The 115482-nt window shown below is 49.1% G+C and overlaps 4 protein-coding genes across 5 annotated transcripts; 3 read left to right on the top strand and 1 right to left on the bottom strand.

The window, feature by feature from the left end:
* Window positions 1-1615: 1615 nt before the first annotated feature.
* On the top strand, window positions 1616-9856 carry ALDOC (aldolase, fructose-bisphosphate C). 2 transcript variants are annotated; one of them, XM_084651310.1, is made up of 9 exons: window positions 1616-1731; window positions 4763-4896; window positions 5542-5753; window positions 6135-6189; window positions 6432-6592; window positions 7177-7260; window positions 7642-7816; window positions 8412-8611; window positions 9078-9856. In XM_084651310.1, the coding sequence occupies exons 2-9, from the start codon at window positions 4785-4787 to the stop codon at window positions 9171-9173; spliced, it is 1095 nt and encodes a 364-aa protein (XP_084507436.1). In that variant the 5' UTR covers window positions 1616-1731; window positions 4763-4784; the 3' UTR covers window positions 9174-9856. The 2 variants fall into 2 exon arrangements, with proteins under 2 accessions (XP_084507436.1, XP_084507437.1); XM_084651311.1 differs by lacking the exon at window positions 1616-1731 and adding an exon at window positions 1756-1876.
* Window positions 9857-12304: 2448 nt separating this feature from the next.
* PIGS (phosphatidylinositol glycan anchor biosynthesis class S) lies at window positions 12305-22358 on the top strand. The gene is made up of 12 exons (XM_084651127.1): window positions 12305-12380; window positions 12986-13125; window positions 14223-14334; window positions 15377-15466; window positions 16004-16092; window positions 16879-17089; window positions 17515-17657; window positions 17753-17867; window positions 18345-18490; window positions 18953-19053; window positions 19719-19929; window positions 20786-22358. Exons 1-12 carry the CDS (start codon window positions 12362-12364, stop codon window positions 21059-21061), a joined length of 1653 nt encoding a protein of 550 aa, XP_084507253.1. The 5' UTR covers window positions 12305-12361; the 3' UTR covers window positions 21062-22358.
* A 4632-nt stretch (window positions 22359-26990) lies between these two features.
* On the top strand, window positions 26991-68905 carry UNC119 (unc-119 lipid binding chaperone). Its single transcript, XM_084651065.1, has 5 exons — window positions 26991-27196; window positions 46082-46195; window positions 49847-49949; window positions 59080-59252; window positions 61994-68905. Exons 1-5 carry the CDS (start codon window positions 27019-27021, stop codon window positions 62104-62106), a joined length of 681 nt encoding a protein of 226 aa, XP_084507191.1. The 5' UTR covers window positions 26991-27018; the 3' UTR covers window positions 62107-68905.
* A 19799-nt stretch (window positions 68906-88704) lies between these two features.
* On the bottom strand, window positions 88705-112818 carry FOXN1 (forkhead box N1; the record flags this gene model as incomplete). The annotated part of the gene is made up of 8 exons (XM_084650824.1): window positions 88705-88973; window positions 91560-92090; window positions 92814-93021; window positions 100879-100975; window positions 102620-102747; window positions 107259-107369; window positions 110840-111343; window positions 112696-112818. The coding sequence occupies 8 exons, from the start codon at window positions 112816-112818 to the stop codon at window positions 88705-88707; spliced, it is 1971 nt and encodes a 656-aa protein (XP_084506950.1).
* Window positions 112819-115482: the final 2664 nt, after the last annotated feature.

Below are 115482 nucleotides of genomic sequence, written 5' to 3'. Positions count from 1 at the left end.
CCCTTTGCTAAGAGGAGCCATTCAGGGCCAGACAATGGGAGACTGAATGGAGAGGACTTGGCAGTGGTTCCTGGAAGGGGGAAAGGCAGGGTCAGGTACTGCGAGGGGCCCAGGGGGGGGCCTGGACAGCGAGAGGACAGGGTGGTTGCCTAGCCTCCCTGCCTTGGGCGCAAGAGCAGCATGGGGGTAGGCGTCCATGCAAGTGCCAGGGCCCTTGGAGTTCGAGGGCAACAGGCCCCCCCCGGGGCTTCTGCGGGGGTGCCCTGGCAGCCAGGCCCCATGCTCCCTCCCTGCTTGTCACGTACTGGGTCAGGTGCTTCGGCTTGGGTCGGGTGCTGGAGCCCACAAGCGTTCTCCAGCCAGGCCCTGGCTCTCCCAGGGGGTGCAGCAGAGCCTAAGGCCCTGTGCCCCCAGCCATGGCACAGGTAGCAGGGCAGGGAGTGCTGGAGAGGGCCCCCTGCTCCCCCCTTGGGAACTGCCCTGTGGTCCCATAGCCCCCCTGGGAATAGCCCCCTGCTCCCCCCTTGGGAACTGCCCCATGGCCTGTCCCTTGGGAACTGTCCTGTGGTCCCATAGTCCCCCTGGGAACTGCCCCCTGCTCCCCCCTTGAGAACTGCCCTCTGGTTCCATAGCCCCCCTGGGAATAGCCCCCTGCTCCCCCCTTGGGAACTGCCCCATGGCCTGCCCCTTGGGAACTGTCCTATGGTCCCATAGCTCCCCTGGGAACTGCCCCCTGCCCCCCTCTTGGGAATAGCCCCCTGCTGCCCCCTTGGGAACTGTCCTGTGGTCCCATAGTCCCCCTGGGAACTGCCCCCTGCTCCCCCCTTGGGAACTGCCCTGTGGTCCCATAGCCCCCCTGGGAATAGCCCCCTGCTCCCCCCTTGGGAACTGCCCCAGGGCCTGCCCCTTGGGAACTGCCCTCTGGTCCCATAGCCCCCCTGGGAACTGCCCCCTGCCTCCCTTTTAGGAATAGCCCCCTGCTCCCCCCTTGGGAACTGCCCTCTGGTCCCATAGCCCCCCTGGGAACTGCCCTCTGCTCCCCCTTGGGAACTGCCCTCTGGTCCCATAGCCCCCCTGGGAACTGCCCTCTGCTCCCCCCTTGGGAATAGCCCCCTGCTCCCCCCTCGGGAACTGCCCTCTGGTCCCATAGCCCCCCTGGGAACTGCCCTCTGCTCCCCCCCTGGGAACTGCCCTCTGGTCCCATAGCCCCCCTGGGAACTGCCCTCTGCTCCCCCTTGGGAATAGCCCCCTGCTCCCCCCTTGGGAACTGCCCTCTGGTCCCATAGCCCCCCTGGGAACTGCCCTCTGCTCCCCCCCTGGGAACTGCCCTCTGGTCCCATAGCCCCCCTGGGAACTGCCCTCTGCTCCCCCCTTGGGAATAGCCCCCTGCTCCCCCCTCGGGAACTGCCCTCTGGTCCCATAGCCCCCCTGGGAACTGCCCTCTGCTCCCCCTTGGGAATAGCCCCCTGCTCCCCCCTTGGGAACTGCCCTCTGGTCCCATAGCCCCCCTGGGAACTGCCCTCTGGTCCCCCCCTGGGAACTGCCCCCCTCCCCCGCCTCGCAACCGCCCCCGCGGGCCCCCCGGCGCCGCGGGCGGGGCTGAGTCACCGGGCCCCGCCCGCCGGAGTCACGTCGCTCTGCGGCACTTGCTCCAGCCTCATTTACCGGCGCCCGAGCCGCGCAGCCCCAGAGCCGGGAGCCCAGCCCAGCCCAGCCCAGCCCAGCCGGCCGGTAAGGGCGGCCCGGGACGCTGCCCCCGCCGGGCCGGAGCTGGGGCGGCTCGAGGGGCTCCTGGCCGGGGAGCGGGGCGCGCCGAAGGGCGAAGCAAGGTCGCCGCCCCCGGCTCTGGCGGGGCAGGATGCTGAGGGGGCCGGAGGTGGCTTGGGGGGGATGTTGGGGGGCCGGTGGTGCGGGGGGGGCGGTGCGGAGGGATTCTGGGGGGCCGGTGGCTTGGGGAGGCCGGTGGTGCGGGGGGGGATGCTGGGGGGCCGGTGGTGCGGGGGGGGCGGTGCGGAGGGATTCTGGGGGGGCTGGTTGCTTGGGGGGCCGGTGCGGGGGGATGCTGGGGGGGGGAGCGGAAGGGTTGCTGGGGGGGCTGCTGGGGGGAGCGGAAGGGTTGCTGGTTGCTGGGGGGGGCCGGTGCGGGGGGATGCTGGGGGGGGAGCGGAAGGGTTGCTGGTTGCTGGGGGGGGGTCGGTGACTCGGGGCGGATGCTGGGGGGCTGGTGGCTTGGGGAGGCTGGTAGGGCGGTTACTTGGGGGGAGAGCAGAAGGGTTGCTGGGGGGCCGGTGGTGCGGGGGAGGATGTTGGGGGGCCGGTGATGTGGGGGGGCCGGTGCGGGGGGATGCCGGGGGGCCGGTGGCTTGGGGAGGCCGGTGCGGGGGGATGCTGGGGGGAGTGGAAGGGTTGCTGGTTGCTGGGGGGGCGGTGCGGGGAGGATGCTGGGGGGTCGGTGGCTCGGGGCAGATGCTGGGGGGCCGGTGGTGCGGGGGAGGATACTTGGGGGGGCGGTGCGGAGGGATGCTGGGGGGGGGCAATGGTGCGGGGGAGCGGTGCGGGGGGGATACTGGGGGGGCTGGGTGCGGGGGGATGCTGGGGGTGGGGCGGAAGGGTTGCTGGATGCTGGGAGGTCGGTGGCTCAGGGCGGTGCGGGGGGGATGCTGGGGGGCTGGGAGTGCGGGATGGATGCTCGGGGGCCGGTGGTGCGGGGGAGGATGCTGGGAGGTCGGTGGCTCAGGGCGGTGCGGGGGGGATGCTGGGGGGCTGGGAGTGCGGGATGGATGCTCGGGGGGCCGGTGGTGCGGGGGAGGATGCTGGGGGGTCGGTGGCTTGAGGGGGCAGTGCAGGGGGGATGCTGGGGGGCCAGTGATGTGGGGGAGTGGTGCGGGGGGGATGCTGGGGGGGCTGGGTGCAGGGGGATGTTGGGGGGTCGATGGTGCGGGGGGGAGGCTGGTGGGGGCGGTTGCTGGGGGGGCCTTTGCCCAGAGGCCATCTGCTGACACCAGCTGAGTGCCCCCAGATGCCCAGAAGACCCTAGGGTCCGTGGTCCCGAGCAGCCGAGTTCTGTGCTTGCTGTCCCCATGGCAAACCTTGGTGCCAGGCTCAGCAGACAGGCTGGGGACCCTGGCTCATGCCCCTCTCTGGAGGGGTCCGTCTGGCTCTGGGAGCAGGGGGCTTGGCCCCAGCTGGCTGCAGAGTGGTCACCCCAGCACCCAGCTGACAAGCCTGGCTGGGTCTTGGCTGCGTGATGAGCATCTGAGCTCATCGGGCTGCCTGGGCGCTGTGCTGGAGCAGACAGGCTTGTAACCGGCCTTAACTGGCTTATGGTGCATTGCAGGCTTGTCCTGACCAGCCAGGCCCACTTGCAGCCCATAGGAACCTTGCACATGGGTTTCCACGGCTGCTCCCTGCTGGAGCAGCATTTCTGTGGGTTGCATGGGAAGTCGGCTGCATGCACTGGGGGCCCCTGTAGCCCCGTGACCGGGCCTCCGTGGGGGTTACAGGGAGCTTGAAATGGACTCTCATGCTGTTAGGCTCCCTTCTCCCCGGGGTTGGAGCTCAGGACTGTGAATCGGGGCTCCTGTTCCTGGCTCTGCCTCAGTCTCGCTTTGTGAGTGCGAGTCTCCCCGGCCAGCTTCCCACAGTAGAAGGGGGCTGGTACGCTGCCCCTGGCCTGGAGTGCAAGGGGTGGTGCGAGAGCTGATAGCCCATCTTGTCCGGCTGGGCTGGGGATTTCCCAGGTCTGGTCTGATTTTTGCCCCCACCTGGGGATGCGACTAGAGAAGGCCCCACGCTGTGCGGAGGGGGGGCATCTCCCCTGCGTGGGGGAGGCTCGTGCCAGGAGCACAATGGACCCAGTATCTAATCCTGGCTCTCCGCGTGCGCAGCAGAGCCCTGAGATGGCGGGGGGGAGGGAGGGGAGGAGCAGGCTGGGCCGTGCTACACGAGGCTGGGCCCGTGCCTGGGGTGGCAGCACTACCCGTTACATAACCGGCCCCATACGGGTTAGGACAGTCAGGTGGGTGGGTTCAGCCCTTTGTCTCCGGGACAATCGGAGAGAAGTCTCTGGCCAGATGGCTGCTGACCCAGGCAGGGTGGCAATGGGCTGCTTCCCTGTGTTTGGCGTGTTGACCCAGCTGTACCACAGCCATGGAGGGAGAGGGTGGGATTGGTCATCCCCCCCGCTCCCAAGGATGCTGGGCTAGGGGGTCTCAGCTGGTTTCGGGAGCCTGGATGGGCTCAATTCCCCCATCGGTGCAGGGAGAGGGCAGCCGAGGGGTCACTGCAGACTCGGTGCCCCTGCGTTGGGGGGGCACCAGGTTTAGCAAATGACCTTGGAGTTTTGGAAGCAGCAACACTGCCGGGTCTGGGCGGGAGCCTCCTGCGGTGTTTGCGATGGAGGGGGCAGGTGCTCCCCAGCCAGCACTCTGTCCACTTCTGCTCCCGACACGGAGAGCCTCTGGGGAAGCCTGGGACTGGCACAAACATAACCCCCAGCCAACACTCCTGCATGGAGAGCCTGGGACTGGAGTCGGTGAGCTGCCGCAGTGCCTCCTGGTGGGCAAGTGGGTGTATTACAGACCTGAAGGGGGTCATGGTGCACACTGACCAGTGGGGGAGGCCGCTGAGTGCTCTCAGTGCTGCGGGGGCGGGAACGGGGACCAGGACTCTGCCTTCGTGGCAGAGGTGAAGACTTCCATCTGTCCCTGCTCCCCAGAGCAGGGGATGGGCTAACTCCTTGCTCACCCCACCCCCGGTTCAGGAGACTCCAGCTATCCGCAACGATGACGCACCAGTATCCCGCGCTCTCAGCTGAGCAGAAGAAGGAGCTGTCTGACATCGCACTGCAAATCGTGGCCCCAGGCAAGGGGATCCTGGCAGCGGATGAGTCCGTAGGTTGGTCTGAATAACTCCTTGCTGGGGAGAATGACCCCTTTGGGCTCCTGCTCCCTCCCTGCAGCCCCCCATGCTGGTCTCGGCATCCAGCTTGGGGTTTGGCCTGGCACATCAGTGACGGGGGGCGTTGAGGTTCTAGAAATGGTGCTGAGCTGGCGGCTCCATGGCTGACATCCCAGGCTTGAGCACAGCTGGCTCAGGAGCTGACAGGAAGAAAACCCGATGTGCCATGCTGCGCTCTCTTTAGAGGCTCCCTCTGTACAACTCCTGCTGCAACCTCTGGCCCCAAAGACGTTCGTGATCCCAGAGTCCAAGGATCACGCCAAGGGGTCCTGGACTGTGGTGGTCCAGGGATCACTGGGGGGCTGTTTATCTCCTCTCCTCAGATGGTGACGTTCCCTTCAGAACCACAACAGCCTTTGCGTCTGCTGCTCCTTCATGGGTATTCGCAGAGCTGCAGCCAGAAAGTTGGTGTCCCAGGCAGCTGCTGCCCGCACATGCCACTCGCTCCCCGGGCATCGGGTGTGGGTGGTGGCTGGTGCTGAGACCCAGTGCTCAGTGGCAAATGCAGCATTCCCCTGGGCTCCTCTTTCCCCCAGGGAAACGCATCCCATGCGTCATCCATGCCCCCCTCTGTCCCTCCAGGAAGCATGGCCAAGCGTCTGAACCAGATTGGGGTGGAGAACACAGAGGAGAACCGCCGGCTCTACCGCCAGATCTTGTTCAGTGCCGACAACCGGGTGAAGAAGTGCATCGGAGGTGTCATCTTCTTCCACGAGACCATGTATCAGCAGGGGGACGACGGCACCCCCTTCGTCAGGATGATCAAAGACAAGGGCATCGTGGTGGGCATCAAGGTGTGTGGCTGGGGGCTACTGTGAGCGGTTCTGCTTGGGGTGGTGTGGGGCACTTGCACTCTCTGGTGGCCGATGCCGGGGTGCGGCAGGCCCCGTGCGCTTGGCTGCCCCGGGACGTTGCTGCCCTCGGGGTGTCTGGACTCAGCGGGGAGGCGCACTAGCTGCTCACCCTGACAGCCCAGAGGCTCTGCTCCCATTGCCATGGCTTCACTCGGCTCAGGCCGGGGCTGCTTTCCCAGACACCGAGGCCTCTGTCCTGTTCCTGGGCATACCCTGAGTTCCCTGTGGCGGGTGTGTGTCTGGGTTTCCAGCCAGTCCCGGGGAGGGGCTACCGGGGCGCTGCGGTCTGGCCTCACCTGTGCCCCGCCGTTCCCTTTGCAGGTGGACAAGGGCGTTGTGCCTCTGGCTGGGACAGATGGAGAAACCACGACCCAAGGTATGAGACGGCTGCTCGGTGCGTGGGCTGGGGGAGCTGAGATCTGTAATGCTGAACAAACCCCTCAGACCTGTCTGAAAACGGTGGCGATTCCCCGTCTTGATGGGTGGAGCTGGGGCAGCTGCCACGTGCCCTCAGCATGGGGATTCCCACTTGCCCGGGGAGTGGTTGGCACCAGAGGGCAGGGTGGGGTCCAGAGGCCTCAGCTGAGCCTGGCTGAGGGTAGCTGTGTGTCGGGGCAGGACTGGACGGGCTGTCCGAGCGCTGTGCCCAGTACAAGAAGGACGGCGCGGACTTTGCCAAGTGGCGCTGCGTGCTGAAGATCAGTGAGAACACCCCCTCGGCCCTTGCCATCCTGGAGAACGCCAACGTCCTGGCCCGCTATGCCAGCATCTGCCAGCAGGTGAGGGCAGCGCGGTGGGGCTCCAGACTGGGGCTGTGGGGCCCAGCGTCGCTCTGACTGTGCACGCTGTGCTGTGCAGGGCCCTGCCCCAGAGAGCTTCCACTCGGGTCACAGGGGGATGGGCGCAACGCTGGCCCCATCCGGTCCATGGTACCTGAGCCCTGCGGGGTCTTCTCCCCCTCCCCGGCCCCAGCACTGAGCAGCCCCGGTGGTGCAGGGGCTCGCTCGGGGGGGCCAGGAGGCCTCTGGCTGGCAGGCCGGGCGCTCAGTCCCTAGGGCAGTGAGGTGTCCCCGTCGCCAGCTGGGGGTGGTTTTGGATGGCACCTTTCACACGGATCCCAGGGCCCAGTTGCGTTAAACGCTCCATGGCTCTGCTAGACCCAGCTGTGGGGCCCCTCTCTGACCAGGGAATGTGTGTGCACTGGTGCCAGGGGGTGAAAGCTTGGCGAGGCCTTTGCCCTGCAGGGCAAACCTGCCCGCCCCATCGTCCCCTGCAGAGCACCCTTGGGTGAGGAGACCTGTCTGGCATGTTCCCTCCTGCTCTGCCACACAGGGTGCTACCCGTAACATCTTCCCCATTGCAGAACGGCATCGTGCCCATTGTGGAGCCGGAGATCCTGCCCGACGGAGACCATGACCTGAAGCGCTGCCAGTATGTGACCGAGAAGGTGAGCCCTGCCCCAGCAGTGCTGGGGCGTTGGGGGGCATGGCGCACAGCGAGACCAGGGGACGATGTGTCAGTGGAGCTGCCTAGAGAAATGTACCCACCCCAGCCGCTGTTCTGCATGCCCCGTTATCCCCCATGCAGGTCGCCTGCACTCAGAGGGCTCTGCAGTCTTAACTGCCACCCTGGTGGGCAGAAGGCGCCATGCTGGGACGTCACCACAGCACTCCAGGCCCGGCACTGGGGCACGTGGGACATCCCCAGCAGCTTCTTGGGCTCTGAGCAGGGCTCGGGCCACGGTTTGGGCTCGTGGGAGACCCTAGAGCCTGGGTTCCCAGGGTGCAGAGCAGACGTGGGACCTAGGCGCTTGCTGCCTTGCTTTCAGGTGCTCGCGGCTGTGTACAAGGCCCTGAGTGACCATCACGTCTACCTGGAGGGCACGCTACTGAAACCCAACATGGTGACCCCAGGGCACGCCTGCCCAACCAAGTACAGCGCCGAGGAGATCGCCATGGCCACGGTGACCGCGCTGCGCCGGACCGTGCCTCCCGCCGTCCCAGGTAGCCAGGGCACAGAGCAGCTGCCTTTGAGCTCCCCACCCCCAGATGGTGGAGTGGCTTGGTCCCGAGGTTCCCGGCCCGGGAAGGGAACAGTGCTGAGCTCATGGGAGAGGCTGATGCTCCCTGCATCCCGGCCACGGCTGGGACAGCCGCACTCGAGCTGTAGCACCCTCGTCTGCCGGCAGAGCAGGGTGTGTGAGGCTGTCCACGCTGCACAGCACCGCTGCACAGCACCGCTGCACCCTGGTAGCACTGTGTGGACACGTGTCCTGTGTGGACGGAAGTGGTGTCTGTTGCTGTGGTAAATGGCCCCCTCGAGGCAGTTACTCTGGCGACCGAGGCATCCTTGGTGCTCTGGGCGACGGAGCTAGCTCGATTTGATTTGTAAGTGTAGGCCAGGCCTGGGAGAGGGGAGCTCGCGGCTACCCGGGCCAGGCAGAGCCCGGCTCTCTCAGCTTGTGGGTGCTGCGGAGTCTGTTCTGTAGTGGAGTTTCGGGGCTGTGCAGGAGGTGGGTGTGGAAGGCCCTGGATGTCCACGTATCTGGGTTTGAGCCAGGATTCAAGCCCTCCCTCAATGTCCTGGCCTTGTTTTCAGGTGTCACCTTCCTTTCTGGGGGGCAGAGTGAGGAGGAAGCTTCCATTAATCTGAACGCCATCAACAACTGCCCCCTGGCCAGGCCCTGGGCTCTGACCTTCTCCTACGGACGTGCCCTGCAGGCCTCGGCGCTCAACGCCTGGCGTGGCCAGAGGGAGAACGAGAGCTCTGCCACTGAGGCGTTTATGAAGCGTGCCGAGGTACTGAGCCGGAGGTCGGGGTGCGCTGCAAAGGGTCCTTTCCCTGGTTCCCTGCCCTGGAAACTCCTGGGCAGCAAGGACCAGGAGGTGCCCTGCCCGCAGCCTGAGGGTGTCGTGGTGAAAGATCTGTTTGGCCACTTGCAATCTAAAACTTCCTGTAATTGTCCATTCAAGCCCCTGTGTCCAGCAAAGTGTTGGGATGAGCCCAGTGCGTCACGGCAGGGCTGCCGGGAGACGCCGGGAGGGAGTGCGTGTGTATTGTGTGTCTGGAATCTCCACGTCCAGGCTAGAAATGGCATCTGGCACACGTGGTGAAGGGAGCAGTGAAAACGGGAATGGTGGGGTGGGTGGGGGACATTCCTCTCTTCCCCAGTGTGGCACTTGGTATGTCTCCTGTCGTGCCACGGCCACGGCTGGGGGCACAGCCAGTGACGAGGATGCTAACTGGTTTCTCCCTGTGTCTTAGGTGAACAGTCTGGCTGCTCTTGGCAAGTACGAGGGCAGCGGAGATGACTCCGGTGCTGCCGGGCAGTCCCTCTACGTGGCTAACCATGCCTACTGAGCCCCTGGCTTGGAGCCCCGGCCGGGCGTTCCAGCCCCACTGACCAACCAGTCCCCACTCTGCTACGTTCCATATCAGCCACGAGTCACCCCCAGCTTTGTACTGTAGCCGCCTCCAGGGCGGGGGAGAGGAGGAGCGAGCCCCACCTGGACGTACTGCCCCAGTCTTGTGTTTTCTTTCAACTGCTGCCGACTTTGTGCCTGTGAAAGAGGAGGGGGAGGTGCCCTGACAGAGCCTCCTGTGAGGGACTGGCCAGACAGTGCAGGCAGGCTGCAGACCCCGTCCCTTCCCCTTTAATTCTCCCATTGTTTGGAGGTGGGAGGGGAGCCAGGCTGGCAGGGATGGGGAGGGGCGAAGTCCCTTGGGCCCAGGACTGGCTCTGTGGCAGGAGGCCCCGGTCCCGAGGGGGGCTTGTGCGCAGGAAGCGTTCCGTTTTGTTGGTGCTCCACGCACCCTGGCCGCGTGGGACCCACGCTGCATTACACTGCACTTCGGTGTGCAGCTGTAGCTTTGCAGTTCTGATTGTGTGCCCCCCCCCCCCCCATAGTGCCATCACCGCTGTCTGGCCGAGTCAGGCGGGAGCAGCCGACGGTAGGGGAGCCAGTTCCTGCCGTGTGTCGTGTTCTCCATATGCACCTGATGTACCGAATAGTCTAACAAATAAATCCTAGAGAAAGTGACAAGCGACTGCTACTTCCATCTGGTGGTGGGGATGGGGGCTAGCTGCTTTCTCTCCAGGGGGCGGCCGTCTGTTCAACATGGGTATTCTGAGTTGGGGTGAAGAAGTCAAAGTAGCTGCTTCCAGCCATGCACTCTGGAGCAACAAACCCACATGGAGACTTCTTCCAAATCCCGCCCTTCCTCTCCCAAAGCTCCGGGTCTCTGCTGTCCATTACAAACTTCCTCTCCACATCCCCCTACGGCTTCAGCTGGACACTGGTGCTTTCCTCCCTTCCTCTGCTGAACTGTCTTGTGCTGCTAAAACAGCTGCCAAGTTCCACCCCAGAGGTGGCGCTGCTTCAGTGGTGGGTGAAGCTCCTCCATCAATTGCCCAGGGCTAGCTCTACCAGTCTCTTGCTGCATGCTCAGTTCAGTAGAACTCTTCCGTCCCTGTGCAAGGAAGGCAGCTGCTGCCCTCCTGTAGGGGTGGAGTGGGGCCTACTCCGGAACTATAGTAAAACAGGACTGGGGTGTTCAGCTTTTTCTGGTGCAGCTGAGATTCCCCTTAAGCTGTTTCGGTGGCACGTGCTCCATCCCCATTCCTACTGCAAGGTCTGCCTGTCCTTAGTGGTAGAGCTGTAATGTGCTCCAGTCCACTCTTCTTGAGTTCTCTTGGTGCTTTCCTTGGCCAGCCATCCGCACCTCTTGACCTGGCTGCTCCTTAAGGGGCTGGATCTTCCTGATCTCTGCCATTCTACCACCAAGGGAAGTAGTGTTAATCCTCTGGTGTCCCAGGGCTCTTGCCAATTTCGCCAGCCTGCAGCTGTGGTAGCTGTGATTTACAGCTGGGGAAATGGAGGCAGAAAGGTCAAATGCCTCCTTCCTACAAGGTCTGAGTGGCAGTTAGCGAGAGAAGAGGGGCCAGCCCCAGGCTCTGCTCAGGGTTCAGTCACTAAGGCACTGGTGCTGGATTCTGAGTTAATTAGGAGTGTTGGGGGAGGGGTGCAGTGCCCGATGCTGGTGGGGGGGATAGGGGACACTGGCCAGGAGGAGAGAGAGCTGCAGTGCCCGGGGACGGGGTGTGTGTGCAGTGCCCAGGGAAGGGGTGCAGTGAGGGTGTGGGTGCAGTGCCGGGGGAGGGGCACAGTGCCCAGTGCTGGGGAGGGCAGGGTGTGGGCACAGTGCCCGATGCCAGGGAGAGTGGGGTGTGGGTGCAGTGACGGGGGAGGGGCGCAGTACCGAGGAGGCCGGGGTGTGGGTGCAATGTCAGGGGAGGGGCACAATGCCCAATGCTGGGGAGGGTGGGGTGTGGGTGGAGTGCTGAGGGGGCTGGGGTATGGGTGCAGTGGAGGCAGAGGGGCACAGTGCCCAGGTCCGGGGAGTGGGTACAATGGCCGGGGGAGGGGTTCAGTGCCGGGGAGGCCGGGGTGTGGGTGCAGTGGGGGGAGGGGTGCAGTGAGGGGGAGGGGTGCAATGCCGAGGGGGAGGGGCGCAGTGCCGAGGAGGCTGGGGTGTTTGTGCGGTGAGGGGGAGGGGTGCAGAGAGGGGGAGGCTGGGGTGGGGGTGCAGTGAGGGGGAGGGGCGCAGTGCCGAGGGGGAGGGGCGCAGTGCCGAGGGGGCCGGGGTGTGGGTGCAGTGAGGGTGTGGGTGCAGTGCCGGGGGAGGGGCACAGTGCCCAGTGCTGGGGAGGGCAGGGTGTGGGCACAGTGCCCGATGCCAGGGAGAGTGGGGTGTGGGTGCAGTGACGGGGGAGGGGCGCAGTACCGAGGAGGCCGGGGTGTCGGTGCAATGTCAGGGGAGGGGCACAATGCCCAATGCTGGGGAGGGTGGGGTGTGGGTGGAGTGCTGGGGGAGGGGTGGAGTGCTGAGGGGGCTGGGGTATGGGTGCAGTGGAGGCAGAGGGGCACAGTGCCCAGGTCCGGGGAGTGGGTACAATGGCCGGGGGAGGGGTGCAGTGGGGGGGAGGCCGGGGTGGGGGTGCAGTGGGAGGGAGGGGTGCAGTGCGGGGGGAGGCCGGGGTGGGGGTGAGGGGTGCAGTGGGGGGGAGGCCGGGGTGGGGGTGCAGTGGAGGGGAGGGGTGCAGTGCGGGGGGAGGCCGGGGTGTGGGTGCAGTGGGGGGGGAGGGGTGCAGTGAGGGGGAGGCCGGGGTGTGGGTGCAGTGGGGGGGAGGGGTGCAGTGAGGGGGAGGCCGGGGTGGGGGTGCAGTGGGGGGGAGGGGTGCAGGGCTCGCTGGGCGCCTCTGGCCCGGTGCAGTTGCTTTGTGCGCAGCCCTGGACCCGCCCACCTCCCTCTCGGCCGGGCCCCTTCGCGGGACGGGGCACCCCCCTGTGCTGTCCCTCCGAGGGACCCGTACCAGATTGGTGCCTTCGCGACCACCCCTTTGGCGCGCTTAGTCAGCCCTGATTGGTCAGCGCTGCTGTCGGTCTACGCCGTCTTCCGGTCTTTGGCCTGCGCCAATTGGCCGCCCGCTGGTTTCCCGGCTTCTAGCTCCGCCCCGTGAGGTCCGGGAAGAGCGGTCGGACGGGAGGATGGTGGCTGACGGGGCAGGTGCGGGGTCCGGGGGTGGGACCGGGAGCGGTTCGGAGCCGGGGGGGGGAAGCGGGCTGTGAGGAGCCGGGGGGGGCGGTGGGGGGAGCCGGAGGCGGTGAGGCGGGAGCCGGGGGGGGACCGGGAAGCGGGCGGTGGGGGGAGGCGGTGGGGGGAGCCGGGGGCGGTGAGGAGCCGGGGGGGGGAGGCGGGAGCCGGGAGGGGGAGCCGGGGGGGGACCGGGAAGCGGGCGGTTCGGAGCCGGGGGGGGGAGGCGGTGGGGGGAGGCGGGGGGGGGGCGGGCTGTGGGGAGGCGGTGGGGGGACCGGGAGCCGGGGGGGGGCGGGCTGTGAGGAGCCGGGGGGGGGAGGCGGGAGCCGGGGGGGGACCGGGAAGCGGGCGGTTCGGAGCCGGGGGGGGGGGAGGCGGTGGGGGGAGCCGGGGGGGGACCGGGAGCCGGGGGGGGGGCGGGCTATGAGGAGCCGGGGGGAGGAGGCGGGAGCCGGGGGGGGACCGGGAAGCGGGCGGTGGGGGGAGGCGGTGGGGGGAGCCGGGGGGGGCGGTGAGGGGGGCCGGGCAGTGAGCTTCCCGGCCCCCCCGCGCCATTGCCCGCCTGTGCCCCGCAGAGGAGGCGCGGGGGAAGCGCGCTGCTCTCGCCTTCGCCGCCGTGGCCCTGGTGCTGGGGCTGCCGCTCTGGTGGAAGACGACGGAGACGTACCGGGCCTCGCTGCCCTACGCGGGGATCAGCGCGCTGGGCTCGCTCCGGGTAGGGCTGCGCCCCGCGGGGTGACCTGGTGGAGCCCGGAGCCCCTCGCTCCAGCCTGGGCCGGCTGCAGCCTGCTCCGCCTCCGGCCTCAGGGCTGGCCCGCGGGTCAGGGCCCGGGGCTGGGGAAGAGCCGGGCCCGGGGCTGGGGAAGAGCCGGGCCCGGGGCTGGGGAAGAGCCGGGCCCGGGGCTGGGGAAGAGCCGGGCCCGGGGCTGGGGAAGAGCCGGGCCCGGGGCTGGGGAAGAGCCGGGCCCGGGGCTGGGGAAGAGCCGGGCCCGGGGCTGGGGAAGAGCCGGGCCCGGGGCTGGGGAAGAGCCGGGCCCGGGGCTGGGGAAGAGCCGGGCCCGGGGCTGGGGAAGAGCCGGGCCCGGGGCTGGGGAAGAGCCGGGCCCGGGGCTGGGGAAGAGCCGGGCCCGGGGCTGGGGAAGAGCCGGGCCCGGGGCTGGGGAAGAGCCGGGCCCGGGGCTGGGGAAGAGCCGGGCCCGCTCCCCCCCAACTCCCAGCCCGAGCCCCACACTGACAGGGAGCAGGGTGTCGGCAGTGTGGGGTTCTGCCTGGCCTGGCCGGCCTGTGACAGCTGCAGCCCGATGGGAGCCTGGTTGCTGCGTGCCCTCCTTGCCAGCGGTGGGAGTGGCCGGGGCACCTCTTCCGCCCGCCCACGGCACAGCCCTTGGTGCAGGCCTCCCTGCTGGCTGGGGGTTCTGGGACCCAGTGCCGTGACGGGAGAGCTCTGCCACTTGAACGCCCTTGGCTTGCTTTGCTAGCCCTGTGCCTGGGGGCCGGCTCACCCTGGCAGGAGTCTGCTGCCCCTACGGGGGCCATTCCCCATTGGGAAGGGCTGAATGTCCCACACCTGTCAGCCCTTTTTGGCACAGACTCTTGATGCAGGCACAGGAGTTTCCAGCTGGTGGCAGCAGCAATTCATGGGTCTCCCTTCACAGGGTTCAGATACTGTTAAAGTTCTCGGGGGCCCCAAGGGCTGTGGGTGGTTCTGGGGCTCGCAGAAGGGCTGTGAGGAGGTGCTGGGGGGTTGACAGAGGCTGGGATGGTGGCAGGGGACGTGGCTTACGCTGCCAGGTAACGCGGCTCTTTGCTCAGTTCCAGCTGACTGTGCCTGTCTCAGTGGTTTTTGCCAAGGGGGCTCTGCCAGGAGCTCAACAGAGAAGGCTCCCTTTCACAGACACAAAGGAGGAGGAGAGCCTGTTAAACTGTAAGAACCTCTGGCTGCTGGGGGGCTTGTGCTTTAGCTGTAACCCCTTTTGTTTTCTTTAATCTCGTGACTCTCCCCACTGTCCCTGTTCTTGCCCCATGGCTGTTGCTGCACTCGCTGCCCCCTACAGATGGCTTTCTGCTGCTGCAGTGGAGGCCAGCAGCCCTGTCCACCAGGACCCACACCCCCATGGCGCTGCAGGTACCATCTCAAGTAGGCAAGCCGAGTCCTCATTTCTCCCCTCCAGCTGCAGGAGCTAAGACTGCGCTGGGGCTGGGGCTGTCCCCCACAGATTAGTCATGGTGGCGAGTCATGATACAAGTTCCTCACATTGTTCCAAGCCGTGAAAGGCTGGAGCAACTCTCCTCCAAGCATGAGCCTCTTGTGACCCCAGTGCAGTTAGGCATTGGGCTAGAGAGGGGCTGGCTGGTGAGACATAGGCATGGAGGGTGAAGATCAGGAGGCACTGACTGCTTCCCGCCTCTGCCCTCTGGGCTGCTTCCCACCGTGCACCCCAGCCTGCAGTGTTGGAGCGAGGAAGTGTCCTTCCCAGCCCAAACACCCGGGTCTGGGGGGAGCCGCTGAGGGTAGCTGGGAGCACAATGTTCCCGAGTGTCTGGGGGCGCACACCATGAGGTGGGAGGGGAGCACATGAGAGGGTAACGAGAATCAGAGGAAACAAAGGGAAGGAAGCTCCCTGCCCATTAGGTAGGTCACGCTGAAGTTATCTTCCCAGGGAGGGGAGCCTCATCACTTGTGACACATCAGACTGGGCAAACCCTAGGGAACACGGACCAGTGAACCGTCCTGCCTATAGGGATGGACCAGCCGGACCATGAGGCCTTGCTCAGCTCTGGGAGCTGGGGCTCAGCACTGGCCTAAGGGGAGGCTTATGGCATGCGCACAGCTTGGAGAAGCTGCTGTATCCCTTTCGGCCTGGCTCCTATCGGGGTACCAGTGCAGGGCCCTGGTGCTGGAGAGCACAGCACAGCACATAGGGCCAGCTGGCCTCACCTGCTCTCTCTCTCCTCCTTCCCCGCAGCAAAAACAAGCGTTACGTCTCGCTATGAGACGACTTACCGGAGTGCAACCGTCACAGAGCAGGCAGCCTTGGCCTTGGCCACAGTGAAAGGTACGGAGTCTGTAGGACACGCTAGGTTGCTGCCCTGGGGTAGAGCTGGCAAAGAGCCGGGAGTCCTGGCTCTCCTGGGATGCTTGCAGCTGGCCGTGCCCTGCAGGTGCTGCTCTGCGGTCTCCAGGCCTGAATGGGATGCAGGTGGTGGGTGCTAGTTTGGCAGCCAGTGAAGTTGTTGCCGTACGTGCCCAGAAACACCACTGGCTGTGGGGAGCAAAGGGCCTCATTCCGAGGGTGCACGGGGGCGTGTCGCACGGGGGCGTCACCCGGGGGCGTTTTGGATTGCTGCTGCTGACTACCACGTGGAGCTCTTGGAGCACAGGAATGGGCTGCTCCAGGGCAGGGGGGAGTTCCAGGAGCTGGCGGGGTGGGGCAGGGACCTAGGGGTGACTGTGGACACGGACTTGTGTTGTAGTGGTGGCTGCGAGGGAGCCCGGTGATCCCGGCTGGAGAGAGAGGAGGGTTTCCCCTCTCTGGAATACTTCCTTTGGGCAGCTGGTAATGCCCACCTGGCACATGCCTTCTCTCCCTCAGAGGCAGACGCTGCGCTGCTCCCGCTGCAGGACTCGCTGGGCGCTCTGACTGTATACGTGATCCCGGAAACCTCCCCTCTACTGCCTCAGGTACCGCATCCTCTGCTGGGAGTGCCCCACCTCCTTGCTCTGGGACCAGTAGTGTGGCTTGGAGTGTCCTGTGGCTGCCTGCTGCTTCCCATGAAAGAGCTGTGTCCCTGGAGTAAGAAAGCAGGCAGATGCCCCCCAGAGAGACTGTGCTGGACAGAGACCTGCCCAGAAAGATGCCCTATTCCCTCGTCGCGCTCTTTTCTCCAGGCACACCACAAAGGGCAGAGTCATGTGGCTGGGCCTTGGCAGGTGGATGATCTGAGTGGGAGGGGGCACTGCTGGAAGGGGCACCCTTCTGCAGAAACAGAGACGCCTCCCATGTTGCTTGCCCCATAGGCAGGAAGGGGCATGGCTCTCCTGTGTATTTTGTGAGCTCTCCCCTGCCCTTGCAGAACAATCCAAGACCCTCTTTGTCTGAGGCTGCTGTCCATGGAGCTTCCCCAGCCCTGTTATCCTGGATCCAGGCACAAGAAGGGGTCATAGAATCATAGAATATCAGGGCTGGAAGGGACCTCAGGAGGTCATCTAGTCCAACCCCCTGCTCAAAGCAGGACCGATCCCCAATTAAATCATCCCAACCAGGGCTTTGTCAAGCCTGACCTTAAAAACTTCTAAGGAAGGAGATTCTACCACCTCCCTAGGTCAGTCTGGGGCAACCCCTGCCAGGGGCTGAGCATGTTGCCCTGGGAGCGCTGAGCTCTGTTTGCTCTGTGCCCAGGAGCAGGGGAGGTGTGCACACCCTGCCCCTCCCCAGATTCCTGGCTCACTGCCCTGCCTTCTCTGCAGGGTGTTGGCGTGTACATCGGGAAGCACCGCAGTGCCGTGATGAGGTGTATGCAGGGCCCCGGGGATGTCCTGGCTGCTGTTAGTGCCTGGGTGCAGCAGATTGTGCAGGCCATGTCCTTCACCACTGACTCCATCGCCACCGCCTTGTCTGATCGCGTCCCCATGGACCAGCTCGGCACGGACACGAGGCGCCCGTTCAAATCCAGCCTGGGTAGGACGTGCTGGGTGCCTGCCAGGAGAGGCTGTTCCCATGGTTCTCTGCAGCACGTTGTCTTCCTTGGGCAGGGCTGGGGCAGCACAGGGCCACATACCTCTCCCCCACCCTCGGATTCCCAGGCACCCCCTCCCTTTTAGTAACCAACTCTCTGGGGTCCTCTGTGCACCCCATCAACCCATCTGCTGGTGCTTTGTGCCACTGCCCGGGAGCCCCTTAGCTCAGGAGCGTGAGACTGGGTCCCACAGTTATTCCTTGGAACATTGCTCTGTTCTCTCTCTGTCCCACTTGGCATCTGCTCTGCTCTGGAATCATTGCTCATGCACTCCTGCCCTGGGGATGGCCAGACTGATCCTGGGCAGTTGGCAGCTTCTCCTTGCAGAGGGATGTTGTTGGCAGCCTCTGTTCTCTGCTCTTCCCAGGGTATGAAATCACCTTCAGCTTATTGAACCCAGACCCCAAGTCCCACAACGTGCACTGGGACATCGAGGCCGCTGTCAACAGCTACGTACAGCCCTTCCTCGACAAGCTGGGCTCAGTGGCCAACTTCTCTGTGGACTCCCAGGTGAGAGGTGCGGTAGGAGGGGGGAGGGTGCCCCCACCCAGGCTGGCCACAGGGTGGTCTTCCCACAACATCCATCTCCTTGGTGATCCCCTCAGATCCTGTACTATGCTGTCCTGGGGGTCTCACCCCGCTTTGACAAGGCCTCCTCCAGCTTCATCCTGAGCGCGCTCAGTCTCCCCCACGTCATTAACCCGGTGGAAGCCAGGCTGGGTAAGTGCCACTCTGCGTCCTTGTGGTGGCTGCTTTGAGAGTTTAGTGTTGCTGAGGGTAAAGGCAGAGACCTGTGCTGGCAGACACAGCACAGGCTCTGCCCCCCCAGAGCCCTCGCTACCAGCCCTGCACTGCCCTCCGGGGAGGCTGCCATACTGCTGACTAGTTAGAAGGGCAGATCCCCATGAGAGGCGTAGGCTGAGATCCAGCAAAATTCGTGCTGTTTGACCCGGGTGGGATCTCACCATACGGCTCATATTGAAAGCACCGATGTAGCCCCAAGGCCACTGACCCCTTCTCAGGTGGAGTCTGGCCTCCCTGGCAAGGGGAGGAGAGGGTCCGGTCCCGCCCTGCCCCAGTAACATTCCAGATGCTGAGCTCCTGCAGGCAGCTTCCCAGCCTCCCTGATGCCCGCCAGTGCCTGGCAGGCCAGGGTCTGCCCTGGAAATGTGTGGTGCTCACTGTGCACTGCTGCAGGTTCCAGCGCCACTTCGCTCTACCCCGTGTTGAACTTCCTGCTGTACGTGCCAGAGCGCGTCCATTCCCCTCTCTACATCCAGGACAAGGACGGCGCCGCTGTGGGGACCAACGCCTTCCACAGCCCTCGCTGGGGTGGGATCATGGTAAGGAGGAGGGGCCTGGCCTGGCACAGCCCTGCCCTGTATGAGGAAAGCACCGCAGTCCCTTTGGTCCCCTGCCCTCGTGCTGGGACTGTGACTGGCAGGGGCTGACCAGCTGGAGCCCTGTGCTGTGTTTGGGAGCTCCTGGTCCAGCTCCTCCCACCCCCGCAGCGTCCTGCCAGAGCCCCAACAATGCCCACTGCACCCTATGGGCTTTTTCTACTTGATGCCAGTTTCTTGCCCCTTCCTGTGATGCAGCTGGTCTTGGCCACTCTCAGAGATGGAAGGCTGGGCTGGATGGGGCCTGGGCCTGAGCCCCATGGCCGTTCCCTGAATGAGACAGCGCTGCTCAGCACTGCAGGGTAGCCCAGAGCTGTGGGCTGACTGGAGAACAGGGACGGGGGGACCCTTGTGTGGTGAGGCATAGCCTGTGTCAGGCCTGCCCTGGACACACTCTCTTGACAGGTGTACAACATTGACCACCCAGTTCCTGACAAGGCCCCTCTCCCGCTTTGGGTGGACGTGGACATGGTGCGAGTGATGGAGGTGTTCCTGGCCCAGCTACGGTGAGGACACTGCTCTCTTCTCTGCCCTGCCCCAGCCGTTCCATTCTCTGCATTCCTTATGTTCAGTTCCACCAGAGCAGCGTGAGGCTGTGGCCCTGGGGCTGTGCCTGCCCTGGGAGGTGTGTGCCAGGGCAGAGACGCTGCCTCTCTGGCTCCCCCTGCTCTGGCAGCCTGAGGCTGGTTCTGTGCTTTTCCTAGACTCTCTGGGTCACTGGCTGGCTTGGGGGGTCGGCAGTGGCGTGTGGCTCCAGTTTCCCCTTAGCTGCTGGGTCAGTCTGGCCTAGGGTGGTGGTGGCAGCTGGAGTTGTCCTGTCTGCCAGCTGTTCAGTAGTGTTGGTGGGTGTTGGACCAAGGCCCGGTGACCACAAAGCCCACAATCTCACTAACTTGCCCCTTTTCAGCCACGGTGTCATGGACCGTCCTCTCTCTGCCCTAGCTCGGCAGTAATGTGTTTGGAAAGCCTGACTCGCACCTACCCTGCTGGGCAGCAGGACTCAGACCGGCACCCTGTGCCAGGGCTGAACTTGCGTCAGGAAAGGCAAACGAGAACATTTCTGCCACGTGCCCATTCCATTCCTCTGCTGCAGGGGGTGTGAGCACAGGGAAGAGTTGGCCTGGTGACCTCCCTGCCAGCTCAGACCTGATCTGCCCCTTCTCCCCCACAGGTTGTTGTTTGGGATCTCCCAGGTGTCGCTCCCAGAGGAGTTCCTGCTGGAGAGCCCTGGGAACGACGGGCTGACTGACTGGGAGCTGGACCGCCTGCTGTGGACCCGGACAGTTGAGAATATCGCCACGGTGTCCACCACCCTCACCTCCCTGGCCCAACTGCTAGACAAGATCGGGAACATCGTCATCAAGGATGATGTTGCCTCTGAGGTGGGTGGGGTTGGGAGGGTCCCCATGAGAGGTTGGGGGCTGCCAGCATCACATAGGAGCCTTACATGCTGCTGCTGGGGACCTTGTCTGCCCAGACTTATGTATTTATTTCCCCTCTTGGGGAGGGGGAAGGGTTCTGAAAATTGTTGCCCTTAACCTAGAGGGCTGGCCAGGGCCTGGCTGCTTGAGTCAGCTAGAGGACACGAGGGCGCCCTCTCCTGGGCTGAGAATTCTGCCTTTGCAGCATCACTGCCCCCTTATGCCCTGGGCCTATAATTAATAGAAATGGCCACAGCCTCACTGGGGAGAGACCTTCTAAATCCTCCCATCCCCCCTCTCTCTGGGCTGAGACCCCTTGATGCCTTTGAGTGAAAGTCTGCGATGAAAAGTGAGTGTACAAATGGCAGATCTGCTCCCTGGGGTTTTGTCGTAACCCTGGAGCCAACACAACTCTGGGGCAGCGAGTGGGTTCCAGCCCTTCCTTCCCCTGCGGCATCAATGGAGCAGTTGCTAAGTTCCTGGTGCAGGCCCACGTCTTGCCCCGGTTACTCAGTGTGCGAGCCACTGAAGAGAATGGGACTGCACAGGTGTAGCTGAGAGCGTAGAAAGCAGTGGGGTTGAACAGGTGGAGGAGGAGTAGGTGGCTTGACGCTCAGAGCCCCACTGGCTGTGGGGTGCTGAGAAGGAATATGCAGAGGTCAGTGTCACTTCTTAGAGCAGATCCAGACTTGACAATCCAGGATCTGCTCAGCTTCTGGCACTCCTAGGCCTCAGGTGTGGTGCCTGGAGCTCCCTTGACCTGCTTGGGCCAGACAGGGGGCTGCTGTGCACTGACTCTTTGTGTGGTCCCATCCAGGTTTACCATGCAGTAGCATCAGCACAGACTGCTATGCTGGAGCTGGCCTCTGGCCGTCTGGGCTCAGCATTCCAGGCCAGTAAAGAGGCGGTCACCTCCTCGGAGCGGGCCTTCTTTGACCCTTCGCTGCTACATCTCCTCTACTTCCCTGATGACCAGAAATTTGCCATCTACATCCCACTCTTCCTGCCTATGGCGGTGCCCATCCTGCTGTCCCTGATGAAGATCCTCCGGGAAGCCAAACAGAGCAAGAAGGAGCCCACGAAAACTGACTGAGCCTGTCTGCAGCTGCCCCATGGGGCAGGGGAGCTCAGAGCCAGCTCATGACAGCCTGTCTGTAGGAACAGTCAGGGCCCGGTTAAAGGGCTTGGACTCGGATGATTCTTTATGAATCCTGGAAGAGTGGAAAGTCTGGCAAAAATAGGGTGTTGGGTCAGAAATCAAGACTTAGAACCACCACGGCTACTTCCCAGCATGGAGCTCTTGGGTTCGCCTTTACCTAGGGGTTAGCGGGGACTCTAAAGGGGACATCTGTGCTGCGTTTAGACACCTGTGGCTGGCCCGCGCCAGCCAACGCAGGTTAAGGGGCTGTTTCATTGCAGTGTAGCTCTTTGGGCTGTGCTGGAGCCTGGGCTCCAGGACCCTGCAAGATGGGAGGGGACCAGAGTGTGGGCTCCAGCCCAAGCCTGAATGTCTCCACCTCAATTAAATAGCCCCTTAGCAAGAGTTCCACAAGTCTGTCAGCTGGTATGGGCCAGCTGTGGGTTTTTAACTGCAGTGTAGACCTCCCCCAAGGAGTGTAGAGCGGCTACAGCTGCATGTGACTGGCCACCTGAGCAAAATGCCCCTGCCAGCTGGGTCCACGGTGGATGAGCTCAGGCCACTTCTGCTTTTTCTAGTTACTGCAGCCAGCTCCACCACCAGACAGCAGAGGAGGCATGAATCAAGCTTGCATTTCCCTTCTCCCCGCTCAGCTCACCCCCCCCCCCCCAAGGTGCCTGGATTAAGGGGCTCTCCTTTGAGTTGAAAGGATTGGCGTTAGCTTCTGGGAGATGCTCTGGAGTCTCTCTGTCCCCTCTGAGTGCTTAAGCAGTCTGAAGTGCACCCTTCCTGCCCAGCCACTACAGGATGTGCCCCTGGGACTGCCTAGTTTAGCAGGAGTGAGACTGGTGGGGCATCTTCCTTTTACTCCTGTTGGGAGCCTTGGTATTGGCAGGGCCCCCCTTACATGCCTGGACCCAGGTCCCTCCCCTTGTGAGCTATTGATCCACAAGTGTGACCCTACCAACTTCCTCACCGTAGGGGGATATACAGGCCAGCCTGTGCACTGGGGCAGGGCTTCCTTGCAGCGTCTGCAGCAGGTGAGTGCTGCTCGTACTTCAGGGAGGTACAGAAAGTGGCTCTTGGGTTTCTTAGCTTCCTACCACTGCTGGCAGCCTGTGGGTCTCTGTGGAGGGAGCCTGGGGCCTTGTATTGCAAGAGGGCTGGGTGGGGACCAGACGTGAGAGTGATACACTGATGAATGCTGAACAAAACAAGGTTTCCTTTTAATAAAAGTAAAAGCCAGACTCTGCTGAGGGGCAGTGTGCCTTTCCTGGGAATTCAAGCAGCCTGTGCCACCCTGGCCGGCTTGGCCTGGGGGAGATCCTGCCCCTTAGGAGCTTCTCAGGGTGGCCCACGGGATGGCTCCTGTGTGTGCATCGGCCTGGGAGGGTTTCCTGTCAGATGGGCTAGGTTCTGGGAAATCAGGTTCTCCGACAGTGTGGAGAGTGTTGTGCTGCTCACACTGGCCAGCTGCCTCGCTCCAGTCTCTCTCCTGCCCAGCATCTGTCCCTGTCCTTCTCAAAGAGGAGGAGCTGGCTGCTCTGTGCTGTGGGAGAGGAGTGCTGCAGGGAGCTAGGTGCCGCTGGAAGCTGTCCAATTCTGTGCCAGCTAAGTGGAGCGGGAGGGAAAGCATTTGCTGGGCGTTGAGCTGGCTGTGGGGAAGTGCTTCCCTGGAGATGAGAGCAGGGCCTGAGAGGTTTCTGCACTACTTGCTTGTATCTCAGGAGCTGCAACCAGTGGTTCCGGGGACCTTGCAACAGGATGGGCCTTGTCTGTGGGCAAGAAAACCCGGGTGAAAGGACAGTCCACTGACCTACCAGAGAGCACCAGGTACCATGCTCAGTAGGCCTCGGAGCCCTGTGGGGCAGTAGGGGTCTGACTGTGCAGTTCTCCGCATTCTACTAGGCAATGGCAAACTCCCCACCATAGCCAATCCGGGGTGGAACATGCTCAGCACTAAATTCCCTCTTGACTCCCAAAGAGTGCCCCGGTCCTCCAAAGTGTGACCATGAGCTCCCTGGCCATTGATAAAATTCTCACATCAGTGTCCCATTTCTGCTTAAATACGTCACTGCGGCTTAGCTTCCCCCTCCTCTGCTGGGAGCCCCATCATCTGTATCAGCCCCCTTCAGTACTTCTAACGTAACCCTTTGCCCTCTTGCTACGGTCTCGGGTAGGTTTTCAAGTGTCATGTGTGAGCCTTAGCTTGCTGCCTGCCTTGGTTATATTCTCTCTGCACTAACAGTCTGAGCTGTCACTCTCCTTGTCCTGAAGCCCCTTCCTTGCCTTTCCTCTCTCCATGCCCCAGGCTGCCGGCTCTTCACCTTAACTAAGCTTCCTTTAAATGGGCAATCAAAGCAGGCACTTCCGAGGCACCAGGCAGTGCGCTAGACTAGAGAGTCTGTTTTGTTTGGTTTTGAGTGTGAAATCCTCTTGACATGTCAGCAAATAGATCCCCTCGTACTGTCTGAGCGTAACAGCCACCCTGGTCTGCTCCCCTTCGCCAGCACGTTCACCCGGAAAGTGGCAGCTGTGGCAGGCAGGGTGTCTCAAGCCATTGCTGTTGGGTCAGCGCTGTCTGGGATGGTGCTTACCGAAGGCGGGGTCCACACTGCCACTTTCAGCGCGAAAACTTCAGTCGTTCAGGGGTGTGAACCCCCCCCCCCCCAGCGACAAAAGTGTCAGTGCTGAAGAGCCCCGCTGCTGACAGTGCCGTAGCGCCAGGAGCCTCGGGCGGGGTGGTTATTTTTTATTGCTGGGAGAGCTCTCCCCACGCTGCCCCATCCCCGTGGGGCCGCGGCCGTGCTGCAATGTGGGCAAGTTAATGATGTACCCTGACTGCTGCTCTCGAGTAGTAAGGTGTAATGAGGGGCACCGGGCCTTCAGCCACAGGCAGCAGCTCCTCCCAGATCCCCCCTGCTATGCCACTACCCCCCACCTTGTCCCCTCACCCAGTTTTGCAAACACCTTGCCCTGCTGCACCTCTTACTGTTCCCTCTGGACGGGGCCTGAGCGTCCCAGGCAGAGTGAGTTTCCATATGTCCGCGATGTTCCAGGCTCAGACATCACGAGAAGCCGTGTTGCCAAAAGCCAACCCCACCTCTGTTTCGATAATGGGGAAGGCTGGGAAAGGGGAGGGTGAATTGGATCAGCGTGCGATTTGGTGTATTTCCATTAGTCTGAAGTGTTGGGTGTTAGTCTAGAACAGAGCTGACTCCTCCCGCATGAGCTGACCCAGCAGCGAGAAGTCTGTTAAAATACTTAGTACCATTTAGCTGTTGAAAAGGAGGAGCCAGGGCCATGTACCCCTCACTTCATGGCAGACCACCAGCAAGTGCTTTTTGGAGGGCAGCATGATGCTGTGTGGCCTGCGCAGTCCTTGCATCTGCAGTCTCTAACTCCAGGCCCGGTCCGGTGCTGGGGCTAGCTGAACGGCTAAGGGAGGCAGCGTGTTTGTGTGGGTACCGTGAAATAGCTAACCTGCAACTACCTCTATCTGCTTCTTTACAACGTGCACCTTCTGCTAGTCGGGAGTGTCATGATGTATCCACCTTACTTATTCCTATTACATTTTAGGGAATGCCTATTTCTCCTTTCGGTTTGATATATCCAATTTCAAATAAGGAGGTGGGCTAGCATCCTTGGGGGCCTAAACAAAGCTATTTTTGAGAACTAGAAGCACAAGAAAAGTTTCTATATTAAAAATTCCATCAACTCCCCACTGCTTAAAATAAAATCTGTGGGAGTGGGGAGGTCTCAGGCACTGACTGCAAGCTGTAGCCTTTGTCTACAACCTGTCCTGAAGGACGACCCATCACTCTCATAGATCTTGGGAGACTGGCCAGTGCTTGCTTACAGACAGCCCCCCAACCTGAAGCAAATACTCACCAGCAACCACACAACAGAACCACTAACCCAGGAACCTATCCTTGCAACAAAGCCCCTTGCCAACTGTGTCCACATATCTATTCAGGGGACCCCATCACAGGGCCTAATCACATCAGCCACACTATCAGAGGCTTGTTCACCTGCACATCTACCAATGTGATCTATGCCATCATGTGCCAGCAGTGCCCCTCTGCCATGTACAGTGGCCAAACTGGACAGTCTCTACGTAAAAGAATAAATGGACTGTGACGAAGTGGGCCTGTTCTTAATGTTTCCTCCGAATAGTGTGGGAGTGCCTCAGTTTCCCCTATGCAGTTCTTAAGTATCTAGGGGGTGGGGTAAGGGTGTATGGTCATTGCAGAGCCCTAGAGGGCAGGTGTGTGCAGGGGTCTGGACACAGAGAATGGCCGACACCCTGTTTCCTGGCAACTGATGGCCTGGGCCCTTCCCCCCCTGCAAGGTGAGAGCTGAAGGGTTGGAGAACAAAGGAATCAGGTGACCTCCTGGCCCAGGAAAGGAACAAAGCCCAGAGGAGGAGGGGCTGGAGGGAGTGTCAGTTTGGGGCTGGCTGGGACATGGAGTGAAGTGCAGACGTGGTTGTCTGGCTCACGGCCCCCCAAAATGGACCCAGCTGAAGGGTCCCGTTCTCTGCACCTGCAAGCTCTGTTTTAGACCATGTTCCTGTCGTCTAATAAACCTTCTGTTTTACTGGCTGGCTGAGAGTCACGTCTGACTGCGAAGTTGGGGTGCAGGACCCTCTGGCTTCCCCAGGACCCCGCCTGAGCGGACTCGCTGGGGGGAAGCACACAGGGGCAGAGGATGCTGAATGCTCCGAGGTCAGACCCAGGAAGGTGGAAGCTGTGTGAGCTGTGTCCTGCAGACAGGCTGCTCACAGAAAGGCGACTACCCCAGAGTCCTGACTGGCTTCATGGGGAGCAGTTCCAGAGCATCGCCCAGGGACTCCGTGACATGGACACAAATCAGACATCAAGAATTACAACATTCAAAGACCAGTTGGAGAACACTTCAATCTCTCTGGCCACCTAAAAGTGGCAATATTTCAACAAAAAAACCTTCAAAAACAGACTCCAAAGAGAGACTGCTGAATTGGAATTCATTTGCAAACTGGATACAGTTAACTGAGGCTTGAACAGAGACTGGGAGTGGATGGGTCATTTCACAAAGTAAAACTATTTCCCCGTGTTTATTCCCCCCACCACCACCACTGTTCCTCAGACCTTCTTGTCAACTGCTGGAAATGGCCCACCTTGACTATCACCACAAAAGGTTTCAGAGTAACAGCCGTGTTAGTCTGTATTCGCAAAAAGAAAAGGGGTACTTGTGGCACCTTAGAGACTAACCAATTTATTTGTATGCATCCGATGAAGTGAGCCGTAGCTCACGAAAGCTCATGCTCAAATAAATTGGTTAGTCTCTCAGGTGCCACGAGTCCTCCTGTTCTTCTTACTACAAAAGGTGTTTTTTCTCTCCTGCTGGTAATAGCTCATCTGACCTGATCACTCGCCTTACAGTGTGTAGGGTCACACGCATTGTTTCATGTTCTCTGCGTATATAAATCTCCCCCCTGTATTTTCCAGGCGTGCATCCCATGAAGTGAGCTGTAGCTCAGGAAGGCTTAGGCTCAGAGACATTGGTTCGCCTGGAAGGTGCCACAACCCTCCTGTTCTTGCTGTCTTGTTTCCGCAGCTGACTCAGCCCTCTGGACATCTGAGCCTGCAGGGCAAGGTGCTGCCGCTGTCGCCGTGCTCGGCGCTGGCTGCGAGCCGGAGAAAGCCCGTTGATCCTGCCCCGTGCAGGGTCCCGCTTTGCTCTACGCCCCCCAAAGTGCCCTGCAGGGCAGCCCGAACTCGCGGGGGGCGGGGGGCGTTCCTCGCCCCGCGGGCCGGTCCCGGCTCGGTGCGCGCAGCCCGGGGCTCCCGGGGCGGGGCGGGGCGGCCCCTCCCCGCGCGGGCGGAGCCAGGCGGCCGGGCCCTGCCGGCAGAGGCGGCCGCGGGCGAGGGATGAGCCGGGCCGCTCTCCGCGCCCACACGCGCTCCGGCCGGCGGGGCGGCGCGGCCGCGGCCATGAGGGTGAAGAAGGGCGGCGGGGCGGCGGCGGCCGCGGGCCCCGAGGACGAGCTGCTGCGGAAGCCGCTCATCGGCCCCGAGGACGTGCTGGGGCTGCAGAAAGTCACGGGCGGTGAGTGCGGGCCCGGCCCCGGGGGAGAGGCCCCGTGTCGCGCCGTGGGGCCCGGCCCCGCTTCTGAGCCCCCCTCCCCGGGGGGGGGCCCTGGCCCCGCTTCTGAGCCCCCCTCCCCGGGGGGGCGGCCCGGCCCCGCTTCTGAGCCCCCCTCCCCGGGGGGGCGGCCCGGCCCCGCTTCTGAGCCCCCCTTCCCGGGGGGGGGCCCGGCCCCGCTTCTGAGCCCCGCTTCTGAGCCCCCCTCCCCCGGGGGGGGGCCCCGGCCCCGCTTCTGAGCCCCCCTTCCCGGGGGGGGGCCCGGCCCCGCTTCTGAGCCCCCCTCCCCGGCCCCGCTTCTGAGCCCCCCTCCCCGGGGGGGCGGCCCGGCCCCGCTTCTGAGCCCCCCTCCCCGGGGGGGCGGCCCGGCCCCGCTTCTGAGCCCCCCTTCCCGGGGGGGGGCCCGGCCCCGCTTCTGAGCCCCGCTTCTGAGCCCCCCTCCCCCGGGGGGGGGCCCCGGCCCCGCTTCTGAGCCCCCCTCCCCGGGGGCGCGGCCCGGCCCCGCTTCTGAGCCCCCCTTCCCGGGGGGGTCCCGGCCCCGCTTCTGAGCCCCCCTCCCGAGCCCCCCTCCCCGGGGGGGCGGCCCGGCCCCGCTTCTGAGCCCCCCTTCCCGGGGGGGGGGCCCGGCCCCGCTTCTGAGCCCCCCTCCCCCGGGGGGGGGGCCCCGGCCCCGCTTCTGAGCCCCCCTCCCCCGGGGGGGGCCTCCGGCCCCGCTTCTGAGCCCCCCCTCCCCGGGGGGGGGCCTCCGGCCCCGCTTCTGAGCCCCCCCTCCCCGGGGGGGGGCCTCCGGCCCCGCTTCTGAGCCCCCCCTCCCCGGGGGGGGGCCCCCGGCCCCGCTTCTGAGCCCCCCCTCCCCGGGGGGGGGCCCCCGGCCCCGCTTCTGAGCCCCCCCTCCCCGGGGGGGGGCCCCCGGCCCCGCTTCTGAGCCCCCCCTCCCCGGGGGGGGGCCCCCGGCCCCGCTTCTGAGCCCCCCCTCCCCGGGGGGGGGCCCCCGGCCCCGCTTCTGAGCCCCCCCTCCCCGGGGGGGGGCCCCCGGCCCCGCTTCTGAGCCCCCCCTCCCCGGGGGGGGGCCCCCGGCCCCGCTTCTGAGCCCCCCCTCCCCGGGGGGGGGCCCCCGGCCCCGCTTCTGAGCCCCCCCTCCCCGGGGGGGGGCCCCCGGCCCCGCTTCTGAGCCCCCCCTCCCCGGGGGGGGGCCCCCGGCCCCGCTTCTGAGCCCCCCCTCCCCGGGGGGGGGCCCCCGGCCCCGCTTCTGAGCCCCCCCTCCCCGGGGGGGGGCCCGGCCCCGCTTCTGATCTCCTCTTCCCCCCCCCCCGTGGGGGCCCGGCCCCGCTTCTGATCTCCTCTTCCCCCCCCCCCCCCCGTGGGGGCCCGGCCCCGCTTCTGATCTCCTCTTCCCCCCCCCCCCCCCCCGTGGGGGCCCGGCCCCGCTTCTGATCTCCTCTTCCCCCCCCCCCCCCCGTGGGGGCCCGGCCCCGCTTCTGATCTCCTCTCCCCCCCCCCCCCCCCGTGGGGGCCCGGCCCCGCTTCTGATCTCCTCTCCCCCCCCCCCCCCGTGGGGGCCCGGCTTGCCCTTGGAGAGGGGCCCTGGCCCCCCGTCTTGTCTCCCCCCGTGGGGTCTTGGCCTGCCCTTGGAGGGGGGCCCTGGCCCTCCGGTCTTATCTCCCCCCGTGGGGTCCCGGCCTGCCCTTGGAGAGGGGCCCCGGCCCCCCATTTTCCCTGCCGTCGTGAGGTCCCAGCCCCTCCAAGGGGGAGGTATGTCCACCCCACAGTGGTCTGTCTGTGGCCCAGGGGTGCAGTGCTTGTCCAGGGCTCCTGCCCCATCACCACTCCCTATCTGGGAGTCAGGGCTATTTCTCTGCTCAGGCTCCAGTGACCCCTTGTTCCCTAAGGTCTCAGCAGCTGGGGCCTGGCCCTTCGCTTTGAGATCTGCCTGGGCAGGGGGGTGGTCGCAGTATTTGCTCTTCATCTGCTGGGTTCTGTGCCTGGGCTGAGCCCCTGCTTTGTGCAGTTGGGGACGGGGCGGGATGTCTGAGACCCCTTGGATTGCATGTCTGTTCTCGAGCTCCGAGCTCCGTAGCCATTCTCTGCCGCCCCTCCCCAGGGTGCAGCCCCCACCAGTGGTTTTTTACTGCCAGCACCTGGCTCAGGCCGCGGGCCACGTCGCTGTGGGTCTGTCGCTGGGTGGGCCGTCTGAGGACTATGCAGGACAGCGCCTTCTCGAGAAGTGGGCACTGACTGATATAGACTGACGACCTGGTGCTTGAACCTGAAAATCCAGGGCCAGCTCGGTCTCCGAATTCAGCAGCGCCCTGGTCCTTCAGCCTCTTAGCGTTGTCAGAGGCGGAGGACCGCTCCAGCAGGCGGACAATGGGCCTCTGCCCCAGTGGACAGACTGTGGGACAGCTGAAGCTGGTGGCTTTGTGCTGCACCCAGACAGGCGAGCACGGGAGCCAGCCCTGGTCTGAAGCTCAGGGGCCTGGTTTCTGTGTTTGCGAGAGGCCCCCACCTGAGCCAGCCCTGTGGGTGGCGGAGCGCCCTGGGTGCTGCTGAGTGGCAGGAGTAGCTCTCGCCAGCGTGCCTGGCTGTGGAGTCGGGGCCCTTGCTAGTCCGAGGCTAGGGACTCTTCTGCAAGGCATGGAGGTCTCGGGCCGGGGGCAGCTGGAGTAACTGCCCCGCCTTCCACTCGGCTTCGGGTGGGGAAGAGGGACAGGAGGTGAAACTGAAACACCGTTTGCTGAGCTGCTAACCCAGGACTGTCTCTTAAAATAGATTCAGGTGGGATTTTCAGAGCCTGCTGAATCATTTTATGGCTCTATCGGAAAGAGTCTGTGCTTAAACACTCCTCTCCCGCACAGCTGGCTTTGCTGGGAGCCGTCACACCCCAGGTGGGTCGCTGCTGCAAGAGGAGGGGCAGATTGTGGCTGTGGAAGGGAGTCTCTGCTGTCCCAGCTTCTGTTCCTCCATGTGCTGAGAGGGTCCATGGGGCTGCAGGTCTCTCTAGCAGGGGCCTCTGGGGAGGGGAGGGGAGGGGAGTACTTCCAGGTCTCCCCTTGAACAGATTTGCAAGGACCTCCCCCCCTTCTCCCCCCCATTAGAGCTGGGGAAAAGTACTGAATTATTAGCCCTGCTGACTGACATTTTCTCTCCGAGGAACAGGCTGCTGTGCTCTCCATCAGCACGCCTCAAGCATGTTGTGATGGGACTTGGGGGTTCGGTCTCCTTGGCTTCTGTTGACTCTGCCTCACGGGGGCCAGCTAGTGCCAATGTGCGAGTGGTTTTCTAACGCAGGACTAGGCCACCCCCACACCTGTAGCTAGAATGGGGGCACAGTGGGGCTCATGATGGCATTGCTGGAGGCTGATCCCAAGGGAAGGGTGTGCTGTTTCCCAGCTCAGGTGGGCTTCACTCTCTTTGCAAGAAATGAAAACAATCATTTCTCACAATCGCTGCGTTGCTACTGATCTCGGCTGTACATGGTAATTTCAAGAATCTGCCACTTTACTCCTGGTATTCCATGCTAAGCCTTGTGCCTGGCTGATGGCGTTTGGAACAGGAGCCCTGAAGAGTCTGGCGCTAAAATGGCACCTGAGTGTTGTCAATGGCTCTGGGGAAGTAGGGTTTGGGAGGCTGTGCAGGGGGTGGGGTGTACCCCTGTGAGTGCTCCCTGGGCAGTAGGGGGTAGGGACAAGGAGAGGTCCTGCCCACATCCTCTGCTCTTGCGGGAGGAGCATTTGGGGTCTCGAGGCTCCTCTGGGGCGTGGCCGTTAACACTCTGCGGCACTGGGGGAAAGGTTCCTCCCCAGTGCCCAGCTAAGACACTTGGGTGGAGTGCTGTGGGTGACTTTCCGGCCTCTCATGCTGTGCACAGAGGACGGCTCTCGCGTCCTGTGGTAAGAGCAGCTGTGCCATGCAGGATGAAGTGCATTGTGTGGTTTGGCAAACACCGATATAGTTGCTCCAGATAAGTGTGCTGGTGTTTGGACAAGCATTAAAATATTTTGTGATAGGCCATGTAACTGGTGCTGCTGCTTGGTAGCCACGTCTGGGTGTATCTGTGGTTGACATGTCCATGCATGCTCTCTCACGTAGAGTTTTAAAGGGAATACACATGAACATATATTGCAGTCTGACACGAACATAAATGATCCTTCCCCCTGTAGACTGGCGCTTGTAAAGTGTTCTTCTCTCCCAGATCTAGCAGCCTAGTGCAATGTTGGGAAGTTTAATTAGTTGCCCAAGGTTGCATATCAAGCTGGGAACAGAATGATGAGCCCACGCTTGTAGTCACCTTCTCTAACTACGGGACAACAGTCCCAGAAACAAACCGTTTAGTTACCTCCTTCAATGGCCTTGTCCCTTGATGCTTCTTGAGCAGGTCCCCGGGAGACCTTGAGAGCTTTACTTTTGCAGAATGTTCCCCTGCCATCCCCACGGCGTCCACGTGCCAGAACCCTGCTGCACTGTGGGCCATGTGCACGTTCCCGTCTCGACACCATGCATCAGTGTGTAGAGAGGGCGTATTCTCCCTGTGTCCATCGGCTTCCCCTGGCCCCGCACAGCACAGGGGTTCCCAACCTTGCATACTAGTGGCATGTTCCAGAGCAGACAGGCAGGGGCTGCTAACAGTCAGAGAGAGTGGCTCCCCTTCCCTCGTTTGGCTCCCATTCAGGGTGCTGTCACTGCGCACGTGGCAGGATGGGTGCTCCAGCTTGAGAGGAAAAGCTCAACTGCTGCATGGTTGGTCCCGTCCCTGGCTCCGGAGGCGTGTTGTGTCTGGCAGGAGCCCACCCTCACTTCCAGGGCCTTGTTTCTTCATCGCTAGGCTGTGCAGATTGACCCCAGTTTGTGTGAATGCGCCATTTGATCTGATGTGGGACTAATATTGTAGCTGGCTGATGCCAGGCCTTGCCACGAGCACCTGAGGAGCGTGCTGGGCAGTGTCTTTGCAGGGCTGGGGCTGCAGTGAAGGCACATGTGGAATGTAGTGGTTTTGCAGACTCAGGTCCTGGTGCATTGGTCCTGCCTGCGGTACCATCCTTTGGCCCCTGGAAGTGCAGAGGGATGGTTTTTCGAAGAGCGCTTTTCAGGGCCCATTCCTTTTCAGCAGATGCTGAAAACATCCAGCCATTCTGTGCAAGGCGCTGCAAGGATGGGAAGGAGCACTGGCTGTGGGAGGGAGGCTGACAGCTCGTCCAGCCTCAGCCCTTTCCTGCTGTTGGGGCGCTTGAGGTGAGCCGGTTTGGCAGGGAAACTTACTCTGGGCTCCTCTGGCCCTCTGAGGGTAAGCATGAAACGCAAGTGCTCACAGTTGTTTCCTGTCCTAGCTGTTCTCAAGTTAAGCTCCCCTAGGCCCCTTGGACCAGCCTTGTTGCTTTAGGTGCTTGTCCCAGTCCAGAGCTGACTCTAGATACTAGGTGAACTCTCCTCCCATGTTTTTAGCGTAAGGCTTAGAAAATCCCAAACCCAGGGAGTCCATGAAGTGTGCAGTGTTCATGCAGGCCCAGCGCATGCAGCAGGAGCCAGACTGGACCTGACCCGGGGTGTGTCTCCTCCAGTGTCCTGTTACCCAGTCACCAGCACCAGATGCTCCAGAGGAAGGTACAAGAACTAACCCCCTGTAGAGAGATGTGGGATAATCTGTCCTGTGAAGGTCTCAGCCTAACCCCTAGGAGTTAGTGACTGACTTAAACCCTGAAGCATGAGGCTGTCTCTCTTCCCCCCCCCCCCCCCAGCCCCCATACTCTGTTAATATCCTGTGGATGCGGTGACTTGGCCTTGGGGCGCTCAGCCAGGGTACCATCCTGCATGTGGTGCATGGCTTGGCCCTGGCAAACGGGATGGGCCCAGCAAGCCCTAAAACAGGGAAGGGGCCCAGATAATGGGGGTTGCTCCTCAGAAAGGAGGTCAGCAAACAGGGCTCTGCCGGCCTGAGCTCCAGGGTCAGGAGAACAAGTGACTCTAGCAAGGAACAATTCCATTCTGGCCCAGTGACGTATGTTTGCTAATGCGTGTGAGTCGCAATGGCTTTGCTGGGGGGAGTGTTGAGCGGTGGCAGGGGAGATGGCGTGATCAGCCAGATTCCAGAGGGGAAAAATACTGAACTGATTCCACCCCTTGGAGGGCCTAAGTTCCTGTTGCCATGAAGTCATTTGAAACAGTGTTGGTCTGGCCATTGAAGCTCTGTCTGCGGTGTTGTGGCCCTGGGATCTGACTCATCACAGTACACACTGTCATTAGGCATTTTATATATATATATATATATATATATGTGGAGCTATACCTGGCTCATAGAGCTTGAAAGGTCATTGAGTCCAGTCCCCTGCCTTCACAGGAGGACCAAGTACCATCCTTTATTTTTGCCCCAGAGCCCTAAGTGGCCCCCTCAAGGATTGAACTCACAACCCTGGGTTTAGCAGGCCAATGCTCAAACCACTGAGCTATCCCTTGCCCTTGCTACAAATGTACCTCGGGCTATGGGGCCTTCAGTGCTTTGCAGTTTAGTTTCCTCTCGTTTCTCCGAGACGGTGGCGAGGCCCAAGGCCCACTGGTCCAAGTGCAGGCAGTGCAGGTCAGGGGTGTGGGCATGGTGACCGCTGGCTATAGCAAGAGGCTGTGCAGGCCTTTATAAGTCAAACCCTTTGATGATTGAAATGCTTCCTCATCTGGGGCACTTCGGAGCATCAGCCTTTCACCTGGGACAGAGCCATTATCAGAGTGAATAGCCTGGGGTAGATCCGGTCCAAGCATGGGCCTTCCATTGTGCCCTGTGGAGATTCGCTCGTCTGCTGTGCTGAGGGATGCTGGTTATGGCAGAGCAAGGCTAAGAAGTCTTCTGCTAACCCGGTTCTAACGGGTCCAGGCCCAGCATGGGCTAGACTGGCTTAGGTGCTGAGCTGCTGCAGTGACACGCGCTTTAGAGACTAGGCGACATGTCTGGAATTCTGTGGTCGCATGCCAGCAATGCCCCTTCTTGTTCGTCCCCTGGCCACTCGGCTTTGTGCAGAGACTTGCCGGGTTTCCTGAAGCACTTGTGAAATTTGCCAGCCACGGCAAAGGCTGGAAGAGCCAGTTCTCCAGGGCCCTGAGCGTTAATGTCCTGTGATGCTGGGGGCGGGAAGCAGGCCCCAGGACTTCTCCCAGCTGCTGTGTGCGGGTGTTTTGAACTCAGAATCCCTAGCCCCTGGGTTGGAAAAATCATGAGTCTGAATGCAGGGTGCATGGTGCTGCTCTTCCAAGCCCTCAGACTTGAGTGCCCTTTGGATTGGCACTGAAACACCCCCCAGGAAGGGGCTGGCGTGGTGGAGCTGGCAGCTTGGGGGTGGAGCCGGCAGAACTCGGTGTCTAAAATGCAGTGGTTTTATGTAAGAGGAACAGCTGCTCTCTCCAACGTCCAGGCTGGTTACTCAGCAATTACCACAGAAATACCCGCTGACATTAGAAACCGGCTTAGTGCTGAGCCGGCCACGAGTGCACTGTGGGAGCCCTGTTATGGAACCACACGTGGGTGGAAGGAGGTCTCTGCTCCCAAAGGGGACACTGGTAAATCTTTTAGATGGCTCAGGGCAGCTGGCTGGCTGTGGTGAGAGGTGCTGTGAACAACATTTGGTGAACCCTGTGGCAAACGAACACTTGCTTCCAATTCATGGAAGCTTATTCTGTCTGCTGATGTATGCAGGAAGCCAGGAAATCTGGCTGGCCTGTCTTCTCAATGTTTCCCTGCCCCTAATAAGCTTAAGGGAGGAAGATGCTGTCCAAACTCTCCTGGGTGTGTTGTGTCCTCTTCATGTGAAACTCTCCCCAAGTTCCATTGCCTTGCCCTGCACCAGAGCTGTCAAGGGCTGGCAGTGTGGAAAATGGCAGGGTGCAGTTACGTCTCCTCTATGAGCTCACCTCTGGCATAGCTCTAGATGGATTAAACAGAAGGCGAGTGTAGCATTCGCTTTGCTATTAGCAGGATTTGTCACTTGCTCTTACAGCCACACTCACAATAAGAGGAAAACCTTGCAGCCTGATTAATTTGGGATTACCAGGGAGAGGGCAAAGCTAATTTCAGATTGCAGTTAATTACAAGCGCAGCTGGAGGGGAAGAAAGGTCCCTCTGTAAATCTAGGGCCGACATCCGCTCTGGGAACACAGCCTGGGTTGGCCAAGGAGTCAGGAGGGCACTGCCCTTCCCATGCTGTCTGCCCAGAAAGGTGTCCATGCCTGTGGGGGACACCCTAGCTCTACTGTGCTCAGGGTGCTGGGAATAATGAAGACGGGTGCATACACAGGTTGCAGGGGCTAATGTGTATCTAGGCAGGGTGCCGTTAGTTCCCTTCTGTAGCATTTCACCTCTTCCAAGTGAAGGTCTAAGGCTTTGTCTGTCTTGGGGATCATCCACTGGTGACTTTGTTAGCTACCATGGTGCATTCTATGGAATAGGCAGGCGAACTCGCGTCTCTGCTGGCAGGTTTATGGTCAGTTTAACAAACCGAGCTTGCCCGGGAGGAATTGGTTGGGCTGGCTGACTGCGGCCCCGAAGGGCACTTGGAAGGGTCCGACTCGTCAGTAAAACGGGTTCTCTGTGGTGGTCGTAGCATCTCGTCCTCTCCGGCCTTGTGTCCTATCACAGGCTGTCCGGGCTGCTGCTGCATTGTCTTTTGCAGCACCTTTCCCAGCAAACCTGGTTGGTGGCGGCAGGGGACGCTGTATTTCCAGCATGGCGAGTCGCTAGGGTTGCTTTCCTGCTGTTCGTTGGTTTGTTAATCTATCGTTCCTTCCCAGTGAGCCATGTCTGTGTAAGGGGCTTGTGGTCAAGCCTGGCTTGGCAGCATCTTCCTGGGAGAGGCGATTTGACCTCTAGGGAGCCTGTAGCAGAGGCCCGCCTGCATGCTGTTGGGCAGCAAATACAGGGAGGTGGTGTCAGGCCAGCCTGACCGTTGGCAGTGGAGGTTAGTTTTTCAGAGAGGCCCTTTTGCTGGGGCTGGGGCACTGTGGGATAGCCCTTGGAGGACTGCTATACCTTGCTTGGCATAGCATGAGCCTGAACTCTATCCACAACATCCCCACTCGGAGCACTCGTGACGCAGTGCGGGGTCCCTTCAGATTTCCCCTCTGGGGAAGCCGAGCAGACTCAGTAGGGCTCAGAGTACGACTGAGGCATGGTTTAGGGACTCCTGGGTTGAGATGTAGGGTCAGTTAGTTGTTGTTTCTCTAGTGAAGATGAGCCCTAAGCGGTAGGGGTGACGTGGGGAGGGGCCCTGCGTGGGACTGTGGTGTCTGGTTGGTTGGGGCCCTCTCTTGCAGGTTCTTTACACTAGTAATTCAGGGCTTGCCTTCTCTAGCCTGGAAGACTCCGTGGAAGCTGGCAGGACTGAGACATTACAGGTCTCAAGCTATGAATCCAGGGGAAGGGATTTTTATTCAGACAAATACTGAACACACCCTCCAAATGGTGTGTGAGGCTGTGTGTCTCCCCCACAAAACCGGCCATAGGCCCGGTTCACCCCACCTGGCGCACACTGGCCCGCTGCCTGAAGGCCTTGCTGCTTGAATGATTGGACGAGAAATGCCACAATCTACGTCTTCGGGGCCTCCATCGAAACCAGCGTGGGTGAGATTGGCATGTCCTGGTGTGTCCACGGTCCAGTAGACGTAGCTGTAAGGCCGGCAAAGCCTTTTGCACAGGTTGTGGGGGGATCTCTTGGGCTGCCATTATATGGTGCTGCAGAAGGGCTGAGACAAACCCCAGGGAGGACTGAGTGCATCAGGAACGTTAGTGGAATTGCAGGCCCAAGGGTACTCTCAAGCAGGTAGTGCCAGGAAACATGCAGCCGCAGGAAGCCTGCAGCAGCTGCTCTGCTCTTACGGAGCCGGAGTGAGGATTTGGTCCCCCGGGAAGCCATGATGCCACCTCCTTACCATGGTGCTAGCGGGGACACGGCACTGGTTCCCTTTCCTCTCAAAATCCTCCTCTTCCTCCATCCCCTTTCCTGCTACGCTTCCCAAGAACATCTGTCAGTTCCTCTTCCCTCACGCTCCCCACCCCATGTGGGACTGAAACGTGCCCCTCCCTGGGCTGCCATGGGCTTGCGGTGGGGCGGAGGGCGTGAGATACCCGTACAGGGCAGTGTTTGCGCACTTGTCTACAAGACAATAAACTCGAGGAATCAAGTGGCAGGGCAGCCTTCAGCCCAGCCCAGAACAAGAGGCTTGGAACCACCTAGGACCCACTATTTTGCTCCAGGGCTTTGTTAGGATCCTGCTCCTTGGTCTCCCCTGCCCTCTTCTCTAGGGGGTTTTAATGTTGCTCCATCTGGTGAGTCTTCTTTCCTCTTCCTTGTTCTGCATTGCTCTGGATGCCAGGAGTACCCCAGTGCTCTGAGTCACCCCCTTCCCGCGGAGTGGGGCGGGGGGTGTATTCTGGGCTGGGGAGACAGAAGGTGCCTTTCCCTGGGTCACCAGCCTGCATGTTCAGTGTGTCTGTGCTATGTTTGCCCTCCTCCTCCTGAGAATCTCCAATCTGATAATCTCCTAATCGCCAGCTCCAAGCAGTCCAGCATCAGTGTCTGCGTCTTACACCTGGCTTACCTCTTGGGAGCAGGTTTCGAAATAGCCTCTGACCTGGTTTCTTAAAGCATGTTAGGAAACAGCCATGTGCTAGCCAGGGGGTTCCTGCCTCTTCTCAATTTCTGTTCCAGCTCCTGTTGGCAAGACAGGCTCACCCCAGGTGACTGCTGCTGCCTCCCTTGTCTGTATGGCCAAGGGCCCTTCCCAGATTCTAAGACCTTCCTCCTCCTTTTGGCACTCTGCTTCCCCTCCCCCACCCCCAGACAATTAAAGGCTTAGAATAAAATCTGCCAAAGCTGAGCTCAGATGCTCTAAGGATGAGATGCCTATAAATAAATGTTGGTGAGGCTAGAGGATTTTCCCTTTATCCCCATGGAGGGCACTGTAAATTCGTGGCCCTGATCTTAAGTGGGAGGTTGCTGGGAGCATTCCCCCCCGAACCTGATCCCCACTAATTCATTGAAGCTGCCCCAATAAAAGGTGCTCTGGCCAGGCTGGTGCCGAAGTCCAGTGTGGCCTTTCACCAGGCTGGGAATAGAGGCAGTGTGCTCTGGTGATCTGCAGGGCTTTATGGGAGAATTACGTCTGTTTGGCTGACCTTGAGGCCCCAGGTTTGTTCTCTATTCTCTCCCCCCCCCCCCCCCCCACTGTTGGCACTGAATGCTGTGTAATCCCATCCCTCTCCCACCGAGAAGTGCATGCTGGAGGAAATGCTCTCACCAGCACAGTAGGCTGAACATGAGAGCCGGGGCCTTTCATGCTAATTTATGGCACCCACTTGACTAAAATGAGTAGTTACTAAAGGAACAAATCTCTTAGAGAATGCAGAAGTGCCCTCGTCAGGGCTCTCAGTGTGTCTCTTGAAATGAGAACTGGAGCAAGGTTACCATTGCCCAGGGGAGGTGAGGACAGGCAGTGTTTGTGTAGCTGCACATACTAACTTGTCTATTGCCATTTTGTTCTTAGCTACTTAGGGGTAGAAGGTAGATGTGCCTGGTTGTTGCCGTGAGACCGGTGCATTCTGATGGGGATGAGGCTGCCCCTCTGACGGGACCAAGTGGTAACTGGCAGCATTCCCAGGCAGATGCTCCAGCCACCCGCTTATCTATCTTTTCCTGCTTTTTTGCTTCTGCCATGGGGTCGTTCCATCCAAGCCCCCTCCCTGGAGTTCCCATCCTCAGCTCGCCCATGGGAGAGGGAACATTCATGTTTAGGCTGCCCTGAGGGTGGTTTGTGGGGCTTTTACCCTCCCCTTGTGGACCATTTCGCTGACAGCATGGGTCTCCGTGTGTAAAGCACGTGGAATGCCCTTACATTTGACCAGTGCTTCTCCACCTACCGCCCGGCCCACTGAGTTCCCTCCAGAGCCAGGCACGCCCCCTTGGGCTCTAAGGCTTCTCTCGCGCTAGTCACTGGCATGTACAGACATGCCAGGTAGCCTGTCCTCTGTGCAATGTCCTCTGTCACCTTCTTTTCTGCACTGCTCAACGGGTAGCAGGAGGCCATCACTGTCTTGGTGCAGTGAGGCTGTGTGTCTCCACCCTTGCACGTGCACTGTTTGGGGAATTGCATCTTTCTGAAGAAATAGGAGGAAAACAACATGCTCTCCTTCCGCGCACTCGCTTCAGGCTTACAAGGGTTCCAGTCCCCACCTGGTTGGTTTCCCGAGCCGGACAGAGTCTGCGGGTGAGGGGGGAAGGGGTACCAAGTTCACTTCCTTGGGATGGGCAGTGACGTGTGCCTCTCCTCTGCTCGCTGCAGCGCTTTGGCTGAGTGGGGATGCAGAAGCTGTGCCCTGCTTGGCTTCACAATGTGTATGTGCTTCATTGAACTGCCATTGTGAAACTGACTGCTCCTTCCACCGAGCCAGGCTTGCCCCCCTGGTGCTGAAATCCCTGCTGCTCTGGGGGTTTTCTGGATACAGGCTGCCAGCAGTTCCGATGTGCAGAATAGCATTAGAGACACAAGTTAATGCTGCCTCTTTTGCCGCTGGCTCCCATGCAGCCTTGGGCTTTCCAGTAGAACACCCTCTTCTAGCCTCTGCTGCAGAGGTGAACTCTGGTTCACAAGTGCTTTGTGTTTCTCCCTTCCTCGTTCCAGAGGGAGCCAGCGACTGAGCGGCAGCTGCTATTGCTGTCTGAACGTCTCCTCAACCCAGACAGAACCAACCAACAATCAAGACAAACACTCACATTAGATCAAGAAGAGATCCCCAAATTTAATCTCACTTGTGACCTGTGCAGGATTTTATAACTCAGGCCTCGAGGAGTGCTATTCGGGTTTGACTTGTGGTGACTGGTTGCCAGCATGGGATTGGGGCAGGGAGGGGCAATGGCACCAGACACCCGTCATTCCCGTCAAAGGGGTTGTTTTGCTTCCCTTCTCAAAGATGCAAGAGCTCTCTCGCCATTAATGATGTCTGACATCTGACTTTACACCAGGATCTGTGTGTTACAGACTAGAGTGCGCGTCCTCTGCTGGCGTTTCCTAAGCAAGGCAGAAAGCAATTTTTCAATCCTGCCCTGCTCCCAGGGGAAGGGGGAAGGACTGCAAAAGTCACTGAACTTCTCTTTCAGTGATTTATCTATTCCCTACTCTGTAGAAGGAAGGAGAGGAGCTTGCAGCTGGAAGTTTGATGGTGATTGGGCTGTCTTGTGTATCTAGCCATTCATCTGTTACATGTAGGAAAGACTTACTGAATTGTCTTGCAGATAAGATTGGAAGCTCTCATCTTGTGTAAAGACACCAGTTAGCTTGATGCATGAGCAGTCCCCTTCTTCTGTGTGTTACTCGATCTGCATTTATTTCTAAACCATTATAATTTTGTGTCTTTGAACTTATCTACTGATTATGAAGCGAGCAGAGCTTGTATAATGTATTGTAGAGAAAGGAGCTTGCAAATTCTGCAGGTCATGGCCTGGGGATCTGTAAGCCTTGCAACCGACAAGCTCAGGATTTTAAAGCTAGGAGTTTAGGTGCAAAACCCTGCTAATGCGATGTTGAGTTGGTACCGTTAGACTGGCAATGCAGTGAGCAGCATTGGCCCAGCTATGCTGCACATATTCAAGGGCTGATTCTTTTCTTGTTAAATATGCAGCTCAATATATTGGGGTCATAAAATGCATCCTCCAAAACACGTAGGACCTGCAACATGGCCAGCCTATCACTGCTGCTGGGCCCCTAACTCTAGTATTTCCTGGCCGTCTGCAACCTTCTAGTTGCAGTGTGCAGGTTCTTGTGCTGTGTGCACATGCAAATGCTCCGAGTTGTGGGCTGATTCCCTAGGACATAGTGTGAAAACGGCCATCTTCTCCTGATAGCCAGCCATGGCCTCCTGTTGCGTCGGCACTTTTCGTCAGAATGAAATCCCACATGGAAGTGCCGAGGCTGCCGACACCGCAGGACCATGCTGCCCTGGGGATTTTCCCCTTTGGATTTGGGCAGAAGGTGCTGCTGGCACAGGAGCACAAACTGTATTGCCCGGTCCTATTCCAAATAATGGACCGTGCCAGAGACGGGACGGGATACACGACCACTGGCTTTAAGGAGTCAGACTTTTATTTTGGTAGGGGGCACTGAAGCCTCCAATTAAATATTTTGGCTCTGAAGTTTGTGAAGCGCTGTGTGAAGAATTCCTGGATGTGGGCTCTTCTCCTCTGACGAGATGGGACTCTGTTTCTGGAGACCCTGAGAGCATGTGGATTGCCAGCCAAAGAGACGTCTCTGGATGCCTGTGTTCCCACCCTGTCTTTCCAAGGCCATGTATCTCGCCCTTACAGGGGGCTCTGGAGAGGCAAAGTCATGAATGAGAAACATTTTTCTGTTTTACCTGAGTTTATATAAACCTTATTCTTACACAACCTCCATGTGGGGCTGCCTGGCCCGCTGGTGTCCCTTCACCCTGCCACCTGTTGTTTTGGGCTTTCGTGCTGGCTCAGCACCAAGCCCGTTCTGGTGCAGTTTGGTCATTTTACCCTCATCCTCAGACGTGGGGCTTTGGGACATACGTACTTCATGCTGCTCCCCGGAGGAGTGGCTCTTCCTCTCCCACCAGGCTCTGGCCGCTGATTGAACCATGCTGCAGGAGTTGAGCTTAGTTCTAGTGGCGATGACAGCGCTGCTGGTCCCCTGGGCTGCCTCTGGTTCTACAGGCCTTGGACTCGGAGCCTGGTTCTAGCCGTGGTCCTTTGGCCTTAACCTGTGGTCAGCGCTCAGCAGTGAGACTGCAGATGTTTCTCTCGGACTGTCTATAAATGGGAGTTGCTCATTCTGGTCAGTTTGTGATGCTTCCCCCTTTAGAGCCACACAGGTTGAGGTGGAGCTGGTAGAAGTGACTAAGTGGGAGGGAGAAGACTTTATGTAGATGACTCAGAGGCAGTACCCTACAGCTTGGGTGTCAGACTGTAGGCCAAATACAACGTACAGTGTTCTTCAAAGTTGCCTGTGGCCATTTCTCCCCCTTCAATGTGGTGGAGCAGGCCAGGTTGGAGCCTGTAGTCTCCAGTTCTACCTCTGTAGAGAGGAGGCTGCTCTGTCCTAGGCTAGTTAGGTATGACCTTGGCCTTCTGGCACCCTGACACTTCTGCTCGCAGGTGAGCGAAGCTCAGACTCTGTGGCTGCAGGCTGTGGACAGGGCTTCTGCTGGTTCTGTAGAAATATTTATCTGTAAAGAGAAGGTCAGGGTAGGGTCTCACCAGTGGTTTACATGAGGTGCTGGATTCCTTCTCTGACAACACATTTCTTACATAATGTCCTAGGTGGTTCTTAAATACAGCAGGCCTTGGGAGAGGAGGCAGTGTTTGTGCAGTTAGCAAGTGTCTCCATCATTAATAATGGGAGCTGTTGGGAAAGAGCCTGTTTCTGAGCAGGACTTGGAGGAAGCAAATATCTCCGTGCAGACTCTGAGAGGAGCTGGGTTGATACCACGTCAAGTGCGTGCGTGTGTGTGTCTCCACTAGGAGACTGGACAATGCCATTCTAGGGGGTAGGGCAGGAAAGCTGTTACCAATTACACCAAATCCCACCTTCACCCTGGCAGCTAACCTGCCTGGGGGTGGTCCAGCTAGATACCAGAGTACCGGTAAAGATGAGGGTGTTTCAAAGACTTCCCCCGCAGAGCTGGAAAAGGTGGTGAAGGTTTTCCAGTGCCAGAGAGACAGAGTGGCCAGCACTCGGCCTTCTGTGTAGCTCTTTGCCCATAGCTCTGCTCTCATTTGGGTGATCCACAGACACTGTTACTATAGCAACCACCGCTGCCTAGGATGGGGATAACTGTTGCCATGGTGCTAGCTGGGGAAGAATTCTGCAGAAGAAACAGTTAATTATTAACTTGTGGACAAACATGACTTGCACATCGCACCCCCTCCCGCTTCCAGACTGTTACCAAGTAGTTCACTTGTCTGGAGCATGTGGTCTGATCATGTTACTGACTGTGGCTCTTACACCTTTCAGAAGCAGCTGCCTCTCTCTGCGATTAGGTGCACAGCCTTTGATAGTGGGCAGCAGTAGCCTCCAGAAGTGATATTAATATGTGCCTATGGGGTACAAATTAACTTACGTAAGTATCCTAGAATGTTCCAGCCAGATCAGCCTTGCTAACAGTTTGGCCTGGCCCTGCGCTGACCCTTAACCCTCATGTATCTTCACATGACACGTTCCCCGTATTCAAGTTTAGGGTTTCCTTGTTGGAGTCCAGAATGGAGTGTTGCTTTAAATGCCTGGACTATCTCTGCCTCAAGAGTCACCAGGAAATGTGGGGTTTTATGCAGCTGAAAGAGTGCTTTGCTTTAATAGGGTTCTTCTCTCAGCAGTGGGCCTCAGCTAGATTTGTGATAACCAGCAATGACTGACATAGTTGAGCTTCTGCACAGCTCTTGGATAGGAAGAAAATTATTTTGGCCAAACCAACAATCAAAGAGCTGCTGTTAGTGTTTCCACTTGTTCTGTGCTGATACTCTGAGAGGGAAATGTCACTGCCACATGCCAACAGAAAGCTTTGTGCTTAATAGCATCCCTAACGGACTCCATTTCCTATGAACTTCCACTGTCTGCTGGTGATGGCACCCCGCAGTAAAATCCTGTGGAGGGTAAGTCTAATGCTCCTGTTCTTTATGCTGTTGAGTGCTCAAACAGTTCTCTGGATAGAGCATCTGCAAAGAGGCTCCTGGAAGAGGAAAGGCACAGAATGTGCAGTTAACTTTCAGTAACACAACAGCTGAAAATAGTCACACAAAACCGCAGATTACATGCATGGTACAGGCTAGCAACCTGGGAATGATCAAACACATGTCTGCATCTGCTCTAGAGTGCTGGGATCTAGTTCCTGTGATTGCAAATCCCAGCCTGAGGGCTTTGTGGTCTGGCTTCTGGTACAGTTTGTTGTGCAGAGATCATAGGATATCTTTCTGTCCTGCTAGTCACAATGTGCTTGATTTAAGACACATTCTTAATGTACTGGGGCAGTCTTGAATCACACCGGTCATTTTCTATCCAAGGATTTGCCCAACACAGTAGTTAGTATACGCACTTCATTTGTGCTTCCTCTAAAGCATGCTCCTCCTGTCTGAAACCTACAGTAATTCCCTCACATGTGTTAGGCTTTGTCTACACTACACTACACACGTATGTCGATATAACTTCGTCCACTCCCTTGTGTGACACTTGAACTAATCTCTGGTGTAGACAGCAGTATGTCAATGGGAGGGAGGGCTTCTCCCGTCCACATAGGTCTCACCTCTCCAGGAGGTGGAGTACCAGTGCCAACAGGAGAAGCTCTCCCATCGACATAGGCATAGTCTCCACTATGGACTAGCACACAGCTGCAGCATTCATAGAATCATAGAATGTCAGGGTTGGAAGAGACCTCAGGAGGTCACCAACTAAATCATCCCAGCCAAGGCTTTGTCAAACCTGACCTTAAAAACCTCTAAGGAAGGAGATTCCACCACCTCCCTAGGTAACGCATTCCAGTGTTTCACCACCCTCGTAATGAAATAGTGTTTCCTAATACCCAACCTAACCCTCCCAATGTAAGTATAGATAAGTCCTTAGCTAGCTGACCCTTACTACACCCCTGGGAGGTGGATACGATCCCAATTTTAGAAGTGGGGAAGCAGGCACAGCCACTAAGTGATGAGCTGGGATTAGAACTCAGGAATTAGATTCCAGCTGTGCTCAAACCTCAGACCTGTTGTGCCCAAATTTTTCCTGTCACTTCCCCCCGGCCCCGCAACTAGTAATGGAATCTGTCTGCCCGCCGCGTCCCACCGCCACCACCATTACTGCACAGTTAGCTCAGCAGAGGAGCTTGGGTTGAAGGCAGAACTGGGGATGGAGGAGGAGGTGGTGGTGACCTGGGGGTGGAGAACATTCCTCCACGCTCCTCAGTTTGGGGACCACTGCTCTAGAGCAGGTCTCTCAGAAATGCCCCAGACACTGTTCTTCACTCATGTATTTACAGGCTAAGTTCACTTATGTATATTGGTGGTCTAAATTAATTTAGATTTTGCCAGCATAAAATAGGTTTTCAGAGCTGCCTTTACTCTGTGCCTCTGTAACATGGAGAGTAACCACAGGACTAATGATCTCCCCTCCCGCACCCAGCACAAAGGTAAAGTTGCTGTCTAGTGGCAGGGAGTTGGAATTGGTCCCAAGACAAAGCAAGACAAGGGTTGGAAAGAGTGGTGTTCAGCCACAGAATTTAGCAGTGATTGACTCAGGAAAGGGCCCCATTAGCAGACCACAGTCTAGTCAAGATCCACCTCTAGTTAAAAATAGCTGCAGGCCGGTTGCTATTAGCTTTCATGAGGCCTGAGGAAAAGGTAGCAGAACTCACCCCCAGACTAGTGTGAATGGCGAGGTGAGGCAGTATTGTGTCTTGGGAATACTTGTTCTGTTTAGGTGAAGTCGGCTTAGTGCCTGTGAAGCTGTTTAGCATTTGCACTCTTGCAGACTTCTTAAACGGAAAAGGCCAGAGCTCGATCGACTGCTGCCTGCTTTTCAGGGCCCTGGATGAAAAGGGATCCAGAAGGTGGAGGGCCAGGATCAGGGCATGGCAATGACTCCTCCATGCCTTGGGAGAAGGCATTTTTCCATCTTTTCATCTTTCCATTTGGATCAACATGGAGTGCTGCAAACTGGGAATTGTAGCCTCTGTAGGCTGCAGCTCTGTATTAAAGAAAAGGGGTTTTTGGGGTGCATTTGGCCACCCCCACTGCTGGTTGTGATCCCAGAGAGCAGTCTGAAGTCCAAGCCAATGCAACACACCCTTTCCTTACTGAATTTGCTTTCCTTCCACAGATTATTTGTGCACTCCTGAGGAAAATGTGTACAAGATAGATTTCACCAGGTTTAAAATCCGAGACATGGAGTCTGGCACGGTACTGTTTGAAATCACCAAACCACCTGCCTCAGGTGAGTGCAGAGAATGTTGTCACTAATAAACAAATGCCACTTCACACCTCTCTTCTTCAGAAATAACCTTTGCCTTTCTCTGGCCTCTTTCACTCCAAGCACTTTCCAAATAGCAAAGAGACACTGTCAACTTGAAATCTAGTCACTTCAAGGAAAATTATCTTCCTATCGAAGTTGGGCCTCTAAGCCAGGGGTGGGCAAACTTTTTGGCCCAAGGGCCACATCTGGGTGGGGAAATTGTATGCAGGGCCATGAATGTAGAGCTGGGGCAGGGGGTTGGGGGGCAGGGGGTTGGGGTGCAGGAGGGGTGTGGCAGGGGGCTCAGGGCAGGGGGTTGGGGTGCAGGCTCCAGCCCGGTGCCACTTACCTCGAGCAGCTTCGGGGTGGCAGTGGCGTGCAGTGGGGCTAAGGCAGGCTCCCTGCCTGCCCTGTCCCCACACTGCTCCCGGAAGTGGCCAGCATGTCCGGCAGTGGCTCCTGGGGGTGGGATGGGGCAGGCGGCTCTGCCACATGCTGCCCGCTGCCCTCTGCCCTCGCCTGCAGGTAACACCCCCGAAGCGCCCATTGGCCACAGTTCCCCATTCCTGGCCAGTGGGAGCTGCGGGGGGCAGTGCCTGGCAGCGCACAGAGCCCTCTATCCTCTCTCTCCCAGGGGCTGCACACTGAGCCCTCTGTCCCCCCCTCCCCCAGGGGCTGCAGGGACATGGTGCCGACCACTTCTGGGAGCGGCACGGGGCCAGGGCAGGCAGGGAGCCTGCCTTAGCCCCGCTGCACCGCAGCTGGCAATCCCGCGGGCTGGATTGAAAGCCCTGACCAGACGGATCCGTCCCGCTGGCCATAGTTTGCCCTCTCCTGCTCTAGGCATTCGCCTTCATCAGTGCCCATTGTGCCAATACGGACGTGATAAAAAAGCAGGTCCCTTCCACAGTGTTCTTAATTCGCTACATGTGACAAGAGGCAACAGGTGGATGCTGCACATAAATGAGAGCGCGGCAGTATGAGGTCCTGGTGACACTTGTTCGCGTAATTGGAAGCAGTAGTCTCAGATTTGACACCAGCTTCTCAGTGCCCCTGCCAGTTTCTGTGGTTTCACAGTCCTATTTTCCTATCGCTTAAAATGTCTTTCACACAGCAGCAGTGAAGAGACACTTCTCCAAAGGGAGACTCTGTCTGTAGAGGAGGAGCTGAGTATATGTGAAGTACTATCAAAGGCACAAAGTAAGCAAACTGAAACACACAGGTTTGTTTAATCTCTGTCGACTCTTTGGTGTTACTTGTAACCATAAATGATAATGACAGTTCAGACAGAAGCATGACTTATATTTTAAGTTGTGTCCCTTTGAACCTCTGTCTCCCTGCACGTGAAATGGAGTTTTTTTCTTCATGTTACAGATGGAGAAAGTGAAGCACAGAGCTGAAATGGCTCGTTCAGTGTCCTGCAGTCAAAAGTATAACTGGGTTCAAAAAAGAATTAGACAGGTTTATGGAGGATAGGTTCATCAATGGCTGTTAGCCAAGATGGTCAGGGACACAACCAATGCTCCAGATGTCCCTAAACCTCTGACTTGCCACAAGCTGGGACTGGATGACGGGATGGGTCACTCTATATTTGCCATGTTCTGTTCTTTTCCTCTGAAGCACCTGGCACCAGTCACTGCTGGAAGACAAGATGCTGGGTTATGTGGACCACTAGTCGGGCCCAGTGTGGCCGTTCTTATGCTCTACAGGAGACAGCAAAGTGACTCCAAACACTCTCAAATCTTTACTGACACAGAAGTGTAAGAGTTGGGACACTAATGGGGGCTTGCCTACACTCTCACCTCTGGAGTGATTGATCCAGTGGGGGTCGATTTATCATGTCTAGGGAAGATGCGATAAATTGACCACCGAGCGCTCTCCCGGAGTGAGAAGCGTAGGCGGAGTCTACAGGGGAGCATCAGCAGTCGACCTACTGCAGTGAAGACACTGCAGTAAGTAAATCTACGTACGTCGACTTCAGCTGCATTATTCATGTAGCTGAAATGGCGTAACTTAGATCCATCCTTCCCCCTGCCAGGGTAGAGCAGCCCTGGCTAGCAGCATGACTTTGCAGCTGGGATTGAGATCAACGTTTACATTTGAGGAACAAATCCTTTATATTTCAGTCATATAAATAACTTAAAATATTGTTCCCTGAATGTAAAGCTCTTACCTGCTCAGTGACAGAGAACGAAAGTAACCTGTAAACAGTTTCCCCAGCAGCCAGTGAATAGAGGGAGCTGTTCAGAAGTGGCAGGCAGGCTGATTTGCTGTGCTTGGCTGCAGGGCAGTCTTAACGCTGTGAGGGACAGAATCAACAGCAGATGTGGCAGAAGTGGCAAGTCTGTGCCCACTCAGAAGGAAAATGGGAATTGGGAAATCTAGCATTCCTGGACTTTTCTGCATGTCCGCTCCCATCGTGTGTTTATTGCTCCTCCTCCAAGCCCTCCAAATGTTACTGAATTTGGTGCTATGGAAAGTAATAGGCTTCTTATGTCTGACTCTAGGCAGGGATAGTGTGGGTAGGTGGTGTGCAAGCTTCCCATATGTGTCTTTGCTAACACACTTGCAGCCCCAGTGGTTCTTCCAGTTCTGGGCCTTACTTTCCACTGTTAAATCACCTGGGTCCTTGCCTTCAACTCTCCTACTGTTCCAGCAGCGAGTCTCCATTGAGCAGAGGTTGCCAGTCATTCCAAACTGTATGACTGTCTTATACTTGTGAGCCAACTCCTGAGAGAGAGGGAGAGAGAAGCTAGTGATCTGGCCTCCACTGTCCAGGTTCTTCTGCAAACATTTACTTTGTGTAACTGTTTTCAGATTCTTCCATGTTTATAGAGCTGGAATCCAGTGTGTGCATTACCCCTTTCTGCTAGGGATGCTATCCCTATGGAATGGCATGAGAAGGACAGAGCTGAAGAGCCAAACTTTATGGCTCTGAAGCAACACTACAGCCCCACACTGATAGCCCCATGATGAAATCAACTCTGAAGAACCAAAATACAATAATGAGAACGTGCTGAGGAGATCCAGAGAGAGGCCCCCCACATTCTCTACTGCCCCAATTGACTTGATTCCTTCACAAAGAAATTCCTGCTGCAAAGGTGGACTCTATCTCTGTCACTACATTTCCCTCAAGAAGCAGACAGGTGGTAGATCTGTCTTTAGTTTTCTGGATGTATTCATACTCGTTAGGGATACAAACTAGCAAATAGATTAGCTGACATAGCATCAGTGACCTGGAAGTGTTTAGGGTAGATGTGTAATACTGAACATAGCCATTTTTTCTTCAACATTACCTTAATAAAATTATTAAATCTATACTTGTGTATTACCTTCCACCTGAGGCTCTCCAAGCTCTTTACAGAAAATACACAGCACAGGACCCCTAGTAGGTAAGTAAACATTAGCCACTGTCTGCAGATAGTTAACTTTTCAGTGCCTGAGTTTGCCTGACTTGTCCACAAACATCTTATGCAGTCTTTGGCTGGGCTTTCAAACTGAGGAGACAGGCAGTATCAGGAATGGAGGATCTCTGAGGGGGAGGGCGGACTTCAGGGTACCACATAAAGGTGCTCTCCTTAGGTTCCTGTTTCTCAGTCCACAATTATGAAGATTTGATTTGTACCATTCCAGAACGTGAACATGGTGATAAAAAGGATGTTGACCCTAATGCCGGACGGTTTGTTCGCTATCAGTTCACTCCAGCTTTCCTTAGACTTCGGCAGGTTGGAGCCACGTAAGTATCTGGGGTATTGTGCTGCTCTTCCTAGTACTGAAATCGGTTGCACTCTTACTGTTTGGGGTGAAAGTGTCTTTAGTTTGCTGTAGGTACCAGATAGGCTTGCAACTTAAGTCAGTTTCGTAGGGGCTTTTTGCTGATTGTGACGAGGATCTCCTAACACCTTGAGGTTTGAACATTCAACCTGCCCAGTGCTTGTACCATATCGAGAAATGGGGCCTAAGAGACTAACACTAGGGTCTCATGTGGCGGTGCAGAACCAACAGGCTACATGCAGGTATCCCAGCTGCTCTTTGGAGAAGCGTGGCTTGGCAGTTGCTGTCCCAGTTGCTCAGCTTTTGAAAGAGGGCTCTGCAGCCTCCCTCGTTCCCAGCATCACTCCATGGATGCGAATGGAATCATGAATTCCAATGAGAACATTTAAAGCACATCAGCATTTGCACCATTGCATTGCCTTTGGTGGGTTGGGTAGGACCTGGTGCGGGTCAATAAGTGATGCTTATGTGCAGCACCAGTAAAACAGGTTTTTCTGTATAACTTCAGTCGAGGAATATCGCCACTGACTTTTACATTGTAAAGTGCAGATGTGCATGTATGTGGGGGGCATATCCTGAAACTGAAAAAACCAACTGGTGCAGGGAATTGGTTGTGTATTAATTTATTCCAGCTGAGCCTAGCTCGCTCAAAATGTGTCCTTCCCTTACAGGTAGCAATGTATCTGTGGTGGGGTGTTGAGAGGTGCAGGTTTTGGCTGAGATGCCCACACTTTCCCTTCTGGGTTGGGTGGGAGGCCCCTTTCTGCTCTCCTCGGAGATTGCCGACAGGATATTGGATAAAACGGTTACTCACTTTCTCGTAACGGTTGTTCTTCGAGATGTGTTCATCTCCATTCCAAGCAGGTGTGTGTGCGCTTCGTGCACGCCAGCCGGAAGATTTTTCCCCTAGCAGCATCCGTAGGGTTGGCCTGGGCACCCCCTGGGGTGGTGCCTTCATGGTGCCCAATATCAAGCCCTGCCGACCCCCACCCCCTCAGTTCCTTATTGCCGACCATTCCAACAGAGGGGTAGGAGGGTGGGTATTGGAATGGACATGAAGAACAACAGTTATGAGAAAGTGAGTAACCGTTTTTTCTTCTTTGAGTGATTCTTCATGTCCATTCCAAGCAGGTGATTCACAAGCCAGAGCTCAGGAGGTGGGGAGTTATCCACAGAAAAGAGCACAGCTCGCCCAAAAGCTGCATCATCCCTGGACTGTTGTGTAATTGCACAGTGCGATGTAAATGTATGTATCGAGGACCACGTGGCTGCCCTGCAGATTTCCTGAATAGGGACTTGTGCCAGGAATGGCACAGAGGAGGCCTGGGCCCTGGTAGAGTGAGCAGTTATCTGCAGAGCGGGCTCCTTTGCCAGGGTAGCACTCCCTAATGCAGGACGTTATCCAGGACGATATGCGTTGAGATGATACCAGAAAGCCCTTCATTCTGTCTGCCATGGCTACGAAGAGTTGGACGGACTTCTGGAACGACTTAGTTGTCTCTATGTAGAGGGCTAAGGCCCTACGCACGTCCAGTGAGTGCAGCCTGCGCTCCCTATCGGAGGAGTGTGGCTTGGGACAAAACACTGGGAGGAAGATGTCCTGGGTCATGGGAAAATGGGAGACAACCTTCGGGAGAAAAGCTGGATGAGGCCTCAGCTGAACCTTATCCTTATGAAAAACTGTGTAAGGGGGCTCAGACTTGAGGGCCCTGAGCTCTGAGACCCGTTGGGCCAAGGTAATTGCCATGAGGGATGCAACCTTGAATGAGAGAGATAGCAGGGAGCAGGTGGCCAGAGGTTCAAATGGCGGGCCTGTAAGCCTGGAGAGTATTAAATTGAGGTCCCAGGCAGGGACAGGCTGATGCGTGTGTGGGAAGAGCCTGTCCAAACCCTTGAGAAAACGACTGACCATAGGGTTTGCAAAGACCGAGAGACCGTCTGAACCCGGGTGGAAGGCGGAGATAGCGGCCAAGTGGACCCTTACTGATGACCGGGACAAGTTCTGGTGCTTTAGGTGAAGGAGGTAGTCCAGGAGGTAGTCCAGTATAAATGGCATGGGGGCGAGGAGCGGTGTCTAACTACGTTGCTCTGCCCAGATGGAGAACCTTTTCCACTTGGCCAGGTAAGTAGCCCTGGTGGAGGGCTTTCTACTACCCAGGAGGACTTGCCTGACCTGGTCCGAACAAGAGAGCTCTGTGGCACTTAACCATGGAGCATCCAGACAGTAAGATGGAGCGACTCCAGATTTGGGTGCTGGAGACGGCCCTGGTCCCGTGTGATCAGGTCAGGAACCAGCGGTAAGGTGAGAGGGGCCGCTATGGACATTTTCAGGAGCGAGGTGAACCACTGCTGACGCGGCCACACCGGCGCTGTTAGTATGACTCGGGCCCGGTCCCTGCGGATCTTGAGGAGCACCCTGTGGACTAGCGGGATGGGTGGGAAAGCATATAGCAGGCCGCCCTCCCACGAGAGAAGGAGGGTGTCCCCCATGGACCCATCACCATGGTTCCCTAGAGAACAGAATGTCTGACATTTCTTGTTGTCCGGAGTGACGAACAGGTCTATCTGGGGAGAGCCCCAGAACCGGCAGATTGAGCTCACTGCATCTGGCCAAAGGGACCACTTGTGGCTGTTGAAGGTGCGGCTGAGGCTGTCCGCCAGCGTGTTTCGCACCCGTGGGAGGTATGGGGCCTGCAGGTGGATCGAGTGCTCTGTGCAGAAGTCCCACAGCGCAAAGGCTTCTCGGCACAGGGGAGAGGAATGAATGTGCACCCCCCCTTTATTGGTATAGAACATCGCAGAGGTGTTGTCCGTGAGGATTGAAACACATCTGCCCGTTATATGCGTTTTGAAAGTGTAGCAGGCCAGACGCACTGCCCTCAGCTCTTTGACATTGATGTGAAGAGCGAGGTCCACCGGAGACCAGAGGCCTTGGGTCTTGAGGTCCCCTAGGTGAGCCCCCCAACCCAGATCTGAGGCATCTGACACCAAGGTGAGCGAGGGCTGAGGGCTGGCAAAAGGTACCCCTGTGCAAACCATTCAAGGGTTGAGCCACTGTAGGACGGAGTCCAGTACCAGGCGGGGCCGGGTTACAACCCTGTCCAACGCATCTCGGGCTGGTCGGTACACTGACGTCAGCCAAGACTGGAGTGGGCACAGCCTGAGCCTGGCATGCTGCACCACGTAAGTGCAGGAGGCCACGTGTCCCAGCAGCTTTAGACTGTTTCTTGCAGATATCGTGGGGAACTGTCCGAGGCCTTGTATGATGTCCTGAAGTGAGCGAAACCTGGCCTCCGGGAGGTACGCTCTGGCTTGAGTAGAGTCCAGGACCGTGCCTATGAACTCTATCCTCTGCATCGGGGACAGATTGGATTTCTCCTCGTTCAGGAGGAGACCTAAGTCGAGGAAGGTCCTCCTTATAAACTCGGCCTGAGCCTCCACCTGGGCCCTCGAGCAACTCTTGATCAGCTAGTCATAGAGGTATGGAAAGACCTGTATCTGGCGCTTGCCCAGGAACGCCGCGACGACTGCCATGTATTTTGTGAATACTCGCAGGGCAGTCGACAGTCTGAATGGGAGGACGGCAAACTGGTAGTGGCCTGTGTTCACCACGAACCTGAGGTAGCGTCTGTGATGTGCGACTATTGAGAGATGAAAATACGCATCCTTCAAGTTGAGGGTGGCGTACCAGTCTCCTGGATCCAGTGAGGGGTAATGGAGGTTAGCGAGACCATGCGAAACTTGAGTTTCTTTACGTGCTTGTTGAGTTGTCGCAGGTCCAGTATGGGTCTGAAGCCCCCCCCCCCCTTGGCCTTTGGTATTAGGAAGTACTGGGAGTAAAAACCCTTGCCCCTTAGCTCCTGAGGAACCTCCTCCACTGCCCCTACCAAGAGGAGGGACTGCACAACTTCACACACAAGTTGCTCGGGAGAGGGGTCCCTGAAAGGGGTTGGGGGGGTCAGAGGGTACAGAATTGGATGGAATATCACCTCTACTGTGCGGAGCACCCAGCGATCCGAAGTAATTTGAGACCAGGCACGGTAGAAAGGGGAGAGACGGGATGAGAAAGTAAGATGGGAAGGATCCAAAGGTCGAACTGGCAAGCTGTCCTCGACCGTACCCTCAAAAGGGTGGTCTGGAGCCCTGTGGGGCCCTAGGCTGGCCTGAGTTTTGCCCAGGGGGAGGACGTTGCCTCCTCAGAGTGCTCCTGTTCCGCCTATGTGGAGCGTCCCGGCGGTTCTGGGGTTGATAAGGACGAGGAGCAGGTTGAGGCCTAAACTGTCTGCGCTGGGTAGCAGGCGTGTGAAGCCCCAGCAAACGAAGGGTAGCCCTCGAGTCCTTCAAGCTGTGAAGTCTCTTATCCGTCTTCTCGGAGAAGAGAGCTACACCTTTGAAGGGAAGGTCTTGAATGGTCTGTTGGACCTCATGGGGAACCAGAGACCTGTAGCCAGGAGCCTCTCCTCATGACAACCCCTGTGGCTGAAGTACGAGAAGCCACATCAGCCGCGTCCAGGGCCGCTTGTAAAGACGCTCAGGAGACTAACTTCACCTCCTCCACGAGCACAGAGAACTCCCCCTGAGCTTCCTGGGGCAGAAGCTCCGTAAATTTTGCCATGGACGAACAGGTGTTATGTCCGTAGCGGCTTACTATGGCCCGTTGGTTGGCTAATCGAAGCTGTAGACCTGCTGTGGAGTAGACCTTCCGGCCAAACAGGTCCAGGTTCTTGGCATCCCTGTTTTAAGGGGTGGAGCCTTGAAACCCCTGACGTTCTCTCTGATTGGCCGCGTCGACCACCCGGAGGAGGGTGGGTATAAAGGTATTCATACCCTTTAGAGGGAACAAAGTAGCGGCACTCAGATTTCTTGGCCGTAGGTGCCAGAGAAGCAGGGGTTTGCCACAAGTTCTTAGATGTTTGTTATTGACTTGATGAATGGCAGTGCAACCCTGGATGGGCCGGAGGGAGCCAGGATGTCTATGACCGGGTCAAAGTCGTCTTCTACCTCCTCTGCCTGAATCCCCAGGCTTTGGGTGGCCTACTTCAAAAGCTGTTGAAGAACCTGGTTGTCCTCCAAAGCTGGGGCCGGTGAAGTCCCCACGACCGCTTCGTCGGGTGAAGATGGCTTGCCCCTGGAGTGAAACGGGCCGTGCGGTCGCCGGGGACTTGTCCCTCCTTTGGGAGGAGGCCGGCACCGGGAGGCACATCAGGTCCATTGCCGCCTTGAACGCCTCTGGCATTGATGGTGGTTGTATGTCCACCAGATGGTCCAGGGACTGAGGAAGGTTCAGCCTCGACTGGACCCCGGCCGGGGCAGGAGTCGACGAGACCCTGGGTGGAAGCGGTCTGTGCTGAGCCACTCGCAAACGGCACTGGCCCCTTAGGCTTCGGGGGAGGGGGGGTGATTGGTCCCTCACTGGCCTCTTCTTCTTTACCGGCACCAGAAACGGAGAACAGTGCCGAACTGATGCCAACGCCCTATGTCCCTAAGAGTGGCGGTGCCGGTGGGCTTTAGAGTCCTTCGTCTGGCCCAGTTCGCACGCCGTTGGCGCCAGAGTGCTGCACACCGAAGAGGACGTGCTCGGTGCCGGGTCGTTGGGTCCTGGGTCGGACTGCGGTCTCAGAGCTGCCTCCATGAGCAGGAGTTTGTCTCTGCTCTCTGTCCTTAAAGGTTCTTGGGCGGAAAACCCTTGCAAATGCGGCACTTGTCCTTTTGGTGAGTCTCACCAAGCACCGCAGGCAGGATGAGTGAGGATCACTCTTGGGCATAAACTTGCCACAGGACTCAGTTTAAACCCTGGAGTCCCAGGCATACCCCCGGAGGGGAAACTAACGATCTACCAAACACTACTACCTATGTGATAAGTACAGAAAGAACAGGAGGACTTGTGGCACCTTAGAGACTAACACATTGATTTGAGCATAAGCCTTCGTGAGCTACAGCTCACTTCATCAGATGCTTCATCTGTAGCTCACGAAAGCTTATGCTCAAATCAATGTGTTAGTCTCTAAGGAGCCACAAGTCCTCCTTTTCTTTTTGCGAATACAGACTAACACGGCTGCTACTCTGAAACTAAGAACAAAAACACTGCTAAGGCGCTTGCTGCAAGAGCGAGCAAAGTTCCAGCTAGCCGTCACGGGCAGTAAGAAGGAACTGAGGGGGTGGGGGTCGGCGGGGCTCGATATTGGGCGCCATGAAGGCGCCACCCCAGGGGGCGCCCAGGCCAACCGTACGGACACTGCTAGGGGAAAAATCTTCCAGCTGGCGTGCACTCGGCGTGCACACACCTGCTTGGAATGGACATGAACAATCACTCGAAGAACAGGCTGTGTCTGATCCTTTTGTTTTCCTTGTTTTCTCCATGTTCACTTACGTATAAATTAGTACAGCAAAGTGCTTTATGCCCATCAGTATTATAGCATCACATCTACAATACTTTAATTAAATAAACAGCAGCTGCTGTTTCAGTACCAATCCCAGGTTTCAGGTGTGTAGAAGTCACTCATCTGGATTCATGTCAGACTGGAATTTGGGAAACTCTTACAGTTTCAAAGCAGGGCTATTCTAATAAGGGGTTTGCATTAATCTAACTTTTAAAGAAGACAAACAGCATTTTTGCTGCTCTTAGGGTGTCTGATTAAATGCTAATTAAAGGTTGAATTTTAAAGAATGAGAACTTGGAGGCAGAAGGTTTAGGAACAAAGTGAAGGTTTCTGCCTCTAGAGTCTTAAAACAAGCACCCCCAACGTTGTGCTGTGGTTGAGAATCCACATCCTTACTGTTTGGGACAAAGAATCAAAGTTGCTTGCCAACCTCTTCATCCTACTCTGTTCAAGCAATAAATATTCACTTTCATTTGGGGTGGGGACATGCTATCTGATTGTACTCAGGGTAAAGTGTGCCAACGTTGCATACAGCTGAGCCTACATGAATAATTTCCTTCTAACCCTAAGTGGTCATGCCTCCTGGTTAGGATAGAAGCACAGTGGGGAGCCGTGATCAGAAGCTTGTCCTGCTTCTCTCTCTTCTGGGATTGTTTTGTAGACAGAGGATGTGAGTTTCTAGTTTAGAGCTCTTCATCTAGCACCATTAAAAAGCATTAAAATTAGGGCTGTTGATTAATCACAGTTAACTCACGCGATTAACTAAAAAAATTAATCACGATTAATCGCAGTTTTAATTGCAATGTTAAATAATAGAATACCAATTGAAATTTATTAAATATTTTGGATGTTTTTCTACATTTTTATATGTATTCCATGTTGTAATTGAAATCTAAGTGTGTATATATTTTTGCTTACAAATATTTACACTGTAAAAACGATAAACAAAATAAATAGTATTTTTCAGTTCACCTCATACAAGTACTGTAGTGCAATCTCTTTTGTAAGTTGCACTTTCATGACAATGTAGATTTTTTTTTTGTTTTGTTACATGACTGCACTCAAAAACAAAACAATGTAAAAATTCAGAGCCTACCAGTCCACTCAGGCCTACTTCTTATTTAGCTAATCGCTAAGACAAACAAGTTTGTTTACATTTACAGGAGATAATGCTGCTCTCTTCTTATTTACAATGTCACCAGAAAGTGAGAACAGACATTTGCATGGCACTTTTGTAGCTGGAATTGCAAGATATTTACATGCCAGATATGCTAAACATTCGTATGCCCCTTCGTGCTTCGGCCACCATTCCAGAGGACATGCTTCCATGCTGATGACACTCATTTAAAAAAATAAGCATTAATTAAATTTGTGAGTTAACTCCTTGGGGGAGAATTGGATGTCCCCTGCTCCGTTTTACCCGCATTCTGCCATATATTTCATGTTATAGCAGTCTTGGGTGATGACGCAGCACATGGTGTTCATTTTAAGAACACTTTCACTGCAGATTTCACAAAACGCAAAGGTACTGATCTGAGATTTCTAAAGATAGCTACAGCACTCCACTCAAGGTTTAAGAATCTGAAGTGCCTTCCAAAATTTGAAAGGGACGAGGTGTGGAGCTTGCTTTCAGAAGTCTTAAAAGAAAAACACTCCAATGCAGAAACTACAGAACCCAAACCACCAAAAAAGAAAATCAACCTTTTGCTGTTGGCATTTGACTCAGATAATGAAAACGAACATGCGTTGGTCTGCACTGCTCTGGTTTGTTTTCGAGCAGAACCCATCATCAGCATGAACTCAAGTCTTCTGGAATGGTGGTTGAAGCATGAAGGGACATATCAATCTTTAGTGCATCTGGCATGTAGATATCTTGCAATGCCAGGTACAACCGTGCCATGTGAACACCTGTTCTCGCTTTCAGGTGACATTGTAAACAAGAAGTGGGCAGCATTATCTCCTGCAAATGTAAACAAACTTGTTTGTCTGAGCAATTGGCTGAACAAGTAGAAGTGAGTGACTTGCAGGCTCTAAAATTTTACATTGTCTTATTTTTGAATGCAAGTTTTTTTTGTCCATAATTCTACATTTGTAAATTCAACTTTCATGATCGAGATGGCACTACAGTACTCATATTAGGTGAACTGAAAAATACTATTTCTTTTACAGTGCAAATACTTATCAAAAATAAATATTAAGTGAGCACTGTGCACTTTGTATTCTGTGTTGTAACTGAAATCAGTATATTTGAAAATGTAGAAAATATCCAAAAATATTTAAATAAATGGTATTCTATTGTTTTAGTGCGATTAATTGTGATTCATTTTTTTAATTGCTTGAGAGCCCTAAATAAAATGGCTTTTGAAAAAAATCCACCTATACCAAGGAAGCTGTGCTGAATGCTCTGCTGTTTATGCAGTATGTTTGAGCAGCTTTTCCTCTACTGATGGTGATTTAAACTGTGAAATTCACACTTGTATTTCACTTCTGTGCAGGAAAAATAGTTGTGTGCATTGTGTAATCCTGATTGCTTTGTTTCCTGGCTGATTTGTAGCATCACACTGTGTGCCTTTATACAAGCATGTTTTAGGAGCAGTTACTTTAAGATTTTCAGCATTGTTTAAAAGGACACAGTTGTGCGTGGTGGTGAGCAGCAAACTTTTGGCCAGGAACAAAACTCCCTGTTTCAATCTTCCTTTTTCTCCATTGCAGGGTAGAGTTCACAGTAGGGGACAAGCCTATTAATAACTTCCGCATGATTGAGAGGCACTACTTCCGGGATCAGCTGCTCAAGAGCTTTGATTTTGAATTTGGGTTCTGCATCCCCAGCAGTAAAAACACTTGTGAACACATCTATGAATTCCCACAGCTCTCGGAGGATCTCAGTAAGTTCTTCCAGTCAATGGGTTGCCAGGGAGGGACGATAAACGGCGGTATTTTGGAGGACTCCATCTCAAATGGAGCTATGTATTTATTGTGAAGTGGGAATGGGAGAGTACAAAAACCACTTGGAAGCATCAGTGTTAATAGAGAAATCATATTCTTGTGCCAGATGTACAACCACCGCTGAAATGGCTGTGCTGGTCTCTTACCAACAGAAGTTGGTCCAATGAAAAATATTACTTCACCCATCTTGTGTCTCTAATATTGTGGGATTGATGCGGCTACAACATTTCGTTTTGTGGTGCATTTTTAGAATTATTTCCATCAAACTGTGAAGACCTAAGTAATTACAAAATCACTTAACATTGCTGTATAACTTAGTGCAGCTGAGCGGTAGAAATCAGGATTGTTGCACATTAGATGTAAATGATTTGGCCCAAGTCCCTGGGGCTTTGGCTATCAGCAAAAGAGTAACTCTGGGGCAGGGGGTTGTAGCTTCATGTTTATTCTTTCAACAACAGTCATGTCAAATGTGCCAAGTTTTGAGTTTTTCTGCCTAAATGCCAGCTCTGCAAACTACCTAGGACTCAAAAATTGAGCAGTATTTTTTTTTTCTACCTCTTCTTCAGAGATAAGATTCTGCACTCAGAATTTACCATCGCTGAAAACGATCAACAGAGAGAGTGCTCACTCTTCTGTAGATGTATTGGTCGCGCTATATTAATTTCAGTTATAAACAGGCTGTGCAGGGTCTAATGATTGATAGATGATGTCAGCATGTAACAGGCCTGAGAAGTATGTTTTATATATAGGTGGTTATCAGCATATCAGTGGAAAGTGTTTATAAGCAACCTGTTCGACACTAATAATTGTTTACCCATTTATTAAAACATCTACCGGTCGCTTATTGAAAAGCTTGTAAGTGGAACCTTAATATGAAGAGATTTCTGTATTGCCTGTGGAATGGTATCCACTTTCGAGTGTCAGTCGTGCTCACAGGAAGCAAATTCTGAGTAAGAATGGCATGTCCCTAGTCACTTTTTGAGCGTAGCACCCCTCTGCTCCCCTCACCCCTGGCTCCCTTTTAAACCTTGTGCTTAGAAAGGAAGGCTTTATGCTTAAAGCACTAGACTAGAACCCAAGGAGATCATGGTTCACTTCCTGCCCTGTCACAGACTTCATGTGTGATCTTGAGCAAATCACTTCGCTTTTTTGTGCTTCAGTTGCCCATCAGTAAAATGGAGATGATTCTTCCCATCTCACAGAAGTGTTGCAAGGAGAAGCACATTAATGCTTATTAATAGGCCCCTGAGAAACTATAGTTCGATGGACTGTGCAGAAATCACAAAAGTAGTCCAGTACTGCGATTTTTCCAACAGCAGAGAGGGGGCCTCTGCATATGCAGTTTGGTGCTTGGCGCAGCTCATGGTGTGTGGCAGCCTCCTGTTGGAGCAGTGCTGCCTTGTGTAAAATCGTCTGCTAAATCGCTTCCCCCCCCCCCCCCCCCGACTGCTTTCATTTCCTCATGCTTTCATTTCCTCAGCCAGCTGCAGATTTTTTTTCTCCCCGTCTTCCTTTCTTCTGCCGGGTGGGCGGGCACCAATCTGGCTCATCTGCTGCACACTTGGTAGCTAGTTTTATGCAAGGCCACTGCTTGGAATGTGAGCGGCCTGAGTGGGGAGCTGGAGACACGCCAGTTACTGAATCCCCCCAAACTACTGTTCTGATGTCACACTGAGCATGAGACCAGTGCCTGCTGATGGGAAAATTACAGCCGTTTGGGGGGACTTGGCAGCTGGTGCACACTTCACCTCCCCACTTACGCTGTGGCTGCTCATGTTCCAGAAAACCGTCTGCAGGTGAGCAGCTGAGCAGATAGGAAGATTTCAGAGTAACAGCCGTGTTAGTCTGTATTTGCAAAAAGAAAAGGAGTACTTGTGGCACCTTAGAGACTAACCAATTTATTTGATTATCATACACGTTGTAAGGAGAGTGGTCACTTTAGATAAGCTATTACCAACAGGAGAGTGGGTTTGTGTGGGGGGGGGCGGGGGGGGAACCTGGGTTTGTGCTGGAAATGGCCCAACTTGATTATCATACACATTGTAAGGAGAGTGATCACTTTAGATAAGTTATTACCAGCAGGAGAGTGGGGTGGGGGGAGGTATTTTTTTCATGCTTTGTGTGTATAAAAAGATCGTCTACACTTTCCACAGTATGCATCCGATGGAGTGAACTGTAGCTCACGAAAGCTCATGCTCAAATAAATTGGTTAGTCTCGAAGGTGCCACAAGTCCTCCTTTTCTTTTTGAGATAGGAAGAGAGGGAGATCGTAATTTGCAGCCACCAGAATAAATCACAGCAATTCATGAGGGACTCAGTGGCCGGTTTTATACAAAAGAATGCAGCAGTGACCTGTTGCTGACTGTATTCCATGCATATCTCATGAAAATCAGTACCGGACCCATGACACTGCTGTGAACTTTCTTTAACAAATCTTTGATTTTTCTCAGCACCCTACGCATGAGGCGCTTAGTTACTATGGAGGGCAGGTAAGTACCTAGACAGTATGATTTCTCCTGGTCACTTGCTTCGGGATGGCCATTAATTGTTACCAGAACAACCATGTAAACTGTATCTTTATACATCCTGGTATAACTGCTGAAGAAAACACCAGATTTACAGTCTATCGATTTGTGTGAGGTAAAAACAAAAATTTACCAATGTGCAACTTCTTTTGCAGTTCGAGAGATGATCCTTCACCCCTATGAGACACAGTCGGACAGTTTCTACTTTGTAGACAACAAGCTGGTGATGCACAACAAGGCAGATTATTCGTACAGTGGAGGACCATGAGTACTGAGTGGACAGCAGAGCCGTGCTGGCCTTTCCTTTCCTGTAGAAATTGTCAGGGATTCTACCACCTTCCTGCAGTTGACTTCCAGGGTCAGCTGAGCACAGGTCCATGAACCAAGGACTCTTTGCTTGTAGGAGTTTCATGACTAAACTTGTTGAAGTCTTTCATCTTCCCTGAGCTTTGAAGCAGAACCCAGTCCTTCAAGAACTCTAAACACAGTTCCACTCCAATGAGTGATCTTTGGTCACCAGAGTCTGAGGCTCTTTAAATAGCTCTGTGTAAAAATGTCCTGATATATCATCCAGTTAGTATAAATCCAGGAATTCTGGGCCCAAATTCTCCAGATCCATGTTTTCATTATTAAGCCTCTCTTTGTACAATTGCTCTCTCTTAGAATGTGGGGTGGAAGAGCCTGTGAACAAGCAGAAGTCTAATGCAAATACAGAGATGCATATCTTTATCTGATTCTGTTTCTGAATGCTTCAAAGGGCACAGTTTTAATCCTAACTTCATTTGTACATCCACATAAAAATGTCTTGTCTTTAATCCTGAGAAACAAAATGTAAGTGTGATTTTAGAGAGAGAGCACCTCTCTAAATCTATAACTCAGCACATGTTTTACCTCCACATAACATTTCCTGTAAGGTATCCTGGAAACAATGAAACTCACCCTGAAGGACAGTAATTCAATGACAGGTCTGTCTTAAACTGCCCTTTTTTTCTGCCTCTGTTAGAAACCTATTATTGAGGGTCTGCAAGTCCGCACAAGCGTTGTCCTCTTTCATTTCAGCTTCTGTGTTCTTTGCTGAATCTTTCAGTCAAGAAGTAGATATGTTTTTAGTTTAGCTTGGCATTATCAGGCAGTTAATTTTCAGCCTGTACCTGGTGTAAGCTTTTCTTCCCTGAATCAGATTTCTTCTTTAGCTACCTTTAGAGACAAGATGCTTCAGTAGGGTTGTCAGAGGAAAGTAGTTCCGTTTCTCGAAGGTGATTCGAGTGAATGGACTTTCTGGTTTTTCTTTTTATGTCTGAATTTGAAGCATTTTATGGTCAAGTGTGTTTGGTTTTTGTCCAAAATTTTTTGGGCCAGTTATTAATGTCTCAGAGAGCGTAAATTTGACACTGTGCATCTATGGTCAGTGTACAACATAGGTTAGCCAAAATGATTGCGCCCCTTCCAGTCCCGCGTAAGGCGTTTAAGAACGGTTTTGCCCAAGTTTCTCATAGTATGCTGCTCTTTGGAGCAGGGAAGTGGAGAGGAGAGGCAAAAGCAAGCTAATGAATCAGAGAGAATCTGCTGTACTGTACATTAGAATAGATAAAAATCAATTAAAAGGTCCAAAATGAACAGAAGCAAAGGATGAAAGCTTTCTTCCTTTTGTTTGCAGGCGACTTATGGTCATGAAACCCTCACTCAAAAAATTTGGTTCACTGGTATCAGAAGAATTAAGCTTTGCAGTTTATAGCTATTTCTATGAATACATTGTCTTTATGTCTAATTCTGTGAGTTAAGTGGAACATTATACATTAGCCTCAGACAGATCCGATTGTAACAATTTTTTAAAATACCATTTCCAGTTGTTACTAACACCTTTCCTCCAGTCACAGCCTAGTCAACCAAGAAAATTGCAAACTATTCCAAGTGTAACCGTCCATCACCTGAAAAGGGAGGCCTTGTCTGAGAAAGCTGCCATCAGTGGGATTGTGATAATACTAAGGGTCACTGTTTGCTCTTGGTTGGCTTGTTTTTTACGTTGGACAGTTGATGGTTTTCTGAGGCAACTGCAGCAGGTGGGGACACAACACAGATCATTCTTAGTTTAAAAAATTAACTGTAGCCAAAGTGTGTGTACACAGTTCACTGCTATAACAAAACAGCAAATACTACCCAGATGAGACCTGTCGTCATGACCGCTTCTTTGTATTGTATCTAACTGCAAAATCAGCCCAGGGCTGACTTGTCCATTTTAAGATGGTTATAAGGAATTTTCCCAATTATTTTTATATTCAAGTCTGATCAGCCATGTATCTTGGCACAGTGAATCGTCTGAAAATGAAAAACAGTTGACAAAAAACGTTGGACAATTTAAAATTGTTTTTTGTATTTTTTTGCATCAGGGCTGTTATACTGTCTTACAAATCAAGAGACTTTCCAAACTCATGGAAATATTGAACAGCTTTTGAAATAGTCGATATGTATTAATATATAAAAAATACACTGTTATTTGGAGACAGTAGAGTGTTTTTAGCCATTATTTCATATACTTCCCCTATACTAATATCTTCCATCACTCATTCATTGTCCATATTAACCTCTCTTGTGCTTAATTATAACAGCTACATACGGCAAGTGTGCCTGTCCAGCATTGGCCGGCAGACATACATGTTCCAGGAGCAGAGAGTTCAAATGTCATCTTTTAATGTCTTAGTCCACTGCTGTGAAAGTGGTGTCAGTTCCATGTCACCTTTTAGCTTATCTTTTCATATATTGGGTTGTCATCTCAAGGATCCTCTTGGTATGTGATGTTGTAACAAGCCATTTGGAAAACACTCAAATTCATTAGTCCCCAGCTGCTTTTCACACTCTCTTTTTGCGACCTCTTGTTGCTCTTTTTAAAGATTCCCTTGAAGTATTAGTTGATTATAGGATTAAAAATGTTATATCTTTTGAAATGGGAAGTGGCTAAACAAAATATGCTGTGGGGTTGCCTGCTTTTATCAAATCATAGGAACAAGAAGCTAGAGAAACGGTACTTCGTTCCCAGAAGTGCAATAAGTTACAGAATGGGCTTCTTGGTACACTGCATTTTATTGCAAGTGAGAGGCTAAGTGTAAAAAAAGAATGAAATATTCATGACCAGATTCTGGGACTAGTTTGGAAAACTGATCATGACCCATATTCAGGGGGGTTATATTTTCAGGCTAGAAAAAAATCATGATTTATGTAGAAATGTTTAACAGCTAGTTAGTTTGCCCAGTCCTATAAATAAAAATGCTGATATCCTTTAAAATAGAGGAGAAAAATTTTCAGCCATTTAATGGAGTAAATTACTTGATTATCTTTTGACTTTGGGTTTTCAATGGCTGCTTTATAAGTTATTCTTTTCAAAAATCAAATATGGAAAAAAAACTGTCAAAGTGCTAATGTTACAAGACAGCCTGAGATACAGTTATGAATTCTTTAGACCAGTATGAAGCTTTCTCTAGAAGTGTTATGAAGACAGAATTTTACAGTCCACTGTAACTGTCATTCTGTAGTTGCAAACAGTTTTTCACCTAGAGAGCTGTATGCTGTCATAAATTGTTTCCAACTTTTAAATAATCTAAGATTAATACAAAAAGAAAAAGAAAGGCCTTGGCTAATGGACAGGTTCCATTTCTACTCTGGCTACTCATGCAGAAATATGCTGTGTAATATTGATGCAACATCCATCGAATTATACTGCACGTATCTGTGAAATATACATGAAAAATCTAGTAGGAGCTTTTCCAATATATTCATCGTTTTAGTGCAATTTTATGACAAAATTATTATTTTCCTTCTTCTGGGGCTTATTTTGTAACAAACTTCTAATCTTTCCTCTGATCTTAAGATGGGTCACTTTTTTTGCGATATGAAGGAGCAGAGTTACATATGAAAGAAACTGTCTATAAGAGATCATTTTAAAACCAAATGCTTATAAGATGCTGAGTGCCTTCAACTACCATTGGTTTGAATGGGAATTAAAAGCACTTGGCACCCTTCTAGAATCAGGCCCATGACTTCTTTTAAAAATTGATACCTTATTTTTGGCAAAAGATAGAATTGAAATTAAAACATTTTTCATTCATTGTTTCCAGAAGGCTCTTAGCTACTCTCCCTGTAGCTGTTTACTCTATTGACTATTAATCCATGCTGGGCTTACCTTTGTGTCCAGGCTCTGAAATCCTAGCTTTCCAGATAGGTATTGCATTCACTTTACACCCAGCAGGTCAAGCCAAGACAGTACACCTTAAAATTGGGTTTCAGAGTAGCAGCCGTGTTAGTCTGTATTCGCAAAAAGAAAAGGAGTACTTGTGGCACCTTAGAGACTAACAAAAATGTTCTTAAAATTGGGGTGTTCTAATTACCCTCTTCGCCAGCCCCATATATGATTTTAATAGCCACTGTATTGAGAATTCCATGTATGACAGTACCATTTGAGAGTCGGGACCCTAGTTTGCAATGATATAAAGGATTATCTCTAATGTTATTGATTTGTAAGCCACTGGCTATTAAATGTTGGAACTGAAGCGAGATAAAAGAGCAAGAGGGTAATCAAGATGACCAGCTTTGAGATTAGATGTTCCTTATTATTAATATATTGATCATGTCTTTTCTTATTTGTTGAATTAACTTTGTAAAACCCTTAGTACTCTCTGGGAACACGTTAATATTTTCCTGCACTGTGCTTCACTTAAGTGAAGTTTGATGCTGTAGGAGTTCCTGCTGTTGCTAACGTTCATAGACTTTAAGGCCAGAAGGGACCCTCATAATCATCTAGTCAGACCTGCACTGACATAACTCTTCTTGAAATAAGGAAATCAATTATGTCTCAATTTAGTTATTCTAGGTGGACAAAGTATTGGACTTTCTCTTTTCTAGATCTTTATAATTTAAGTTCCTTGGAAATATAGGGAGGTTTTCAAATAGCAAAAATAACATTAAATTAATACCTTTACTATATGGTCCAATATTTCACAGATTGCTAGACTAGAAACATATTGTTGGAACAGGACAAATGCTTTCATGACCAATACATTTTTATATGCTCTGGCCTTGGACCAATGATGATCAAGAGAAAAGATTCCTGCAGATATAGTATATGTCCTTTATGCTGTGAGATGGTTTGTGCATTAATTGACTATTCCATTATCATCGTTGACTGGGGAGGATTTTTGAGCCTGATTAAATGTAGGCAGTCTCTTCATTTCAAGATTAAAAACAAGATGTTATGTTAATGTTCTTGCTCACAGTCTCTTTTGTAATAAAAAGTCTTGTTGTATGAGCAGATCAGTAAGATGGAACTGCTTGGCTTGTCTGTCAGCCATTGGGTCACACTGAAAATGCTCGTACAAGGTAGCAAAAGTGCAACCTGCAACTGCACATATCTTTAATATAGAGATACAGGCTAAAAGTTCCAACACGCAAGCTTCATCTTAATCCAAACTGCCTACTCACTTGCATCAAGGATGGAGCACTGTGTGTCAGAACCTGGTCTCCCTGGGTCAAACCTTTCTTAAAGAAGAAAACAAGTGCAACATGCTCCATTTTATGACCATTAGATGCAATCCTTTGGCTCAGGGAAGTGGCCAGTGCTGCCCTTGGTTGTAAAATTTGAAGACCCTGTACTATTATAAAAGACACTGTTGAAGAGTGTGCATGTCTAGGGGTGTCTATTGAACTATCCTCTTAAATTGTGAACACTTGGTAGAAACTGTTTGTTTTTGGTTGAACAGCACCTATCGTTTCGTTGGTGCTCCTGACATTCAACCTCCATGCCTCGTATGTATTGTAAAAATAATCTGTTAATAAATCTCTGTAATCTCTGTGAAAAGTTGAATTGGCAAATAGCTCCAGTTAACCAAGTCTGACTAGGAGCTGGATTCCAGGAACCAGTGCTACCACTTGAAAGAAACAGAAGTGGAACAACTGAGAAACTACACGGTAGATTTTGGTTAACTGGAACTAAGAACTGTAAGGTCCTGACAGCTTTAACTGTTTTTCTGTTAAAGGAAAACCTTAGCTCATAGCTTCTGTTAGCAGTTGTTTTTCTGAACCCCAAATGTAAGTACTAGTGAAGTTTACATAAATGTTTTAATTTTAAAATCAGATTTATACTTAAAGTCTCCGACAGCTCTTTATCAACATGCAAACACAAGAGTGATATGCTGGGCATGAAATGCCAGATGCATTATCTTCTGAATCATGGCATAGTCTAAACAGATGGTACTGTACGTTTGTAGATCCATTTATATGATTTAGTGAACACTTCCCTAGAATCACTGTGCTAATGCCTTCCTACTGTAATGTCTGCTTTTACTTTAATGCTACACTGAGAATACCTATCTGAATGTGACTTTTTTTGCATAAAATCAGATCGGATTGTCTATTAAAATATGTATTTATAAAATAAAAATATATTTTTGGTGGAAGGAAAGTAAAAATGTAGGCATAATTCCATTGGGATAATGTTAGCAACATTTTTATCAAGTTTATTTTATAAATGTTTGTATCTTGTTAGTTGTCTATCTTCAGTTTGCAGTAAGAACATCCACTGTAGCTCACTTAGTAGAAATGCATTGCACTGCCATGCAGAGAACCTGGGTTTGGAAGAATTAGGATTGTTTTTCCTTCTGGAATTGAGAGAAACTGAGCAAGTTGCCATGAAGAATTTAAGCCCTGGCAGTCAATCCACCTGACTGGCATTGGTTTGAGCACTTAGTTTGCTTTATTTGTTTGCAGAGACTGAATTGTGGGCGGCGGGGGAGGAGACAGATGAGAATAATTCAGAATAAAGAAAATTAGAATATGATTTTAAGGACTCCCTATAGGGGGTAGGAGTGTAGATGTTAGAAGTAATGAACACAAGGAGTCAAAATAGTGAGTGAATTTGCTCACTCAGAGCTATTTAATATTGCCAGTTCAGTCATCAGTATTTAGGTTAGGGAATATGCTTAAATATTTCTATTATTTTGGAAAAGGGGTTAAAATGTGTATCTTTCATTAGCAAGTATTTTGTTTCTTGTAACAAACTGCGAAATGTTTAAAAAAATTAAAGGTAAATTATTGATCCTAAAAATGGTGGTTTGGTTCTTTGCATTGAATGCTGGTATTTTGTATGATTAATGTATTATTCCGCTTTAGCATGAAAGTGTGTTGTTCTACAGCGCCCCTAGAAACCTTTTAATGAAGAGCTGGGACTTGTTTGGATTTAAACATTCCGTTACAGTATTTGCAGCCCAGTCTTCTGTTAATGTATAACTACCAGAAAACTAAACTAATGATGGAAGCATTACAAAGCACAAAAGAAAAGTATAGTGAAAAGTAAATTAAAAATGAGTTTTAATAATCTCAGATGGTAATAGTATAGTAAAATAGGTAAGGACACTGGCTTTTAAAACTGATTATTTCAAAACATTACAACATTGCTTCAATATTTAGTCCTTGTATTAAATCCTCAAGCCTTAGAGTTAACCTGGGGATCTCATTATTTGCCTATTAATGTGTACGGTTTATACAAAGGGAAGTCGGTCAGACACTAGTACACTATAAATAAACCCTTTTACTTCATCACACAGCAAACACTTGTTATAAAGTTTTCTACTGCATGCATCCGATGAAGTGAGCTGTAGCTCATGAAAGCTTATGCTCAAATACATTTGTTAGTCTCTAAGGTGCCACAAGTCCTCCTTTTCTTTTTAGGGTTTCCACTGGCACTGAATCTTCATTTCACAATGCATGGAAAAGAGGGTTTTGAGGAACATACTTTCAAGTACGGACTAATGTCAATTAGTAAGAACAATAAAGGAAATAAAGGCAAAATATGTGTCAAATAAAAAGATCTGAATGATCAACTGTCTGGTGAGGAAACAGCTAGGTCATGTATGTGAATGGTTTAAAATTGCAAAAAACTTCCTCTGTAGTTTGCCTGTTTTTTGGTCTGTGTGTGGGGTGTTTTTTGGAAGGGATATAGACAATTTTTTTTAAAAAGTGAATATTTTTACCTAATATAGTTACAAATTACCTAAGATTACTATAAATTAAACTTTTTTCCTACATTTGACCGTACTTTAAGAACAGTTATTTAGTTTGTATTTTTGCCCCACAACAAGAGGGAAGACATTTTTTTTAAGTATATAACCTCAAAAATTGGCAAGGGGACTTTTGTTGCATATGTTGTACCTGAAGCTATTTTAACTCACTTTTTGAAAAGGACTTTGAAACTTACAGTTGCAAGACTGCATTAGTTTTCAAAATATTTGGAGAAAAAGATTTTATTTTCCAAGCATTTGGTTAGAGATCTGAAGACAAAAATAGTGGTGTGGCAATACAAATGCATTTTAAATAAGATTAAATATTGCTTAAATTACAGGAAAGACAAAAGAAACTTGAAATAAAATATGGTAACTGAAAAGAGGGTAGTAACCTCCAGAAACCAGTAACCTGGAAAATGATTCAGACATCAGGTAGGTGGGAGTATTTTGTGGTACAGGTTATTCTGAGTATATTATACAGAACTGGGAGCTTCCCTTTCTATTGCATCAGGATACTCTCCTGTGCAATCTGCAATGCTTTCCATGTAGAATCAGATTCAGAATTTAGCATACAGCTGTAGTGGCTGTCTCGGTTCTCTGAACTGAAATTGAAGTAGCCAGTATGTGGGTGTGTGGCACCAGTCTTGACCCTATCTAATATGAGGGATAACTAATTTCAGTTCTTGGCATTTCCAGCTATGTTAATCCTAGCATTATTGGGCCTAGTGCAAACAGTGTTGCTCATGAAATAGTGGCTAAACTGCAGCGAAGTTGAGTATTTCTTGGAACAGTTAGGCTAAAACAATCCATTTTTGTTTGACTATCTAACCGCTGTAGTACATTTTAATTTGTCAGAGTAACTGAGGATGCCTTAACTACATAAACCCGGCATAGCAAGAGATTAGAATTTACATCCTGGAACTCCGAGAACAAACTACTTAATATGAGACTTTGGTACTTGGAATATAGATTGCAGAATTCCTTTATGCTCTGTGCTGTCAGTGGTCCCTATGCTTTGTATCTGCCACTTTCTGTTCCGCACAGGGAAACGATACACGTGTAAATCATTTCTAATAGCTGTGAGGTGGTGTATTTCAGAAACTAGTCAGTCTTTAAAATAAGAGTTTTGGACAAGTTCTCAAATACAGGATATTTAAGGGTTAAACTATGCAACTTCTAAATGTTGAATCAGTTATTGAGACTAAATGAATCACACACAGAACTCTTAAGGCAAAGCCTCTCCCTCTCTCTACAAAATAAAATTCCCAAAACCAAGTTTTGTCCTTAATCAATTCTGTCATTTTATGAAAGTAACTTATTTAGCAACTGCAGGGAAGTGAGTGTCCATTTTTATAATGACCTCTTCTTTCCTGCTTCTGCTGCTCTTGGCCTTCTGCAGCTTGGAGTACTTCATAATTGATTCTTTTCTTCCTTCCTGTTTCATGTTGTGTACCAGCTGCATTTTGATTTGAGGAAGAGCAGGGTGGAGGAAACAACGTTTTATTTCTGAACTTCCTGTACAAAAATATATAATTTTACAGTTCAACTTTTTTCTGATGATCATCTGCGTATAAAAGCAGTCAGATAAGTGCATGGGTATATGTTGCGTAGTTCCAGCAAATATGACATTTCATATTAGCTCACATTGAAAATTAAAGGGTCAAGGTGGTCAAGTCCAAAATAGTTTGCTCCATGAGGATGGTAGGTTTTAAACCGGGGCTCCGTGGCAAGCAGGGTTTAGGGGGTCCATCAAAATAAACTAGAGAGCAGGGCCAGTGTTAGACGCACTGTGGCCTAGGGTGATGGGCTGAAGCCAAAGCCTGAGCAATTTAGCCTCATGGGGCTTGGGGCCCTGGTCAATTGCCATGCTTGCTACCTGCTAATGCTGGCTCTTGCTTTTAATCTTCTGGATATGCAGAAAAACAGTTGTGGCACAGGTGGGCTGTGGAGTTTTTATAGCATGTTGGGGGGTGGGGGGAGCTCAGAAAGAAAAAGGTTGAGAACCCTGCTCTAAAACAATGTGGAATCTATTAATCTCTGTAGGCTGGGTCACCCCATTGCTAACTGTTACAAGAATACAGTAGGCATTCCAGAACCCTATCGTTGCTGGCTCCTTTCTTTAAACATTAGTCTTATCGGTTACAATCTCCTTATAAGAATGGAGCATGCAGAGAGAGCAGAACAGCACTGCATGAATACATGTTACTGTAACTCCAGTGTTTTGTGTTTGTTGGTAGACAGCCAAATCGGAGTGTGGTTGTAATGCTGTTTGTAGTATAGTAGACTTTTCCTAAAGCCCACATGAGCACAATTTACCAGCTGCTAACACGATCTCTCTGGGCTGCTAATCCCATCGCTCCCTGCATCTCCCTTGGTTTGCAGTGTGGCTGCTCTCAGCCCGAGTATGTCTACACTTTAAGGCGAGGGTGTGATTTTTCCAGCTCGAGGAGACATACTTGTGCTAGCTCTCGTTGAATTAGCACTGCAATAATCATGTAGCCACGGCAGCATAAGTGGCATGAGGGGCTAGTGCGTGCCCACCAGACACACTAGGTATGTACTTGGGGTTGCTGTCCCCCTCCTGCCACACATGCTGCTGTGGCTACTCCGTTTTTAGTAGGCTAGCTTGATGAGAGCTAGCGTAAGTATGCTTTAAGCTGGGAATCACACCCCGGTTCAAAGTGCAGACAGAGCCAAAGCAGTGTTAATTTGAATTAACTCTGCAGTTAAGGGAGCCATAATTGGTATTACCTCAAGTTTATTAAATTTCATACAGGATTTAGAAAGATATGCCTGAAAATTCAGCCTAGTTACTAAGGCTTTGTCTACACAAGCACTTTTTGTTGGTAAAACTTTTGTGGGTCAGGGGTGTGAAAAAACAATGGAATCTGTGAAAAAACACCCCTGACCCACAAAAGTTTTACCAACAAAAGCGCCAGTGTGGACAGTGCTATGTTGACAGGAGAGCATCTCCGCTGACATGGCTACTGCCGTTCGTCGTGGGGGGTTTAGGAGCTCTCTCCTGCTGGCATACACGGGAGCCCTCACAGCGGTGCAGCTACAGCAATATAGCTGTGTCACTGTAAGGTCCGTACCGTGGACACAGCCGAACTTACGCACAGGCCTATCATCTCGTTACTAACGTTTGCCAAATTTGTGCCAGTAAATCTTCCCCTTTTCTTTATTTAGCCATCTCACAGTAGCAATGGGAGGATTAGTAGATATAAACAACACTTTGAAAATGTAAACTTCTGTGCAAGTGCTAAGATTTATTTTTAATTCCTTCATGGACAGCATAAACAGTTTATGTGGGAGAGAGACAATGAACATTAACAGACAGTTCCTCTGTCTATCCCTTTCTGACAGGCAAAAAAGTACAATTAAACAAAATTCTCATATGTGGCCGGGAGCCTAATTTATTAATTTAACTCCTAACTCGAATCTATGTAATACTGCAAATAAGCAACAGAAGCTTTTCCTGCATTAAAAGAAATTAAAATCTAGGAATAATAGTAAAATACAGTCGTGGTAGATCAAATTAAGTCAACTCTGAAAGTTGTCTGAAGCTTCTCTGATGACTAAAAAGAGTCTAATCTCTATGCATTATACCAGATAACATGCTCTGGCATTTTAAAGTATATTGCTTGTTATGCTCCGTGTTACTTATTAAAGGGGCACTGCCAAGATTACCAACTAACATTTCTTTATTTAAACTTTACCACTGCGTGACAATTTGCGGGAGGGGACATCTCCCTGTGCAGAATGTATGAGTGCTGGTTGTTGAATGTCTTAGGCTTTGTCTACACTGGCATTTGTGAAAAAATACACCCCTGAATGACAAAAGTTTTAGTGAGAAAAAGCACTGGTGTGAACAACGCTTCATGGGCGTGAGTCACGCTCCCGGCAACAAAGCCACCGCCCCTCGTTGGAGGTGGTTTTGTTTTATTGCTGGGAGAGCTCTCTCCTGGTGGTAGCGTGGCTACACAGCACAGCCACAGTGTAGACAAAGCCTGAGTGTCTGCGGAGGCAATCACCTTCTGTCGGGGTTGGGTCTCTTCCAGACCACGGACAATGGAGGGTCATTAACTGCTGAGGGAGTGTACCTTAGGACAATGGTGCCCAACCTTATTACCCAGACAGGAAGGCCACATAAACCTGACCTTGCGTGGGCCAAACAGATTCTACATACCTTCCTTGTATAAATTAAAATGATGTAAACATGACAAAATACTAATGAATTTGCTGTTAGTATATTGTGTTGAAGCAGGCTGTGGTGGGCCTCATGAAATGCTCTGGCAGAGGCCATGTATGGCCCATGGGCTGGGCACCCCTGCCTTAGGATAATGGTATGGCTGAAGCCTAGGGGAAACCAGTCAGACCAAGTTTGCCGCAGGGAGGAAGTTTGGAGCAGTGGAATTTCCCCAGAAGCAGAACCAAGATCAGGTGTTAATGCTTGGTGTAAAAAGCAACAAAGCCTCCGAGATTGGGGCAATGGGGGGAGAGAGGGAACAACGAAGAGGTACTCACAGAGATTAAGGAAGCTTGGACAGGAGAGAGAGGAACCTGCTTCTGTAATAGTGGGGCCCTTTTTAACTATGGGACCCAGCTGAGGAAGAAGGAAACTGGCTGCACAGGAGAGGGAGAGAGAGAGAGAGTTCAGAGAAGTCATGTGCAGGAGGGTGGAAATTGAACTCCCTAGGGGATTCTGACCTAAACCCAAAGAGTGCTCAAGAGTGATGAGGAAACTGAGTCAGGGAAATGTGTGTAGGTGTTTATTTTGTCTAGATCAGTATATTTCTTATGCCAGCTAGAGTAAAAAGTTATTCAGTTTTGGAACCCTTCCAAAATCTGTGTGTCTGTTTGCTTCAACTATCATATGCTCCCAAAGGTGTGAACTGTAAACCTAGAGTGTCCACAAGGATTGGGCACTGAGAAAAGGGTGTGTTTAAGTTACTGGGGAGTCGGCACTGGTCCTTGCTTGGGGCGTAGGACAGCTGGGCTGCAATGTCCCATTTCCATGAAGAGTAATAGAAAGCCTATCCCAGGAAGCGTACCAGAGGTGCTAAGGAAAGAGACCATACTACAGTCTACTCAGACCAAGGAAAGCTTAAAAGCACATTGGCCGAGTGTGGTTAGACGTAAAACACCGTAGTCTCTTGAATGTCCAGGTAGGGGAGCTCTCAGTGCTGTCTGTCATTAAATGACTCACTTTCGGGATAGTACTGTATGTGCTTTTTCCCAACTAATTAATGTTGCAGCAGGAAACCACTCATGTGTAATGGTTTATTCTGTGGAAGTTGCACACCTGTTTTTAAAATTGGTTAAAAAAAACCCCCACATTGTATATAGTAGATAAAGTCTTGAGGGTAAATGCTTCAATATGGGACAACTATAACCTATCCTTTGTTGGATAGGGGCCAATATGGTGTGCATGCAGACCCTTTATCTTCCTTGGGAAAGAGGGTGGACTTCCAGACTATAATTGCACTTAATACCGAATACCTAAGCCAACGGTAGAGCTAGCAAAATAGAAGGTTGTTTAAAATATTAATTGATAATAGATTTGATCTTTATCACCCTTTCCAGTTTTATTACCAAAACAGAATGATCTAGACTTCTGCTTATAAACCCAGGAGTTTGTAAACAAATAGTAGAAAGGTCTACCACTGTTTATTAAAGAACAAATATATAGGATGAATACAAACACCTACAAAAAGGAAAAATAACAACTACCTGTTAGCATGCAGCATTGCAAATGCTTTCTGATTTTTTTTTTCCTTAGCTGGTATGCCAGTATCTTATCTGGCTTATTTCCATTTTCTTAATCACTGTACTAATCATGCTGAAAATGTTTTGTATTTTTTCCAGAGAAATTCTGTAGGACTGTCGATTAATTGCAGTTAACTCCCGCAATTAACTCAAAAATTAATTATGATTTTAAAAAATTAATCATGATTAATCGCAGTTTTAATTGCTCTGTTAAACAATAGAATACCAATTGAAATTTATTAAATATTTTGCATATTTTTCTACATTTTCATACATATTGTATTCAGTGTTGTAATTGAAATCAAAGTGTATATTATTTTTTGCTTACAAATATTTGCACTGTAAAAATTACAAACAAAAGAAATAGTTTTTTTCAGTTCATTTCATACAAGTACTGTAGTGCAATCTCTTTGTCATGAAAGTTCAGTTTACAAATATAGATGTTTTTTGTTACATAACTGCACTCAAAAACAAAACAATGTAAAACTTCAGAGCCTACAAATCCACTCTGGCCTACTTCTTATTCAGCCAATTGCTAAGACAAAGCAGTTTGTTTACATTTAGAGGAGATAATGCTGCGCTCTTCTTATTTACAGTGTCACCAGAAAGTGAGAACAGGCATTTCCATCGCACTTTTATAGACAGCATTGCAAGGTATTTACGTGCCAGATATGCTAAACATTTGTATGCCCCTTCATGCTTCGGCCAATATTCCAGAAGACATGCTTCCATACTGATGACACTCGTTAAAAAAAAATGCGTTAATTAAATTTGTGAGTGAACTTAGAGACTAACAAATTTATTTGAGCATAACTTTCGTGAGCTACAGCTCACTTCATTGGATGCAAGCTCATGAAAGCTTATGTTCAAATAAATTGGTTAGTCTCTAAGGTGCCACAAGTCCTCCTTTTCTTTTTGCGAATACAGACTAACATGGCTGCTACTCTGAAACAACACATATTTAACTTTTTTCACAGTAGTCCATTGACTTCAAACCACCTAGTGATCTATTGTCCAAGAAGAGATAACTGTAAAAAGTAAAATAGCTGAAAGAATAGTTTTGAAATTATTTTAATTTTAATAATTCCCTTGGTACAACACACAGATAAGGAAATTTGTTTGTCTGAGTGATTAGCTGAACAAGAATTAGGACTGGGTGGACTTACAAGCTCTAAAATTTTACGTTGTTTTATTTTTGATAGCAGTTTTTTTTGTACATAGTTCTACAGTTGTAAGTTCAACTGTCATGATAAAGAGATTGCACTACTGTACTTGTATTAGGTGAACTGAAAAATACAATTTATTTTGTTTTTTTACAGTGCAAATACTTGTAATCAAAAATAAATATAAGCACTGTACACTTTGTAGTCTGTGTTGTAATTGAAATAAAAATGCTGATTATTCTAGCGTTTCTCAACTGCTTACAGACTACGGCACGTTGTCAGTGTTCATGTTGGGCATCTAATTCCTTTATTTCATTCTCCAAGGGCATTGTCTTTTTGTAGCTTGCATTCAGTTACATTAAAATCTGTTCACTTCAATAAGAATACCCCATCATAGTTAGGAGCTCATTTCAATGGAATTGTTTATCCGAATACATTCTTGCGAGACTTCCTCCATGTGCCTTTAAAAGTCTCAGGATGGAAAAGCAAACTTTTAAAAACCGATTTAAAAAGCATTAACAGCAACCATCCTGTACAAAGCTCTAGCACCTGCCAGAATGCGCCCATCGAGCTCGCCAAGGCCACACGCCTCCTGCTAGCAGGCTGGGCCCAGTGTCTCGGCTGCCGGTGGCCCCTTGGCATGGCGGTTGGTTGGGGTCAGATCAGCGCTCTCTGAACGGCCCCCCACACCTCGCTGGGGGGAGACATACAAGGATAAGGAGTTAAACCCAACGTGATTCCAGAGGGACGCAGGTGCAGCCCTGCCGTGGGGGCACAGCAAGGGCTTCATGGCGGCCTGGGCCTGCGGCTCCCTGAGGGGCTTGTGCCAGCTTCGGAGGGGAGTTTCTGGAGGGCCCAGGAGAGTCTGGCTTGGGGAAAGGCTGTCACATCACAGCTCGTGTGGGTCGCCCTGGGCAGGGAGGGAGGGAGGCTTTGCAGTCGCTTGGTGGATATTTCTCAGTGTCGCGCGCGCGAGCGAAGCGCGGGCCAGCCGCCTTTCCCGCGCTTTTGTTCAAATCCCAACGGCAAACGGGCCGCTGGCGGGGGAGGTGGAAGCGCGAGGGGCTGGGCAGCCAATCAGAGAGCAGCGTGCGGAGGCTGGCCCAGCGGTCGGAGGTCGCGCGCTGAGCCTGAGGAGCGAGGTGAGGGGCGGCGGCTGTGAGGGGCAGGCTGCCCGAACGCTCCCCTGTGCCCAGTCTGGCAGGCGCCGGTGTGGGGCAAATGGGGGTTTGCCGAGGCCAGCTGGCGGGGGGTGTTGAAGCCCCTCGCAGTAGGGGACGGGGTGCGGATGCCCAGGCGGGGCGAGCGGCCCGGAGGCCCCTGGCTGCGGGCGAACAAGGGTGAAAGCTGCCCGCGGGGGTGAGGGGTGCGCTGCCACCCGCCCTCCTCAGCCTCTCCGCGCCTGACCCCCTCCCGGCCGCCGTCCTGGCGCCCCCCGAGCAGCGGCGCGGAAGGGCGGGGCGGGGCGTTGGTGGGTAGCTCGTGCCCGGCATGTGCCAGGGTTGCCGGCGCTGGGCTTCCAGGCCCCTGCGGTTCGCGGAGAGTCAGTTCTTGCCCCCCACGGGAGCAAAGTGCAGACACGACGCACGTGCACCCAAAAGACTCAGAGGTAAAGCGCCAGGGAAAGGAGCGCCGACTTGGCTGAATTTTCATCTCATCATTTAGAAGCCACGCTGATGATTTTAGAGGCAGCACGATTCATGCTGTTTGAATGATCGCAGTTCAGTTCTGCAGGAAGGAAGTGATCTCTTTTCCTCTCTTGCCTGTACCTGGCTTTAAAGAAGCTAAGCAGAAAATACATTTTTTTGGGGGGAGGGGGCAATTAAAATATGTGACACTATGACTAGCTGAAGATGGATCAGTTTTAATATAAACACACCTGGCTGCATAAAGGGAGCATACACACCATCTATATTATGCCCACTAAGAAAAGTAAAAACTGCAGTGAATTTCTTGAGGGGGAGAGTAGCAGCCCTGTTAGTCTGTATTTGCAAAAAGAAAAGGAGTACTTGTGGCACCTTAGAGACTAATGAATTTATTTGAGCACAAGCTTTCTTGAGCTACAGCTCACTTCATCGGATGCATGCAGTGGAAAATACAGTAGGGGGATTTTATATACACAGAGAAAATGAAACAATAGGTGTTACCATACACACAGTGCTTCCCCCGATGTGCACAGGCTGAAATTGTGGAAAAGCAGCATCACTTGCCCCATAACCTCAGCCGTGCAGAGCAGAATGCCATGCACAGCCTCAGAAATAACTCTGACATCATAATCAAAAAGGCTGACAAAGCAGGTGCTGTTGTCATCATGAATGAACAAGAGGCTGCTCGGCAGCTCTCCAACACCACTTTCTACAAGCCATTACCTTCTGATCCCACTGAGGGTTACCAAAATAAACTACACCATCTGCTCAAGAAACTCCCTGAAAAAGCACAAGAACAAATCCACACAGACACACCCCTGGAACCCCGACCAGGGTATTCTATCTGCTACCCAAGATCCATAAACCTGGAAATCCTGGACACCCCATCATTTCAGGCATTGGCACCCTGACAGTAGGATTGCTGGCTATGTAGACTCCCTCCTCAGGCCCTACGCTATCAGCACTCCTAGCTATCTTCAAGACACCACGGACTTCCTGAGGAAACTACAATCCATTGGTGATCTTCCTGAAAACACCATCCTAGCCACTATGGATGTAGAAGCCTTTTACACCAACATTCCACACAAAGATGGACTACAAGCCGTCAGGAACAGTATCCTCGATAATGTCACGGCTAACCTGGTGGCTGAAGTTTGTTACTTTGTCCTCACCCATAACTGTTTTACATTTGGGGACAATGTATACCTTCAAATCAGCGGCACTGCTATGGGTACCCACATGGCCCCACAGTATGCCAACATTTTTATGGCTGACTTAGAACAACGCTTCCTTAGCTCTCGTCCCCTAATGCCCCTACTCTACTTGCGCAACATTGATGACATCTTCAACATCTGGACCCATGGAAAAGAAGCCCTTGAGGAATTCCACCATGGTTTCAACAATTTCCATCCCAACATCAACCTCAGCCTGGACCAGTCCACACAAGAGATTCACTTCCTGGACACTATGGTGCTAATAAGCTATGGTCACATAAACACCACCCTATACCGGAAATCTGCTGACTGCTATACTTACCTACATGCCTCCAGCTTTCATCCAGACCACACCACACGATCCATTGTCTACAGCCAAGCTCTACGATACAACCGCATTTGCTCCAACCCCTCAGAGAGAGACAAACACCTACAAGATCTCTATCAAGCATTCTTACAACTACAGTACCCATCTGCTGAAGTGAAGAAACAGATTGACAGAGCTAGAAGAGTACCCAGAAGTTACCTACTCCAGGACAGGCCCAACAAAGAAAGTAACAGAACGCCACTAGCCGTCACCTTCAGCCCCCAACTAAAACCTCTCTAGTGCATCGTCAAGGATCTACAACCTGTCCTGAAGGACGACCCATCACTCTCACAGATCTTCGGAGACAGGCCAGTCCTTGCTTACAGACAGCCTCCCAACCTGAAGCAAATACTCACCAGCAACCACGCAACAAAACCACTAAGCCAGGAACCTATCCTTGCAACAAAGCCCGTTGCCAACTGTGTCCACATATCTATTCAGGGGACACCATCATAGGGCCTAATCACATCAGCCACACTATCAGAGACTCATTCACTTGCACATCTACCAATGTGATATATGCCATCACGTTGCAGCAGTGCCCCTCTGCAATGTACATTGGCCAAACTGGACAGTCTCTACGTAAAAGAATAAATGGACACAAATCTGACATCAAGAATTAAAACATTCAAAAACCAGTCGGAGAACAGTTCAATCTCTCTGGTCACTCGATTACAGACCTAAAAGTGGCAATTCTTCTTCAACAAAAAAACTTGAAAAATAGACTCCAAGGAGAGACTGCTGAATTGGAATTAATTTGCAAACTGGACACCATTACGTTGGGCTTGAATAAAGAGTGGGAGTGGATGTGTCATTACACAAAGTAAAACTATTTCCCCATGTTTATTCCCCCCCACCCACCCCCCTGTTCCTCAGATGTTCTTGTCAACTGCTGGAAATGGCCCATCTTGATTATCACTGCAAAAGGTGTTTTTGTTTGTTTTTTTTCCCCTCTCTCCTTCTGGTAATAGCTCACCTTACCTGATCACTCTTGTTCCAGTGTGTATGGTAACACCCATTGTTTCATGTTCTCTGTGTATATAAAATCCCCCTACTGTATTTTCCACTGCATGCATCCGATGAAGTGAGCTGTAGCTCATGAAAGCTTATGCTCAAATAAATTTGTTATTCTCTAAGGTGCCACAAGTCCTCCTTTTTTGGGGAGTTATTTGTGTAAATCTCCCATTATTAGTGGGAGAATTAAAACTGTTAGGCCTTAGCCATACCAGGTTTTCAACTAACAACACAAACACCTAGAATAGATGCTGTTTATACCAGTGCAGCATAATTTGCACTCATGGAATTTACACTAGGGTACAAATCATTGTATTGCACAAATCATGTTGCATCAGTGTAAACCAGTTCTGTGTTAGGAATTTGCACTGATGCAGCTACAGTGGAAGAAATGCCAGTATAAATTTTACTGATCGCAGACCTAGGGGAATATCTAAACTAATCTTATTTTCTGAAGCGTTCTTATGTTTTTATAAGTGTATCATCCTATATGCAGCATATATGTTCAGATGTGCTGAACAGACTTGTGTCAGTTTTATGGATGCTGTATGTGAAGCATATTATTCAAGTGTAAATATTTGGTGCAAGTAAGGATTTACTAATACAGGAAAACAGGTGAGTGAGAAAGTAAACAGCACTCAGTAATAAAAATAAATATATACAAAAACGTATTCTTCACTAATCTGCCAATAAGTCAGAGGGCCAAAGAAAGTTCTCCCATTTTCAATTTAGGGCCAGATTCTAATACCCTTACTCATGATAACTAGTACCTTAATAAGCAACTCGTCCCACTGAAGTCAGTGCTATTACTTTTGGAGTAAGGTACTAAGCGTATGACAAAACAAACTGTGGCATTATAAAATTCCTTCCCATTCCTTTTCTAATCAGAGACCAAAGCCTTAAAGAAGGGGATCTTTATTTGAAGAAGACATAGTTTCATCTCCTTCAAAGCCTGGCCCCATAATAACATTCACTATGTAAGAAATACACACTTGAAAATGTATTTAATTAAAACATTATCTTTCTCTTTTTAACCCCTTTAGCTGATATCACATCGAGTCCCAAGCATTTATAGTATCCAACAAAACGAAGTAACGTAGGTGGTTATACTCTTAATAAGTGTTTTATTAATTTTGAGTCTAATAAAATATTGTGGGTTTAAATTTGTTTTTGCAAGCAGCTCAAAAGCAGTTTAGATCTAAAATGTGAAATTTTACTTCCCATTAATCTATAATGAGCATTAGTACTTCTTGACATTTTGTTAAAATGGCTAAATTATTGAGGTTTAAAAAGTGTCTACAGTACATATTCAGTAACCGCTGTTCAAAGCAATATTTATTACACATCAACTCATTTCACATAGGCTGTCAACAACTGGCGGTAACTTTTGGTCAGTAATGAAGGTCTTTATCCCATTGTTTATTATATCACCTGTGTGGTCCATTCAACACTTTAAACATTAAATTTTGCAGGAGAATTCAGAGATTTATAAAACTGTAGGGGAAAATAAGATCACGCACTTTAAAATGCCTTGACATTGGTCTCATTCCTGTTGATTTTGATTAATTGTGAGTCAGAATTATTTGTGTATCTTGCCACAGTTACCACTCTTCACACATGCAAATACTCCTTCCTCTTCTTCCATATGGCAAGAAATGTCTAGGTTCAAACTGTATGCATTTTAGCTGCCTTAACAGAAGAATCCATTAGTTCAGAGTAGAACTTCTTCAATCTTCCAATTATATTACTGAGTTGAGGGAAGCAGGGACAAGACAAATGGTCTGTTTCCCTCTTGAGCTTGTAAACAGCTTTTTTTTATTTGTCGTAGGCTAGGAATTGTCAGAAAGTCAGCAAACACTCATTTAATAGTATTTATTATTTTTGGTATGCAGTAGCTAAGTACAAGTGTTTGAGCACAGGTATAAAATAATCTTATTCAAGTATTACAAAAAAAATGGAAACATTAATATTGATTAATTGAATCAACTGCTCATGTGGTGGGATTTGATGGGTAGTTTTTGAAAGCACTTACAAACCAATTGTGCTTTTGAGTGTCAAGGATTGTGTACAGAGAAAAATATTCAAGATACATAAAACGACATTAACTTGCCAGTTTAAAATTTTGTCTATTTTCATAATATATGTTGACCAGATACTGTGGTTTATATATAGCACAGGTATTTGAGTGAGATGCAAAAACTGTTAATTGAAAATATCCTAGAAAGTGGATAGTGACAATAAAACAGGTGTCTGTTCCTCAGGTGAGATTGTAGTTTTACAAATGAAAAAAGGGAAATGTATGGGTGGCAGCCTCTTTTAGCCATAATTCTTGTAAAGTTAAAAGCTTAGAGAATTTTGAAAAATTAAGAAATTGGAAAAATGTTGTTAGCACCAAAATAAACTGGCATTTAGGGAAGATTATAAAGTTTAAATCAGGCATTTAAAACAGACCATTTAAAAAACATACTAAACTTTTACATGCAAATGCTTCCTACTCATACCATTGGAGAAGGAAACTGTGAGCAATTCCTTTTGTTGTCTAGTCAGGTATTTGTGATGCTAAGTACACTTAGATTTCTAGAAGACTACTCTTTTTTCCCCTGAAAAATTGGTATCTACAAAATACATTTGGTCCACGTTGACTAGTGAGCAAACACCACTAGCCATGGACTGGGAAAAATATGGAATTTATATTGTCCCTTCAGCCCCCCCCCCCTTAATTTCCTAGAAAATTTCTTTACAGAAGACACTAAAGTAGAATTGCCACCTCTGGAAAATCTTAAGTCCACATACGGCACATCATAAGCTGTGGTTCCATTATTAAGCGTTTGAAGAAAAGAGAGTCTACTTATACTGGGCTGCATCACATCTGAGGTAATATTAAAAAAAATAATTAAAACTAAATAGTACTGAGGTGGGAACTATACCTTCTCTGATTTTTTAAAAACTTTTTTTTTAATAATTGCTCTACATTTCTGGTATGTAGTATCTGTGTGTGATGAGAGAATCCCATGTCAATGGAACTTTCCCAGCTACCAGAGTCACAAACTCTGAACTGCAACAAAATATATGTTATGCTAGAAAAAACAAGTCACAATTTGGAAGAGTGGTCAATTTCAAATTAGTTAATAGTTTGCAGTCTTTTTTCCCCCCAACATTATTCTTTATAGTATGAGAAAAAAACATATAATCAATTGTAATTTTGCATAATATACAACCACTTTAACACTGAAATACATTGGATAAAATATTAAGGTGCTTACAATAAATATTTTTATATAAACAGATTGTAGCAAAGATAACTTACTTTAGTGAGGCCATAATGCATCAAAGTAGTCATCACACAAAAATTTACAAGGAAAACATAAAACAATAAGCGTTTTTTCTTTTGCTTTTAATATACCTATTCATTCTTTGGACAATGTATTCTGTCACCCAGAAAGTGTGGAATACTGCTAGACGTACAAGAAAACTACTGAATATATTGCAGCAACAAGCACAATAGCCACGTGGACTTAATACATTGTGCATTTGAGAGGAGGATTTGGCCCACTAAATCCAAATCTAACAGTTCACAGTTAGATTCAACAGTGTGTGTGAATTGTTGTGCCCACATGTTGAAAAGTTTAACACAGAAATTGAACTTAGTTTTACCATAATTGAATTTGGAGCCTTTACAGTTGACATTTAATGCACTGCTGGGAATTTCCAGCCACTGTTGCCCTTAACTAATTTATCATTTAAAAAAAAAATCTTCATATGCAGTGTTTTTTGGGATTTTTTTAATCACAAATAGATTTTTATTACAATTTGTCTTTCCTATGCAGAATGACAGGGCTATACTTTTAGTACCTCTGTTGTTTGTTCTTTTTGTTACTTTATTATATATTATCTTGGAAAAAAACCTCTGTAAAATGTAAAATATTGGAAAGATTGTTAGTTTTGTAGGGCTTGATCTAGCAAACACCTATGTAGTACTTTTTGCTGGCCATAATCCCATTGAACTCAAACGAAGTAGTGAACATTACCGCTGGAATTTTCAAAGAGGCCTAAAGAAGTTAGGCACCCAACTCTTACTGAAAGTCAGTATGATTTGTCCATCTAACTCCCTTAGGCCCATTTGAAAATCTCCGCCTACACCAACTAGTAAGTGTATAAGTTTGGGCCCTCAGATACTTAGGCTTTGATCATGAAACGCTATTAAAACGTGTGACTTACTGATATAGCTAAATTACACACATGATTATTAAATGCTTTGCAGGATCAGGATTTATGGTCTTAATCCTACAGTGTTTTGCACTGGCACAGCTTTGCAATGTCTCATTGAAGTAAATGGGACACCATACAGACACAAGGATCTAAGCAAGCTGATCTTTTGGTAAGGTCAAGGCCTATATGATTTTTATTTTGTGAATATGAATAATATATTACTTCAAATTTAATACTGAAAAGTAACATTATTTGCTAAATAAACTTTATTTTAAACATGCCCTTTACTGAGCCATTGTCTTTTCTCTCAAAATGTAATTGAGTCTGCATCTCCTCTTGCCCTCAAAAGATAAATGGAACAGTTGCATGCGTATCTGCTCAGTTACATTCAGCAAAATTTCTAACTATGAATTGCCAGGACCCTGGAAATTAAACAGGCATTTAAAAACTGAATTAACCATATTCTGTATAAGGTGCTTTCTTAGGTAAACTAAGAAAGTGAATAACTCTCGTTTCTGAATTTTCAGTGGTTTCTAAATCTGTTAGAAGTTTGAAAATAAAATGTCTTTCTACAATATTTAACCTTTTAATTCAGGCAAATATGGATTGATCTCCCCATGCCTGCTCAGTGTTTCATGATGATTGTTTTTCTGCCACTGTTATCAGTGATGTTAGCACAACTCAAGGAATTGTGTTAGCTAAGTACTACTGTAGAACCTGCAGAAGGAGCACAAGAGCATCGCAATTATGTGCGTGGTGTGAATTTTTAAAGTGATGGATATAGTAATGTATGCTTTTCAAATGGATATTTAGAATAATGTATCACCTTTAAAGATTCGGATTTGGCAGCTTCAAGACAGAGTAATTTTCTTATCCAAATTACGTTTTGGCCTATTTTAACCCTGGAAGGGGAGAATGACAGGACAGATTAATCAAAGTCCAGAAAACTCTAGGCCTTAATCCTGCAAACTCCAAAGCATGTGTATAACTTTATTAAGTGAGTAGCCCCATTGATGTCACAGGACTACTTGCATTAATAAAGTTACACATGTGCTTAAGTGTTTGCAGAATTGGCGACTTAATTTAGAAATCTGTAGAGCTCCAGAATTAAGTAGGTCAAATTTTGAAGCTAAACTGTTTGGCAGTGCCTCTCTAAACAGAAAATACTTCCATTTCTTTTTTCTCTGATGCTGTGAGCACAAATAGGGTGACATTCCAGCAGCTTTTAATACAACTTATAACTTTTCCCCCAAAACTTAATTTCCGTTTTAGTGCAGTGAATTGAATACACAAACTGTTGAATGGAATGCACAAAAAGTGCTGCAACATAGTTCTTCCTGAGTATAAACAATCTATCATCATTTGTGCTACGAGCCAATACCATTTGGTATAATGTATTTCTAGTAAGATGTAAAGAAGCTCCATTAGACAAGTAGTACTCAATTTTGCACAGCACAAAAGCTCCTCTGTCATCCAATAGAACAGCAGAGAGCCACAATATAATTTTGCAAAAAGAAAAGGAGGACTTGTGGCACCTTAGAGACTAACACATTAATTTGAGCATAAGCTTTCGTCATGAAAGTTTATGCTCAAATTAATGTGTTAGTCTCTAAGGTGCCACAAGTCCTCCTTTTCTTTTTGCGGATACAGACTAGCATGGCTGCTACTCTGAAATATAATTCCGGAGAGAAGTTCTCACATTGTGATGAGATTAGAGTTGTTGCATTGAAGTGGCCATGTCTTCCCAGTGATGAAACCTCATGGTGCAGACATCACAATACTATGTCAAGACATTGCCCCACAATTTATTCTGTGCCTTTCTGCAGCTCCTTTTGATGCAACAGTTTTTCTTTCCCCTCACACCTCTATTTCCTGCCAGCTATTAACAAAGGAGTAACGAACCCTTCAGTTTTTCTCCTATCATCCTTGTTTGGATGGTCAAGAAGGCATCCTGCCAGCTCTGGTACATTTACCTAGCTCTCCCCATTCTGCCTTGTATATTGGGCAGCTTGGCAAGCTCTCCTGTATTTCTCACTCTACTCTCTTTGCCTGTGAGTAGGTAGAGTAAGAGGCATGTCAGTCAAACCTGTGGACTGCCTGATAGGGCCATAAAGAGTCTCTTTAGGAAGGCTTTGGCGTCAGGGGTTTTCGACTTGCGGTCTGTGGACCTTTGGGGTTCTGCAGACTATGTCTAAGATTTCCAAAGGGGTCTGCACCTCCATATAAAATTTTTAAGGGTCTGCAAATGGAAACAGGTTGAAAACCACTGCACTAGACCATCCAGATGCAAAATTTATATAGCACTTACTTTGAAATAGGTGTGTTATTCCATGAGACAAAGGTGGTTTCACTTACTATGGATATTATTTTTCTGACATAATCATCCACAAAGGATTATGATTTGGAATTCTGTCCAGACCCTTCCTCTACATACAAAAATTGTTCCCTGGTATTTTCTGCCGCTCTGTTTTTCCTCTTCCAGAATCAGGTCTAGCTATTTTAAAATACAATTTCTGTCTCATTTGAAATGATTTGAAAAGTTTTTGACACCATACTTTTAATAACCATTTCAAATCCTATTTTAATAGAAAGTATCCAATAAAAAGGTACTTAACAAAAATATTGTCGCTGGTTCTCTGTGTTTGTTCTTCAATATCTTGATTCAAAGGTTGTGTAATACCTCCACCTCCTCAGCCCATCTGGATAAAAATAGGGACTAAATATGAATAATTTTCCAGCCACATAAAAATTCTACTAAATTGTTGGTTTTATTTTTAAAAAAAAGGTTTTGATTTCTCTTTAAACACAGTAAAATGTGTGAAACTTCCTGCTACAGTGTATTTATTGCTTTTTGTTTTAATTTGTCAGGAGGCTAATCCTCTTATAGTTTTTGCATAGTTTGCAGTATATGTGTGTCTTTCTGCCAAACTCCAAACTTTCTTTTGAGGAGGTTGTGAAAATGTTTTTAATATGTACATTTTCTGTAGTGATCTGCCGCAGAAGTTGTGGACATCACTAACTTCAGAAAAGTGTTTGGAGAAGATTTTATTTCTGTATGCCTTGACTTGCGCATTAAGTTGTAAATATCTTTCATAAAAATATTTGACAGTTGTTTCTTTTCTCCAGGTGCCATAATTTGGTTTATGAAAATATAAAAGATGGATGGCTTGATTAAGCTGTTGATGGCTATATTGGTCAACATCACTTTGTCTTTAAGCTAGTGAACCATATTTTTTTCAACATTTAAAAAAATACGCTACCAGTAGTATTAGAGAGGTCTTGAATTTCCTGCAGCCCAGTTCTGGGAAAAAAAGATAGTTCTCATTCAAATGGACACAGTTCTGATTTATTTTACCTGAAGGTGCTAAGAGTAAGTAAAACAGTGTGACTGTTAAGACTGTTTTGGGACAAAAATAATATAACTGGGTTGTTTTGTGGTTCACACTAGTGCTATAGGCTTGGATCCAGAATTATTCAAGTAGGCTGTGGACACTGTATCCAATTCCATAAAGGCAGAGTAAAGCGTAGTGAGTTGTAAGTCAGGTAAGCTGCTATGTGGATTGCTATTCTGGGTGGTGAGGTTATTGCTGCTGTTACTATCCATCTGATAGTGAGAAGGGAAGCACTGAGAGGATATTGGGGATGTTGAAATGAGAACCAAGGGATCCACAGCCAGGCTGTCATCTTTCAGTTCTTCCCAAAGATTTCCTATAACAAAAAACAAAACCAACACACTGATGTAGTCTTTGGCTTTCGTGTGTGTGTGTGTGTTTGCTTTTGTTTCTTTTTCTTTTAAGAGTGAGTCCACTCTTGGTGCATCATGTCTACTGCTGAGCACTTGTGAAATAAAACGGACAGCAAGAACTGTTTTACATCATCAGCTGACAAATTCCCATTCAGCGGCATGTATACTTCCATTTAAAACACATTTCTAGCACGTATTGTCATGAACATGCCTTTGAAAAGGTGAACTGATGAATTTTCAACTATACCTAGCAACAGCTTTTAAAAGTGCAAACTGCCCCCCCGTTCATCTCAGCAGGGTGTTGGTTTCTCAACTAATGATGATGCTTTGAGTATGTCTACACTTTAAGAATTGGGGTGTGATTCCTAGCTTGAGGAGACATACATTAGCTCTAATGAAACTAAGGCTTGGTCTACGCTAGCAACTTTTGTCGGTATAACTAGGTCGCCTGGGATGTGGAAAACCACATCCTTGAGCGACAACACAGTTCTACTGACCTGTAGACAGTGTTACGCCAATGGGAGGTGGATTACATATGCCAGTGGGAGAAGCCCTCTCGTTGGCTTAGGTAGCAGCTTCACTGAAGTGCTACAGCAGCAGCTGCGCCACTGCAGCCTTGTAAGTGTAGACAGGCCCTTAAAATCAGGTGTAGCTGCAGCCTGGCAAGTGATGGGAGGAGCTCGCGTGGGTGGAAATCATGCCCTCAGCTCAGTGTAGACGAAACTGCAGTGGGACAGACTTTCAGATAATGTGTGCTTAATTGTGTGCTTAATCTGCACATGGCGTTTACTGCAGTTATGTGGTCAGATCAAGTAACGGCATGTATAAATGGTCAAATAAGCAAACATCAGAAATGCTGCTTGTCCTGAAGATGTACGCTGCCATTTCTCACCGAATGATGCAGAACACAAAGGTGACACTAACTAAAAGTTTAGCTACTGCATGAGGGCCATATTCTCTGCTCGCTTTTTGTGGGAGACTTTCTGTGGATATGGGGGAGCGTATCTCCCTAAACTTGTAAGCACGGTTTATGCATCCTAATGTGAAATATAATTTACCCCTCTTCCTAGAATAAGTTTGACATACTCCATGTAAATGAAGACAGAATTTGCCTTAAGTTTGTGAGATGTTTGACAACTTAACAAGTCCCATTTATTAGACAGTGAACCCCAAACCTAAGGCCAGATCATTTTGTAGAATAAAACAGGCCATAGAGTAGAGAAAGGGAAGTAATTTAAGATGGAATGGCTGAAAAATCTGTGCAACAGCAGGGCTGGTGCTTGGTGGCATCATGCCAGGGGGGTCAAAGGGACAGAGTGCAGGGAACACAAATACGTGCATACACAAAATAAGATATTTAGAAAGGTTGAGGAGCCAAGAGAGAGGCATGAACTGTTGAATTTTGTATTTGGAAATGTGCAGAATGGTGCACTTAAAAATCCACCTGTTTAGTCATCAGTAACTAAAGGAGAAATCTATACCCTACAGGGTTTTTTGACCATTTGGAGATAGTCTGGCAGCTTCTGATACCATTGTTCCCTGTTCCCTTAGATCTTGTTGTCAATGGAGCTGGAACAATATTTTGCACAGTGCCTTGCCGTAATAATGATGTGCACTCAACCCTATTGGATCCACAGGCTTGCACTGTGCCTCTTCCATTTCTACTGCTGCATTCTATTTTTGTTGTATTTCCATGAGGATGTTTGGTATGCCTCTTGTCCCCTGCAGCTGGGCAAAACCTATCCTTCCTATGGCATGATCCAGCAGGAGCTCTACAGCCTCTAAGCTGGAGATTTTTCACCTAACTTTGGCTCTTCCACTAATCATTATTTTTGCAGTGGAAGGGTGATTTGGGCCTTGAGCACTATATCTAGTCAAATGAAGATTTGTTTGGCTGAGAACAGGAGCTCTGATGTCTGCAATACACAATCATTTCAGCAAACTTAACCAAGTGTAGGAAGTCAGTGAAGTGATCACTCAAACATCTGTGGTAAATTGTATACAGAGTAAGTTGCATTTTTTAAAATTTTTTTTTAGCAAAAAAATGGAAGAGGATTGTAACAATAATGGTGAATGCAACCAAAAATTATGTACCATGCACTCAAATAAAAACATGTTTTCTTGTTCTCATGTGATATTGTATCTGACATTCATCTAATAACTATGTCTAGGATACTTTTTACTTAGGAAATATGTGTGATGAGGTGGAGGGCTACATTTGACATATTGCATTACAGTATTTAGGGACCACAGAGTTTGCAAGGAGTAAACCATTTTCCAAGTTCTGGTTCTAAATTATGTCTTCTCTAGGTAACAGTCTCTATAAGTAATATTAAGTTCTATACTGCATGAGATAATGAATCTTAGTGAACTGCTTTTCTCTGGCTGTGGAAAGGACAAGTAGCCCAAGAAAAGAACTAATGGTCACTTGTCTAGTCATTGCTTTTTCATGCATGCAAGGAGAAAAGGAGATTTCTTCTATGGTTAGTTCTTGATATCATAAGTGTACAAATAGCAAATAAACATTTAGTGGAATATCAGGCACTTACCTTGGAGATCAAAGTCAATCAGGGAAGGGTTAAGAGCATCAATATCATTGCTCATGTCTGCTTCTTGCATGAGTGTGTCCTGCATTGTCCTGGCTGTGGAGTGCTCTGTCAACATCTTCATACCATGTATGGGAGGGGTCTGGGCTGGCAAGGGTGAGTCTTGGGTGGTGCTAGGTTGTGCTCTGAGTTCAATTTGAGTATCTGCAGAAGGGAAGATGCTCTGAGGGATACCAGGTGATTGTTGCATTAAGGTAGGTGAGATCTGAGGGAAAACCTGTGGTGATGTATAACATGGAGTTTGGTGCCCTCCAAGCAAACTTGGTAGTGGGTTCTTGGCACGTAGAGGTCCTGTTGTGTGAATGGTGTGTAAAGGCTGTTGGATATTAGATGACAGGGATGGCTCAGACAGAGAATGGGGCTGGACTGACATCTGTCTGGAAACTGCTGAACTTGCCACACCAGTTGGATTGCAGGACACGATTGAAGATCTTAGTTTTTCAGCCTTGTCTCCTATCAATGTGTCAAGTTCTTCTAAAAGACAAAAACAGAACAAAACCAAATTACAATTTGATGTAATACTGTTAATGCCTACCCAACATTGAGCTTGTGTGAGTCTGCCTAGGTTGCAACTGGAATTTTAAGTGTTGCTCAGAAAATGAACACGAGATGAAAATGCCAATCTTAAAACAGCAATGAAATTGGTACCTAGTGTGGAAACACAGACACAGGTAGTACCCATAAATCTCAAGTGAGTATTTCATAAAGTAATTTTTTTCATTTAAAGATGGGATAGTCGCATGCTAAATAACCCCAAGTTTTATTCCTCAGTGCTTAACTCTGTCTCTTTTATATCAAAGATTAGACAGATGTCAAGGGAGATACATCTTTCACTGAAATGATAGGGAATACACCTCTAAGCTCCAGAGTGCCTTTTGATCTGTAGCATTATGAATATTTGGAAGTCTCTCAGCAAAAACAGCTGTTACTCTAGCTCTAATCCTACATTTCTGTGCTGCCAACCATTTAATAAGCAAGAGGCCTTGGACATGGCACACCGGGTAACAAACCAACTCAAGCTGTTGTTCAGCCTCTCGGCACTGGGTGCCGGCAACAGGCCTTGGACATGGATCATGTCCCTTCCCAGCACCCAAATCCTCCTCTATTGCTTGATTCTCAAAATATTTATACCGCCTGCTGCTAAGAAGGGTTCTGTGGATCACTGTTTGAGAACTAATGCGCTAGCATATTACTAACCTGGCTTTGCCATACTCTTCCTCACAGCAACTGGATCTTTCCTCTTCCATTTCTGAAGCTCTTCCTGCATCTTATCAATTTTGGCTGGATTCAGTGCCCACAAACAGCCTTTCCGAGAAGAGCCACCTGACTTGTTTTCAACTTTCTCAAAGCATTTGTTCAAGGATAAGTTATGGCGTACAGAGTTCTTCCAACCATCTGGAGCTGTCTGGAAAAACAAATTCAAACTAAGAAGTGAACTGGAAGATAGATTCCCAAATATATCTCTACGGTGTCTCCAGTTCTCTGCTGAAAGGATAGCTTTGTGTATTGTTAATGAAGGTAAAGAACTGTTAACACACAGTGGTTTGAAAGAGAGGCTGCCCAAAGAAATTAGAGCTAGAAAAGGGCCAATAGTTCAGATCTATTCATTTCCCGAAGGGACTTTCACAAGATTGTTTCCAGGCATGTATTTGCCTATGCTTTGTTTGACCAGTTTAGTTTTCAAAGATCCCAGCAATGATTCTTTCACCACTTCCCTTAAGAATTTGTTCCACAATCTTATGTAGAACTCACTCCCATTCTCAAGCCGATTTTTTTATGAAGAGTAGTTACATGATAATGTCCAGTATTTTACAATGGATGAAAAGAACGGTTGGATTCTTAATGATCACATATGGTCAGACAGAACCTCTCTTTTACCAAAAGGCCTTCCTACTAGAAGCACAACATCCTTTACCCATCCAAGAGATGCTCAGTTCTACTTATCGTAAGTGGGGCATTGGTTCAGTACTGATTCACAGAGAATAATGTCACATGTGGAAGGTATGTTCCAAAGACCATTGAAGTCAATGGAAAGACCTCCATTGACACCAGTGGACTTTCAGTTAGGCCTATTATCACTTCCTGCAGCATCCTCAGTTTTGTGATTTTTTTTTTAGTTTTGTTTTGTTTTTTTTGGGTCTGCTGTCCTAGTACTGACCAGCTCTTCTTCATGAGATTTGCAAGTTCATAGCTCAAAGCAGTAAGGCTGCATGCCAGATCAAAAGGGTGAGACTAGAATAAACCCATGACTTTTCACATGGCTGTACCTAGCACTGACAAAGAAGTTTGCCCTTCATTTTGTTTAACGTTTTAAAGTGCTTTTGAAATCATATTTAGGTAGAGATTTTGGCTGATAATAGTTGTGTTGCTTCTTCTTTTTGGATTACAAGGACAATATGCCAGAGGTTAGCAGTGATGGAAAAACATGACATTTTAAGATGCAAGGAAGTTTATGAGACAGTCACCAAGTTCCAGCTAGCAGTTTTTGCACAGCAGTGGCCACTGGAGCATTCAATAGTGAGGTTACAAAAATCAAAAGAAGAATTAACTATACAAAGAAGGTTTCAGAGTAACAGCCGTGTTAGTCTGTATTCGCAAAAAGAAAAGGAGGACTTGTGGCACCTTAGAGACTAACCAATTTATTAGAGCATAAGCTTTCGTGAGCTACAGCTCACTTCCTCAGATGCATATCGTGGAAACTGCAGCAGGCTTTATATATACACAGAGAATATGAAACAATACCTATTCCCACCCCACTGTCCTGCTGGTAATAGCTTATCTAAAGTGATTTCAGGACAGTGGGGTGGGAATAGGTATTGTTTCATATTCTCTGTGTATATATAAAGCCTGCTGCAGTTTCCACGATATGCATCTGAGGAAGTGAGCTGTAGCTCACGAAAGCTTATGCTCTAATAAATTGGTTAGTCTCTAAGGTGCCACAAGTACTCCTTTTCTTTATACAAAGAAGGTGCATCTTTAGTCCACTTCAGAACATCTAGAAAAAATTCAAGCAAATAACCAAATGGCTACACATTACTTGGATTTCGCCTGAGTGTCACAATAGACATCTTTTAGGACTTAGCATGTTATTGTGGGTGTAATTTTGTGTGTTAGCAAATTGTATAACTATTAGGCTGAGTCAGAAGTCTTCCAGATGAGACAAAACAGTTTCCTCACACCTGACTATTGTCTTTTTTTCACCTTTATTTTTAAGGCAATTGTTGAAATTGGGAGGTTCTTAGTTTGAACAATACATATAATTGTTTCAATAAAATAACACCCTCCCCTCCCTGCCATTTTTATTCAAGCACTCTCTGATCAGTGAGATAAAAACTGTTCCCTCCTTGCCCTGAGGGAAAATTTTGCACTTAATCACAAAGACTCGGAGAGAGTAGAAGGAAAAAACCTACAGTAGAAGCAGATTTTTCTCCATTGTATAGGCCTAGAAATGCAAAACAAGAAGAAAAACATTTCTATCTGACATTCTATCTGACATTTACTTACAGGTATAACTTCACATACTGGATTTTTTTCATCACTGTCTATTTAGAACTGAAGTTTGAAAAGAGAAGTGGATTCATCTTCCTTTGCCAGGGCAGAGTTTTTCATGTTGGAGACTTAGTCATCCCAGAAATCAGCTTTTGTTTTGTCTTTGTTACTTGATATCAACTGTGAAAAAGTGTTTTTTAGGGGGCATCGTTCCATATTTCCATGAGGGATATACACAGTAAAACTTTGCTGAGAGATATTTAACTGGTAACTGATCTGGAATATGGTTATTGGAACTAATTAGCACTGTTCTCTTTTACTCTGTAAAAGTTTTGCTTTTGTTTTTTAGTTTTATTATACCACTGGTTTCTGATTTTTGGAGACATGGATTCAATAGTTATATAAAATTTGTATATAACCCAACCATTAAGCATCACTCTTACTTCTCTAAACCACTTCTGTACATTTTGGATTCATCTCTGCATCCTTATTCCCACAGTCCTGAATCACCTCTTGCTCTCCTTCACCTAGCAAGGGAACACAGTGATTTATATGTGAGGCATCAGTATTCATCTACTGCTTTTTAAAGCAGGAATATTTATTTGCATGGGCCATTGGCATCAAAAGCCTCCTACGTCAATCTCTGATACGTGTTACTTTTCCACTCTTGGCTTGGTAGGTACTACATGATAATGCCAGGTTTCAGAGTAACAGCCGTGTTAGTCTGTATTCGCAACAAGAACAGGAGTACTAGTGGCACCTTAGAGACTAACCAGTTTATTTGAGCATAAGCTTTCGTGAGCTGAGCTGTAGCTCACGAAAGCTTATGCTCAAATAAATTGGTTAGTCTCTAAGGTGCCACAAGTACTTCTTTTCTTTTTACATGATAATGCTGTCTGCTTTATTTACTGCACCGGGGCCAAAACCTATATTAGCTCATTGCCAGTTGGGCATAATCTTAAAAAAAGGTGCTCAATGCATAATGGTGGAACTCAACCTGAGACACTCAGCTGTAAGATGATAGATGCAGCCATTAGCCCCGCTGCTCAGCCTTCTTCCTCGGTCACTATAGAACCAATAAAAAATAAAGAACATGCAGCTTCACATATGCCTGTCAGCTAGCAACTCAAATGATCCTTTCCCCAAAAGTTCTGTGCTTGTGGAGAGGAAACAAGAAATTGATGTTGAAAACAGGCTTTGCACTCAGCATATTATAAAGGAAGATTATTACTATTATTAATGCTGGTAGGCATGAAGCCATTTTCTGTGCAACAACTATGGATAACTTTTTTCACTGTCTCATCCTCTGAATATCAGAGTTTGAAAATGAAACCCTTCTATACAAGATGTGCACACTTGTGCATATGCCCTGGCTGATCCATGTTCAGAATATGCTTCATATAAATTGCTCAGGATAAGTTGACAGACTTATCTATGAGAGAGAGAGTAGTGTAAGAAAAAAATCTTTCTTTGCATTCATTTTTAACCTCTTTTTAAAACTTCTTGTTGATATAAATTAAGTTCCCTCTAGATTCTCAAATCTCACAAACATGGACATTTTTCACACAAAAAGCTGTCCTGCTTATTGGGTTTGTGACATTTGCCTAGTATTAAAGATGACCGGCAAAGGAATTTTTAAAAATGGGGCTCATGCCCAATTTTTCCCTTATGATGTATAATGAAGGCCTGAAAGATTTGTGGGGGAGGAGGGTTGTTAGTTTTGTTTTGCTTGTATCAGGAATCTAAAATTTGGTTTTCCTTAGCTTTGTTGGAGGACAACTGAGTGGTATAAGGATTATTTACTGAGTATCCTTGACACCTTAATTGAATGGGTGAGGATGTTGGATCTTTAACAAGGGCTTCTTTTATTCAAAATATTAATTAGTGACAGAGGTTAAATAGATGTTAACAAAAACAAAAACACAGTGTGTTAACCAATCTGAAAAAAATCCATTCCCTTCTTAATAGCTCACTTTCACTTTCTTGGCTCATGTGACATCACCATTTTATTAGTTCATCAGTCATCAGAGTCTTCAGGGTGAGTGAGGACTTTAATTCTAATGTTAAAAAATGAGCAGAAAAACTGAGCTGTCTTTATTCACCACAAAGCAGCAAATGGGGAAGCAGCCCAATTTTGTTCCACTTTGCAGGTCATCTTTAAGTTGATGCCAACCAATTCCAAATATAAACAATAAAGATGTTCCCCTTACATCCAGTGTATACTTGATAGTGAATGATATAGCTTTTTAAAAAGCAGAACATGAGATTTTTATTTCTAGCCCTATAAATGAAAGATTATATGTCTGCCCTGTTCCTACCTAGTAAGGATAATTAATGTTTCTGCTCAGCAGTAGAGAAAGTAGGGAGTGGCATATGCTTCCCAGAGGTTTTCAGAAAGGGTGGGGCACATGCTTTGAAATAATTTTAGGAACATCTAAAACAAAAAAGTATTAGTAAGAGGACGGCTCTGAAGAGTGATGCCAGGTGATGAATTGATTCTGACATCAAGATCTCAAAGATGCTTGTCAGGGAAAATCCAACACTTTACCCAGTTCAGTTGTCAGAATGGTCCAACAATGTGTTAATGATTCATCTTCTCTTGGTAACTGTTTTTTTTTAAGTTAAGACTTTTCTTGTCCAGTATTAACGAGCTTTGATCATAGAATCATAGAATCATAGAATATCAGGGTTGGAAGGGACCTCAGGAGGTCATCTAGTCCAACCCCCTGCTCAAAAGCAGGACCCATACCCAATTAAATCATCCCAGCCAGGGCTTTATCAAGCCTGACCTTAAAAACTTCTAAGGAAGGAGATTCCACCACCTCCCTACCACCTCACCAAAGCTGCTGCTCTACAGTTGAAACCTGGTAACTAACTGGCTCCTGTCTCACACTGAGCAGTATGGTGGGAGGGAGCATGGAATTTAAGAGAGGGAAAATACCTTGTGTTTTGATCCCATCAGACCACAAACTTTTCTAACCTCTCACACCACTGACGGTATTTTTATCTCCAATTTATATATACATAAACTAATGTTACTCTGCACAGACCCATTGATCCTGACCGCCTCTTGAAGTTTAAAGAGTTTTATGATCTTGCAAAACTCTTTCTTTTTAAAACTGGCTCTCAAGAGAAGGGAGAGGTACTTCAAAGAGAAATTCCACTTTAGCTGTGTGAATGTTTTTTAGTACGTAGGAGGTGGATTGCTCTGTTTCAACTAGAAATGAGACTGTTGCATCATAGAAATTGCATTTGCTGTGGCAGTGAGTAGAAGTTAATTTGACTGGGCTTGTGTCATCTAATATTTCCCAGCAAGATCCCATGTGCATTTGTACTATATGGTTTCTCCCCAACTGTAATTGCTTCCCCACCCCTTGGCTCCATGTTCTGGTAACTACTGAGTGATTTTTGATAGAAAAAACAAAAACTATTTTTGTGTGACTGCTGAGGATAACATATAAACGGAACTACTCCACAAGGATCTTGAGGAAGACTTCCAAAGAGAGCAAGTAGTTCAATAGGGCAGTAACCTATCGTATGGTGGATGATTCTGGTAATTTTATAGATTAGATAGAGCTATGGCTGATTGCCCAAAAGTAAAGATATAGTTCTTTCGTTTTCAGTTTATTTTAAGGATGTTTGGGATGAAATTATGGAATTTAGTTGACTATAAAACTAAGGTGTAAAAAGATTCTTCTTGCAAAATGTGTGATTGTCTCAGAAGTACCCTCTGTCATTTTACTGATAGCACACTTGGATTGATTGGAGGAGGAGAACCTCATTCTCATTGTGGTTTTTAAGTGACTTAAGTGAGGGGACACAAGGATATGAGTAAAGAACTGTTCACACTCCAGGGAGTTGAGTTGACATCTTGTGGAGTTATGAATGGGAGGGAAAGGTATCAGAAATAGCACTTTCTCTCTGACTGTTACTGGAGTGGGGAATTGATGGTCAAAGGCTGTAGGGGAATATATGCAGAAAAATGTGTTTTAAGGAAAGGATGGATAAAGGAAGATTGTATATAATCTTCACTGCCATTTTACACTATATCAGGAACACATTCAAGGGGCAGGAACAGGAAGAAGGACTTAGTGGAGCAAGGTTCTCCCACTCCTAAGAATTCTATGTATTTATGCTGGTAATAGCAGCATTGGGTCTGGAACAGCTTCTTTTATTAATCTGGTGTGAAGCATAAGGCATTGTAACTTCAAACTAGTGAATAAATACAGGAGTGTTTATTGTTTATAAAATATATATTTTTATATGTTTTTAATAAACAGACTTTTTGATTTGAAATGTACTGATTTTATTCTTCAGGAAAATAATATAGTCCTCAAATAAAGATGCAATACTTGGCTTTAGATCACACAATTTGTGCATTGTGCCATGAGGCATCATAGTTTAGCATGCTATTAATTCATGTACCTGTTCATGTACCTGGTGTTAAAAATAAGGGGAAGGCGACTGTCATTTTATTAGAGAACAAATTCAAGACTCTGAATTACTCCTTGATTTGGAGCACCATATTTTGTCTAACTTTTAGATTCTTTGTGATTTGCCTTAAAACCAAAAAAAACCAAAACACTTTTCCAGGTCACTGTCATGTTGTTCAATTTCCTGTTTGTTTTTGGCCAAATATCTGAATCCCTTGTGACATAACAGTATAAAATAAGAGTGCATATTGCATTAAACTCTATTATAAAGATGCTGGTGGGGATTGACTCGGGACTAATGCTGTGACAGCAAGTCTAACGCCAGCCCTGCCAACCCCATTAAAACGGGGTCGCAACCCACTTTGGGGTCCTGCTCCACAGTTTGAGAACCGCTGTGCCTATATAATACCCATCCCTTCTGCATAGGCCTAGGGTAGTATGTTGAGTACACAATAGACTCCTGGACTAGGCAGAGGTGCCAAACTTTTTTTTTTTTCTGGCTGTATCCCCCTTCGGAGATTCGTGTCCTATGCGCCCCCTCCCATCTGCCATGGAAGACAGGAGAGCGGTAGCCCAGGCATCTAAACTTGCAGTTATTTTATACTGTTATGTCCCAGGGGATTCAGATATTTGGAGAGCGGGAGGCAGGGGTTGAGTTGCATGGAAAGATGCAGGGGGTGGTGGGTGCTGGGTGCCTGCAGGAAATAGGGAGGCAGGGGCATTCCTGGTTCGTTGCCCTCCTTTTTCCCCAATGCACACCTCTGTCTGAAGCGGTTTTGCCCAGCTGCCTCCCGTTCTTATCTGCTGCTCCAGTGAGACCATTTTGCAGCTGCCAAGGAGACTCTGCCTCCTGTGTGCTGCTGCTTTCCAACAGCATGAAGCTACAGCCTACAACAAGACCCACCAGGCACGCACCAAATCTGGCTGCCCTGCAGTGCAGGCGCTCAAGGCTGCCTACCTGACCTGAACTTGAGCAGAGCCCCCTCCCTGAGCACAGTGAAGTGGTGGCTACAGCCTCCTAATGGTGTCACTAGATGGGGCCTGTGGCAGCTGAGTTGGAAGTGTCCGTGCTCTGTGCTGCTTGTGGCCCCTGATAACCACAGTGTGTTTACACTTCCCTCCACCTCACCTCACCTCCCCACCCCCACCCCAGTTTGAAAACCAAAGGGCTAGGAGACGTATACTATGTCAATGGTTAGATATTACTCTTATATTCTAACAAGCAAACTATCCATTTCAGTAGAATGGACCTGGTCTCTTACCCTGTGCTGACAGGCAGATCTCAAGGAAATGGGGAAGCAGAAAGGTATTGAAAGCAATTTTTAAAATGATGAGCTCACCTTAAAGTAAGGAAAGTGTTCCGTCATGAAATTGTAAATCTCACTGACCGGGAGACTCCCTGTTTTGCTGTTTTTGAGCGCCATGAAGATCAGGATGCTTTGGGAACAAAGAAGAAACAATGACCTTTACTGATAGCTTCACATTTCAGCCTGTATTATTTGATTTCTCAGTAACAGAAAAAAAGACAGAACTTTACAGCATGTGCAACTCCTTTGTTTGATCTTTCCTGTAATAAGATGAATCCTGGTGATTCTAAAGGCTGCATGAGGCTGTTACAAGTAATTCCCTGGCTATCGGTTATATTGTATAAGGATTTCAGCGGTAACTGTTGCCATACACATAAAGGGTCTAACTTCAATTGAGTTACATCAGTGTAAAACCAGTGTAATGAAGTGTAGGATCAGGTCCAAGGTTTTCAAACTTAGTTTGGTGGGTCTTGCCAGTGCATGTATTTGTTAACACTGAGCTCAAATGTGTAGGCTGCTAAAGACTCCATGGGGAAAGTCAGACTGACAATGACAAAGGGCTTAAACTTGAGGTTAACTTGTAGTAGTTTACTTTGGCAAACTGTCATCTGGAGAAGAGTTCCCACTAGGATCTTTGCTATTGATTTTATGTGAATGGCACACACACACTGGAATGGGCGGCAGTGTGAAGCCCTAATACAGGTTATATGGTCACCAAAAAGAAAAGGAGGACTTGTGGCACCTTAGAGACTAACCAATTTATTTGAGCATAAGCTTTCGTGAGCTACAGCTCGGATGCAACTGGAACGAAAATGAAAGCTTATGCTCAAATAAATTGGTTAGTCTCTAAGGTGCCACAAGTACTCCTTTTCTTTTTGCGAATACAGACTAACACGGCTGTTACTCTGAAAAATGGTCACCAAAGGAGCTCATGCGTGCAGGACAGCTAGATTTATTTCAAATACTCCCGGACAATGGGGACTGAGAAGACTCTGGAGGCAGCACTAGTGTCATAGGGTTTAGTTTCACTGAAAAAGCAGATGGTACAAGAGTGAAAAAAAAGCCCATACGTTACAAGGAAAACACTAACTTCATAAAAAGAAAAGGAGGACTTGTGGCACCTTAGAGACTAACCAATTTATTTGAGCATGAGCTTTCGTGAGCTACAGCTCACTTCATCGGATGCTGTAGCTCACGAAAGCTCATGCTCAAATAAATGTGTTAGTCTCTAAGGTGCCACAAGTACTCCTTTTCTTTTTGTGAATACAGACTAACACGGCTGTTACTCTGAAACTAACTTCATAGAAAACATTGCTTACCAGCTGTTTCTTGTGTTTCCAAAGAGAGCGTGTGTGTGTGTGAGACATATTCCCTGTCTTTCCCATTCATTGCCCACATTCAGCAGAAAAGAATTAGCATTATTTCATACCCTGGAAAAGACCATCGGTTGCCAGGAGCCCCATATTCGTGAGATAACAAACACATAATTTAATATTATATATTTGATATATTAAAACTGAAGAGTGTGTATGTGCACACACAAACACACACACATACTGCAGTTTATTTACATGCTCAAAAGTGTGTGAAGTGTTTGTGAACTCCTTTCCATATGACTTTATCTCTATCTTTGCTCCAGAATCTAGGACATTTCATGATTCATAAGTTTCAGACAAATGGGAGCAGGCACTATGTTGCAAATTCTGTATTGCGGTCTAAATAGCATGGTTCCCCTAACATTTAGACTTGGAAAAAAAAACAGGTAGTTAGTTACCTGTAGGAGTAGATGGGTTTAGGAAACAGAGGCTGCTGGGATTCTTGACTCCCTTGAGGAGCGATTCTCTGGTAAGGATAGTGTGATGAGGTAATATAGGTTACAGGATAACTGCCTCCTGAGGAATACTGACAACATGAAAAAAGACAAGTTAATTGACTTAAAAGCAAAAGAAGCAAGAAACTCCCAGAAACTGTCTTTATTAATAGTAGCAATAAACATATTTCGGAGGATACCTTCCACCAACCCAATATGGCACTACACAGAAAAATAAAATATTGCATTAACTATTAGATTTAAAAAAAACCAAAACAGCATGAAATACTTCAAACAGTAAAATACACCATGAAAGACTAAAACTCTAAAATAAGACAAAAGATTAAAACTACTAAAAAAACCTCTGGGGATAAGAAAGAACGTTTTTTAAAAGTGGAGATGAGATAAACTAAGACAGAAGCCCAATGGGGCAAATTCATTCTGCACCATAGGACTAAGCACAACAAAGCCTTCCTTGCTTGCTGACTAAATTTAGTCATGATGATGCAACTTCTAAAGGATGAGTGGTGTCAGAGTACACATGAAAACAAATAAATCTTAAAATAAGGAAAGCATCTTCTTCTGCTGCCCTGAGAGAAACATCAGGCAATTCATTTGTCCAGTCAGTAGCAGCCTAGGAACATGAAACTGAGCTTCTTTTTGAGACTTGAACTCTGAGCATTGTAAATAATTGAATCAATGGCCATTCTATTTTGATGATATTGCTGTAACAAAATTATGCAAATTGGACATGGGAAAACAAACTGCCATTAATAGGTCCCATCTAGTTTATTGCAGTACATGCAGGAGTATTCTCAATTGCACACCTTTTAATGCTTTATCCTGTCTCCTTTCCAAAGTCCCATGCTATCAGGTTTTAACTGCTTCCCTTGGGAGATTATTCTACAGTTTAACAGCTCTCACTGTCAGGAAATTTTTCTTAATGTTTAGCTTATATTTCTCTTTTCTTAATTTTATCCTATCCTTACTAATTAATATCTCGTTGGACCAATAATTTCCCTTGCTCCTTGTTTACCTACTTTGAATATTTGCCAGTAGGTATCATGTCCCTTCAAGCTATACTTTTAATGGTTCAGTTCCTCCAGTTTCCTCGTAAATTCAGTTGCTTTTCTCTGAATTCCCTCCTGTTTGCCAGAGCCTTTTTTGTTCTGAGCTGCCCAGAACTGAATGCATTATTCCAGGTGCAATCTCCCCAGAACCATATAGAGAAACATACTGAACATATGAACTTGTTTGTGACAGTGACAAACAAGAGTGACAGAAACAGGACATAGAGAACTTCTCCACTTTCCTGTGTCCTGCTCCAGTAACAGACATACTGGGCAAAGATACAGCCCCTGGAACTACCGTAAGTTACACCTCCAAAGGTGTCTGACTTGCCCTCCTGGGTTCAAAGTTGTTACCAGGGTAGAGAACTGGGCGTTTATACAGTAATTTTGATTTTATTAGTTTCAGTGGCTCTTTGGAAGCAAAGGAGACTGAGATGGAAATAACTGTGATGTCATTACCAAAAACAAGAACTGTGTGTTTTAAAGATTATTTCTATTTTATTGGTTTCATTGCTCCTTCTTGAGGGACTGGCGCCTGGGGGAAGGGTCCAGTATGATGGGCTTGTACTGGTTATGACATGGCATAACTGGCATGAAAGGCGTCCATGTTTTATGGTGGGTGGGTGACTTCAGTAAGAGCTGCATGTCTGCTATTACTTTCAGGTCAATAAGAAGGTGTTTCCTTATGAGTCTTTTTCTATCTTGTGCCCATTAAAGGGGAAGGGGAGACCATTTTATCTTACTGGCAGAATTAATGAGGGAGCTGACCTCTCACCTCTATATTGAGATGTGAGGCACGAGTTGGACAGCCTTCTGTCTGGCTAAAGGCCCCATTTGCTTGTGTTCCATTTTTAGCAAGCCAAATTGCTCTGCTCCAGTTAAGGTTTGCAGGGTAAAGCTTTGGTGGTGGTTCTGCTCTGCTGAAGACTGACCGCATTTCATTACAATAGTATTTCTCACAAACTTTGTATCATATGCGGCACTCACACCTTAGTGTCTGGTGCTGGACAGTAATTCTACCTACTGCAGCCTCCGCTGCTCATGCCTGTCATTTTCATCTCTGGGCACTAGCATATATTGCCATTACCTTTATCATATTAACTTAAAAAGGGAAATGCTGAAAATTATAATAGCAACCTGCTACATGTGAGAGTTCTGTCACAGTGCCAGCTACAGGTGGATGGAGACTTCCTTTCATGTAGTGCTTGTTGTGTCTTGCCCAGCTACTCCCTTCTTGTCTTGCTCAGCTACTCCCTTCTGTGTTTCAGAGGTTACACTGTAGTTTTTTTTTAACCCAGTTAATGCCAACATGTAGTAACAATATTGGCATCAAGTCAACACTGGAAAGGGATGGGGTATCTGCCTTCGTAGGAAATAAAGAACATGAAGAGAATGTACAGATTAATTAGCAGCCAAAATGGTATTTCTGCTAAAGTTACATGCAGTGTGTGGCTGTATATTTAAATGATGTGGAGGCAGAATGGTGCCATGGCAGCAGGCTGAAATCTGATTTTACTGTCTATATAGCTGCTTCATAACTGCTTTCATTGTAAGTCTGGTTTTGGACTCACTTCACAAAAAAGGAATGTTCACTTCAACACTGGTAGATTCGGACTACCAATGGATGGAGCAATTTTTCTACTAAATTTGAGGTTAATCAGGCAAAGGTCTCATGAATTATGAAACCAAAAAAGAGCTGTTGGTGAGAATTAAAAAAAATAATGTAATGCTTTTTTTGCCACTTTATAGCTTAAAAAAAGAAGTCACATAGAGAAATTATGGTTTGCTGAACTCTTCAGGTTGAAACAAGTTCGGAGAACCAAAGAGAAAATTATTTTAAAAGTTATTAAGATTTAAAATTGTAATATCAACCTAGCTTGTGGGGAACTGAGGAGCTAATTTTGGCTAGTTGGTGGCTCCAATGAGATACAGCAGCATGCTAGGGAGTGCCATTGTGCCTTAGCCAGGTTTCTTATACATAGCCAGGGTAGAAGAAACACTCCTGTTCTCTCTGTCATCTTTCCCAAGGCTTCTGTTCTCCCAAATCCTCCCTGTATATATTTAGCTCCTGCATACTTCCTAAGGTCTGTTGGAAGGGTATTCAGCTCCTGCACACTATAGGATGTCTGCAGGGTGTGGCAGTTGGGGGCTGCAGAGAACAGGAGTCTTGGGGAGGGCTGGGGAAAAGATATGGTGGGCAATGCCCCAGTCCTGTGGACCTCCAGAGGTCTGTAGGAGAGGACAAACCTCCACATTGTTAATTAATAGAATTTCGGTAGTGCCCAGAGACCCCAGCCAGAAATGGAGCCCCATTGTGTAGGGTATTGTACAAACATGCAGTAAACGACAGTCTCTGTCCTGAAAGAGCTTGTAATCTAATTAACTACAAAGGGTAATAGGTAGGTACAGAACATAATGGAGGGAGTGGAGGCAGAGGGAAGACAAGGGTAATAGTAATAGGAACACATGGTTTCATAGATTTGCTATCTGCAAGACTGTGTACCTCAGGAGGCTCACTAAACCCTCTCTCCACCTGAGCCTTAGGAATCTCACAGGTGCCATCCCTGACCACCTTCTACCACACCTTAATAAGTTTGTTCCTTCCTACAGAGCCTGCCAAGGGGTGTTGATGCACTGATGAACTTCTCAAGGCTTGTGAAGATGTGGCTGGGGTGGGGATACCCATAGCCCCTTTTATGTTTTATGGAGGTATGGGAAGCTCCCCAAGAACATGCTAAGGCAGGGCCTATAGGGGTCAGTGGGCCACGAGCTTCCTAATACCTATGTCAGGGGTCCATGAGCCTCCCGAGACCTGCTGTGGGTGTTCAGAGCGCAAAGTCTCACGGTGGCTAGAAGTTCAGAAGACCCCCCAAGGAATCATCTAAGGTTCTCCAGGAGTTTGTGCACTTACTCAAGGGGTGTCCTACATCTGTGCACCTCCTAAAATCTGCAGGAGGTAGGCTCCCCTTCTGCAAATCTTAGGAGGTTTATACTATAATAGTGAGAAAGCTGCAAAATAAATAATTTATGGCAATCAAGTACAGATAAGGTGGTTTGTAGCTGTAGCAGCACTTGGCTGTTTAAAGCTGTGTGGACTACCCAGATTTTTAAAATATTTTTCTATGTGTATTTTTGTTTGAGGGTACATTAAATGTATTTTATTTTTGTTCCAACTGTCAGAGTACAGTGGGTTTCCAGGGTTTAGATGGAGCTGGTAGTTACAAATGTAAAATCTTTTAACTTGTTAACAGAACTGGTTTTCTCTAGGAGTCATTGTAAGAGACTAAATAAGCAATACCATAATATTTGTATAGGCTATTTTTTCTGTGTAACCGTGTTTAAAATTCACTTATCTCTATTTCTCCTTGACAGTTTTTTCATAAGCAACATGAGACTATTCATGTAGGAACTTCCCAGCAAATGCAGAATTAGTTGATACTGTTCACCCAGTTCTTGTGTATTATAGTCACAGTCACCAGACCAGTATATTGTAGGACATTCAGTTAATTCAGTTGTCCACACATTGCACATACCTGGTGAAATGGGTGTGAGGGGCAGTACATTTGCTGTACTGGAGGCTGGTAACAGTACAGACTGGGCTGCCCTTCCAGTGGAGGTGTCTTAAGCTTGACCTCTGAATCCCGCTGAAATATATTCAAAAAAGGAGTTATTACAGAAAACAACAGACGTGTAAATACATTGAACCTTTCAGTTACTGTCTCCAGTTTGCCTTTGGATGTTTTCTCTGCCCTTCTTGGACTTATTTCTACTCAGACAAGAAGTATTAACAGGAATGTATTTCATCTGCTGGAGCTGTTAGAAGGAACATCCTCTTACTGATTTTTGTACAGTTGCTATTTAGAAAGAAAGCGGCTGTTGTTAAAATCCTCTAACGCAAATTGAAAAATCCAGAAAATGATCATTTCTGTTTGTCTTTTTTTCTTTACAGACCAGAATAACCCACACTCCTTAGGTCTTTCTGCCTCTCTTTCACTCCTTCTCCACCCCCTTCCCCCCCCCCCAGTTGTCAATAGAAGGAATGCACAAAGCTGGAGGGAGAGTTGGGAATCAAAAAATATGGAGAAACAGGTTACAGAGGAAAATCAAACTAGACTGACTGCATCAGCTAGCTTGATTGCTATAGAAAATCTAGTTGTAGAATAGGAGCTATCTCTAAAACTGCCAAGAAAGGCAGGTAGGTTGGTCAGACTTCAGCAGCTTCGGCCTCTCCCCTGCTGCCCATCTCTCTGTCTAGGATTTCACACACTTAGTGCACTGCCAGAGTCCTACAGACTTGCCTCAGGGATGCTGACATGGTACGAATATTCAAAATGCTTGTCTATCCTTCCAGCAGTAACAGCAGATAACAAGCAAAATCCAGTACGAGTGAAGACTGAATGGAGAGCTGCAATACATTTAGGGAGACTACTGCAGAAAAAGAGAGAAGCTCAACCTACATTTTGCTTTCTATTATAAAGCTGTTATAAAGACTGATGGACAGATTTGATCAATAGCTTAAACACATAATATGTGAGTAAGTGGGGTAATTTCTAATAACCACAGAGCTGGCATTATTTAAATGATCCTGGCAACTTGATTAAACCACAGATTTGAGCTCTCTACCAACCAATGCAAACTGGCAGGGCAACCTCAGTGTTCTAAATATCTGCTTTTAAATCTGCTACATCACTTTAAAAATTATCACTGATATTTGTGTGTTATATATCAAAAATGTGTGTGTTCTCCTACTGGCTTTGCAGTGTCTTTTAACCACTTGGAACTATTTCAAGGAATGCATATACAGTAGAACTTCAGAGTTACGAACACCTTGGGAATGGAGGTTGTTCGTAACTCTGAACTAAATATTATGGTTGTTCTTTCAAAAGTTTACAAGTGAACATTGACTTAATACAGCTTTGAAACTTCACTATGCAGAAGAGAAATGCTGCTTTTAACCATCTTAATTTAAATGAAACAAGCACAGAAACAGTTTCCATAACTTCTTAATTTTTTTTAAATTTTCCATTTATTTTTAGTAGTTTACGTTTAACAGTACTGTATTGTATTTACTCTTTTTTGTCTCTCCTGCTGCCTGATTGTATACTTCCAGTTCCAAGTGAGGTATGTGGCTGACCAGTCAGTTCGTAACTCTGTTGTTCGTAACTCTGATGTTCTACTATAGTGTATAAGTGAGAAAAGGGAACTACCCTTCTGCTTCAGCAGCATAAGAGAAATAGCCAGACTGAGAACAAATATGGAAATATAATTTTCAAGTTTACAAGAGAGAACTGCAAATTAAAAACAATTAAGTCATTATTAAAAGGTCACATGCACATCTTATTTTCACCAGCATATTCAGGTAAGTCGGAAACCATATGAATCTGAGCCTGCCCTTGGCCTTGGGGATGAGGAAATATTGGGAGTAGAACCCCCTGACCCTGAACTCCTGAGGAACCTCCTCTATTGCCCCCAGCACGAGGAGTGATTGCACCTCCTGTAGCAGGAGTTGCTTGTGAGAGGGGTCCCTGAAGCAGGACGGGGAAGGTGGGAGGGCACAAAATTGGATAGAATATCCCACCCCTACCATGCTAAGGACCCAGCGATCTGAAGTAATCTGGGACCAGGCACGGTAAAGTGGGACAGATGATTCACAAAGGGAGGGCAAGGATTTGGGCCAGTGCACCTTCAAAAGTTCGGCTTTGAGCTGGGGGGCTGCTTGGAGGAGACTTGACCCTGGCTGGGGATTGTGAACAGTGCCGCACTGATGAGCCGGCCTTCCGTGTGGGGGAGTTGTGCCGATGCTTCTTATGTGAGTTCTTCCTCGGTGCCGAGATGTCCCGCACCAAGGCCAGTGTGCTGTGCACCGAGGCTGCCAGTGCTGGCTCTTGAGCCAGTTGGGGCCGTAGAGCAGACTCCATCCAGAGAAGCTTGAGGCAATAGTCTCTCTCCCTCTTAGTTCTGGGCTTGAAGCCTCTGCAGATGGTGTGCTTGTCTTGCAAAGGACCCTCTCCCAGGCACTTTAGACAAGCAGTGTGCAGATCCCCTCTGGGCACAGGCTTACTGTACCTATCACATGGCTTGAACCCCTGGGGCCACGGCGACAGGGAAAATATTGGATGGAAACCCCCCAATTTAAAACGTTCTGATACAACTGACTAACAATCTAATGAAAAGTAATAACTCTATACATGGAAAAATGCTAAGAAACGCAAAGCAAGAGACCAGTTGCTCCAACGACTGTCACTGGCGGTAAGAAGGAACTGAACAGGTGGCGGGTCGGCAGGGACCTATATACACCGCCACAAAGGCGCCACTCTAGGGGGCTCCACAGCCAACTGGACAAGTACTGCTAGGGTAAAACTTTCCAATGATCGTGCATGCGGCATGCGCACACACCTATTGGAATGGACATGAGCAACACATCTTGATGAACGACAGTTATGAAAGGTAGGGAACCGTCTTTTCATTGTCACTAGGCTTCTGCCTTAAAACTTTCTTTTTCTGATGAACAGTGGACGAAATGTAGAGAGGAAACCTGCTCTTAATTGAAATAATGGATTTCAAAGAGTTGCAATTTAAAGGAGTTTACAGACTTTATACCTTTCCTTATATTTACTCTTTTATTAATCTCAAAGCAAGTAAAACATGCATGAAATATAAACAGCCCAAACCTCCTTATAGTAATCTGATCTTAGATTGTCCTGAAGCCTATTTATTGCTGCCTATAGAATTGAAATGAAACATTACAGTTTGTGAACATGCCTTGTGAATGCCGTACAGCAGTACAATTTTCCATGGTAGCATGCCAATTAAATGGGAGCCACCACTCAGTTAGGTCTACCTGAATCTTAGTTGTCAGGAAAGTTGAATATTTCAGGTCCACATATTGGGTTTATAGGGAAATCATTTCTATGGACTTCTAAGAATTAATTTTAATTGAGGAAAGGGAGTTGCAAGGGGAACTTCAACAAAAGTGTTATAGATGTCTGTTGTGAACTCTTGCCAGCAACTTTGAAAGACTAATTGTTGGTTCAGTTATGCCATGGATAACGGGAGTTATTCCCAAAAGTAGTTGAGGACCCTGATGATAGCCCTCTGTAGTATGATAACTCACCATGACTTGGGAACTGTGATCTTGGCCTGTGGGGTTGTACTGGAGATTGTTGCACCATGTCGGTTCTGTGGAAATGTTCTGAATATGTGTGGGAAAGGACTCTGACTCTCTAGTGCCTGTAGATCCTGGTAGCTCTTCAAAACCCTCAACGCTTCTTGCATTTTTGAAGGAATTACTATCCAGTGTGAGGGCTGGATGAGTTTCTTGGAAGACATCTTCACTGAACTCTCTTTTATAAGGATGGAAGGGGTTCCTGCTGCTCTTGAGGAACCTGCCATAGTTTCCTGCAGTGCTTTCTTCATAGCTATACCTTCTGAATTTCTCAGCGTTGGGAGAGACTTTAAATTTGCACTTGCCAGAGTGAATTCCTTGGTTGGCAGGAAATCTCCCATGGATTTGATCCTGGGTTGGAGAAGAGGGACTTGGGCTGTGAGAAGATTCTGAACTTTTTCTTTCTGTCCTGCTGTCTGGATCATACGACTGGCAACTGAAACTGGGATTATCCTGCAAGGCAAAATTTACATACATTTAAAGACCATTGAACTCCAAGAGCTGGTACTTTCAATATACAGTGAACACTGGGCTACAGAAGTATATTCAAGGAGGGACTTGCAGATTCAGAAAGATCCTTCAGGGAAATCTGCATGAAAATACAGTGTTCCCTGCAGAGAGAGGGACCTTGAAGAATTTGCAGCATGTCATAAAAAACCTGTAATGGTTCAGTGATCACTAATCTACATAAGAACTTGTTTGTCAAGAGTCCTAGTTTTTAATTTTTCTAAATACACATCCCATTTGAATGGTTTAGTCGCACTAACACCCATTGCTGCTGTGACAATCAAGGGTATTCATTTAGTTCAATAAGCTACTGTATTGAGATGTTAAGGGGAAGCTGATGTATCCTGATGTGCGATGCCAGTTTGAGCATTTCTTGCAACTAAACAGCAGTCAGTGCTAATCTGGTTTTCACAGAGAAATTCTGTTCATTGAGGGACTCCTCCAAAAAGCAAATCCAACTCTAGGCCATTTTTGGCTTGATGGATGAATGAAGACCAATTTTAATATTATTTTATAACTGTCCTTCTCTTTTCATTCTTCAATCAAGCGAAACATGTCTGCAGGTAGGCCATTTTTGTTTCACAAAGAAGTATTATAAAATCATAGAGGTAGTTGTGCCAAGCTGTTTGGACAACTATACTGTTAATCCACCACCCGGAATTTTCATGATGGAATCATATTTGCTTTCACTGTAGTTGAATGCAATGTACCAAACCAGGTGGTGGACACAGACATGCCAAAATCATCAGCTATAATGTTACAGTATTCTTTTTTTAGCAAGCTGACAGTTTGAATATGTGAGCAGTAAGAGCCAGAGAATTTCTTTCAGTTCATGACTTAGTCACAATCAAGTCTGAAGCACTTGGTGATATCCTCCATTGGCAGGGGATGGACAAGATGGGTTAATCCTTTGAATCTCTAATTTCTATGGTTCTGTAAGGAAACAGTATAAAAATTACTTCAAAACCATTACTAGTTGTAAAATAACTGATTCCTATTAGAGGTAAGTTGCCTATTTTTGTACCTGAGTAATGAAGTCCATTAGAAGAGTTACCATAGGGCTTACAATTCAGCACCATATGTAAGCTTTTGACACTTCAGAAATATAATTTAAATGTTTGCTCTTGTACACCAATTCAGCATTCTTGGTGCCATCTGTTACCATAAAGAGTTCTGAATTTATTCTTGTGTTATTTCTTTGGATGGACAAATCTGAGTCCCAGTACACCAACTGTTAAGCACTGTAGCTGGGCTTGTCCTTGTTGGAAAGGAGAAAAGAGATTTCATGTCTTACTCACAGTTTGCTGAGCTGGGGAGCTTGGGTCCCCTTGTGTCTGCATGAGGTTGTCTTGTTGGTCACTTTCCAGACAGTCCGAAGAAGAGAATTTAATATTAGGTTGATCTTCAAGCAATGAAACCATTACCAAGTCCCAGCCAGGAAGAAATCCTGTTGTAATGGAACCAAATCACAATGAATATCAGTGTATATCTGCTTAAAATGATGTCTACTGTAAACGGACAGCCTTTCTTGTCCCAAACAAAGCTCTTGGGCTTCACCATTTATATACCTGTCTGACCAATGTTCCTCTCCCTCAGATTGTGAGCATTTCTAAAATCGGAATTGTGAAGTAAATCACCTGATTCTCTGGGGAAGATTCTGACTGCAGATATCCAGTCTAGTCACCCTGTTCACCAAAAACTCTACAGAATTACCAGCACACTGGCATTTTCCCATTACTTTCTGCTTAGGGAGAGGTGTTACACAGGTGTATCTACAGTGCTCTGCAGTGTATCTACAGTATGAGAGGTGTGATAGCCATGCTGGCTTACTATGGAGTGCACTGCTCTTCCATGGAGGATTATGCTTGTACTGTTGAAACTACACTGCTTGGGGGGTGTTATCTGAGGATAATAACACTGCTTTGTTGAGAGGTTCTTATGCAGATGAACCCACACTGTTCTGGGCAGGGCAATTTAAAGGGAAGGTTTATCTCTTCACTGATTAGATTGGGAGGGGTCATATACTTCCACTTTTTCATTGGTTAAAGGCACATGACCTTTTGACTTCTGCCTTACATCATTACATGTAGCTGAGATGTGTAAGTATCCAGCATCACTTAATGCTATGCAGTGTCATCACTCACATCTTCCTCTCTGCCCCTAACCTTTGATCTGGGACATTTCTGATACTATTGCTTTGTGTTAAGAGAAGCAAGTTTCATCTTTTAAAGTCTCATTTTGTGCTATGGGCTCTCATGGGTCTTGCTCTTTTGTGGCCTCACTGTGAGTCTCTCAGGCAGCAATAGTAATGGCTTATCCTATATATCACAGGTGGCCTTGTGCTGAATGTGCTGCCCTACAGAGAGATCCTGTCATGTCTGAGCAGTGCTGGAACTATGGAAGTTGCATTCCAATGTACAAATTTAAAACCCTATCTTTACATAAAGAGTTAATCAGTGGAGTTTTGCTACATGTTTAAATGGCTGTTAGGTAAATAACTGCAGGGGTTTTAGGTTTGGTTAAAAACGATATATCTTTTGAATATGTGAACCTTTTCTTTTGCCTTTATAGTTCAAAGAACAAAATCTATTTCAAGATGAGTAGGTCGGCTGAAATGTGCACTGCCCAAGGGAATAAAACACACTGGGGAATGGAAATCAGGTGTGAGACCTCTACTAGATCAGGAACAAGTGATGTTAGCTAAAGTTCAGAAATTTCTTGGGCCCAGGATCATCTCTGAGCAGCTTATCTGGAGGCTGTCATGGAGGGAGCTTCTAATTATTGACACTCGTGATGAAAAGAGCAGGTGAGAAATGCTGACAACTTGGACATATCAGATATATTTGTAGATGTTGAGTGCTGGCAGCCCTGTTCTCAATATTAATTTCTCACTTGGTGGCTGACCTGGGCTGTAAACTTGAATTTTGACCAATTACCTCATTTTGTGGACCAAAAATTCAGAATCTGATTAGAAGCATTGGTCCAGCTACATACACTAAAGGCCTGGTGATACTGTGTTTTAAGAAGTCATTTGACTGATTCTCTCAGTAAGACTGATACAGGATGAGAAGTAACCTGATTCCAAGAAGTCAATTTGATGAGATGTAACTGAAGTGAGCAAGTCAGAGAAGAGCTTTGACTGAGGGTCATTAGTAAATAACGTCCAAACCTCAGCTTCTTTTTCTGTCTGCCATAGGCCCTGTATTCAGAGGGGTTACAATTGAGTTCCTGCTAGGGGTCAGGAAAGGTCCTGCCTGAAACAGAACATTCAGGCTCTAGTTATTTGAAAGCCATTGGCTTGCCATTCTGAAAGTGGTCATGAATAAATTTGGATTATATGGGGAGTTAGTACATGGATAAGGAAAACTAACTGTAGGATCTTTCCAATATAATGTCCTTAATTGCAGCCAAATTTTACCAGCCTTTGCCCATGGATTTTGTTTTGCTATCTCGGAGATTGGCATGAAAGGAACAGCCTGTCTGTCATCTTAAGACTAGAATCAGTTTCCCCCGAGCAGTGGAAATGTCTTATTGAGTATTGAACTAGAAGCAACCCTACCCTAGTAAAGTCAAACAAGTTGAGCTAGGGGCGTGATTCCCAGCTCACGAAGACAAATCCGTGAGAGCTGTCACCGAGCTAGCCCGCTACGATGGGGTAGCCAGGGTAGCACGGGCGGTGGAGGGCGGCAGAGCGGGCTAGCTGTGCCAAGTACAAAACTGCCTGAATCCTATGGGCGTAGCTAGTCTGTGCTGCCTCTTGCCATTGCCCATGCTACCCTGAGTAGACTCATATTTTTAGCGCTCAATGAGAGCTTGCATGAGTGTGTCTATGCGAGCTGGGAATCACACCCCTAGGACATAGGGTAGATGCGTAGCCTTTGTCTCCTTATCTGCCTTTGCATTTGGAACATCCACCGAAAATATACACACAGTATCTTCCCTCCCTGCTGCATGTCAAGAAAATATATGTGTGTGCAGATCCCATGCTTTCCCCATTCATAGAATCATGGAATATCAGGCTTGGAAGGGACCTCAGGAGGTCATCTAGTCCAAGCCCCTGCTCAAAGCAGGACCAATCCCCAATT

Source organism: Lepidochelys olivacea (assembly GCF_965140295.1).
Source record: "Lepidochelys olivacea isolate rLepOli2 genome assembly, chromosome: 17".
Taxonomy (NCBI): domain Eukaryota; kingdom Metazoa; phylum Chordata; order Testudines; family Cheloniidae; genus Lepidochelys; species Lepidochelys olivacea.
This window is presented reverse-complemented; position numbering and strand designations above follow the sequence as displayed.

Coding starts and splice junctions, on each gene's coding strand:
- ALDOC (XM_084651310.1), top strand. CDS start 4,785: ATGACGCACCAGTATCCCGCGCTCTCAGCTGAGCAGAAGAAGGAGCTG. Junction 4,897..5,541: donor GGCAGCGGATGAGTCCGTAG/GTTGGTCTGAAT, acceptor CTGTCCCTCCAG/GAAGCATGGCCAAGCGTCTG. Junction 7,817..8,411: donor CGTGCCTCCCGCCGTCCCAG/GTAGCCAGGGCA, acceptor CCTTGTTTTCAG/GTGTCACCTTCCTTTCTGGG.
- PIGS (XM_084651127.1), top strand. Junction 17,658..17,752: donor ACTTCTCTGTGGACTCCCAG/GTGAGAGGTGCG, acceptor TGATCCCCTCAG/ATCCTGTACTATGCTGTCCT. Junction 17,868..18,344: donor CCCGGTGGAAGCCAGGCTGG/GTAAGTGCCACT, acceptor GCACTGCTGCAG/GTTCCAGCGCCACTTCGCTC.
- UNC119 (XM_084651065.1), top strand. CDS start 27,019: ATGAGCCGGGCCGCTCTCCGCGCCCACACGCGCTCCGGCCGGCGGGGC. Junction 49,950..59,079: donor CTTCGGCAGGTTGGAGCCAC/GTAAGTATCTGG, acceptor TCTCCATTGCAG/GGTAGAGTTCACAGTAGGGG. Junction 59,253..61,993: donor ACAGCTCTCGGAGGATCTCA/GTAAGTTCTTCC, acceptor CTTCTTTTGCAG/TTCGAGAGATGATCCTTCAC.